Source organism: Mus caroli, unplaced genomic scaffold (assembly GCF_978045245.1).
Source record: "Mus caroli unplaced genomic scaffold, Mus_caroli_1 scaffold_16, whole genome shotgun sequence".
NCBI classification, from domain to species: domain Eukaryota; kingdom Metazoa; phylum Chordata; class Mammalia; order Rodentia; family Muridae; genus Mus; species Mus caroli.
The window spans coordinates 25470432-25611343 of NW_028227271.1; the positions used below are offsets into that span (position 1 = coordinate 25470432).

Consider the following 140912-nt stretch of genomic DNA (forward strand, 5'->3'; position numbering starts at 1 on the left):
GCGGAACACCGGGTCAGGGCGCAGGCAGAAAGGGGTGCACGGGCATGGCGGGGGGGAGCGGGGTTGGGGATGGGATTGTCCTGGAGCAGGGCGCTGCACTCGGGGCAACTTTGCCTCCAGCTGTTGAATGAGCTGGAGGAGGTGGTGGTGGGGTGAACTGAGACACAGCCCGGAGAGAGGTGGCCGAGGTGGGGCGGGGCCGGGGGGCGCGCTCGGCGGGTGCCCGGGCTTGGCGGTCCGCGGTGCAGCCACCTCACAGGGCGCTGCAGCTGCAGTAGCGCCAGAGCCCAGCGCGGCCCCCGCCCCGTGGCGTGTGTCTGGGAGCGCGCTTGTGGCCGTGGAAGCAGACGGCGGAGGGGCGGGAGGGTCTGCAACGGAGAGAGGCCTGTGAAGGGATCTGGCTACAGAGCCGGACGGACCGACAGACGCAGTGATCGCCAGCCCCTGAGGTCCTCCGCCCAGCACCCGGGCCCTCTGCGGGCAGCAGCCCTACGCGGCGGGAGGCGGGGGTGGCAGTGTCTGCGCGCACACGCACGCTCACAGACACACACGCCCGGGCCACGCCACAGACACACGACACGCACAGAGCCACGGCCGGCCGCCGCGCACACTCGCACCCGCGCTCACGCTCGCTCTCCGGCGCAGGCCCCGCAGCACCCGCTGCCGGGAGGTGGTGGCATCCCGCTCGGATCCCAGTCAGGACTGGAGGTGAGTGGATTCCTCCGGATCCGAGCGCTGCAGGCGGCTGGCGGAGACCCCGGGAATCCAGGCTGAGCTGAGGGCTCCCTGGCCGCCAGCGGGGGTGGGGCTTGGAAAGGGACCCGGGAGGGGAGGATGAGGCAGGGAGAGCCACTCCGGGTTCTTCTTGGTCTGGGGATCCCCCATAAGACCCTCAAGGGACCACCCTGCGCAAGGTGGTGGGGGAGAGGTTGGGCGGAGGCGTGGTGGGAGGGCAGGGAGGACGAGCGTCGAGGTGAACATTTTCGCGGTGGTGATGCAGAAGCTTGAGGACGGTTTTGCTAGCCAGTGCCACGCCGCACCTCTCTGGCCCCCATTTTGGCGAACCAGAGCTCCGGCCCGCTTTTCACTGAGTCGTGGCGGGTCAAGGAATTCATCTCACTGGTAAGGGAGACTTCACAGGGTGGCTAGATCTCTAGCCCAAGGGGAAGGGACCGGCGTGTGGCTTGTCCCCCTATCTCTCAGGGGCACTGTGAATGTAGTAGGGGGACCAGAGTTAGGGTACGCTGAGACCCTTGCAAGGGCTTGGATTTTTTCCCCCTCGGCAGGGCTGGTGTGGGACAGAAGCACCAGCATAAACGGACAGACTGCAGCTCTGACTGAGCCCCACCACTGCCTAGTGGTGTGTGTGTGTGTGTGTGTGTGTGTGTGTGTGTGTGTGTACTGCTACTGGCTAGGAGGGGGTAGAGGGTGGGTGTGTTGGCTGGTGGGGTGGTATATGCATGTGGGAAGGATGTGTATTGACTCAGGATAGACCCCCATTGCCACACACACACACACACAATCTGTGGCTCAGCAGGGCTTCCTTGGAATATTTGGAGGGGAGAGAGCTTGTATGTGTCTGTGTGTCTGTATGTGTCTGTGTGCGTCTCTCTCTCTCTCTCTCTCTCTCTCTCTCTCTCTCTGAATCTGCGTACTTGGGGAGATTGTGTGGAGGAGGATAGAGGCTGCCAGGCCTCGGTGTGTCAGGCATGACCAAGGAGAATGAGCCAGGGACACTGCTCAGAATCTCAGCCAGATCTGAATACATGTGGTACTTAAGGGTACTTCCCAGGGCTCTGGACTCTTCTTACCCTGCAGCTGGCTCCTTGTTGAGAGATACAGGTGTTGAACTGGGGTGTGTGTGTGTGTGTGCGCGCGTGTGTGTGCTGGGTGCGCGTGCATGTGTGTGCGCGCGTGCTCCTGTGTCCGGCTGCGGATGTCACTGTCAGCAGGCCAGGCTGTGGGAGGAGAAGCTGGGGGAAGGGGCAGCTGCTCGTCGGTACCTGGAGGAATGTAGTAGAAGCTGCAGCTCTGGCTGTTGGCTTCGCTGATGGAGGAGGGGCATCTCAACACCCGGAGCTGCATCACTAGGGCTAGGCATGTTTGCCTGTGTCTCTCTGTGTGTGTGCTTGGCTCTAACTGTTTCTGTACCCTGTGGACACCTGTGGGACATGTTATGTCTAGATCAACAGTGGGCTTGCACATGCGTGTCAATGTTGTCTGGTATGTGGATGAACACACACTGCTGCTGTCTTAGCTATCTGTGGACCCCCTTGTCATGCATGGTGGACAGGGGGACCTCTGGGCCGGGAGAAGAAGAGTAGGACACCGGGAGAGAGAAGTGTGTGTGTGTGATGTCAGTGAGAACCTTGGGGTGTGACATCAGCTTCAGGCTATTGGTGACGTCACAGGGACAGCAATGTGAGGGCCACCCTTATGGGCCGGGGCATATGATATCACTGTACATGTGTGGGGTTGAGTGTGTTTATGCCCCTTGGGAGGAGAAAGAAGAGGAGCAGGGGATGGAGCAAGAGCAAGAGGTCTCTTGCAAGGGACCCAAATTTCCTGGTGGTCGGAGGAGGTGTGGTCGTTCATTTTTTTAAGGAGGTTGCTCCCCAAGGATGTACCTCATCCTCTCACTCATGATATCCCCTAGCCTCTGAGTCTCTCTAGTCTGTGCTAGCAGCTCACAGACCTTGGGCACATACCTTGTTTGCATACATTTATGTGGATGCCTGGGCACACTTCGAGGGAGCATGGTGCCTCAGATTCTAATCTCAATTTGCTGTTTTCTGAGTTTTGCATTTTTGAGTTTTGCTACTTTCCTGCCTGGACCTTCATCTGTCACTTGTGGAGGAGGCTAGAAGTGAAGAATGGGGGTCCCAGGAACCACAGCAGGCCTTTTGGTGTCTGGCACCTGGGGTGGAGCTCAGTCTGTCTGTGCCAGCTCTGTCTTTCTGTACCTTAGAACACCCCTCCCCTCCAGCACCCCCTGCTGTTTTGGTTTGAGTCGAACTCTGCAAAGATGTTGCTTCCCTTCTTTTCTGGGGTCCTTGAAGTAGTCCTGTAGGTGGATGGGCTGGCTGCTGTCACATCCCTCAGGGAAACTGAGGTCAATGCATTTTTCCCCCTCCACAGTGTGGCTGCAGGGAAAACATCAGGTCACCAGGGAAAGGGACCGTATGTGACACAAAGGGTGGGTTCAAAGGTTACTGGCTGTCGCTCCCACAGATGTGTATGGAGATGGGCACACTCATCTGTCAAGCCTTCTCCAGGGGCTCTGAATCCTCATGCTCTCTCCTCAGGACGGCCCTCTTCTCATCCCATGGCTGTCAGGAGTGTTAGGGCCACCTCTGCTGCTCCCAGTTGTGTGTGACATAGGCTCTATAGGTAGGAAGAGTTTGAGACTCCGTACCTTCTGTCAGACTGCTTGTGTGAGAACAGTATATAGAAGGCTAACTCTCGCATCTGCCTCCATCTGTCCCAGGCAATCCCTGATCAAATTAACCTCCTCCTGGCTCAGTGACTACCCAGGGCAGAGGTTCTGACACTGCGGCTGGGGATACTGTCTGTGGGCTCAGGATAGTAGAGTGCCCTTTCCTTCAGCCCAGCCCTGCACACAGCTCCTGGGGAAGCCCTTGGGAGGTCTTGAGGACTGCAGGGACACCTGGGCAAGCCACAGGAAGGGGTTGGCTTTGGAGAACAGTGGCCAATACAGTTGCAACACTGAGAACATTAGGGAGGGGTCCCTTCAGCCCCTGCCTTAAGGCCTGGTTTGGGGTACAATCTATAACTTGTCTTTGGCTCTTGCATAGTCCCAGAGAATCCTTGCATAGTGAGAGCAATAGGAATACTTCATCCCACAGACAAGGCACAGAGAGGTTGTAGACCAGCCCAGGGCTGCACAGATGGGCAATTAGGACTGGAACTTCAAAGGCAGACTTTAAGACAAGCTCCATTCTTTTCTAAACTTCTTGCCATCTGGGCCTGGGTCCTTTCATCTTTGGGTGCCCTGTCTGTCACTAGGGTCCTCTCAAGGTGTGTGCCACTCATTTGTAAATGAGGACAGGGACCTGGCCATATGGGGAGCAGTAGGTGGGGGTGACTTGTGTGATGATGCAAGGATAGACCTGCAGGAGGAGACACTGGGGGAGCCCCCAGGTCTTGCTCCCCCATCCCACTTTCTCTTCCTGAAGAAAGTTCTCTGATTCTGGCCTTCCATGGTGCCTCTGACATTGTGTTTGTGGGTATTTGGCTGTGTGTATGTCTGTGTGTGTGTCTGTATGTGTGTGTGTGTGTGTGTGTGTATGTTAGCCCATACTTTCTGCTCTTTTCAGCCTGAACGTCTCATCTTCTGAATTGTGTGGGAGCCAGTTCATTAAGTGAAGAGGGTCCAGGAGTTACAGTCTACCCACCCTGGGTTTTGGTTATGTCTTGAGCACACAGAGGACAAGGCCCATCCTTCCTGTCACCCCCCTCTCTTTAGAGAACTATGGGAAGTGACTCCCAAGAGTTGGTGATCTGTCTGCTCTGAGACAGCCCCAAGCCTCAGACTTGACTCAGTTTCTCTCCCGAGTAACATCTTTCCCCCACTACAGTCCTTCTGGGGTCTTGGACAGAGAGATACTAGGACCCGCTTGCCTCTATTCCCTGCCCTTCTCATGACCTGGGCAGGCAGAGGGGTGTGTTTCACAGATCTGCTTGCTCGCTGAGCTGTTTCTGGTTTGTCTCTCCCAACTGCCTGCCAAACTCCATGGTCCTCAGCAACTGCTCATCAAACACATCTTCCATCTACCGGACGCTGGTTGATGCTTCTCCCATTCAGATGGTGCTCACAGATGTATGCTGTTCACCCAGGGAGAACAACAGGCCCGGGGCTCAGACAAGTGCCTCTGGAGAGGAGTCCTAAACCTCTGGCACACAGTAGGGCTTTTGTGACAGCTGGTCTTCATTAGTGAGTGCTCTGACTAGGAAGGGCTGGTGCTGGAGGCTGGAGGCAGGTGCTGCGGAGCCCCAGGCTGGCTGGTGGAGGCTGGGCTGCCTTCTGTTCTGGGCAATCTAGAGCTCCCTTGAGCCGGCACCTGCTCTGTGCCAGAGAAGCATGAGAGAGTGTTTTCTTTTTTTCCTTGTTTAATTTTGGCTAGAGGATTGTGACTGCCAGCCTCTGGGGGTGGGAGTGGGAGCCCGACCAGGTGGAGAAAGCATGTGTGGGCCAGGGCCATGGAGGTAGGGAAGCACGGAGTGAATTTTTGGGAAGACAAGTCTAGACTTGTGGTTTGGGGGGTCGACCATACAGGCCGGGTTGAGAAAGCATGTGCCGAGTATGCTGATCTCTAGTGTTTGCTAAAATGTAGGCTCTTAGTCCCTGCTTGACATGACTTTGGTTCCACAGGACCCTGAGAGGGTCCAGGAACCCCACTCTGATGCTTTCCTTAACAATCAACTCATTCATGTTTGCAGTGGGATGACAGTGTTGTGGAGGTCTGGGGGGGACTGTTACATGTCCCTTCGGGTTTCTAGGACTCTTTCCAGGCTATGGGTAGGCAGCAAGGCCGTCCTGGTTCTCCCGAGGGGCCTGAACTCAGGGCAGAGCCCTGCCTCGGGTGACACAGGTGGATACGGACTGACAATCTTTAGCTTGCCCTGGCTGCTGTTCTGCACGGATTCTGTGAGCCCCTCACATAGTCCCTAGACGCCCTTTGGTAGCATCACTCTTGCGCAGATGATCAAGAGGATGCAGTCTGCCGTCCCGGATTTGAGGTGGCACAGCCGGTAAAGCCAGGCCTTGGAGGCAGAGCTGGAGAGGGACTGCCCCAGCACCTTGGACAGAGCATCAGCTCCTACACCAAGCTGGGCCTGAGACTGCGCAAAGGGGTTCAGAGCCAGGAAGGCGTCCCAGAGGAGGTGTGTATCCGGTCGGCCGGAGCTGGTCCCGCGGGGCCCCCGCCGCCTCCTGCGGCTGCCGGTCCCCGCCCGGCGTCGCCCGCCCTCGGCTCGGCCGCCGCTTTCCGCCTTACTTCCCTGTGCTTAGAATTTGCAGCCGCAGCCGCTGACGCTCTCGCAGCCAATTTCACGGGCTTTGGGCTCGGCTCGGTGCGCAGGATGAAGAGCCGCCGGCGGAGGCGGGTCCGGGTGGGGGTGGGGGTGGGGGTGAGGATAAGGGTGGGGGTAGGAACGCAGCGAGGCCGGCGCGTTGGTGGGGCAGGAGCGTGTCCTGCTCAGACGGAGATCTAGCGTGCACCCCCTGGGGTATACTGCAGAGGGTGCAGGCATGGTCCAGTGTCCTGGGGTAGCGTGGCAGGTGTGCATTGGTTCCCATGCCTGGGAGGGGTTCCCTGTGTGGGCAGGCTTGGGGACATGTATGTGTTGGCGTGTGAAACTCTGTAGGGTGTCCTGTGCACGGGGGCGTGTTTGTCTGGGTGCCTTTGGCAAGTCTGAATGTGTGAGCAGCCCGCAGCAGGGGGCTAGTGTGTATCTGTGGGTGTGCTGATGTGTGTCTCTGCAGAGTCCCCAGGCGTGCTGACACAGCTGTGGGGCTGTGTGTTGGGACGTATGCCTATGTAGGGGCTCTCCCCCTGTCCAGGCTCTGTGGGCGTGTTGGTTCTGTCTGGGTGCACCGTGTGGGTGTGTGTCTAGAGTGTGCCGCATGGGAGGGTTGCAGCCCTCGCTGGCCAAGGGTCTCAGTGGGCCTCTGCTAGGGTTGGGAGTCATTCTCTCAGTTTCCACCCTTGTTCACCCTTTCTGCCTCTGGGTGGGGGTGAGGGAACCCAGGCAGGCAGGGCTTCAGTGTTTATGTTCTGAGTGCGAAGGCTGCCAGTGCTGGGTAGGTCTACATATGTTTGTGAATGGCACTGGTGAGGGGGTGAGGTGTGAGCCCCTGCCTGCGTGGGAGGTCTGGGAGTGCCATCTGGGCTGATGGAGGATGTGGGAGCAGACAGGCAAGGGGGGCCCTGTGAGTGTGCACAACACGTGTGTATACATTCGGAGGCAGAGCTTGGGCCCCGCCATCCCTGTCCCCATTGTGCCTGTGCAGGTAGAGAGCAGACGGGTGTATGTAAGCCCATGGTGGGAGACTGACAGGGCATGGCAGGACTGAGCAAGGGGTGTGTGTCTGTCATGTGGAATTCTGAATGAGAGGGGGCTCGCAGGGTCAGGGCTCATCCTTCCTGGCTGTGGACAGGGTGTGGCTCCAGTTGATGAGAGGGACTGGATGTTGCTGGTGATTTGGAGGACCGGCAGAAGGGTGGCACAGGTGGGCACTCAGGTGAAGTGAACACTATATGTGTGGGTCCTGAGCATTACTGTGGGTGTGTAAATGTGTGGCAGTGCCTGTGAGTGAGGGGACTTGGGAGAGTCAGGGACCCTGTGGCCGAGCTGGAGTCCCTCTGTTCCCAGAAGACCTACCCATCTATTGAATAACGTTGATCATCCATTGATCACTTCTGCCCTCTGACTTCAAAGATGTCTGGTGGCCCCTGGCCTCCTGCTCTGCCCCTAAACTCCATGCTATACCTTGGAGAGTTCCCAGTCTGCCTATCTGTCCCGAGGCCCTAACCCTCCCGGGCTCCTCCCCCACTGGCAGGCTCTCTTCTGTCTCTCACCAGTTTGCCATATTGCTCCATCCTTCACCCCACTTATCCCTACTCCTTCTTTCCCGTCTTCCTCTCTGTCTCTCACAGTATCTCTGTGCCTCTTCATCTCTCTCCCCACCTCTCTATCTCAGTCTCTCTCCATCTCCTCCCACACGTCTCTGCCTTCATCTCTCCAGCTATCTCTCTCTCCATCTATCTCTCCTTTCATCTCTCTGACTTCTCTTCATCTCAGTCCATCTCTTCCCATCTTCATCTCTTCCCATCTTCCTCCATCTCTCTTTCTCCTGTCTTCATCCTCTTCAGTCTCTCTCCATCTCTCCCCTCATCTTTCTGTCTCTCTCTCCATATCTCTTTATCTCTGTCTCTCCCCCCAGACCTCCCCCCAAACCCCCGCCATCTCCCAGCTGCCACGGCCCTCCAGCTCTGTCTCTAGATCTGCCTCCATCTCTCTCCCTTTCCCTCCACCCCTCCCTTCCCTCAGCCTCTTCTCTCTCACACTGATATCATTTGTGGTATATGCTGTTGCCATGGGAAACCTAAGAAAGAAGTGAGTGTACCCTTCAAGACTTCAGCATTTTCCCTCCTCCCTCCTCCTGCTGCCCCCTCCCTCTCTTCCTTTCCTCCCTCCCTCTCTCCCCCTTGCCTCCTGGCAGAGCGGAGGACTGAGGAGGACTGCTGTGCTGGGCCAGGACCCAAGACCTTATTGCCACCGCTGCTTCCGGGGCTGCCTAGGGGACCTCCTTCTTTGAGACCCGGGTCAGGGACAGAGCCTCACTGGCTTCAGGGGCCCCCTTTGCCGGCAGACATCTGGTAAGGACAGGGTCCTTATGACTGTGAGTGTGTGGCTGTGTGTGAGCACAGCTCACATGACCTGGCCTTGCAAACCTGTGATCTAACCCAGCTTCAGCCTGCCGTGGGTCCCTTCCTGCCGATTCCAGACCCTGCCCCCAGCCATGGGCACCCTAACCTTGCCTCTTCCTGGCTCCCTCTCCCCAAGGCCTCAGAGGCTGTTATCAAAGTGGCAGGCTATTGGGGGCTGGGACAGTCTTCACAGAGGGTGAGCAGAAACCCCCCACTTCCAACCCCTTGGTAGCTTAGAGGCCGACTCTTGCTGGCCTGTGCAGAGGAATCCTGTATCTGCTGGGAGTCTGGGTCAACCTCTGGGAAAGCCTCTTTTCTCTCCAGTGGGAGCTTTTCACTAGAGTGCTGGCTGAGGAAGGGTCTAGGTGAGAGGCGAGATGCTGGCTATGCATGTGTGTGGGGTCTGATCCTGTCATTGAATTCTAGAGGTGGCAGGGAGAACAGTGTGACACTCCAGGAGGCCGCAGGCAGGCAGGCAAGCAGGCAGGCAGGCAGGCAGGCGGCACCAGTCCAGCCTAACTGTGCTTGGTGGCTGCCCCGGAGAGGAGAGGGCTGTCAATGTCAGCAAGGCTGTGTTGGTGGTGGCCACGTGGAGGGAGCTGTTGTCCAGGCAAGTGGGGCGGGCGCTGAGTGACGGCAGTTGCTGTGGCATTGTGGTCTCCATGGAGAGAGGAGGAGACAGGGAGGAGGCTGGCTCACTGGGCTGTGTTGGTGGTTGCTAAGCAGAGAAAGATGCTGTCTCTAAGGTGTGGTGGTCTCCACGTGGAGGGCTGAGGCACACTGAGGTGTGCAGGTCTCAGAAGGGGCTTCTGTGGGGGAGAAAGTGTGGTGGAGGAGTAGCAAAGAGGGGGCTTCAGGGGACTCCATGTTGTCACTATGGGCTGTAGTGGGTGTTTGGGAGGGGGAAGTGCTCTTCCATGAGTGGGCCTGGGTGTTTGGGGGGGCAATACTCTTCCATGGGTGGGCCTGGGTGTTTGGGGGCGCAGTACTCTTCCATGAGTGGGCCTGGGTGTTTGGGGGGGCAGTACTCTTCCATGGGTGGGCCTGGGTGTTTGGGGGGGCAGTACTCTTCCATGGGTGGGCCTGGGTGTTTGGGGGGGCAATACTCTTCCATGGGTGGGCCTGGGTGTTTGGGGGCGCAGTACTCTTCCATGGGTGGGCCTGGGTGTTGGGGGGCGCAGTACTCTTCCATGGGTGGGCCTGGGTGTTTGGGGGGGCAATACTCTTCCATGGGTGGGCCTGGGTGTTTGGGGGCGCAGTACTCTTCCATGGGTGGGCCTGAGCTTCCTATCCCTTCTGTCCTTTCAAAGTTTCCATTTGTTCTCTGAGGGGACGGTGGCTTTCCTGGACCTCTCATAGCCCCTCTTTCCTCAGAGCCTTTGATCATCCAAATCACCACCTGGACACATGTTTCTGTCTTGCTCCTGTATGGATTGCAAACCCGCCATCCCAGGTGCCGTGCTGTGGGGAATGTGACATTGATTTCTGCCTTTGAGGTCCCAGTTTTACAAGTTCATTGTGCGAGGTCACCCAAGAGGCTGAGGAACCTGGGGGCCATACACCCAGCTTTTAGGCCCTCTTCCTTCCCCGGGGGGACCTGTCTCTGCCTCTCCCACTGCCCAGGAATTCCCTGGAAGCAACATTTCCTTGAAATAATAACAGGAAGTAGCTGCGGAGAATGCTGGACTCGTGGGTCTGACCCACATGCTGTGACCCTGTACTTTGGTTTTCCCCTCTGTACAAGGTGGGGGGGGGCATCTGTGAAAGAGACGTCTGTCTCACAGGATGGCTGTGTGGGGGTCATGCATGGGCACCTAGCATACCTAGCATGTTTCTGGGTCATAGCTGACTCACAGCAGGTGACACCGTTACTGTCCTCCTAAAGGTGACTTCAATGTGATTTTCTGCTATTTATGGAAGCCCAGTGGTCTTGTCCACAGAGATCTGCCTTCGTGTGTCCCTGTCCCTAGTTCTCTAGGAATGGGAGCAGGGTCCATTGGGGACAAGTAGCATGGAACCCTGAGTACTTGGTGACTCCCCTGCTGGGTCCTCTCCTGCCTGCTTTGTGTGCACTCTTATTAAAGGGTCCTACTCACAGGTATTGCCTGAGTCCCTGTTTTCTGCCTTCCTTCTTGGGCTTCTGTGATTTAAGCTTTCTCAAACAGCTCTGGACTGGGGCACTGCCCACCCAGATGACCTAGGAAATGGTCAGCCTGTCTACTTTCTTAGCACCACAGGGTCGTTTAGATAAAGGATGGAGAAGGTGCCTACAGGGGATGCTGAAGTCATGAGGAACAGTCAAGATGACTATCTTTCAAGTGACAAGGATCTTGGTTCAGGTTCTGATCTGAGATACCTGACTTCAGCACACCAGTTGTAAGCTCCTTGCCCCTCCCACCTCCCACCTTGCCAGCCTTCTTTGAGTTTCAGGTTGGCTTAGGGAGGGGAGAGGGGGTTGTTCTGGGCGACCCCAGATGGTGTTAAGAGGGACCAGTCATCCCTGGACTTTATTTGGGTACTGTACCAGACTTAACACGGGGTTAAGCTGAGGTGACCCAGGCAGACAATGGACAGGAGCCCAGAGCTGGGGACTACCAGGCTTAGGTGGTCTCCCAAGGTACCATTTATGGCCTGTGGGATCTTGGGAGCTGCAGTTTCCTTACCTGTAACAGTGGGACATGTAATGAGGATGACTTGAGATGCACTGGGGTATGAGGAAGACATCTCAAATTCATGGGACAACTGCCCAGAGGCGGGCGACTTAGCTGCTGGCCATTGAGTACCTAGTGTCCCCAGCTGTGTCTCTGGATTTTGGGTCTCATCTGACTCACTGGGCTTTGCAGTGACTGGCTTGTCTGTCCTTGCTGCTTCCTGGTTGGCCATTCCAGTGATCACTTCTTCTTCTTCTATTTTTTTTTTTTTAAGATTTATTTATTTATTATATGTAAGTACACTGTAGCTGCCTTCAGACACTCCAGAAGAGGGCACCAGATCTCATTACGGATGGTTGTGAGCCACCATGTGGTTGCTGGGAGTTGAACTCTGGACCTTCGGAAGAGCAGTCGGGTGCTCTTACCCACTGAGCCATCTCACCAGCCCCCCAGTGATCACTTCTTTGGGAAAGCTCTCCCCACGAGCCAGTGTGGTCTCTCTGGGCCTCCTTGCTCTCCCTCCATATTGCCTACAACACCGCCAATAGTGTTTTTAGTTTATTTTTCAAAGTTGCTATTTTTCATGTCTGGGTGTTTTGCCTGAATGCATGTATGTGCACCACATGTGTGCCTGATGCCTGAGAGGGTCAGAAGAGGATGTTGGATCATCTGGAATTGGAGTCATAGATGGTTGTGAGCCACCATGTGGGTGCTGAGAATTGAACCCTGGTCCTCTAGAACAACTGCTGTTCGTAACTGCTGAGCCATCTCTTTAGAACCTATTAGTTTTTTTTAGTGTGAATGTGCCTCTGTGTGTGTGTCTGTGTATATGTCTGTGTATGTCTGTGTGTATGTGTCTGTGTGTTTGTCTGTGTGTGTGTGTGTCTGTGTGTGTGTGTACATGTGTGTTCTGGTGTTTCCATATCTGTAGAGAGCAGAGGATATCGTTTGTTGTTTCTCAGACACTGTTCAATTTCATTTCCTCCCTCCCTCCCTCCTTTCCTCCCTCCCTCCCTCATTCTCTCTCTCTCTTCCTCCTTCCCTTCTTTCCTCCCTTCTCCCTTCTTCCATCCCTCCCTTCCTCCCTCCTCTCCTTTAAGACAGGGGTCCCTCACTGGCCTAGAGCTCACCATGAAGGCTAAAACTGCCTGGCCAGTGAGCCCCAGGCATCCCCCTGTTTTCACTTAGCAGTAGCAAGATGGCAAGCAAATACCACACCTTACTTTTTTTTTTTTTTTTATGTATGTCCTAGGGCACAGACTCAGGTCTTCCTGTTTGAAGGTAGATGCTTCCCTGAGAGTTATCTCTCCAGCCTAAGACACCATTTGTAGACAGGGTCTCACGTAGCCCAGGCTCACAGTGTACGTGAGGATGACCTTGAACTCCAGATGCCATGATACAATCCCCTGGGTCCTGGCATCACAGCTTGGCATCTTGCCCCAGCTCTGATCCAGAGTCTGTGTGGGGTCTGGCATACAGGGAATCTCAATGTGATGAGTGTTTGGGATGGTGACCCTGCCTGGCAACCAGGCAAGTCAGTCCTTTCTACTTAATTCTACATGGGGGCTGGGGTGGGGGTTGGGATGGACTCAGGCTAGCTGGGAACAAGTGCCAGGAAGTAGGTGACAGGCCCTGAGTTTGAGCCTTGAACTGACCGACTCCCGATCTGGGGCTTCTGTCTGTTGTGCTGCCCAGTCTTTCTGGGAGCCTCATGTCCTAGGCTGGAGGGTTAGCCCTTGACCCGGGTTTCAAAGGCAAGGTCACAGAAGGCTTTTGGATGAGGAAGGCTAAGGGAAGACTAGGTGGTAACAATCAGAGCTGTCAAAAGCAAGTCAGGAACCATTCTGTGTCCTCAGTTTATGTGACTGTAAAATGGGGATCCTGGATCAAAGTTCTCAGGACAGATCAACTTTTGGCTTTGAGACCCCCTCCCCCAGAGTAGGAGGGTAATAACTTCAAGAGGCACCTAGTCTAGCAGTGCTCATAGTTGCCCTACATGGAATTGTGTGTGTGTGTGTGTGTGTGTGCCAGAGGCCAATATCACGTGTCATTCCTCAGATGCCACCCATCTACCTTGATTTCTAGGTGGCTTCACTCACTCTTATCTGGCGTTCACTGACTTGGCTAGGTTGGCCAGAAAGGAGCCCCAGGGATCTGCCTGTCTCCTCCTTCCCCACCCTGGGATCACAAGTGGGCACCTGCAAGCTGGGCTTTTTATAAGGGTTCTGGGCATTGAACTTGGGTCTTCACGCAGCAAGCATGTTACTTACTGAACTACACCCAAGCCCAAGGCATTGATTTCTGAAGAGGGACATTTTCAGTGTATGCCGGACAGGTCTCACTGTTCCCTGCCAACTTGGGTTCTGTTGTGCCTCGTTATGTCCAGATGCGGGTGGGGGTGTGTTGCTGATAGAACCAGAGAATGTCAAAGAAGAGAGAAGAGGGGGGAGTGATAACATTATCATCACCATCACCATCATCATCATCATCACCATCATCATCATCTAGGTGTAGACTGGGCTGTCCTGTCCTGGAACTTACTCTGTACACCAGGCTGGCCTCAAACTCACAGAGATCCCCCTGCCTCTGCCTCCTGGGTGCTGGGATTAAAGTCATGCCACCACAGTCCAGTAAGGAGCTGGTTTAATGGAGCCCCTGCCATATGCCAGGGACTTTCCACAGGTACCACACCCCATCCAGCCCAGGGGAAGCATCTGAGCACACTGAGGTCCAGGCAGTTCTTTGCCAGGGCAGGGGAGTTTGGGGTGGGGGTTTGAGCCAAGCTCAGAGCTTCCTATTAGAAGAGAAGAATCCAGGTTTGGGAGAGGTCTATCCTGCTCACCTGGGCAGTGGGCTGTGGCCTTAGTAATGCAAGGATGGACTGTAGCATGCCCAGGCCCATTTCAGAGCCTGGACGAGGGTGGTGAAACAGACAGATGGCCCCCCGGCGTGGCTGCCAACCCCACTGGCAGCCAGGCCAGGCAGGGAATAGATCTGGCCTTGTGTGCAGTGTCCCAGTGTCTTGCTCAAGACCCCGTTTGTTTGGGGAGGAGAAAAGGGGGACTGTGGTATCCAACAGAGGTGGGATTCATAGATAGGGCCTGGCAAGGAGGGTGGCCTGCCTGGTACTGGCCCAGCCTGGAGGGACGCCAGGAGGGAGGTAGGAAGAGGAGGGAATTGGGTGTGGCACTCAAGAGGGGGCCATGTGCACAGAGGGCCCAGGCAAGAGGTGGGCGTCCCACTATCTTTCTCATCTGAGGAAAGGGAGTTCCCTGCGTGAGGGGGTAGGGCTTCCTCTTCTAGCATCCCTAGTCTGAGGGTGGAGGTGCTGGGGTGTTCTCAGCTAAGCTTGTTCTCTGAGTGTGGGAGAGGCTGGTCCCCTTGTCTGTAGGCTTGCTGAATTCTGGGGAGACTCCTTGCAAGAGGCGGCCCCTGGGGACTGTGGAAGAGGGACTGCAGCTAGGTTTTCTGCCATTAGACATATGACACTGTATGTTAGATCCACTTTAGAGATGCCAGTCGCATACATCTTGGTGTGCCCTGGAGGGGATGAAAGGAGGTAAAGTTGGAGGCAAAATGGCACACACACACACACACATGCACATACACACACACATGAACATACACACATACAAACACATGCACATAGACACATACACACAAACACATGCACATACACACAAACACATGCACATACACACAAACATATGCACATACACACACAATCATATGCACATACACACATACACACAAACACATGCAAATACACACATACAGGCACAAGCACACACACATACACACACAAACACATGCACATACACACAAGCACATGCACACACACACATATTCACACAAGCACACACACATGCACACACATACACATACAAACATGGTCATGGAGAAGGTCCACAGGGCTACCATGCCTGTGCCTGATGACTTTCTAGAAGCTGCTGTAGACCTCCCTCCCACCCACCTGGTGTCCACAATGAGTCACAGCACAATTAACCCTGCTGTCATGGTCATAGGCATAGAGGGAGTAGGGGAGGGGCTGCAGGCCTCCTTCCTGCCTTCCACCTTGCAGAGTGACCCTGACTAGTTCCATACTGTCTCTGGACCTCAGAATAAGAGGTCAGCTCCTGCCCTTGAGAATGGGGATGGAAGTCAGTGGGTAGACATGAACCTTCCCCTCTTCCCCAAGGGTTGGGCCTTGAGGATCCTGTGGGGGAGCCAGAGCTCGCCAGGAACAGCCCTATCCGCGAAGGAGATGGGTGTTAAAAAGGATGTCTGCAGAGGAGAGATGGGGCTCAGGAGCCCTGAGTCTAGGCAGAACCTCCACGGGGCAAGCCTTTTCTGTACTGCCAGACACTCAGGAGGGCTGGCAGGGGTGACAGATTAGAGCTGAGAAACTCCTGGGTGATGACGTGTGGAGTTGCAGGAGGAGTCAGGCACAGGGGCCTACATGTCAATTTCTGACTCTACCCATAGCAGGCTGCCTGACTCCATTCCTCCCTAGCCTGAGGTGTTCTTCAGAACCCAGCCCCACCCCTGACCCAATAAGGGCTCCTGAGTTCCCGCCATCACAGACATGGCCTCTGTGGCCAGGGCCGGAAATGTGGGGATGTCAGCCTCTGTTGTTCCTCCCACCCACCAAACTCACTGCCCGTGGAACAGGGCCTGCAAAGATGCTGCCTTTGGAATGGAAGTAAGGACTCCACCCCAGCTCTTTGTCCCTCTGTGGCTTTGTGGCTCTGGGAAGACCATACTCCCAGTGTCCATTGGCAAAGGGGATTTGTGTAGTTTGGGGGATCGAGCAGCTAGAAGAGGAAGATGGCATATGTCTGCTCCTCGCCGGGCACCTGCTGGACACCCACCTGCTGCTGTCTGCTTCTTGTCTTTCTGATTTGGTGACGGCAGGGCAGCTTCTGAGCAGGGTCTGAGCAGAGTGTTTCTGCTGCTGCTGCCTCCGGGGCTCCCTTGCCTGCCCTGTTTACTCTCCAGCTCTCTGCCCAGAGCCCTGGGTTCCACAGCCTTCTCTCTGGGGCTTGGCCTGAAGGGAGTTGGATTGATCTGTGATGGATGCATGGTGGCCTGGGAAGTCTTGCTGTGTGTTGGCCTTGGGCTGCAGGGTATCCCAGTCAAAAAATGTATGGGCAAACAACCCCATTTAAGCCAGAGGGCTGACACATGCTCCTGGAATATGAATAGAAAGGACTAGACTGCTGTCCCCAAGTCCCCACAAGCCTGCCGCTGAAACTGCCTTCAGCCCCTCCACACTGACACATAACAACTTTTTCTCCTGGATGGGATTCATCATTCACCGTGCCTGGGTAGCCACACACGGAGTCCCTGTTCCCGTTCCCCTCAGTCGTAGCAGAGCTGCCCTCCCCCTGACTTGAGCTTTAGTGTGCTGGGTTTCTCTCTCTCTCTGCTTCCCTGCTACGGGTAGCAAGACACTGCCTCCTTCCTAGGGCAGGCTTCTTGGATACACTCTAGGACCAAGGTCGTGGTAGTTCTTGGAGATCTGCTTCCAGGGCTGTTGGGCATCTGGGCTGCCCTGGTGCTTTTTGGTTGAGCACACGCAGGACTCCGTTCTGGATGGAGTTTTTCCCTGGATGCTTCTGAGGAAGCGGGGTGTGGGAGCAGCATTGGTGTCTCTTGAAGTCCCTGCATGCCCTGACTTAGGCTTATGGGTGCCCAGAGGAGCCTTTTCAGAATCCGGTGGAAGAGTGGAAGAGTGAGCCTATAGACATGCTGAGATTTTCCACAGTTGAGGTGGGGTAGGGAAGACGAGCAGTAGTCACCAAGAAGGGAGAAGAGGAGGCTGGAACAGCTGTCTGGATTTAGCTCTGCCATGTCCCCTGTGTCGTCTCCCACAATTGTCCTCAGTGTCTCTTTCCTCCTTGGGGTCTGAGCTGGGTGAGTCTTGGGAGTTTTGTTCTCTAAGTTAAACTGGGGATTTGCTTCAGGCAGGGAAGTCAGAGCCATGGTTTGAACATTGCCTCTTACTCTCTGTGGGACCCAATTCTTGGGCCACCCAAGAATCAGGGGGAATTGTTTTATTATTATTATTACTATTATTACTATTATTATTATTATTATTATTATTATTAAAATGATTCAATAACACATAACACCTATGCTGGGCACTTTTTAAAGACTGTTACAGGTGTTCATCATGCCATCAGCATTTCAAGAAAATAGATACTATTATATTCCCACCTTACAGAAGGGAAAGCCAGGCACAGAGAGGTTAGGAATCCTGCCCACCATCAGTGGTGGAATTAGGATTTGAACAGCCTAAATCCTTAGCTGCCGCCTGTTGCTTTGTGTGGTAAGTAAATTTGGTGGTCTTGAGAGCTGAGAGTCAGGTCTGGGTTAGGCTGGGTTCAACCTGGCTGGAAGTGTCTGGGAAGAAGGCCTTGGCTTGGGTGGGTGTGGCACCTTGCGACCAGATTACGATTGAGTCCTTAGCTTGCCATTCATCAATTTACTGGAGCCTCAGCTTCCCCATGTGTAAAATGGGACAGCAGTGGTCATTTAGTAGGGCTGTTACGTGAACCTGGCATCAAGAGGCCTGTGGGGTCCTAGGCACACAGTAGGTGTTCAACACGTGTGATGGTTCTATGACAGTGAGAGAGCATGGCAGAGTTGAGCTCGCCCTGCAGTGTCTGTAGCAGGGATATCTATAGTTAGGAGTGGAGGGGATGCTCACAACTCCTCGGGGTGTCCCCATGTTCACCAGCGCCTCTGCCTTGAGGCTGGGGCTAGGCCTGGAATATTGCCTGCTGCTTGTGACATAGGCATTCCAGCAGCAATTGTAGACAAAGATGTGGCCCAGGGCTGGGATTGCTCAATTGGTAGAGTGCTTGCCTAGAACACAGAAAGCCCTGAGCTCTCTCCCAGCACGGATAGGCTGTATATGGTGGGGGAGGCCCCCGACCCCATAACTTGGGAGGTAAGGCAGGAAGATCCAAGTTCAAGGTCACTCTCAGGGACATAGAAAGTTCAGGGCCAGCCCAGGCTGCCCAGAAATAACACACAGTGATTCGACTCTAGGGTCATTTATCTCATGATTTTACCTTCCACTGCCTCCCAGCAGAGCCGTAGTTCAGAAGAGCCAACAGGGGTCGTCGGCCTGGGACCTCCCCCCTCCCCCCTTGGTCTCATCTTTGTTTAATACAAACACAAGTGTGCATACACTTGAGACTGCTCACACTGTAGGCTGATTGGAGGGCTTCACCCTGGTTTTTAGCCTAAAAGTATTCATCTCTCTGCCAAGTCCATGGGCTGGGTACCTGCCTCCTCCCGGCCTGTGGCTGTGTTGGGATGGTCTCAGGATGGGCAGGAGTCCTGGAAGGGTCCTGAGAAAGTGGGACACTCTCACTGGTCCGGACTCAATGCTGGCTCCTTATCTCCTCCACTCTGCCACTTCTGGCCCTCACAAGCTTTTCTTGGGGGGGGGGGGGGAGTGACATTACCTAGGAACGGTGTCACCTTACCATCCCCAAGGACAGCATCCCTGATGCCAGGGAAGGGTGGTAATAGGTGCAGAAGTCTTTTGTGAGCACCTACTATGCACCAAACACCCACTGTGTGTTGAGCACCTACTATGTGCCCATTTATGCCTGCCCTCCCCAGACTTCCCATGGGGAGCACCTAGCCATACTCACCACTCCCAGCCTCTGTCTCCCTAGCCCAGTGACCAACCCAATAGCCCCTCCCTCTGTCCTCTGCATCCGCTCAGTTTGGGAAATGGGGAAGAAGGACCCTGAGTAGTCTGCACTTTCTCTGATGGAGAGGTGCTGAGTAGGGTGCTTCTGGGGGCCTGGCTGACAGGGAGGCACCATAGCTTGCCCCTCATTGCGAAGTCATCTGTCCCCTGCTCCTGTCTCTATAGCCCAGTGACTGATGATAACCACTATCATCAATTGAGTTCTTACTATGTGCTATGAGCAAGATGTCTTTTGGGTGTCACCCAGTCTTCAGGACAATGATGTGGGACTCAGAGAGGGAGGATGCCTTGTTCAAGTCACATAGCTAAGAGGCAGGACAGAGCCCTGATCACTGCCACCTCAGGCTCCATCCTGTGAGCTGCCCGGGGAGGAGAAATGAAGTGGATAGTGATTGTGGAGTGAGTGAGTGAGTGAGCGCATACTGTTCTCTTTCCTTTTAAAGTTTTTTTCTTTGAGATCGTAGTCCAATGTAGCCCTGGCTGGCCTTGAGTTTCCAGGCTTCCTCTTGCCTCTTCCCCATGACTGCTGAGATGTGCAGCATGACCCACCATTTCTGGCTTACAAACTTTCTTGTTTCATGCTCATGGTAACCCCTGTGACCATGTGCTCCACGCCTTTGCTTTCTCCACCTGGTACTTAGGGAGTAACAATTCCGGGAGGGGAGGGGGTGACTGACGAGCTCTGGCCTTTCCTTCCTGGGTTCCCTGAGGTCAGGTTTATAACCCAGCTGAGGGGCCTGGCACATAGTAGGTGCTCAGCACACAGTAGATGCCTAGCACATAGTAGGTGCTCAGCACACAGTAGATGCCTGGCACACAGTAGGTGCTCAGCACACAGTAGGTGCTCGCCACAGCTCAGTTTTTTGCCTTTTCCCTGAACATGTAGCACCTGGAGCTGCAGGACACAGCTTGAATGACATCCCAGTCCCCAGTGTTTCCTTTACCTGCCAGTGACACCAGAGAAGGCAGAGTCAAGTTGCACTTCAAGGGATGGAGGAGGCTGGGACTCAAACTTGAGGGGTCTGGAGTTCAACTCTAAGCAGTGCTATATAACCAGCACCAGGGCACCAGAGTAAGCTGTCACTACACCTGTCCCTAAGAGCACTCCCCGAGCTTCGCTTCGTCCTCACCCTCAGCCATTGCCAAAGCAGTGCTCCAGGCTCTATGCCCCTAGAATTTCTTAAGGTGAGTGCTGCGGACATTCATGGGGCTCCATCCTCCCTGCCCTCCTCCGCTGGAATTTGCCTCTGGCTCTCAGGCATCAGTTGTGGCCACTGGCTGACCGAACGTGTCCTCTGAGTCCCAAAGATCATGGTATCTCTGCTGGCCTCTCCCTCTACACCATGCCCCTTCCCAAGGCTCCCTCCTCCAGGGTGGAGCCTGCAGTCTGGTGAGCCTTCTTGGATCTTGCTCTGGGCTCCCATCCTGTAGACCACCAGTCTGTCCTCACGTCTCCCCGTCTCCCCGTTTGTCCCATCTGCTGCCCTTGCTGCTGTTCCTTCCCCATCATTGCCGGCATCCTCACAGCACCACTGACTCTTCCTGCACCCGTCCTCAGTGCCAGTTCCCTAGCACTTACCTGGCTTTGCACTGTTTCTGGGCCAAGACCCAGATGCCTTGCTCCAGCTTCTGAGACCTGCCAGGACTTGGCCCAGGCTTCTGACTTCCTCGGGGTCCCTTCTCCCGCTTATATGCACCATCTAGTACTGGGCTCAGCTCAGCTCTTCAAAACAGCCACCTTCTGGATACTACTTTACTACTTTAGTGGTTCCCTGGCCAGAGTCCCACTGGGTGACATCCTCCCTGACCCTAGGGTGGACAGCACCCACAGGTGACCTGAAGAGGCCAATGTTGGCAGTCAGTTTCTGCCCACTCTGCAGATGGAAAAACTGAGGCTCCCATATCCCAGCTGGCACTGGGCCCCCAGCCTTTGCTTTTCTGTCCTGTGCTCTCCTCAGTGTGTGCATGTGTGTCTGCACGTGTGCACTCATGTGGGGTATTCTGGCTGCTGTCTACATAAGGCAGTGTTTGGGCTGGATTGCCAAATATCCTCCAGGAAAGGAGGGTTGGGGCTGTCTCTGGGGGTTCAAGTCCTCCTTTTCTGTGGGTGGTGGGGATGCTGTGTGTGAACCTAGGGGACTGGCACAGCACCCCATCAACCCTTGGGACCACAGACTCCCAGTTTCTCTTGCTTCTCTCTCCTTCTCTTCAAAACAAACACCCGCGAGCCCAAACCGCCCATCCAGCCAAGGCACAGATGGAACCCAAGTTGGAATTAATTAGTCCTGTTGCCAAGGCAACTGGGACCTGGACTGGGATCCAGTCTTCTCTCTGGGCCCACCCCTCCCTCCTCAGGCCCTTCTCATGTTTTCACCCCTTGTGGCCCTGGCTCTGATTTTTTACCCCTGCAGCAGCTGGGGTGGCCTAGGGCCTTCTTTCAAAGTCATGGAGGCAGTGGTGAGGGTGTCTGTGAGCTTGGAGCTCCTGCTTGACCCCTCTTGGCTTGGTGGGACCTTGGGCATGTCCATGGACAGCTGTCGGCCATATTTGGTTTGGTAGGACATATGAATGGAGAGACCTGTCTGTGGGTGGCAAGTGTCACGGTACTGAGGGGTAGAGGAAATAGTGGAAGGGATCTAAGCTTGAGAGATCATGGGAGACTGTAGGTGTCCACAGGGACGCCCAGTCAGTGGCCCATGATGGATGCTTCTAAGAATCTGGCACTTTTGTGCTCTGTGACAAATCTGGGATGTCCTCATTCCCAAGAATGGGCTCTCAGCCTGCCCCTCCATCCTGACCTTGTTCTTTTTCCTCCGAGGTGCCCCACGACCTCCATCTCTCTTTGCCTCTTTCCCTCAGAGCCTCCTTGGACTCCAGTCACCAGGCAGTGTCCCTCATCTCTGCCCATGGGTGTGCCTCACTCTGATTTTTGTGACACACAGTATACCACTGGTCACCTTGCAGGGTCACAGCGATCTGCCCAGTCCTGACTTTATAGTCCCTAGTGGCCACTGGCTATTTCTCATGCCTTTGATGGATACAAGCCAAGGAGAGGGTACAAGCGATGAGAGAGGCCCTAGAGAAGTTGAGACACATCATAGTCAGTCAGTCCCTGCTCCACTGTTCCCTGGCCTGGGAGGAGAGCTCTGAGGCAGGTGATTGTCCTAAAAGGAACTGGGTGCTGTCTCCTGCCTCTTGCTGGAAGGTGAATACTGGTTGTGTGCAGCCAGGGCTTTGAGGGACAGGTGCTCAGATTCTCTCAGTGACTCTGAAATCTGCTGCCTGGACTGGTTGCTCTTCCTGTGGGCTGGGAGATGAGGGAGGATGTTGCCGGAGTATCTGAAACAGACCTGGCTGTGAGGTTCAGTTTGGTTCATAGAACCGGGCACTGTGGATGGTGGCTGCCTTGGGCTCTTCGCAGAGGGAGACTCAGCAGAGGACATGGGTACTCCAGGGAGAAGGGGCCATCTTTACCCCCTTCTCTTACCTTCCAAGCCCTCAGTGATGGTCTGGGAACATACGAGTGTTATCTTCCAAGCCCCTAGGTTGTCTAGCAGTGTGGGCTTCTGCTTAGCCAGCCACCCTCTGGGTACACCTCTCCCCCTGGCCTGGTGGGACAGGGAGAAAATGAGCCAAGTCTGGTGACCATCCTCACCCTTGGTTCCTCTCCCTTGGGACCTGTAGGTTGGTCACCACCCCTCTCTGCTTTTCTCATCCTTCAGCTGTGTGTGTGTGTGTGTGTGTGTGTGTGTGTGTGCAAGTGTGTGTGTGTGTGTATATGTGAGAGTGTGTGTGAGAGAGACAATGTGTGTGTATGTGTGTGTGTGTGTGAGAGAGAGAGAGAGAGGAGAGAGAGAGAGAGAGAGAGAGACAGAGACAGAGACAGAGACAGAGACAGAGACAGAGAGACAGAGAGAGAGAGAGAGAGAGAGAGAGGTGGTTGAAAACTCATTATGCAGCCTTGAACTTCTGGCAATCCTTCTGCCTCAGCTTCCTGAATTCTTGGAGCTCAGGAGTGGGCTACCATGCTCAGCTGTTAGCTTGCCTTCTGTGGCCATGAAATGACCAAGATGAACACACACACACACATTCTGTCTTACACACACACACACACACACTCTGTCTTTCTTCCTCTCTCTGTCTTTTTCAGTCTTACACCGAGGCTAGCCCAGGCTACCCTCAAACACTGGTAACTCTCCTTGCCTCAGCATCTTGAGTGCTGACATTTATTAAAGGTTTCCTGAAGCAGGGGTCTCATGTAGCCCAGGCTAACCTTGAGTTTCTGATCTTCCTGTTTCTACGCCCGCGCTCTGGGATTGCATGCATGTGCCATTGTCACTGGCTCCGAGACAGCTTTTGAGATACATCCACCATGAGTGACAAACCCTGCTGTCCATAGAGGCTGTGCTGTGTGGAGCTGCCCGTGGAGTCTGAGTCAGGCAGTAGGGTGTGGTGGGGCTTGCAGCCAGATCCAGTGGTCAGCCAGCTCTGCCCGATGGCATGGATGCTGGAGTTTAAATCCGCAGAGCTAGCCAACACAACTAAACTGCGGGCTGGGCTGTGTTTGGAGCTGCCAGCCTGCCCCAGAAGGCAAACTCTACAAATGGATTAGCTGGGGGAGGTATTTAGCTCTCCTTTACATAATAACAAGGGCTAACATTTATTGAGGGCTCACTCGGTGCCAGGAGACTACTAAGCACTTACTGGGATTATCTGCCTTGATCCTCACACCCACCCCGCGGCAGACAGGGTGCAATCACTATCCTACTTTGTCGTGGAGGCAATTAGACTACAGAGACGTTAAGTCTGGAGCCTGAGGTCACACAGCAGCAGGAAGATAGCACACCTACCCCTGTGCCTTCTGATTTCGTGTGTGTGTGTGTGTGTGTGTGTGTGTGTGTGTGTGTACCTCCCCTGCATCCTCCCAGGGCAAGCAGGGAAGGAGATAAAGGCAGACCCACTTGGCAGGGAAACACTGGAATCGGCAGCTTCTCATGTCTCTCACCGTCTCAGATGCTGGGGGTTGGGGAGGGAAAACAAAATCAAGTAAACGCAGGGTGTTGTGTAGCTGAGGAAAAAAAAATCTTACTTTTTTTTTTTTTATGAGCTTGTTAACGTTTGGGAAGTTCCATATGCAGAGATCCATGCCCCTCATTTGTATGTGAGGGCTGGGACGGGCTCGGTCCTCCAGGTAAGGCTGGCCTCTGCTCCTGTCCAGTCCTGGTTTCAGGTGAGTTCATGACCAAGCTGTGACCATGGCTCCTGGGTCACCGCAGGGCTCAGCCATTCCCTTACTGTGGCTAGGCTTCCTCTTGGCCTGCTGCTTCTGGGAGCCTTTGGCTTCGGTGTCATCAGCAGTGACGTGGCCCTTAGATCAGAGAATGTTCTAGTAGCTTTCATCAGAGGCCCCAGGACTTATCAGAAAGCCTATAGACCACCGACTTTGCTGCCTGGGAGTGATAGGATCTGAGGCCTGTTGCTTCGGATCTCTGGGCCTCAGTTTCCCGGAGGGCAGTGACAGTATGTGCCTCCTAGCCCTGTGAAGAACATGGATATGACAGCGGCTTGTCAGGCAGCCATGCCCCCTTTGCTGGGTGATGTGTGACTTTCGAAATCCTTGTCTTCCATGAACTGGAGAGGAGGTCGATCCTTCCTCTAGAGCCTCATTCTGACCTGGTCTAGGATGTGGTTCTGAAGCCCCATAGCCAACCCACCGTGGCCCAGTGACAATGCCTGGTCTCCAGTGGATCTTCTCAGGAGCTCTGAGCCTCCCAAGCACAGTGCCGTGCCTGTCTGCTTTCTACAGGTCCCTCATTCCGGAGGCAAGGCCTGGAGGGAGGCCTGGAGGGACAGAATGAAAACCATGAGTGACTTACCATGGCGACTTTCACTATTGAAACCAGAAGTCCCTTGCAAGTGTGCCGATTTGTGAGGATTCTGGCTGAGCCCTCGCTGGATCTTCCAAGATGGGAAGATCCCACCAGGGCGGGAACTGGGAGCCGTGGTGACAGGTGACAGAGGTGGGCAGGGTGTCAGGAGCCTCTGTGGTTTTGCAGACGCAGCCCTCACTGACACCTGTTCTAGTTGGGTAGGTGAGGCTCACAGAGTGGGGAGTGGGTCTTTCTCTTAGGGGTGGCCCCCAGAGGAACAGGATGTTGGAGCACTCTGGGAGATGTGACAGACCCGTGAGCCTCAGTTTCCTGTCTGTGGATGGTGGCCATTCAAAAGTCAGAATCTCTTCTGGTGACTCTGGGATATGGGCAGCTCAGACTTGTTCTCTAGGCACTTGCTCAGAGGCCCTACCCAGCCTGTCCAGGCAGCTCAGGTCTAGGAGCCTAGGTCACCAAGGAGAGAGAAGGCGGCAGATACCTCTGCTCTTGTTCCCACATGTAGGTGGGCCTTCATCTGGGTTTCCACATGGGGCCTCTCTGGGATCAAGGCTGCTGACCAAAGAGGCTAATGACCCACCCTCTCTCTCCATGTCTCTCCTTGTCCCTCCATGGGCTTTGTCAGGGCCTGTTGGGTGCTGCCTCCCTCCTCAGGGTGTAGACAGGGAGGGAGTGCCGGTCAGATGCTAGTCAGGGTGTAGGCATGACAGGCACTTAGGTGTGTGACCCTAGAGGTTTGTGGGGGTGGAAGAAGTGGCTAAGAGGCCCACAGAAGACTGGGGAGCCCCTCAAAGCTTAGGGCAGCATGGGAGAGGCAGCTCTGCAGGGCCTTTATGGAAGAACATTATACAAGGAGTTGGGGGCATCTAGAGGCCAGTAGACACAGCCTATGCTACTAGGATTCTCATGGCTAAGGAGGAGGGCGGGCTCAGAGATCAAGCCTGGTGTGCTGGAGGACTTCTTGTAGGAGGCAACTTGGAATCCCTGGTAGGGGATAGCAGTTGCCAGTACAGTGAGGCTGCAGAATTCTGGGTAGGCTAGGAGGTATGAATAGATGCTAGGGTTAGAGACAGAGATGCTTATCAGAGGGGAGCATGAGGAAGGCCCGGAGGAGAACGGCAGATTCAGTGTCTTCTAGCAGTAGGGGACATGTCAGGCGTGCAAGAGCTGTGATGTGGGTGTGGAGTTTCAAGACCAAACATGCAAGGGGAGAGCAGAGGGATTGGGGGTGGGGTGGGATGAAAAGGGGGCTTGCAGCTCATTGGAGAGGACAGGAATAGGGGGGAACAGGATCAAGGGAAGGGCCAAAGCAAGGGACATATTCAGAGGGCCCAGCACCATAAAGGGGGAGGATGGTATACATACATACATACATACATACATACATGTGTGAGCACATATGTATGTGGCATGCATATACATATGTGTACCTGGGAAAGTATATGTATATGCATGACACAGACTAGATTGCATGTATATGTATAGTGGTATGTGTACACACATACGTGGCACATAAGCACAGGTATGCAGATGTGCATGTGTGGTGTGTGCTCACATGCTGTGCACATGCATGTGCCTAGTGTATGTGTATGTATATGTGTACATATGTGTATGTGTGTGTGTATGTGCCTCTTTGTGCAGGAGTAGTTTGTGCTTAGCGTATGTAGTTCTTCCAGGTTCCGGCCACAGGGGCCTGTCAGATTCCCAGGGAGCCTGGGAGGCACCAGGTGACTCTGAAATCTAGGATGGCCCTCAGGTGGCTGGAGATCATAGCCTGAGGCTGCAGCCGGAGGGGGCTTCCCCGTTGGAGGCTGGGGTGGGGAGCTGCCGCATCTGTCTGTAGAGCCATTGACTGGTGTTGTATAGGGAGGGAAGGGTGCCTGGATCGGGTCCAGGAAGGACGGAGGGCTTGCTCCTCGGGTGGAAGGGAGGCTGCGGTAAAGTGGCTGGAGCTGCTGCTGGCTGTACTGGCTCACAGGCAGAAACAGCTGGGCTAGGAGCCCAGCATCCCAGCTGCTTTTGAAGGGTGAGAGGGAAGGGCAGAGCCAGAGGGGACCTGTAGAGTGGGGGCATTGTGCACGGTTTGAGGTCACCACGCGTGGCATTGCATGGCTAACAGGTCTGGTGCCCTAGTTAGGGTGACAGGGCTCTGAGCAGGCTTTTGTGAAGGGGATCCTGAAAGGGCCTGATTCACAAGGTGCTCCGCGGCCCTCGCTGCTCTGATTTCATCTAACATTGTATCCCTGGAGACCCATGAGGAAGTTGGCTCCGAGAAGCTGCACAGGCTGCCCAAGGTCACACAGCTGGAGGCTTTAGGGCAAGGATGTGGGTCCAGGTTGCGGGTGCCTGCCTGCTGCTCTTCCAGGGCTCCCAAGGCTCCCAGGGTGCAATTGGCTGCTGTCTTTGGATGTTCTTTCTCTCTTGTGCTCCGACGCTCCTTCGTCTCTCTCCGAAGCAGATGCAGGTGCAGGCAAGGGTCAGCTCCAGGCCGGCTGCTGGCCTTCAGAGACTGTTTGCCCATGTGTAAGTGGGCCCCACGTATCTGGATAAGAGGCCAGCTGTGTCGGCTGCACATGCGGACTGACTAGGCTCATCTCAGAAGCTCTGTCCATATCCTTCCCTGTCTCTTGGCACTTGCCTGGCCTGACTGTCCTGGGCAGGTTCAAGATGGGATGGCGTGTGATCAGCATATTGGTCAAGTCCCTACAGTTGTGATAGTAGGCACCTGGAGCCTGCTGGGTGTCAGGGGTGGTCTGATGGTGGCGACCTGCGTTCCTTCTCTGTGTTGGCTTCACACTGGGATCCATCCTGCCCTGGCCGTCTAGAGGGGAAACTGAGAGCCAAATACAGGACAATGCAGTAGAGAAACCTGGGATTAGGAAGGACTTCCTGGAGGAGGTGACTGGGCTAATAGCACTGGGGAAGTTCACAGCACAGGTGGGAGGAAGTTACAGGCTCTTATCGCAGACGCTTCCTATGACTTGAAGGGCTAGGGTCCCCTCCCCAGGGATGCAGAAACATCAAAAGATTTTGAGCAGCATGGGGCAGCCTCCAAGCAGAGTGGCTTTGGGGAGGGAGGAAGCTCTGTCTGGAGGCAGTACTGGGAGGCTGAAGGTGGAGAGGGAAGGGACTGACCATGAGGGGTGAGGTATGAGGTGGGTCTTATCACTTGGCAGGAGAGGCAGAGCTGTAGGTAAAGCTGAGCCACAGGCAGGTGACAGTGGCCCTGACCCATGGGGGCACTTGATGGGCAGAGGCAGCTGAGCCTCCAGCACACTTGGCTGGCCTATCCTGGGAGCTAGCAAGTAGATGCGGAAGTGCTAGCACCTGGCATGGTGGTTCTCAGCCCGTGGGTCTTGACACCTGGTGGGGGCATCAAATAGGTCAGCATATCGGATACCCTGCATATCCAGTATTTACATTATAGTTCCTAACAGTAGCAAAATTACAGCTATATTGAAGTAGCAATGAAAATAATTTCAGCTGGGCGTGGTGGCGCACGCCTTTAATCCCAGCACTCGGGAGGCAGAGGCAGGCAGATTTCTGAGTTCGAGGCCAGCCTGGTCTACAAAGTGAGTTCCAGGACAGCCAGAGCTATACAGAGAAACCCTGTCTCCAAAAAAAAAAAAAAAGAAAAAAAAAGAAAAGAATTTCATGGTTGGGGGGGGGGTGGCCACACCATGAGAAACTGTGTCATTGAGAAGGTTAAAAGCCACCAACCTAGGGGACTAGCAAGTGTCAGGCTGCAGAGAGGAGGGGGCAGCAGTTAGAGGATCTTTATGGACAGAGGGGCACTGTAGATGGGACTGGGGTGCACTGAGGCCTTGTTCCAGGCCATTGCCTCCTCTGGTTACAGTTTCCCTTCCTCAGGGCTGTGGTCACTGCTGGCTCTGACCCCCATTGAGGTAGAAGGCCACAGCTGGCACCTGCTGCCTGATCATAGTCTTGGGGACACGGGCACTGACAGTTGGCATTGGCTGCGTTTACTGATCACCTACTGTATACTTACCTTGTGTAGGGGGGCCAGGGGACTGCGACCATGCTTCCCCGTCCACCCCCACCCCCCATCTCTGCAGTGCTCTCACGGAACATACAACACAGGTGCACCCGGACAGCTGGGAGGGCCACCTTGCTTTTTGCAAGCCCAGTGACTTTTTAGGAGAGATATTAGGAGCTGAGTATTGTACAAAGTAACTTTCAGGAAGGTGTCTTTAGACGCCAAAGCTGGAGTGCATTTGTGAGGTTTGGGATGTGCCTGGGTTCCACGTGTGTCCCATCCCAAGCTCCTGTCCTCTTATCCCCGCTTCCGTCTGTCTGAATCCGGGCAGCTACAGAGCTTGGTGGGTGCTGTTAGGTGGACAGTCTGCTTGGCAGAACACAGGATTCTGGGGGTGGGGTGGGGCTTGGCTTGCCAGACTCCCCAGCTTCTGTCTGTTGTCTAGTCTCCTCGTGACCCTGGGTTTCAAGGCTTGCCCGCTGTCACTCCTTGTCACTCATCCCCTGATCTCACTCATCCCTTGGTGATAGCCTGCATTCCCCATTCCTTCCGCATGCCTTTACAGCTCAGGGTCTGTGGATGGTGGATGGAGAAGGCTTTTCTGGATGAGATGCTGGATGGACTTGTCCCGCACTTACAGGAGGCTGTAAGGATGCTGCTGTCTGCCGAGGAAAGGCCTCACTCAGGTGCTGCTGTTGGTGTGCTTGTGTCCTCTCCTTCACCCCCCCCCCCCCCCGAGCAATCTGAGCAGAGCTGGTGGGTAGAGCAGCTTGAGAGGTTCAGCTTGGGCAATCTCATGCTTTTGGGTTCTTAGCTGTGTGTCTTTGGGCAAGTGGCTTCACTGCTCTGGGCCTATTTCCTCATCTCTCCAATGGGTAGGGCAACCAGGCCCACCCCTCAGGCTGTGAGTGACTGGATCACCCAACCTGTGTTGTCAGGGCCTGATTTGCATCTTATCATAACCAGATTCTTGTAGGGCAGGGCTTACATCCCAGCCACACTGACCTGGCCAAGCTGGTCTGTCTTTCTGGGTGTTGACTTCATCTGAGAAGTGGTCTGGTTAAGGCGGGGGCCCTGTTGGTGGTTGTGTGGCCCAGTGTTGGCCATGGGGACTCCATAGGAAGCTTCTTTATGGGGTATCAGGTACACAGTTGTCTGTCACCGGGGTTGTGGGCTGGGGCAGCTTGCCGTATGACCATGATGCCACAGGCCTGGGAGGAACCCACACTCAGACAAGGTGGGCAGAGTCATCCTGGAAAGCGGAGGGACAGCCAGGTCCTGGGGGGGATGACTGTGACCTTCAAGACATCTCCCAGCTTCAGCCTGGGACCCCAAGGCAGCTCCTGACTGGCTCTGAGGAGGAGGCCCCGATGCGTGACCCTTGGGCAGCCAAGCATAGGGATGGGAGGAGGCAGGGATGCTGGAAGTCCTGCTTGTTAGCTGCATAAGAGCTGCTGCTGGTTTGGGCAGAGAGGCAGCAGGTGTGAGACCTGGGCAGGTGTTAAGATAGAATGTAGATGAAGGATGAGGGATGGGGGATGGGGGATAGGGGATGGGGAATAGGGGGTGGGGGAGAGGCAAAAGTCGGGCATGAGGAAAATGATGGAGCAGAGGCACCCAGAGGCTTGGTAAGGAGCCTACAGTGATACAACCAGAGGGTGAGAGCAAAGCTTCAGGTCTGCATCTCAGTTGGGTAGGGAGGCAGCTAGACCTGCTGACGTTGGTGGCACTTAGCTTAGAGCTGCCTGAGGATCTCAGTGGAGGTGGAAGGCAGGGTTACAGCCAGCAGGGTGGGGGGTCCAGGGCAGGGATACAGACCAAGGCTTTGTCACACTTCCTTTGAGGGCCCTCTAGGTGCCAGCCATAATGGAGACCCATGTGCTGTCTGCTGAGGAGGCCAGGGATGTGTGGCTCTATCAGGCAAGCATAGATATGGAAGGATCCGCCAGAGAGGGAGACACTGGATGGCGCCGGCCCGGACCAGATGGTATGTGGGTACCTGAGCTCAGAGCCAGCCCTAGCCTTTCTGGGGAGACAAGCTTGACCTCACTGGCCTCAGACACCCCATGTCTGCCTCTCCATACTGAAAGCAGGGTATGCTTTGAGGGAAGGTGCTGGGCTTAGCTCAAAACCTGGGGTGGGCTCAGGAGATGCTGGGGGCTGCTATAACCCCCTGCCACTATTAGCGTTATGTGACAGAGCCCACCCTGGGTGGTCTTCGAGTTCACTTTGCTTCTGGAGAGCAAGGAATGAGTGAGTCCAAGAAACTGACAGAGCAGGCACGAAGGGTGGGATGGGACCACCTTGACAAAATTGGCCAGCGGTGACTGACCTCTGTCTGATTTTACCAGTTCAACATGTGGGAAGCCCAGAGAGGGTAAGGGTTTTGTTCAAGGTCACACAGCCGCTGGTGCCAGGATCAGACCTGTTGGCTCACGGGTCTGGGTGCTGGGCTCCCCCTCCCTTGTGAAGAAGAGATGCGATCATTTATCAGGGGAGTTTAATAATGAATGAAGTCCAAGTGTCTCTAATGCAGGCAGCAGGCCTGAGGTAATAAAGGACCCTGTATTAATTCAGAAGTTAATGAATATGCAGGTGTGTCTGAATGATTAATGGGGCTCCCGAAGGCCTTGGAGGGGAGGTGTTGAGCTGTTGCGGGTGGAAACATGAATATTGCATACATCTGGGAAGCTGTCTAAACTGGGAGCGGGTGGGCATGAATGAACTGGGGACCACAGCGGCCAGAGGGCTGGGGACACCCAGGCAGATTCCCTGAGTCCTCAGAGTCATGGCGACATGGTCTCAGTTTCTCATGCTGTTGTCTTGAGCAAGTCAAGGTAGCCGCTGTGAGCCTCCATGCCCTCTATGCAGGATGGATGGGACCAACAGATGGCTGGCTGGCTCCCAGGATGCAGAGGGCCAAGGGAGACAAACCCTGTGCACTAAGGCAGGCTCAGGGGGGCACGCTTATCCACACCGGTGCAGGATTTGAGAGGAGCGGGCAGAGAGGTGTGAGGGGCTCTAGGAGGGTAACGCGAGGCCCTCGGTCCTAACCTGGGGGTTGGGGGATGGTGCTAGGAAAGAGAGATGAGATGTAGACGAGAAAGGATTATAGAAGCTACTGAAGGACAGCGCGAGGCCCTCGGTCCTAACCTGGGGGTTGGGGGATGGTGCTAGGAAAGAGAGATGAGATGTAGACGAGAAAGGATTATAGAAGCTACTGAAGGACAGCGCAGTTTATAAAGGGGGCAGGGACCCTCAGTCTACCCTTCACTTCTCAGAGCAGCTGCATAGGATCGGGAAGTGGCCTTGAGGGTGCCGAAACCAGGATGCTCAGGGAGGTCCGGTCACTGTTCAGGCTGCTGGTGGTGAGGGACGGGCGAGTGAGTGAGTGAGAGGCAGGCTTGGGCTGTCACCCTGAGACTCAGAGGGCATGAACGCAGAGCTCAGGAGAGTGTTCACAGTCTTGTCCTAAGGGGTGCGGAGGCGGGCTGGCCTTAAGGCTCTCCGGTTTCTCTACCTGCTTTGTTGAGTCCTGTGTGTTGAGATGTCCGTGCATGAGACCATGTTCCTTCCCCATGGGTGGCCTTGGGACACCTGGATGCTGCAGCCTGTTTTCTGCTTGGAACTGTGTGTTTATGAGTTCGGAGGCACTTGCCTCAGATCCCAGAAGTGGTGAGGGCCGGGCCACACTGTCCCCTCTCAGCCTTGCTTTGTCTTACCCTTCAAGTGTCCCTGCCCCTGTGTCTGATATCCTCAGCATGCAGGGCCTGGTGCTGGTGATGGGCGTCTCTGCCTCCACCCACATCTGGCTGTGGGCAGAGTCCTTGGAAGCAGCCTGTGGCGCCTTTTCCAGCCTGTGTATCCAGAGTGGGACTGGAGGCCACACTGGACTGACTCTGCTGCGCCCTGGCTTTTACAGAGTGGCTCAGGCTGTCCCCATGACATCATCCCCAATAAAGCCCTGCTTCCTCATCACGCAAGCTGGGATAGACCCAGAGGGCAAAGGACAGCCAGGGCATGGCCCACTGAGGTTAGCTCCTGTGACTCCTGGCTCCTGGCTGTAGGTGCTGCTGGAGTGGAGCTCTGACCCTGGGCTCTTTCACTGTGGCGCCACACTCCTAGGGAGTGAGCAGGCCGCAGCCTTGTCACCTTCTACTGTGAGAGAGCAACGAGGTCAGGGGAGCCTTTGTCTCTTCTACTTTCGGGGGCTCTGGCCTGGGCCCTGAGGGCCTCTCCCAGTCACTACTCGGTAGAATGCTGTTGACTTTGGTGGTCTCTGTCCTGGGGCAGCTTGCTGTGACAGACATGGAAACCAAGGCCTAGAACGAAGGCGTCTTTGGGACAGAGCTGGGGTTGGGGCCCTGCGGGGCCCACTTAGCTGTATATTTATAGACCCCACTGATCTATATTAACTCTAGGCCTGCTCAGGCTACAGCAGCCTGGGATCTGAGGACTGCTTTGAACCCTCTGGGGGGGCTGCTGTATCTGAGCTTGCCCTGTGGGGAGAGGCAAACGGGGGTGAGCCCCCTTCTCACCTTACCCTTCTGTGCCCAGGAACTCCTGCTGGATTCTTGGCTTGCACAGTCTTTAGATGCTTGGGCTGAACTGGGGCCACCCTCAGTGTGGGGGGGGGAGTGGGGTCGGTATCTTTGTCTGAGGGTTGTCTTCGTTGTCGGGTTGTCGTGCCTTGCTTCTTCTAACTCTGCAGGGAGATTGCCTGGGATCCGGGGCAGCTCTGCTCTGGCCCCAAGCCTCAGTCCTTTCAGCTGTAGAATGGGCATGCTTCCCAGGCAGTTCACAGGCATTAGGCGCCAAGTACTCCTAGCTCCTAAGCTGGAGGCCACTATGTGCATGCCTCCTGCATCTCTTCCAGTCCTTGCCATCTGCTGGGAGGGACCAAAAAGTGTTACCTCTATGGGGCCTGTGAGGCCCTAGGGGCAGCATGACTTGAATTCAGACTCACCTAAGTCTGAATGTTCCCTCTCCCCAGGCCCCTCTCCAGGGCCCTTGGGGTCCTTGGTAGGGGAGGGGGTGACTGAACTCCTCCCCCAACAGTGTGGTCCAGCCCCCTGGTTGCCATGGAAACAGCTCCACTAACTCTATGCTTCTCTTCCAGAGCAGAGACGACTGGCCGCCCTGAGTGCAATTCAATTCAACAGACATTTACTGAGTGCCTACTATGCGCCAGGCCTTAGGCTAGGCACTGGGGAACGCAGAGAGGAAGTGGGGGATCCCATTCTCAGATAGTTCTGGTACCAAGAGAGAAGCCTTGCGGGGGTGGGGTGGGGTGGGGTGCGGGTTGGAGGAGCAGAGCCTGGGATTGAAGTGCATCATGGGAAGGCTAACTGTTTGTCTATGCCTCAGTTTCCCCTCCCAGTATGGGAGGGCAAGGTGGGGCCAGGCTTGTTCAGGATGCCACAGGCCACTCACTGGGGGTGGAGTAGAGCAGGGAGGCCATCCCTCTCCTGCAGGGCCCTCAGAGAAGGGGCTGAGCTTGTGGGGGTGGGGGTGGGGCAATAGGTGGGAACAGCCCCTCACTCCTCAGGCTCAGGAACAAAGACCTGGAGGACATGGGGTTGGGCATTCTAGAAGCTCTGTGGGGCTAGAGAAGGAGATGTTAGGGTGTGAGCTCAAGAGTAGGTGAGAGGGTTCGAGGATGTGAGCTATATTTGGGGCAGTGGCAGCCGTGATGGGCCATTGAGGAGGGAGTCAGGGACATATGTCTTGTCTCAGCCTTCTCCTCTCCCCGTCCCTGGAACTCCCACAGAACCAGCAGCCATGTAGTTAGGGTGGCATCTGTGTTGTGCTGGGCAGGCCATGGTTAGTCTTCACTACTGCCCCTGGAGGTGGGTATTTGTGGGCCCAGTTCATAGTATAGCAGTACAAGAGATCCACTCCAATGTTGCCCAAGGTAATGATGTGACCACAACCCACCAATGCTGCTACCATTACCTCTCGTTGAGAGGCTCTACACTCTGTGTGGCTCTCCCATCCTGTCTAGCCCAATGCCCTGAGGTGTTCCCAAGAGCCATTGCAGGAAGACACCCAGATGCCACTTAGACTGTGGCCTTGGCAGCCACCCTTAAGGGACCATTGTAGAGGCGGCTGAGGCTCGGGGTTCAAGGTTAGATGCAGGGAGTGACAGACTGGACTGGGATCCTGTCTCCTTTAGCAGCAGCAAAGGCTTCGGGGATGCTGAGCTGCCCGCCCCCACCCCGACTGTGGAGAAACTCTTCCCCCACAGCCTCAGGAGAGAGCGCAGAGGACTCAGGCCTCAGATCGGGGCTCCAGTCTGGGTGTTGACTTGCATGACCGTGTGAGACCATTAGCCACTCTGAGCCTCGGTTTCTTTATTTGTTCACGGGAGGGCTGGTTCTCCTCTCCACTTAGCAGCTGTAGATACTCACTGAGCACCTACTGAGGGCTGTTGTCGACTGGGCTGGTGGGGAGGCCCAGAATCGGGCCTTCCTTGGAGAACTGAGTCTAAGGAGAGAAGCGAGTGACAGGATTCTTCTAGGGACGGAGAAGGACAAAGCCCAGGGGCCCTAGGGACCCATAAGGGACAACCTAGCCAGTTGAGGAGAGCAGGTTCCGGTTCCCGGAGAGCCCCGGGGGTGGGTGGGGCCGTGGGTGTGCTGGAATCTCTCCCAATCAGCCAGGAGCCAGGGAAGCTCTGTGTTCTAGCTGTTCTCCTTCTGCCGGGAGGAGGAGAGATGTGATAGGTCGGTCAAGCCTGGAGGCCGACCAGTCAGGATGCTGCCGGCGTGTAGCCCAGCAGGACCAGTGGTGCTGGTGGGCAGGAAGATCCCTGGGGTGGGGAGCTGGAGAGAAGCCAGACAGGGTGTGTGGGGGCGGGGAAGAGTGTCTGTCCTTCCAGGTGCTAGGGAGGAGCCAGACCAGGAGCGGGGGCGGGGCTGCAGGGGAGGCCAGGAAGGTGATGGCGGGCATCGCAGAGCATCTCTTAGGAACCACGGAGAGGACCGAGATGAACTCTGGGGCAGGAAGCAGGCTTGGGAGGAGCAGCGAGCTGGGGGTGGTACCCCAGGGAAGCTTCCGAGGAATAGGGACATTGGGGGGAAGCCAGCCATGCAGTTCTTAGGCCGGGATGGCTGTGTTTCTCTCTGCCCACCGTGTTTTCAGAGAGGGAGGCATAATGGATGTCAAGTCATGGGTGGCATGAGGCCCCTGAGGGTCAGAGAAGGCAGACCCCAAGCTCAGCCTTAGAAAGGGGAGGCTACAGAGGGAGGGGGGTGTTTGGAATGGAGTAGAGCATTTGCATGCGTAACAGGGCTGGGGCGAGGGAGAGAGGAAGTGGTAGAGAGATGAAAGGAAATTACCATACATCAGGATCTTGTTATTCAACCTAATTTTCAAAGGGGCACAGCTGTCGCGCTGAGATAATCCGTTAATTATAACAGCCATTGTGCTTTGGCAATGGAAGAGAAACCGAGGCTGGGTTACAGGCCTGAAGGCTGGGGTGGGAAAGGGCCTTTGAGGGTCCAGAACCTCAGAGAGGGGCCAGGGAGAGAGGCAGAGTGGGGTGCTGGGCTCTCAGGACCAGAGGACAGAGCAGGGCAGGGACCGGGCTGCAGGCTCTGCGCGGCCGTCAGCGTGGAGGCGATGAGGCCTGTTGCTTGCCAGTTGGCGCTATTGCTCCTGAAGCCAGCCTCCAGAACCTCCCATAACTCCTGGAGCAGTTAATTTTATTGAGCAGTTACTATGTGCCACACCCTACTCCCTCTAAGCTGTTCCCTATAGTGAGAGCCTTTCCTGACCCCCTTTTTTCAGAAGAGGAACCCCGCCCCCCAGGAAGGTAGCTTGTCAGGACCACCGAGTGAGGTAGCTGGCAGAATCCTGTGTGATCAGAGAGTATGGCCCTGACGGTCCAAGGTAGCCTGAGAGACAGGACCCACTGAGTGGGTAGACACAGGAGCTTCCATGGTTTAAGGCATGTCATCACTGTGGTCACGGGTGACCCTCCCCCCCCCCAGTAGTGTTTCTGGGGCCTTGGGTGTGGACAGAGCCTCCTTGTTCTCTGGGCTGCAGCTGCAGGCCCCCTGCGGCCTCCACAGCCGCCTTCAGGCTGGTCCCCAACCCCCAGAGCAGCTACCCTCAGGGCCAGGAGAGGGTGTTCCATGCCACCTCAGGTGGCACCCTTGATGGCCTTTACCACCACCTGCCTGGAGGTAGGAAGGGGACAGACAGCTGGCTCAGTCTCTGGGCAGGGCTAAGAGTCCAGAGACACCTCGATGCCTGCTGGGGTCTGGGAGAGGCAGATGGGAGGCAGTGAGTGGTGAGAGGGAACCCTCGCTGTCCGGGACCCCCAACCATTTGGTCCAACCTTGGCTCACGAGTCAGACTTAGGCCCCATGTCCACGCAGCTTTGAGCAGGAACTCAGCAGAAGTCATCTGGCAGAGAAGGGGCTAGTTCTGAAAGTTCAGCTGTGACCCCCATGTGACCCAGAAACCCAGGTAGCACTGTGGAGGACAGGTAGCAGCAGAGGTCCTCAGAGAGGGGCAGCAGGTGCGGGGCGCTCTGTGAAGAGCTCCCTGCTAAAAGCCAAGAGGAGGCCAGGGATACACGAGGCAGTTTTCAAGTTCTGGACAATGGATGTCTCCCAGCCGGGCCCAGATTCAGTAAATTGGCAGGACCAAAGAGCCACAGATACATTCCGGAACCCTAGACTCACCACTGGAGACTCCCCAAACGATACCCCGTGCTGCTGATGTCTTAGAGTTGTGAGACCCAGAGCCACCGTGGGGCGGAGTGGTATCTGGTGCGGAGGGAGGTGAAGGTCCACTGTGGGGGCTTGGAGCAGCCTGCTGGTGTTCCTGCCCCAGACTCCAAGAGTCCCTGTCTTGTTTGCCTCGTACCCAACAGTCCTCAGGGATCAGGGCGCCAGTCAGGGAGGACCGTGCCTTCTGCTCTGGCTTATAGCAGGCAGCTCCGTGGCTTTACCTGGTTGTCCATGGTGTTAGTGGACTCCAGAAACAGGGATGCAGCTTTCCACACTGCTAGCTAGCTAAAAACAAAATTTAATTACTGTCCAGATGAAGCAGGGTCCCTTGGCGTTGCATGAGTCAGAGCCTGAGGCCAAGGAGGAGACAGCCACTGCGTAGCACCTGGAGATCCAGTCCTCTCCTCTGCGTAGCTAGCAGTGCTCAGAACAGCACAGGCTCACAGGCCAGCTTCCCCGGGATGAGCCATCTTCCCGGAAAGCTTCCAGGCCTCGTTGCCGCCTTTCCTGCCCATGTATTCCCCTGACAGGCCAGGCTACCCCAGTGGGCTGCATGCTCCAACCCGGAGCCACCGCTTCTCCCCAGAGGTCCCCTGACATACTGCCCTGCCTTGGAACGACCCTAAGGATATCGGAAGGCAGGAAAATGCCCACCCTTGGGACCCTGGAGGAGGAGCAGACTGCAGGTAGAACCGAGAGGGTGGGCCTAGCTGGTGCCTGGTACATAGTAGGTGTTCCATAAATGTTTATTGAATGAATGAATGGAGACCATGCAGGCAGAGGCAGCGTGCGCGCGCAGGCACTGTGCAAGAGCGGGTCCAGTGGAGACCGGTGAGTAGTGCCCAGGGGCTGCCGCTGAGCCAAGTGGGGGAGGGAGGAGAGGCCAGGCTGGGAGTGAGCAGGCCTGATAGGGGAGACAGAACAGGTGGTGGGGGTGAGGCCAGGGAGAGAAAGGGCAGGGTCAGGTGTGGGGAGGAGAGCCTAGGATGGGAGGTGGGTTCAGGGGAGGAGAGACCCTGTGAGGGTGGGGGAGAGCAGGGGGGATTCTGCAGGAGTCAGGAAGGGACTGGGGTACTGTTAGAATGGACTTCCCTACAGAGCCACCTAAGGGGCCCTGTGCCTGGAGTCTTAGGTTGGCTGGGGCTGGGGCGGGCAGGAGCTGGGCCAGGCTAGCTATCACAGAACTGCTCACAAACCAGGGCTGGGCCCCCCTGGCATACTGGCCAAGCCCAAGGCCTGGTGGCCCTCCTTGACTTCCTGCCTGCAGCTGCTTGGAGGTCTGGCCGTGGTTACTGCTGGGATGCCTTGGGAGCAGGGACGTAGAGGGGACCTGTGAGCTGGGAGGGGGACACAGTGGGCAGAGCCTGAGACCCATGCACACTGCTGCTCTCTGAACGGATGACATTGAGGCCCAGAGACAATAAGCCCCGGACTGCAGGCCTTGCACAAGGAACCTACTCCCCAGACCGCGTTGCCCCAGAGTGGATGCTCTTCCTGTTCCAGGGCTTCGCCTATGGCAGACCCTTCTTGGCCGTGTCTCCAGCCAAGAGTTCCAGGCTCCATATATGTGGGGAAGGGTTGAGGGGATTTTTTTCATCTCTGGAGGCCCACTGAAGCTCAGAGAGAGCAAGCTGTGTGTACTGCGCAGAACAGGTAGACGAGGAGCCCCTACAGGGTGTCGGAAGTGAAGTGCCTGAGTGTGCCCGGAGGGATGGCATGTCCCTCCGGCCTGTGACGTGGCACAGCTATGGCTGCTCCCAGCCAGGAGTGATGCAGAGTGGGTGCTGAGGCAGAGGGCAGAGGCCAGCTCCCCAGGGACGCAGAGCAGCTGGCTTCTGGGCTGAGACTAATGAGACGTGACGGAATGGGGTGGATGAAACCCAGCACCTCGGGTGAGACAGAGACAGAGCGGGCCCCCAGCTGTCCGGGGTGTTTTGAGGGTGTCGAGCAGTGTGTGCATGGGGCCCTGGGGGCCCGGGTGACATCTAGGGCAAGGTGAGAGCAACATTGACTCAATGCTCCTGCCGTGCTGACAGAGGGAGGAAGCCAGGCCTGGTGGAAGTGATGGCTCAGACATCGGCCTTAATGCTGTGTCCTGGGTAGCCCAGTTGTAGGAAAGACCTGGAGTGGCTGAGGCTAGGGTAGGATGAAGCTGACATCATGATTGGGGGGTGGGGGGGAGGGAGGAAGAGGATGCAGCAAACAGCAGGCTTGTAGTAGATGCAAGTGTGGGAAGCAGTCCTTGCAGAGACCCTAACAAGACTCAGGCTGGCTGAGGTTCCTGGCTGTGTGACCTTGGGCATACTGCTATTCCTCTCTGAGCCTCTGTCTCTCTGTCTGAAATGAGCAGGTTGACAAGGCCAGGAGACTCAGGGCATTCCCTGACACATCTTGAGCCCTCATTGATGGTGAGTTCTACCTCTGACACCCTGGCCCTGAGGATTTCATGGGTTTCAGCCTCTCTTCCTGCCGTTATCCCCCATCTCTCCTGCACACAGTGGCCCAGCACTGGTGTATTGGGGCCTGCTGCGGCAAGCATGGTGGTTACACCAGCAAACACCATAGAGACGCACTACTGTGCGCTGTGCTGGGCTGGTGGTGTAGGGGTGTGGGTGGCAGCCGAGAACCTGGTGTCACAGTTGAGCACAGTGAGGGGACCACAGCTAGCTTGAGCGACAAGGGGGTCCTCTCAGGCTTGGTGACAAAGAAGGGGGTAAGGTGGGGAGCAGTTTAGCAGAGCCTTGACTGAGGTCAGGCAGTGGGTGTGCTGAGAAAGTCTGTGCCAGGCAGAATCATGTGTAAAGGTCCTGGGGTTGAGGCCCACACCTGGTCTCAGCTGAGAATTACTTGAATGACAGAGAAGCTAGCTTCCCAGGGGCTGGGGTGAGCTCCTTCTGTCAGCCAGGGGTACACTGAGGGAGGAAACTCACAAGAGGGCCAGTGTATGCCCTGCTGCCTTGAGTCTAGCACTTGCAATCTTCTCGTCTGTTAACTGAAGCATTAGCCACACAGGGTTGACGTCCAAGGATATGTCAGAATCGCCTGAGCCATTGGAAAGGCACCTCTGGGTGAGGAGACTGTAGCCCAGAGAAGGTGATGAGCCCACCTGTGTCATACAGCTCTGCGTTTGACCCGAGAGCCCCTTACTTCCGGTGCCTGCACTTTTCTCTGCCTCCCCCCCAGGGCTCATCACATTGCGATCCTGCTATCAACTTGCCAGGTAGTTCAGTGGCAGTGCCACAATTTCCCAGCTTCAAAGAGGAGGAGCAGAGATCTAGGGCTGTTTGTCTTAGAAGCTTCTGTAAGGAGAAGGCGGTAGTAAGCCCTAGTGCACCACCCTGAGGCCCGAGCCTTGGCCCCGGAAGGTGGAAGGATGTAATTGGCCCGATGGCCCAGTGCTAGGTTCTAGAAAGGCGTGGTGAAGTTGCTGAAGGTTCGTGAGCTCTGGCTGGGCCTGAGGCGTCTGTCCCGTTTAATCTGGGGTGACGGCACGGATGTGAATTATGACACTGGGGGACCTTGAGCAGCCTGGCCCTGCGAGGAGTGTGTACCAGGGCTGCGCTGCCGTCAGTGCTTCCTTGCTGATTCCTCCATCTCTAATGGGTGGCCAGGGTACCAGCCACGTTTCCATGTCCTTTCCCTGTCTCTCTCTTCCCCCCACCACAAGCTGAGCAGTGGCCCCCAGGGAGCGGGAAGCCTGGGGTCAGCACAGATGAGAAAATCATCTATAGGACAAGTGTGCTCTGCTGTGGCCCAGAGGTTCCTGGAAGTCCATGGTGCCAGTCATCTTGCCACATAAGAGGAGAAACTGAGGCTCAGAGAAAGCCTGAGGCTCACCAAGAGTCTCAAGTGGGCCATTCTCATTCACCACAGGCTGTGGTGTCACGGTAGAAACCACACCAAGCACACTGCTAGGCCTGGGCTGCTGTCCTGTGGGAACCTGCTGTTGCCCCAGCTGTGCCTGTGGGGTACATCCACTGAGCTTCTGTGTATGGGAACGAGGGCTCAGGCCAGCGTTGCACTGCAGGGAGCAGAGGACCCCACCGAGGCCTGGGGTTTGACACCCTGGGTCCCCACTCTGACCTGGATCACATTCCCTCTCTTGTCCTGGCCCCAGCTTCCCTGTAAGAAAATGGGAATCCTACTGAGCCAGGGTTCACCTGCTCACATGGCGGATGCCAGGATTCTGAAGGGAAACTGTGGCCAGCTGGGTCAACCTGGCCATGGAAGGCAAGCCTGAGACAGAAGAACACCACCAGGTGGCTCAGGCAGTCTCTCTCTCCAGCTCTGACCTACACCCCCCACCCCCACCCCAGTGCCCACTGGTTGTTGGCTCTTCTTCCTCCTAAGGACTCACGGGAAGGGACCTCACGAAGCCTGTAGACTGGCTAGACTACTCTTTGCCAATGCTGCACAGCTCTGAACTGTGTTCCCTGCCTGTGCTGGCTTTGTCTTTGCTGCTGCACGCCTCCTAAGCTTGCCCTGGGGCTCAGCACTGCCACAATCGGGCTCTGGGCAGCTGATTTCACACTTCTTTCCTCCTGACATGCTCTTAGATGTGTTTGGGGGCTTAGCTGATCTCAGCCTCTGTCTCCTTGGCAGCAGGTACCTGTGTCACACTGTCATACTCAAGCCTGTCACCTCCCTCCCTGTGGTCAGTCATCCTATTGGATGTGCTCCCCATTTATCTCTGTGCTCCCTCCCTGTGGTCAGTCCTCTGTTGGATGTGCTCCCCATTTATCTCTGTCCTCCCTCCCTGTGGTCAGTCCTCTGTTGGATGTGCTCCCCATTTATCTCTGTGCTCCCTCCCTGTGGTCAGTCCTCTGTTGGATGTGCTCCCCATTTATCTCTGTGCTCCCTCCCTGTGGTCAGTCCTGTTGGATGTGCTCCCCACTTATCTCTGTGCTCCCTCCCTGTGGTCAGTCCTCCCTCCCCAATTGTCTCCATGCCCTGCTGTCACTATAGCTTCCTTTCTCCATCCTCCCAGGTATGCCCGTGCTTGAGGAGCACCCTCCTGGGAGCAGGGGAGACTGACCTTGTACATTTGACCCCAAGACCCTTGCACCCACCCCCTGCACACCTGCACCTCGATCTGGTGAGCAGCTGGGCAGGGGTCCAAGTGCTGCTGTCAGCGCCTTTGTGGCCTTGTCCTCTCCCTGGCTGCACCAGGCCTCAACGGGTGGTGGGCAGACAGCCCAGGCTGAGAACAGGGCAACTGACGCATACGGGACACGGTGCGGGGAGCCTTCTCCCCACCGTGCATGCGTCACGGGGAAGAGTAGGCGCTGGGCCCCAGCCCAAACCATCCTGGGGAGCAGAGGAGCAGGGCCACCTCAGGGTGACCTTGAGGGCTTGGGGGGAGCTATGGGGCATTCTGTCTACCCTGGCCTGATTGGAAAGGATGGAAGCCAGGGGGAACCAGCACCTCTCCAAGCCATAGCCCCTTTCAGCCCCTCCCCTGGCCTCTTCCTATGCCCCACCTCACCTGGGCTTTCCTCAACTATGGGCAGAGGACCTGGTTCTGCCTAAAGTGGTATTGTTTTAGCTTGGATCTGAGCAAGGGGAGGGACTCTGTTTATGGCTGAAGCTTTGTAAGCATGCACGCACACACATGTATGAGCAACATACATGTGCTTAAGAGGCATAAAGGGGGAGTAATTGGCTGCATTTCCAAGGCCACGGACATGATTGCCTGCCACCATTGAACACAACCCCAGCATGTGTCCCTGGGGTGGACCATCCCTGTACATGTCCTGTGCACCCACACATACTCCTGCATATGCCAGCCTGCACGCTCGCTCGCTCGCTCGTTCGCTCAGTGTATCCATTAGAGCCCTTGGGTCTGCGCACCGAGTCAGCTGCACACCTGTGTGTGCACCTGCATACCAGTGTGGTCCCCAGACTGAGGAGGGAGGGACTGCATTACAGACGAGTGAGGGCTCCTGCTTCTCCAGACAGCATCTGAGAGGACTCGGCCTCTACCAAGAGGATCTGACTGCTGGTGGGAAACTGAGGCTGTGTGTGTCACAGGAGCCAAAGTCTTTGGCTATGAGAGCGTTGTGTGGTATGAGTGAGGACCTTGTGACTCCCACACTTGGCCCCACAGTGGGGAGAAAAGTGTGTCAGGGTGGCCTCCAAGGTTCCCAGCCTGCTACAGAGCCAGCCTTTGACCCAGGTTGGACCTTCTCAGTTGGCTTTTCAGCTGGCACTGCCACCGGAGCCTCCTCTGGGTGCCTTCTCATGTCTCCCTCCCTTCTCCTCTGCTGCTCACAGCTTTAAATTGGCTTCACTTTAACACAAAGTCTAGACATTTTTTTTTCAAAGTGCTCTCTTTCCTAGAGTCTCCCTGGGGGAGGAGCAGGAGGTGGCGGTGGCGGTGGCTCTTGTGGACACTGTTCTGGCTTTCCGGGACAAACGTGGATTTCTCTGACCATCTTGTGTCCTTGCTAGAATGCAACTGTCTAGGGCCTTCACAGTTCTTCACAGAGTCTGGAGTGCAGGGTGTGAGCTGGAGCCAGGTCTGGCTGTGTGCAGCCTGCAGGGTAACCCAGCCAAATCTCCCCAGGGCTTTGGGGCTTGGCTTCCTCAAGGGGAAAGTGAAAGATGAATCCGCTGGGCTGTGGGCCGTGACCCCCTGCTGCTGCTCAGTCTCCTGTGTCTCAGGAGGAGCCGCCACCAGATCCCACCTTGACACTTCCCATCGAACAAGGCCCAGGAAAGGGCTGGCTTCCCTGACACCATGCAGAAGGGTGATAGCTAAGAGTCAGTGCTCATCAGGCTATGCGGACAGGGCCCCTTGGTTCCTGACTCCATGGTGACTGTCAATGTCTTAGGAACCTTGATTTTGGCCTCACTTTGCTGTGTTACTTGGAGCAAAGCCTCATCCTTCTCTGATCCTCTTGACACTGGAAGGGGACATGAGGTGGTCCCAAGCCCTGAACCCTCTTTGGGATTCATGTGCCCTCCTCTCCTGGTGCGTGTGTGTGTGTGTGTGGGGGGGGGCTAGTCCCCTACTCTTGCCCCTCCTCCTCCTTTGGCTTAGTTCTGCCCACAGAACCAGCCCTCCTTCTGCAGAGACCCAGACCCTCCCACCCCCCACTGCCAGCCCGTTCTGCTCCCCTCCCCCATGGAAGCTGAGACAAGGGAATTATTTTTGGAACAGGAGCAGTTACACAACAAATGAATTATTTATCTTTGGGCATGGAGAACGAGGCATTTCACTGGGCTTCTTAATTCTTATCCGGATTTGGGGGTGCCCACTTGGATGTGTGGACATGTCTGTCATGTACACAGATGGTAGGGAGAGGGGTGTGTGTGTGTGTGTGTGTCCCTCCCATGTGCAGCCCATGCAGCTTTGGTTTCATAGGCTTTGTGCAGGCCAGCAGTTGCATGTGGACGCTGTGTGCAGGGTGTGCACCAGAGGGGTGGGTGTCCATGCACGTGTGCCCACCTTTTCCTCTCCAGTCTTCCTCCCCTGCCCTGGTTCTCAGACAGCCCCTACCCCATGGTAACTCTCCCAAGTCTCTCCTTCCCGCCTTGCCACCCCAGTCTTTTTTTTTTTTTTTTTTTGCTCTATAGAAGCAAGGGCCCTGGGGTCCTCTTTGGCACAGAGCCCCTGGTTCTAAAAGGGTATAAAAAAGAGGGATGGGGGCCTACACTGGATCCTGAAGGGGTGGGTCCAGGCCCTCGCACTAATCTGCCATCGTCTTTTGATGCTACCTTGCAGGAACAGATGGGCTTCTTCCTGTCTCCATCTCGCTTAGCATCCCTCAGTGTTGCGCTCCTGGTTCCTGTGGGAACTGCTTGAAGGTCTGAGCCTGGAACCCAAGGGGAAGGGGAAGGAAGAGGAGGAAGAGTAAGACGTCAAAGCCTGAAACCCTGCATACCTTTCCAACCGGAACCTGGAGTCACAACAACGCCCACTGCCTGCTCATCATCCTTCAGAGCATCAGGCGCCAGCTGTGTCTGTCCTGCCCAAGGCCCCTGTGCTGGGGGTCACCCCCAAGATGGTGACAGCTCCGGGGAGGACTGTGCTCCCAGCCCCAGCCTCTGGCTGCTAGGTCCCTCTGTGCTCCGGCCCTTCAACCCAGCTGGGCCTCTAAGGGGCCAAAGCCTGGGGCCATGCTGCGCCTGGGGCTGTGTGCGGCAGCGCTGCTGTGCGTGTGCCAGCCAGGGGCTGTGCACGCTGACTGCTGGCTCATCGAGGGGGACAAGGGCTACGTGTGGCTGGCCATCTGCAGCCAGAACCAGCCGCCATATGAGACCATCCCTCAGCACATCAACAGCACCGTGCATGACCTGCGGCTCAATGAAAACAAGCTCAAGGCCGTGCTCTATTCCTCCCTCAACCGCTTCGGGAACCTCACGGACCTCAACCTCACCAAGAACGAGATTTCCTACATCGAGGATGGTGCCTTCCTGGGCCAGACGAGCCTGCAGGTCCTGCAGCTGGGCTACAACCGGCTCAGCAACCTGACTGAGGGCATGCTGCGAGGTATGAGCCGCCTGCAGTTCCTCTTCGTCCAGCACAACCTCATTGAGGTGGTGACGCCCACCGCCTTCTCCGAGTGCCCCAGTCTCATCAGCATCGACCTCTCCTCCAACCGCCTCAGCCGCCTGGACGGCGCGACCTTTGCCAGCCTGGCCAGCCTGATGGTGTGTGAGCTGGCTGGCAACCCCTTCAACTGTGAGTGTGACCTCTTCGGCTTCCTAGCCTGGCTTGTGGTCTTCAACAATGTCACCAAGAACTATGATCGCCTGCAGTGTGAGTCACCGAGGGAGTTTGCCGGTTACCCACTGCTCGTGCCCCGACCTTACCACAGCCTCAATGCCATCACTGTCCTGCAGGCCAAGTGCCGCAACGGCTCAATGCCTGCCCGGCCTGTGAGTCACCCCACACCCTATTCCACGGATGCGCAGAGGGAGCCTGACGAGAACTCAGGCTTCAATCCTGACGAGATCCTCTCAGTGGAGCCGCCGGCCTCCTCCACCACAGATGCATCTGCTGGGCCGGCCATCAAGCTGCACCAAGTCACATTCACCTCGGCCACCCTGGTTGTCATCATCCCCCACCCTTATAGCAAGATGTATGTTCTGGTCCAGTACAACAATAGCTACTTCTCCGACGTCATGACACTCAAGAACAAGAAAGAGATTGTGACGTTGGACAAGCTGCGAGCGCACACCGAGTACACCTTCTGTGTCACCTCGCTGCGCAACAGCCGCCGCTTCAACCACACCTGCCTGACCTTCACCACGCGGGACCTCGTGCCCGGGGATCTGGCCCCCAGCACCTCCACCACCACGCACTATATCATGACTATCCTGGGCTGCCTGTTTGGCATGGTCATCGTGCTGGGGGCTGTCTACTACTGCCTGCGGAAGCGGCGCATGCAAGAGGAGAAGCAGAAGTCCGTCAATGTTAAGAAGACCATCTTAGAGATGCGCTATGGCGCCGACGTGGATGCTGGCTCCATAGTGCATGCTGCACAGAAGCTGGGCGAGCCACCGGTGCTGCCCGTGGCCAGAATGTCCTCTATTCCTTCCATGGTCGGAGAGAAACTGCCCACCTCCAAGGGTCTGGAGGCTGGGCTGGACACACCCAAGGTGGCTACCAAAGGCAACTATATTGAGGTACGCACAGGTGCTGCAGGAGACAGCCTGGCCCGGCCTGAGGAAGAGCTTCCAGAAATCGAAAATGGCCAGGGCTCAGCGGCTGAGATCTCCACCATTGCCAAGGAGGTGGACAAGGTCAACCAGATCATTAACAATTGCATCGATGCCCTCAAGCTGGATTCAGCCTCTTTCCTTGGGGGTGGCGGCGGCGGCGGTGGAGGCGGCGGGGACTCCGATCTGGCCTTTGAGTGCCAGTCCCTCCCTGCGGCTCCTGCTGCCTCCTCGGCTGCCACTCCTGGGGCGCTGGAGCGGCCCAGCTTCCTGTCACCCTCCTACAAGGAGAGCTCCCACCACCCGCTGCAGCGCCAGCTGAGTGCCGACGCTGCAGTGAGCCGCAAGACCTGCAGCGTGTCATCCAGTGGCTCCATCAAGAGCGCCAAGGTCTTCAGTCTGGATGTGCCAGACCACCCGACCCCCACAGGACTGGCTAAGAGCGACTCCAAGTACATTGAGAAAGGCAGCCCCCTCAACAGCCCGCTGGACAGGCTTCCCCTGGTGCCCACGGGCAGCAGCGGGAGCAGTGGTGGGGGTGGTGGCATCCACCACCTGGAGGTGAAGCCGGCCTACCACTGCAGCGAGCACCGGCACAGCTTCCCTGCTCTCTACTACGAGGAGGGCGCCGACAGCCTGAGCCAGCGTGTGTCCTTCCTCAAGCCACTGACCCGCTCTAAGCGAGACTCCACCTATTCGCAGCTCTCCCCCAGACATTACTACTCAGGGTACTCCTCCAGCCCCGAGTACTCGTCTGAGAGCACACATAAGATCTGGGAGCGCTTCCGGCCCTACAAGAAGCACCATCGCGAGGAGGTATACATGGCTGCCGGCCACGCCCTGCGTAAGAAGGTCCAGTTCGCGAAGGATGAGGACCTGCATGACATCCTTGATTACTGGAAGGGGGTCTCAGCCCAGCAGAAGCTGTGACCCTCTCCTCCCCCACCGGTGAGGTGATGGGGAGGAGGGCAAGGGGACTTGGGGGAAGGGCCCCCCAACAGGGTGGCCGGGAGACGGGAGACAGGCCAAGGAGCCTGGGGCCGAGGGGCCCCGGGCCTAGGAGTGGACGCACACGCACACCCGCACACACGCACCCACACATACACACTTGACCACCACCTGACTGTGAAGTAACCAACACCCAATAATAGCGGACAGGAAAACAAACATTTTCCTTAAAGTTTACAACCTGCTACTGACACCAGTTGTCTCTACTGTGCTGCCCAAGGGACTTCTTGCTGGGCTAGGGAAAGAGGCCAGAGAGGGTGTGGGGGGGGGCCTGAGACTCAGGCGGGTTTTGGTGGCAAAAGAGATCTGGGTAGAGGTCAACCATAGGCCTCTCATTCAGAGAGGCTATCCTCTAAGCTTGGGAACATTTCCCTTGGAGACATGGCAACATGTGAACATTGGGCATCCTCTCCTCCCACTTACGGATGGCCCAGAGAGAGGAAAAGAAGCCCTAGGGGTCTCTCACCCAACAGGTTACAGCTCTGTCTCCCAGCTTCCTGGCCCAGTGCTGGCCCCGCCTCCAGCTGCTCCTCTGGGCTCCGCCCCCATTCATCTGCTACTCCTTCCAAAGTTGTGGTCTCAGGGGTCTAGGGACTGAAGCAGGCAGGTGCTCTTTAGAAAGTCCATGGGCATCTACAAGGTGAAAGGCTATGGTCCCTAGCCCTGGGAGGCCAAGAGTAAGCAATGTCCTGCTAACCAGACAGAAGCAGAGGCAAAGGGTGCCACCAGCCCCCTTAAAGTGTCTTCCAAGTAGCCCTGGGGAGCTGCCTGGGTGTGGGGTGGTGGGTAGACCTGCTCCCCACTGGTATCTCAGGTGTAGGCCCCCATGCCACAGCCCCTAGTTTCTCTGGGTCTCCGGACTCCTACCCACCACAGAGAGGCAACAGTGAATGACAAGGCCTGGGGCCAGTGTGGAGATGATGTAGAATGTGGGGATCTCTCCCTGCATCCTCCACCCCACTTGTCTGGCTCCTGCTGTGTGCAGCATCTCGGCCTGCCTGGGAGGGCATCTGCCCCACCACACCCTGTCTTATCCCCTGGCTTAGAGGGGCTCCCATGTTTCCATGGAAATGGCCACCATCCTCTCTCTGACCCACTCCCAACACCAATCAAAGCACAAACAGTGAGGTGCCTCCTACTGCCCTGGTCAGGGAGCAGGGCCAGGTTCCTGGCCCCTCCCCTTCCTTAGCTAGTCCGTTGCCAAGGCAACCCAGAGCCTGGCAGTTGGTGCCCAGAGCGACCAACTGACCAACCATTGGGCTCTGGAGTTCTCTCAGTGTGGGTGGCGGCAGAGGGGGGTAAAGGAAGCCTGGCCAGGTGGCAGCTTTCTCGAGAGCCAAGAGCTTCTAGGGACAAGCTCTGGAGTCCCGAGATTAGGCTAAGGCATTGTCCTTTGCCTTTGAGTGGGCAGTGGGCCTGTGGGGCATTGGGACAGCTGTACCGGGCAGTTCTGCCCCCTGCCTGTGTGCCCCTCAGCTTCCCATTGAGATAGGAAGGAGCCTTCTCAGCTCAACCCCAACTTCCAGAGACTCCCTCATTCTTGCTGCTCTTTTTGGCTTACATGAGATAAAAGATCGTTGTGACTCTTGAGTGAGGAGGATGGTGGGCGAGAGGCATCTCACTTGACCTGTGAGGGCTCTGACCAGGAAAGCTAGGGCTATCCTTGGGGGTGGGGTATGGGGAAGGACCGGGGGTGGGGAGACTTGACTGAACACCTCTATCACATCGACTTCGGGGTGGGCTGAGCCCAGGGCTCACTCAGGGGTGACATTTGCAAAAAATAATAAAAAATAAAGAAAAAAAACTGTTCTGGGGAGAGGAGGGGACTGGCCAGCCTGGATATGGAGAATAGAGCTCCCTTAGCCACAACCCCACCCCTCACCCTACCCTATACCCACTGACCACCCTGAGAATAGCAGGCAGGCCGAGAGGCCAGGGGCGTGAGCAAGCAGACCCCTGTTATCTTTGCATGACGATTTTACTGTATTTTTTCTGAGCAAACATCTGTCGTGTATGTGCCAGTTTGTCCAGACTCCCCTCTCCACCCCCATTCCCTCCATGTGATCCAAGCAGCTCTTGAAACCCAGGGAGGGCCAGCTCTGCAGAAGACCAAAACAGGTGCCGCCAACCTAGCCCTGCCCCAGACCCTTCTCCCATCTTTCTGGGCACTGGGCCCACAAGTGCTTGCCTGCCTTCCTCCATCTTTACAGAGACTCCTTCCCTGTTAACCATCTCTGTCCTGAGCCACTTCTGCTTGTTCTTTCTCCTCTCCACCGGGGGAAGCAGCCTTAGAAGAATAGTATCAAGGCCATGTTCCTGTGGGAGGGGCTGTGGAAGGATCCGCACCGGGCTGTTTCCATCTGGAAACAAAGCTGGGGCCCTCCAAAGAGGCACCCGGCCAGCCACATGGGACAGACAGAGAGGACTGTCACACTGAGTACAGGAGGCTAGGAGCTTGGAGCTTCATGGAGAGAGGCGTGGGGCCCTGCAGGAGGGGAGTGTCATGCCCAGGGAGACTCCTCACAGTGGTGTGGGCTCTGTCCCTACTTGTTTGGCCATCATTCTTGGTTGAAGGTGACTTATAAAACCTCAGATGGCCACTTCAGGGGGGAACTTTAAAGAGAGGGTCCATTTCAACAATGGGGACCAGGCCACAGGGACCTTTAAGACAGAGCAAGGATCTAAGACATAGGTACCTCCATTGGGGCAGGTCTCCCAGTTGATCTGGCCATCCTCTAGGGCAGGCCCTAAGAGGTTTTCCCTCTGGGATGTTCTTTCTACTATCTAAAATGGCTTGTCCCTGAGCAGAAGTACAATTGTCACAAAATGACAAATGGATTCTTACACCCTGGAGCCAAGTGAAGCCCCCTGACATTGAGTTCTGGGCTGAGACGTGGGACAGGCCATGATTAGGGGCACAGGGAGGATCCCAGGGCCTTAATGGAGTCAACCTGGGAGACATGTGGGTAGGAGGTGACAACTGGGCTTCCCTGACCTGTTAGAGGACAGCCTGTGAGGTCCCGTTTGTGGGAGCGTTTGGCCTTCCCGAAATAAGCTTAAGTCAGATGGGAAACCGCTTAGTCTTAGCAGGTTCAGGGAGCCTGAACCAGGTTCTCGAGTCTGTGGAAAGGTCCCTTGTCACCAATGGCCCTTCAACTCCTTCCTACAGAGCAGGAAGCTCTGAAACAAACCAATGCAGGGCTGAAGGGCCTGTCTAGGGGAGGTAGGCAGGGAAAGCCCACTTAGGGGAGGACCTGGACAGTGCATGGAGGGAGGCAGCTTTTGATGGTGCTGACATCTGGGGCTGGCCCATGGCCCTCCTCCATGTTCCCGACTAGAAATCGAATTTTCTCACAATCCAGAAAATATAAGGAGTTGAAGTTGGGTAGAGGTACAGGGGAAGGGGAACCTCTAGACAGACCCGGCAGGTGTGAGGGTGGGGGACAGACAGGAACAGAAGTGACAGCTCTCCCATCCTTCCAGTTCATGAGGGGCTGAAACTTAAGGGAGGCAGATGGGGGCTTCCTTGCCATGATGGGCGTAGGGGACCAGGTGGTTTCTTGTCTCTCCAAGAAGACAGACACCAGAGCTCTGCAGACATGGCAAGAAGAACTACCACTGTGAAAATGAGCTAGGAGAGAGAGGTGTGGGACCTGTCGGCTGTCCCCGAGCCCCTTCCCTAGCCACCCTATCACTCTGCCCCAGCAGGTCCCGACATGGCTAGGGGGCCTCTTCTCCAGGGTGTGGATTGGTGGGAAAAGGTATAGGGGTATGGGGTGTCTAGCTATCTATAGGGTGACCTCACCCCCTTAATGTTTGTTCCTCTTGTCAAGGCTTGCTCTCTGGGATCCCCTCTGCCCCAGGACAAGGGGACCTTCCCCTCCCCCCAGGCCCCATGCTCATATCATGTGACCTACACCCACCTCTAAGAAACCGTCTCTCCCCCCTCATTAGCCTCAGTGCCCCCCCCAGATGCCAGCTGCCCCTTCTGAGCAGCAGGGAGACTAGAGGTGTCCATGGTGGGGGGGGGCTCCTTTTCCTCCCCTCCTCTTCTGCCAGTCAAGCACAGGGCTGGGGTGGAGGTCCAGACAATGATGACCACCTCTTCTCCCTGCTTCCCACCTCCCCTCCCCTGGACCCTCCTCAGGAGCTGCCAGCCCCTGGGGGCATGGTGGCCTGGCACCTGGTTTGAGCCCTGCGGAGCTGTGCTCGGGGGCCCTGGACTCTGAACCTGTGACCCCTCGCTGTGTACGGAACTTGCCCCCTCCTGGGGGGCCTTGGGCCCTCTCCTTTTCTTCTTTTAGGGGGTAACTTCATTTATTTCTTCTCCCTCCATTTGCCTCCTCCCCCAATTTTCCTGTTTTAAACCGAATGGCACGAAATCGTTTTCCTCACCTTGAAGATTCCTGTATGGAGAGAATCAATTTCTATATTTGCAATAAATTTCTTATTTAAAACAAGAGGGCCGAGGTTTGTGTTGAATGCATCCCAGCATCTCCGGTTCCTGCTGTTGCGATCTCACATCCTCCTTCCCTGACTGACAGAGCTGAGTGGCAGTACCATCCTAGAGTGCCCTATACCCTGTCACCAGAACCTGGAAGCCACTCGGCTGCCGTGTGATCTGATGTGCTGACACCCAGTATCTACCTGTGGTCCTCCTGCCTCCCAAGATGCACACCCCTGGGAGGCACAGGGGCAGCTTCTCAGGAGGAAAACTGCCCTTGACAGTGGTCATGGAGCAAGCCTGACTTGTTCTAGGTCACTGTCCCTGCTCCTGCCAGGGTGGGACCCCTAGGGACCCTTTGGACCTGGCCTGGACACCCACCCCTGCGATCACCCCTCTTCTGGGTCCTTTACCATCTGCTAACCTTTCCTAATAGCTATGGACCATCCCTGCCTTGAAGAGCCAAGGCTTTCTATGGGTTCCTATGACCAGGCAGAATGCGGGTTACATACTAGGTAGGGCCTCAGGCTTAACTGCCAAACCTTGGCTAGAGGTTTGGGGCCAGAGTCACCACCACATTCATGCCCCACTCCACTTGGGTTGGATCTTTGAAGGCCTTCGTTAGGTGGACTGCCAGGACCGAGCTCGCGCCTGTGAGGGGTGAACACAGCACCACTCTGAGTGGCTGTGGGAAGACTACCCACAGTTGCTGCCTGGAGTCAGACGTTCCCTTGAGAGATCTCCATTTGAGTATAGTCTGGATTCCTGGCTTTGCTATAGAAACAAAATACACACACACCCAACACCAACACCAACATCAACACCAAAAAACTTGAGGGTGTGTCTGTCCAAGGTAGAGTTGGAATTTATTAAGAATTTTTAAGGGCTGGGTGTGTGGTTCAGTTGGTAGAGTGCTTGCCTAGCACGAATGAAGTCCTGGGTTCAATCCCCAGCCCAGGTACATGCCTATGATCCCAGCACTCTGGAGCAGGAGGCGTTGGCTATATAAGAAATTCAAGGCCAGCCTGGGATAAATGAGATCTTGTCTCTAAAAAATAAAAACAATAAAAGTTTTAGTATAAATTTAAGTATGGGCATTGAGGGGAGGAGAGAGTCAGGGCAAGGACAGTAGACATATCCTGGGCTTCTGGTGAGAGTCTCATTTAAAGTCTTAATAACAGGAATAACAGGTACAACTACAGTTTTGATGGCTTCTGGTGTTACATTGTTCAAGGGGTTTCTAAGGACCTTTCCTTCCAGAGTAAACAAGGTCCTCTGGTTTCTTAGGTACACTGTACAAGGTAGTAGGTTGGATATGGTGAAGCCATAGGTCACAGGGGGTCAAGGGAACCCATACTCTCTACCATAGGTCACCAGAAACCTGAGACACAGTCTTCACAGTGTCCCTCATGTGAGCCTCAAGCTATGGAGGCTTACCTCTGTGGTCACAGAGCTCTAGGTCTTAAGCGTGGCTCATTGCTGTTTTGTAGTGCTGTTTTGTGTATGGGTGTTTGCCTGCATATATGTCTGTGCACCACGTGCGTGCCTGTTCTAGTCTCTCTTCTTGAACCATATGTGAGAGGAACATTGTCTCCACATGGGTCATCTTCACAGTAAATTTTATTGTGTCAAAATTCCTTTCTCAGCTGGTGAGCTACTTGACCCCCTTCTCCTTTTGAGTATCACCCTAATCCATTCCAACTTGCCATCCTGCCTCAGGGTCTGACTCCTGCTGGTCCCTTTAAACAATCATTTCCCACAGCCTCAGGAAGTCATCTTTAGGCGGCTGTAGTAGACCTTGGTCTGAGCATCTCTGCCTCCAGACACTTAGGTGGTTGGGGTCCTCCCAAAGTCCATGGTCCTGGGGGCCTCCTCCTGGGCCTTTCTCCAGTTGCAGGCTGTCCTGCCCTATTGGCCTTCTGCCTTCCCCTTCTTGGGATTCTTTCAGGCCCAAAGGCAGGCTCTCTCTCTCTCTCTCTCTCTCTCTCTCTCTCTCTCTCTCTCTCTCTCTCTCTCTCTCTCTCTCTCTCTCTCTCTCTCTCTTTCTCCTTCAGGAAAGGGCCTAACATTTTGCTCCCAGACAAGAGCTTTTTGGCTTTTTGGCCAGTTCAAATTTTTGTCAAATTCTTCTTCACTGTGAGGTCTGGCTCACTCTGGCCCCTCCTCTTTAGTGTTAGCAGGGGAATTCCAGGCTCCCTATCCCCCTTCCTTGTCTGCAGCTCTGGACACCTACCCTTTGTTGATAGTACCTAGTCCCTCCCTAGGCCTTTAACTACGGGAAGGTGAGCCTGGACCAGGCAATGAGGAAAGGTCTGGACTCCCACTTCTGCCCCTGCTGGTGGGTTTCCCTCTACTCTCACCTCCAACCACCAAGAGAGGTCTGGGCTTGAGCCTTCTTCCCGAGGCCCAAGCAATAGCCTGCATTGGAAGATCAGCAGTGGTCTGTCTCCTCAGCACTAAGTTGGCCAGTCTACATTCTGCTCTGACTCCCGGAGAACTGACTCTGGTAGCCTGTCTTTGATCCCAGGGCCCCTGCCAGGCTTCCATGCAGAGTTTCACAGTGACAGCAAACACAGAGGCACAGGATGCTGTGGCTTAGCGGGGTTCCATAATGCCCTTGCCCTCAGTGTCCTGACTGCCTCCAGCGACCTCTCCCCCACCCCCACAGGTCCTTCTACTGGGAAGGCATCCACCCCTGCCCCTCCTTTCACTTATATTTGCATGGAGGCTTTACAGTTTGCCCTCTGACCTAGCTGGACCAGACGCTCTGCCACAGACAGAGAGCGTCTCTAGTTGATTTTGGCATGAGAAGACTCAGAAGAGACTGGGTGGGTGGTGGACAGTGTGGTTGGGAGGCTGACACTCAGCCAGAGGTTGCACTTGCACATGACATGGCTGGGCTACAGTAGATACTGTTGTCCTCCACCCCCAATTGCTGGCGCCAGGATCAAGGCTGCCACGGGGAAGTTGTCAGTGGAGCCAAGGACGGCTGTGCTAGGGTATTCATCCAGACCTAAGCTCCCCCATCCATTCTCTCCTCCCAGTCATCTTAAACACACACACACACACACACACACACACACTAGTCCCAATCCTTTTCAGAAAAGAGCAGGCCTCCCAGGGATATCAACCAAACACGACATAAACAAGTTGCAACAATATTGGGCACAATCCTCAAATCAGGGCTGGATGAGACACTCCAGTAGGAGGGAAAAGGTCCCTCGATTGGGCAAAAGACACCCCTACACCCACCATTAGGAGTCTCACAAAAACCCCAAGCTGAACAACCCACACCATGTATGCAGAGGGCCCAGCACAGACTCATGCAGGCGCTGTGGTGGCCTCTTCAGCCTCTGTGAGCCCCTATGAGCCCCACTTAGTTGATTCTGTGGGCCATACTCTCTGGTGCCACCTTCAAGATGTGCTGGGGCAATGGTGGCTCAGAGCTTGTGGGAGTGGCAACCAGTGGCTGGTCTAACCTGAGGCCCAAGCTCAAGAGAGAGCCCCATGCCTGGCGCTGTGGCTTCACAGTGTCCCTCGTGTGAGCCTCAGAATCCAGAAACTGAATGGCTTAGAGACCTAGGGTGGAACCAAACAATGCAGGTCTTTCAAAAGCTGCCTGATCTACAGACATGAAACCCCAGCCCTGGGCCCTGTGAGGAGTATAGCAGGTTTTGTCTGGCTTTGGGGACCTCTCTGGTCCCAGGGGCCCTTGTAAGATACAGCTGATTACCTCCTGTTGTTCAGTTTTACTGCACCTTGAGAGGGAGACAATACAAGGTTAGCAGTTGCTTCCTCAAGCTAGCCCACCTCATCTGATCCCCAAGGCTTTTCTTGTTCTTCTATATAATTTCTTTCTGACCTTCCTTCAGTGGGGATGGACCACACCAGTCTGGAGGCCATCAGCAAGTAGAGGCATGCTGGCCTGTGATAGGTCTTGGATTCTGCCCCTTGACTGAAGCTGCTTTAACTTCTTCTTTCTAAGATAAATTCTTCATCCAAAGTAATAAGAATGAGAACCCCCCCCCAAAAAAAATTAGGTTTGGGGAGAGCCACCTTGTGTTCTAGAAAGCACCAGAGGGAATTTAGATGTTGCCTCCACTGTTTTCAATGTGTCACAGATATGACACCATGATCCTGAGATGGGAAAAGGAGGTAGCGTCAGGTCTCCAGGGCCAAGCATGGCCTTCACCCAGGCTGTGTACACAAGAAGGGATTGCATGGGTCCAATCCCGCCTCAGCTCCCCACCCCGGCACCAACGTGCATGTTCCTAGAACCTCTGCACTTGACCCTTCTTTGATGAAAGACCCGGGACCCCGGGACAGTCTCTCAGTTGACCTCAGGCCTGCATCCAGGGTCTATGCTCCCGAGGATGGCCTGTGCCCACCTATATGGGTGACCTCTTGTGAGTGCAAGTGGTTCAGGGCAGATGCACAAAGAGCTACAGACAGAGTTTCGGGGGCGGGGGGTAGGGTATGGGTATGTGTGCAAACACTTGCCCCCTAAGTTGTAGGTTGTGCTGAGGGGGTGCAGAAAAGGCTCTGCTGAGGTGTATTTACCAAAAGAAGGGGGGGGAGAGTGGCTATAACAGGTTGTTAGCTTGATTTCTGGCTTCTCAATATTTGCTACTATGCTGTGCAGTCACCTTGGGGCTAGACCTGGGGTGAGGGGGCTTAGATGATGTGGGTGACCCCCACTGGAAGAGGATATGGCCATAGGCTGGGAGCCTCCTTTTGCATTTTGGTGTCTGGTCAGGAGCGGGTGGCTCTGAAGACCATCACCCTGATAGAGGTGTAGGAAAGTGTGTTCCCAGGAGAGAATAGTACTAGGACTCAGGAGCTGGATGGGACCAGCTTGTAGGTCTGAGGGTAGAGGAGGGGTGAGACCATGGGAAGATAGGTAGGAAGTCCCTTGGCCTGTGGGGCACCTTCCCTCTGTCTTTCCAATCGAATAAAGGGCGTGACCCCCCTGCTTCTTTAGGAACTTACACAGATCAGGGGCTCTGTAGCTTTCTGAGACAAGACCACACCTTATTCTGTGTGCTTCCTAGGTACACATTCTAGCTTACCTCTGTAATGGAGAAACCTAAAGGAAATCGGCAAGACTTTCGCCATGGGGAAAGCAGTTCTGTGGCCACCTCTGAGCTCTTTGCCACACCCTTCCATGCCCTTTAAGACTGGTGCCCGGAGCCTGGAGCTCCAGCAGGCAGCAGAGCCTCTTGCAGCCCACACTGCGGAGAATGCCATCAGGGTAACATGGTCCAGTCTCCTGGAAGGGAGGGACGGGTCCTCTGTTGTAGGATGTCTGGGGTACAGTGGGATTCGGGGTACCTTTGGGTATCTTTTCTTCTATTCTCCTTTCCCTACGTCCAGCCCTCCACTGGAGTCTGCCACGCCCACCATTACAATGGCCTCTCAGCTTCTCTGGTCTAAGGACCTGTCTAGGGCTCCAACTGAAGGATGGAAGTCTCTCCACTTGGGCCTAATGCTGATTGCTTGGACGGCTTGGTTTCCAATGGGGCTCCTGAAGCAGGGTCCTGTGCTGCTGGTCTTCAGGCTCCCAGCAGCATCTTGAGGGCATAGCACCCTTTGATTCTTCCCCAGGGACCTCAGGCCCAGTCTTGCTGGTGACTAGTTTAAGAAGAGTGCTGGGCTTCCTGCCTTCCACCATACTAGACCTCCTCAGCCCTGACTGCCCCTCCTGCACTAGGATGACCTACAAAAGGAAGTGTGGAGGTTTGAGACTGCCCATCTTAACTCCAGAGCCTTTGTTTGCACATCTGTGAAATGGAGCCAGCTACGTCCTCTGGCCAAACTGTAGTGCGGGGCTGAAGACCTGAGAGCTGAGGCACCTGTGCCCACCAAGCAGCTACAGAAAGCTGGCTGAGGGGCACGGTCCGCACGAGAGTTATGCAGGTTTGTTAAAAGAGAAGCAGACTCCACAAAAGAGAACAAAAGAGTAAAACAGGAAGATGGGAGGTGGGGGTGGGGCTCTGCCGCCCGGCCGGGGAGATGTTCTAGGACAGCCATGCTTCAAGCCTGCCCTCTCTGAACTCTGGACCTAGTGTATGTCTCAGGCCTGGCAGCGTCACTGCTTGCTTTCACTGCCTCTGTGTAGCTGCGTGTGGCTCTGTGTTGATCTATGCATCTCTGGGCATCTCTGCGCAGGTCCGTGCAGCTCAGTGCAGCTGGTATTCGGATGCCTGCTGGAGTTAGAGACAAACAGGGTGCTCAGCTGCCACACTTTGGCTTTCTGTTCCTTAACTCCCTAGACCTTAAATACCACTCGTAGGCTGACAGAGCTCAGGTCACCAGACCAGAATGGCCCTCAGCTTCCTGGTGGCCATCTCTATCTGTCCTATGAGAAGCTCCAAGAGTTGTTGAGGGGTCACCCTTGTCTCTGTTTTTGTTCCTCTTACACTGCAGCACCTCCCAGGAAATTCCCTCAGAAGAGCAACCTTAAGTCCAACCAACTCCTCTAGGAACCCCTGGCCCCAGAGTACAAGCCATACTCCCTTTCCCTAGGTGGCTGTGGAGGCCCCCAAACTGTCTTCTGGGCCGTCCTGAACACTACATCAGTCTCTGTAAGCCAATGAGCAATACTGGGCATAGTACATGGCTCTGCTCTTCATCTGCTTGTCTTCATAGCCTCTGGGTACCCTCTCTTCTCCAAATCTGTTTCTCCTTGTGTATCCCAGCAACGCACACAGAGCATTTGTGGGCCTCTGAATTGGGCCAAGCCCCTCATGGTGGTGATTGGTTTAGAAATAGCTGCATGACCCAGGCCTCATCAAAGTATGGAAGGGTTACTGAGGGGAGGATGGGCCAGGGCTTCCTCAGGATGCCCTTGTATGTCCCTGAGATGCAGGAACTCATAGCCTTTGCTGTAGTACTCTCCAGGAAGAGGAATAAAGTGAATTGGAGGATGGCCTAACAGCATCTCTTGAAACTCACTTAGTGGCTCTTGTGTGACTTACAGGCATGCTTGATCACTATGCCATCAACATATCATCTCCACTCCTGAAGACAATGGAGACTGAGCTCGTGGGTACCTGAGTGACGGAGCTGTTTCTAAGTATGATGCAGTGACAAATCACATCAATAGAAGCACAGGAGTTAGGTGGGAGAAGTCTGTGTTCTTCTGAAATGTCCAGACTCCACTTGGAGTGACGTCCCAGGAGGGGGTTGACTCCCTGGAGGAGAACAAAGCCATTTTCAAGGACTGGGAATCCCTGGGGCACAAAGGATTCAGGAAAATGGGAGGCATTTGGCCCAGCTTAGAGGAGACTCGAGGAGACTGCACTAGTCTTTGAAGTTACATGTATGGCTGCTGAATGGAGAGATGAGTGGCCATGTGTGATACTGTGGTTGCAAGGAGATGGGTGACGGGGCAGCACTAGCATGGGGACCACGGATGAATGGATGGATGCATGATCCAGCATGTTCCTTTTTCCTAAGGGTACTTGGCTGGAGCACAAAGGCCTTGACCTTGTGTCAGCCAGGGAATGGAAATCTGAGCTCTCAATGTCTAGCAGGGTCTGACACACACCAGGGCAGGGTAGCCCCTGACTCAGCCCACACAAAGGATACATAGGTCCTAAGCTGAGCTCCCACTTATTTGACACAGATGCTCAGACCAAGGACTGTCCTCACAGATTGTGGAGGGAGGCTCTCCATCACAAGAAGCATTGTTGGAAATGCAGAGGCCCCTGTTGTAGAGGAAGAGGGAAGATAGAGGAAAGAATTCTTAGGCCACAATAAAAGTGGCCAAGAAACCCATTGTTTGTCCTGTGCTGGGACAGAGGTAGTCACACGTGTTCCTCCAACATCTACTTTTCCACAATAGGAAAAACTTTTGAGTTTTGCTGGCCCTCCTAGAATTAATGCGATTTTTAGCCTCCAATCTAGGTGGGGCCCTATGCCCAAGTTCTCTGATCATTGGGAAGCTTCCAGAAACCTTCCTTAATGGCTGCTACGCACTATGTTTTCTTCAACTTTATCCCTCCTTTCCTCCCACGACTAGAAGATAAAGTGTGATGGTTTGATTCTCAGCAGCTACATTGAGTAAAGGAGACAGGGGCAGAGCTGGCAAAGCAACAAGATCACAGTCTTGGTAACTGACACCATGAAGTCAGCACTGACTGTCACCCTCCAACGTTTCTTTGAGAGTACATTTCTGGCCAGGCGTGGCATCTCCAGCCTGTGATCCCAGTATTGCCAAGAGTTTGTGGTCAGCATGGGCTGTAGTGTGAGACTATGTCTCAAGAGAAAAGGAGGGAGCGAGGGAGGGAGGGAGGGAGAGAGGAGAGAGAGAGAGGGAGAGGAGAGAGAGGAGAGAGAGAGAGAGAGAGAGAGAGAGAGAGAGAGAGAGAGAGAGAGAGAGAGAGAGAGGATTTGCATTAGTTACTTTCCCCATGATGTGGCTTAGTAGCTGACCAGAAGCAACTTACGAAAGGAAGAATGTGTCTGGTACAGTTTGAGGACATAATCCACTCTGGTGGGGAAGGTGTGGTGGCAGCAGGACACAGGATGAGGGTGAGGCACCTATCTGGTCACATTGTATCCACAGTCGGGAAGGAAGCAGAGAGCCAGGAACCTTTGCTCTTCAGTTCCCGTTTCTAATGTCAGTTAACCCCACAGAAACTCCCTCACAAGCATGCCCAGAAGGTCTCCTCCATGTTGTAATTCTAAGTCCCATCAAGTAGACAAGAGCAGCCTTCGCAAGCTCACCCCTTGCCAATCTGACACCCGAGTAGGTCACATTTAAGCTATAACCTTCCATTCTCTGTATAATATGAGGTATATTGAAAAAAAAAAGTTCCCCAGCCTTTAACAGTTCTAACATTGTTGATAAGAGCAAAGTCCAGGTCTTATCTGGAACTCAGGGCAATCTTTTAATTAGGAGATTTGTAAAATACAAGTTACACGTATCTACTACTCAACAGCACACAAAAAAAACCCAAAAACAAAAAAACCCAAAAAACACATTCCTATTCCAAAAGGAATAAATGGGGCGCACAGCAAGGTATAATTAGATAAAAAAGCAAGACCAAAACCCAGCAGGGAAAACATCAAGTGTTTGTCTGTCCAGCATCTGGAACTCACATGGAATCACCTGGGCTGCAAAGGACTTGAAGAGCTCCGCCTCTTCCGCACGCCTGCGTATGCAAACATGGCTTCTCTCTTGGGCTAGCACCACTCTACAGCTGCGGTTTGTCTCATGGTCCTGGCATCTCCGGACATCCTGCAGTGTTCATTTGGGCTTCACCTTCACAGCTTCATGAAGTGGTCTCTCAGGGATTCCATGCAGGAATTCTGATGCCTTGCCACATGTGGCCTGAGTGACTCTTCTGGAACTGTGGGGCAAGATTCCATGACTTTCTCAACCTCGCATGCTAAACAGGTATCCTGTGGGAATGTGCTGCCATGTTCTAATGCCAGTTTTGGAGGGAGGCTTGGACGCCTTGGGCCAGTGCCAGTGCCAGCTCTAGCTCTATCAGCTTGTGTGTGCTGATCCCGAGGAAACGTGCCCCCTGTAGTTGAGGAGCAGAGCGTCCACACCAGGTTTTCCACAATGCTTGGCTCTCTAACAATTACAGATGCTCTGTCATTTGCTCTCCCCTTGTGGAAACTACAAATTTAGGTGCCCAGCTTTACCTCAGTAACCTTTTCTTTCCGGCCACTGGATGCGAGCAGTGAGCAGAATCCATGTCGCATCCTGTGTGTTCTTCTGTCAACATTACCTCTGCCAGAGGAATCTACCACCCACCCCAACCCCACCCAAGATGGAGACAACGGTGTGTCTCTTGGTAGCTGAGGTAGAGAAGAATTGCCTCTGGAAATGAGGTCTGCAGAGGCATTCCATTTTGATAACACAGAGGTGCCATCTAGAGCACGTGGGAACACGTTGTGGCCTGAGGGCTCTCTGTCCCAAGGAAGGGAGATTTTAATACTTGGTCAGTTCTGTAAGCTGTCATGGTCTCTCCTGCTAGTGGGCTGGGTCCTAGAGACACCAATGAACCAGATCCTGCTAAAGAAAAAGATTGCCATCAGTGACATTTCCTTGGGGCAACAAAGCTTGGCTTTTAAGTTCACTAGAGGTTCCCTCACGCCACTTGTAAAATACTGCAACTTCCTGGACAGAAACACTCTCACTAGCAGGGTTAGTGAAGGCAGCAGGAAGGAGTAAAACTTTGAAGGCAGTCCCGACACTGCTGAGGGTATACCACGCTGATACGATGGTGCGTATACGTGAGATGGGTGGTCACAGTGAGGGAGAAGAAGTACCCTGGCACCAAATCCTCAAGGGGTTCATTCAGCACAGGGTAATCTGTTGAGAACATGGCTATGGAGTCCACTAGCTTTAAATTCAACTCCAGGGGCTGGAAACACAGGTCAGCAGTTAGGGTATGTACTGATCTTGCAGAGGACCCAGATTCAGTCCCCAGCTGCTCACACACACTGTAGCTCAAGCTGCAAGGGGTTTGATACCTACCTCTGGCTTCGGTGAGCACCGCCCCCCTGCCCCACCCCTCTGACCTCTATGGGTACCTCTGTGGGCATCCCCACCCCATCTGTCCACATAAAATAGATATAAATGCTTCAATTCAACTTCATTCAGGGTTTCAGGACGTGGGCGGCACACAGCTATATCATCTGCCTGAACATTTCCCGGAATGGTCCCATTTGAGTTCCTGGTGACAGCCTTGTTCCAAACCTCTGAAGCCTCATGAGCCAGGCAGGGGCTCATTGCCTGCATTTCTCTTGGAATTCTATTCTTCCGAGCTCCCTCAGAGCTCTGCTTCTAGTATTCAAGAGCATTTGTAGCCTAACTTCCAAAGCCTTCCACATTCCTGCCACAAACCAGTTCCCAAGCCCAAGAGCCGAGCTGATTTAGCTCAGAAGCTCCACCCCCTGTCAGTTACCTTTCCGTTGCTGTGATAAGTCACTGCAACCAAAGGGAGCTTACAGAAGAGAGAGTTTATTTTGGCTTACGGATCCAGAGGGATAAGAGTAAGGGTTCATGGGGTGGGAGCCGAGGCGTGAGATGGAGCAGCAGTCTACCATGTTGGCAGGAGCAGGAAGCTGAGAGCTTGTATCTCAACCTCTTGCATAAAGTGAGAGAAAAAACTGGAAAGCAAGCCCTGTACTCCCATAGCTTGTCCCTCTGACACAGTAAGGCCACACACGCCCCTAAATCTCCCCAGATAGTGCCACCAGCTGTATTCACATGTTATAGATGAGGGTGGTGCATTTTTAAAAAGAGTGTATGTTTTCTGCAGGTATGTATGTGAACTGCGTGGACCTCTGATGCCCAGATGGTTGTGAGCCTCCCATGTGGGTGCTGGGAACCAAACTCAGGTCCTCTGCTAGAGCAGTCAGTGCTTCTCTCGCCCCTCCACTTCCCTGAGAGACAGGGGTTCTGTGTCACCCTGGCTGTACTAGAGCTCATTTTGCAGACCAGGCTGACCTCAAACTCAGAGATCCACCTGCCTTTGCCTCCCTAGTGCTGGGACTAAAGGTGCCTTGGTGCAGTTATTAAAAAAAACAAAACAAAACAAACACAAACATACATACAAACACCCCACCAAGCCAGCTCAGAACATTCCAACCACCACACAACTCTTGGAACCAGTTTTCTGGGTCACTTTTCTCAGTGCTGTGACAGAATGTGACAAGATACAAGAGGGAGAGGGGATCCTGGGTCACAGCTTGAGGGGGCTCCATTCCACCATGGCAGAGGGCAGGGCAGGAAGAGCCTTACATCTGCAGTCAGAGAGCAGGGAGCGATAGGTTCCTGCTACTCAGATTTTTATTCTGCTCGGTTCCTTGGCCTATAGCAAGCCACCGCCCACAGTTAAGGCTAGCCTTCCTACGTTGGTTAACCCACCTAGAAACCCACTTGAGAAATTAAGCTCAGCCTGGCTCTGAATCCCACTAAGTTGATAACGAAGATCAGAGCGACAGAACCTCTTTCCCTGCTCAGGGGTGAGCTACGTGTGCCCATGTCTCTCTCACCTTGACCAGCAAAACAACAGGATTTCAAGAGACCCATGAAATGTCATTTTAACGAATGAGATTGGCAAAAATTAAAACGACTATCCGTGAAGAGAGTGTGTCAGTATGGTTAATGTCCCGCCTTTGTCCTGGGGTGTGCAATGCTGGTGCCTCAGTCTTCCTCATCTGAAAGATGAAGGCAGAAAAAGGGAAGGTACCCAGACTCACTGTGAAAAACAGAGGCGAGATGACCCAGAGTGGACCAGGTGCCTGTCACATCACTGGGTGACCAGGGTGTGGATGTGGTCCATAGACATGGTCCCTGTGGGCCTGCTATTTCAGAGAGCTCTGGCTGCCTCTTGATAGCATTTAGTAATTGTCCCCCACCCCCACCCCCAGGGACCCAAAGTCCTGAGGGAACGAGGACTGTCGCTGGTGCATACGCACCTTCAGATCTGCTCTCCCACTCAGAGGTGTTTCTGCAGCGGACCCCATGAAGTTCTTAGCCTGGGTAGTCTGCAAGTGAGTGCCTGTGATGGCCCTTGTCATGGAGAGACATGGGCAGGTGGTAAGTACCCGGTAACCTGCAGTCCTTGTGAATTGCAAGCTGCAATTCTAGAGTTCCTAGGGAAACGGGCAGCTCCTCAGCCAGTGCCCTCCACGATGACCTTTGCGCTGGCGTCTCTCCTGCTCTGTCCACTGTTCCTCCAGGCCTTCAGGTAGAAGGAGCTTGTCTTAGTTCAGTTTCATGTAGAGGAGATACAGGCATCAGGGGCTTTGAGATGCCTGCAGGCAAAGGGAACCTCAAATGCTGTCTGCACTCCAGAGCTCTGCTAGCCTTCTCCAACAGGTCAGGGTGCCCCGCACCGCACATGGTCCTTCCTGCCCACAATTAAGATGCGCCTTACTGTATCTGTCAACACAACCTGTGTGATCTCCCGGGGGTCCATCTTCCCTTAAGTGTTCTTTCCTGGGCCCTTGTGATGTTCAGACTCAGGTGACACAAAAAGGGGTGTATGTGCATGTGTGTGCGTTGACATCATTTGTGGTATAGGCACGTGGGGATGCACACACCATTGCATGCCTGTGGAGATCAGGGAACAACCGTTGGGAGTCTGTTCTCTTACCATGCAGGTTCTGAGCATCAAACAAAGGCCATCAAGTTAGGCTGCAACCCCTTTACCTGCTGAGCCCAGAGGGTCTTTTGTATCTCTGTGCAAGGAGCAGACAAAAACACAGCTGGAGGCTAATCTGCTGAGGGTGGATTGTGCCACCCCAAGACAGACCTGTGAGGGTGTCTGCTCTTCCTCTTCCTTCCCAAGCCCACCCCTCCCAAGCCTTGTCTCCCACAGAGCCCAACCTGGTCCAAGTCTAATCCTAACCTCCCTAAACCCAGCCTCACCTCTCCCAAGTCCCATACTTCACAGAACCTCACTCTTTCTCAGCCCCTTTCTTCTTCCAACCTGTCGGTCTCAAAACTCCCCGGAGAGCTGAGGAGAACCAACAACAGTTATAGCCACTCTTTCCAAACCACCAACACACAGCCTGGGTGGTAGTCAGAGCAGCAAAGTGGCTTAAAACGGGACCTGTAGTTCTAGGAGGAGGCAGCTGACAGGAGGGTCCAGTCTCAGAAGACAACACAGACAGACACACACACACACACACACACACACACACACGCACACACACACACACACACCAAATAAAAACATCAAAAATAAAATGGATGTGTAGCTCTTGTCTTTAATCTCTGCACTAGAAAAGCTGAAGAACTAGGACTGCTGTGAGTTCAAGGTCAGCCTGGGCTACTTGGTGGTATTGTCAGATCAAATTGACATAAACACACATCTCCCTCAGAGCCTCCTGTAAGCAGTTTGGTTGAAAGCTTCTACCCTCTCTGGTCCTAGCCTCCATGCCATGGTCATCTCTAAAACAATCGTAGGCATTCCAGTCTCACGGCCTTTCCAAGTGTGACCCTCCTGCCCTCCCCTCTGCCACATTGGTGACTTGTCATTTGGGCTCCCATCCCAGCTGTGCCTGTGGCTTCACTTCCTAAACATGGCCACTCACTGTAGAGACCCACCTGTTTCTCTAGCCACTTGTTTGTAGGAATGAGGAAGACAGTTAGGATAAGGCTTCCCTGCTGTATCCCCAGAGGCCACAGCTGATGCACAAGGGTGCCGAGGATACCTCAGGGTGTCAGGGTGACCGCTGGGACCCTGTGGGCTCCACCTGTTAGAGATGGTATGTATGCTCAGGGACAAGACACCAAAAGGCTGCCTGTGGATCACCGGACCTGACTGCCTCACTCCTACCCCAAGAATAAATAGGCCAGAATCACGGAGGGAAAACTGCACAGGCGGCCACTGGGCTTGCTACATCCCAGCCTTGCTCACATCCCCCTCATGGACTGCTCTGGACTCTTGACGTGGGATTAGGTGACAGGGAGCTTGGGTAAACATGGCAGCTTTCTCTCTCTAGGGTTTGGGGCTAGACAGTCCAGGCAGGGCATTGTTAGGAGGGATGCTAGCCAGGACCTGGGGACCTATAAGGCCCACTGCTATTGGGTGGCCATCTACTCAGTGAAGTCACCCAAGGGCCCTCGGTTAGTACTGTTTATACTTGGCCCGTTGTTTTTGTGTACACAGGCTAGAGTCATCTAGGAAGCAGGAACCACAGTTGAAGAATTCTCTCCACCCTCCATCATATTGGCCTATAGTGGAGCTTGCAGGTCATTTAGTTGATTAGTGATTTCTGTGAGAGGGTTCACATCACTATGGATGGTGACACTCCTGGCCAGATAGTCCTGGGTTCTCTCTCTTTTTTTTTTTTTTTTTTTTTTTTTTTTGGTTTTTCGAGACAGGGTTTCTCTGTATAGCCCTGGCTGTCCTGGAACTCACTTTGTAGACCAGGCTGGCCTCGAACTCAGAAATCCACCTGCCTCTGCCTCCCAAGTGCTGGGATCAAAGGTGTGCGCCACCACGCCCGGTGTGGGTTCTCTTAAGAAAGCAAGCAGAGCAAGCCAGGAGGAGAAAGCCAGTAAGCAGCATCCCTCCATGGCCTCTGCATCAGCTCCTGCCTTCAGTACAGGTTCCTCAATAGTTCCTGCCCCATGTCCCTCAGTGACCAACTGTGATCAGGACATATAAGCAAAATAAACACTTTTCCAAAAAATCCCAAGTTCTATTTGGTTGTGGTGGTTATCACAGAAATAGAAATCATACCAAGATGCCCCTAGAGTAGAAATGCTGGCTGACTTTGGCCATATACCAGATGGATCAAGGGAAGGCTAGTATTGCCCAGAAGGGAGAGAGGGAGGAGAGGGAGGAGAGGGGAGACCTGAAGATGTAGAGACCACAAGATCTGAAGATAGTTGGGGGTGAGGTGGGGGCGGCCACCAGAACAGGGCTGGCTGTTCAGAAGGCCCAGGCATCCAGTGAGACCTAGAGAGAGCCTGGCTGATGGGTTCAAGGAAGAGCTGAGGAGCTGGGGTAGGCAGGACTTGTCCCTGGGCAGAGTTGGGGAAGAAGATGGAGGAGGAGGAGGGAGAGGAGGGAGAGGAGGAGAAAGAGGGGAAAGAAGAGGAGGAAGAAGATGGAGGAAGAAGAGGAGGAGGAGGAGGAGGGAGAGGAGGAGGAGAAGGAGAGTACCTGCATCAGCATCCATTTGCTTCTGGGAGAGACCATGGCCCAGGCAACGGGGTGGGGCATTAGTATTCCTGACTGCTCTAGACACCCAATTTTCCAGCTGGGTGCTCTAGCTGGTTTTCAGCGCCTGCTGCCAGAGACAGCTAATTGACAGGGAGAGGAGGCTGCTGGAGTTGGGACAGGGGCAGGAGGAGATGGGAGGAGGGGAAAAGTAGAGGAGAGGAAGAGAAGACGAGGAGGAGGAAGAGAGGGAGGGAGATGAGCGGGTGGAAGGAGGACAGGAAGAAGAGGGATGGGGAGGAGTGGATGGGAAGGGGAGGAGATGGGAGGTAAACACCGGAGGCTAGATGGGGGTGACTGCAATGGGGATACCTGGCAAGAAGAGCCACTGCTCCTTTAGACAAGAACACAGCCCCAGAGAGATGTGGTGGTTTTCTTGGGGACACGCAGCCCAGGAAGGGGAGGCAGGATCAGAGGGAAGAGCTGTGTTTCCTAACTCCAGGCCAGGGATGAGAGCAAAGAGGGAAGGGGGGCGATGTGGGGTACAGGAGGGGGCAAAAGGCATGGAAAGAACTTGCTGGTCATGAGACAGGACCCAGATATCCCCTTGCTTGCTTGCCTTCATGCTGTACCCACAGGGGCACAGAGCAGGGGCAACTGACATATTAATAATGTGTGTGTGCATGCACGTGTGTGTGTGTGTATGTGTTGGGTGGGTGCTCAGAGGCTAGAGGTTGAAATCAGACATTTTCCTAAACGCCTGTCTCACTGCTTTATTTTAAAAAGTGGGCTGGAGAGATAGCATGGCACACATTTCCAGGGGCTGGAGAGATGGCTCAGTGGGTAAGAGCACTGACTGCTCTGCCAGAGGACCTGAGTTCAGTTCCCAGCAACCACATGGTGGCTCCCAACCATCTATAAAGGGATCTGATGCCTTCTTCTGGTGTGTCTGAAGATAGTGACAGTGTACTCGTATACATATAATAAAAATAAATCTTTAAAAAAAAAAAAGAACACGCCGGGTGTGGTGGCGCACGCCTTTGATCCCAGCACTCGGAAGGCAGAGGCAGGCAGATTTCTGAGTTTGAGGTCAGCCTGGTCTACAGAGTGAGTTCTAGGACAGCCAGGGCTACACAGAGAAACCCTGTCTCAAAAAAAAAAAAACAAAAAAAAAAAAACAAAACAAAAAACAAAAAACAAAACAAACAAAAGAACCCATGTCCACACAGAGAAGTAAAATAAAGGCAGGAGAGTTGGCTCCGTGCTTAGGGGTCCTTGTTGCTCTTGCAGAGGGTTTGATTTCCAGCACCCACGTGAGAGCTCACAGCCATCTGTCTCTTCCGTTCTAGGGGATCCGACACCCTCTTCTGGCCTCCACAGGCACCGAGCTTGGGTGGCACACAGACACACATGCAGGGAAAACGCTGTACACCTTTTTAAAATGCAGTGTTTTGTGTTTTTTGTTTTTGTTTTTGTTTTTAGAAAAGGTAAAACAAACCTCTGCTTGTTTGTTGTGTGCTTGTTTGTTGGGTGAGTGTGAAGGTCACAGGCCAGCTTGTGGGAATCAGTTCTCTCCATGTGGAGACCCGAGGCTCCAACTCTGATCATCAGGGTTGGTGGTAAGTGCCTTCACCTGCCAAAGATTTTTATTTTTAACTCTTGTCTCTCTTTCTGTCTCTGTCTCTCTCTGTCTCTCTGTCTCTCTGTCTCTCTGTCTCTCTCTCTCTCTCTCTCTCTCTCTCTCTCTCTCTCTCTCTCTCTCTCTGTGTATACATAGATGAAGATGCCAGTGGAATTCAGAAGAGTGTGTTAGACCCTCTGGAACTAAAGTTACAGTGAGACACTCAGCATGGGTTCTGGGAACCAAGCTCAGGTCTTCTAACGAACAGTGTATATTCTTAACCCTGAGCCATCTCTCCAGCCCATCTTTCAATTTTTTGAGCCAGGGTGTCTCACTGAATCTGGAGCCCACTAATTGGCTGACCACTGGCTGACCAGTAAGCACAGGGATCCTCCTGTCTCTGTGTCCCCACCCCGGGATAACAGGTATTAGGGGATCCCTCTTCCTAACTCAGATGCTGGCTTGCATAGCAAACACTGTTGACTGAACCACCCCCCCCTCAGCCAGAATCTGCCATTTCTGATACTCTCTGTGAGGTTGGGGTGGGCTATGTGTCACCCCCCAACACACACACACACACCCAGCCTCCCCCCACCCCCTGTGGTGCTGACTGGAGTCATTAGCACTAATGATAGGATTGGGGGCTGTGTTATCACACACTCAGCCCTACTGGGGCTCAGGGCCCAGGAGGTGGGAAGGGGCTGGCAGGTAGCCCAGGGAGGGAGCCAAGGTGGGAAGTGGGGGTTGGAAGGGGAGGGAGGAAGGCCCTGGGTCTGCTCAAGATTCTTCTCAGAGGAGCTGCTCTCAGCCCTCAGGGCTCAAAACAAGGCCTCTGTGTCCCCTGTTGTAGCCACTGGGCACACAGTAACTAACACATGCTTTATGATGGAGGGGACCTCATCCAGACTGGGAAATCAGGAGGCAGAGAGGTGACGAAAACTGTCACTTTGGGTCTCCCACCACCTCTGTCCCTAAGGCCCATGTTTCTACCAGTTGAGGTTAGATGACCCTTCACTGTCAAGGGTACCTCTAGATGCATCTGTCCCAAGAGCAGCTCTCTCAGTCGGTAGCCCACAGCCCAGGTGGCCTTCACACTTGTCCCTCTGCCCCACTAGATGCTATCTGTGGGTTTGTCTTTGAGCTCAAGGATTCTTGGTGTCTTCCAGGGCCCCCAGAGATGCATCCAGCAAACCTGCTGTCTTCAGGAGACAAACTCCTCTATGGCAGCCTCCTTATTTCTCTAAGTACCAAGACCCAAGGGTCTCACTATGTAGCTCAGGTTGGCTACATAGCCACTGAGCTGCCGCCCTCTACCCTCCCGACTCAGCCTCCTGAGTCCTGATGTTAAAGGAGTGTGCTACCCTAGGAGCTGTGCCCTCGGATGGGAGTTTTGAATGAGTTCTTTGTGATGCTTCATATAATCCTAGCCCTCTGGAGGTCGAGGCAGGAGGATTGCTGTGAGTTCAAGGCCAGCCTAAGATCTTAAGATACAGTATAAGACTCTGTGCTTGACTTCCTCCATTCCCTACTTAAAAGGGCGGGTGGAGGGGGGGGGCAGTGGCAGGGGAGCCGAGAATGTCAAGATCTAGCCTGGGATTGGGAGTGTGGCTCAGAGGGGAGTGTGGCTCGGAGGCAAGGTGCTCACCGAGTCTGCGCACAGCCTAGGGCCCAGCCCTTAAAAGACACAGGCAAGACTCTGGACGGTGGGAAGTAAGTTCAAAGCCAGCCTGGCCTATCTAGGGAGACCATTTGAAAGTAGACAAATAGCTCAGACTCCACCTCCTGGCCACCACTGGATCTGAAGGCAATGGGTTGGAATGTCCTGGGCTGGAGGGGAGGGGGACACCAGGTTGATGGTGGGAGTGGAATCTGAAAAACAGAATGGTTGACTTCTGTGCCCTTGGAGGTTTCCCATGCCAGCTCTCCAAAGTGGCAGGGTCTCTGTGCTGAACTCATTCTGTGATGGCCCCTTGTGTGAGTTCAGTGTGGAGAGTCTGAGACTGGATGTGGGAGTGGGCAGGGTCCGGGGAACCTCCTAGGCCTTCTGGAGAAGTAGGCCGGATATGGCCTGCCAATGCAGTAGCCTCAAACTGGGGCAGAGTCAGGGAATCTGGGCCGAGGACCTGGCTGGTCCCTGGAGGTTAGCACCACGTGCTCTGGCATCTTCCCTCCAACTGTCCCTGGGGGCAGAGTTGGGCAGGCCAGAGGTCCATCACTGCCAGTCTGTCCTGAGTCTCGCAGGACACAGCCCTTTACTGGAGTCTGGCTAAAGAGCAAAGAGCTGGGGTGAGTGTCCTGCCTCCTCCATCCTAGGCTTCCCTTCTTCCTGTGTGTTGAAGCTACAGAGCCAGGACATTGGAGGACCCCAAGATGTCATGACGTGACTCTTACAGCACACACCACATGCCCAGAAGAAGAAAAGAGGTAGCCGAGAGTGAATCAGGTCTCTCTAGGAGCCACATCAGTGACCTGGTTGGCTTCCCCAGTCCCTCAGGCTTCTGTCCACAGCCACCCCACCTCCTCCATGAAGTTTCCTGACACCACCCCAACCAAGAAAATGTGGTCCTGTCCCATGCTAGGACATCCACTCCTGGGCTCTTCTGCTCATAGGTCGTCCTGGTGGCAGGATTCAGTCAGCCTCTACGCCACCCTCTGGCTTCTGCTCAGGACCTCAGACGTGTCTTTCATCCAGAGCCTAGGAGAGAGGCCCGGAGCAAGGGAGCTGTGGCAGAGTCTGTGCTGGTCAGGGTCCGACCCGCTGAGCAGAATGTGGGTTGACCAGCTTGGAGAAACTGAGGGTGAGTTCCTACATCTGACGTCCATGCTACTCAGCTGCCTCTCCTCTCCGGTCTCAGCAAGCCCTGTACCCACTTCTCCATCTTTGACATAGGGCTCTATCCCCGACTCCTGCTACCACACCCTTCTCCCCATCATTCCCTGAGCTTAGAAGTTTTGGTGAGGGCAGTCATGGAAGGGCCTATGGCACCCTTACCTGTCACTCCCAGCCCTGCATCCTTCCCTGTCTGAGGCTACCTGTCTCATGCAGAGGTGTTTGTGACTTCTCAATCCCCACTCAGTACTAACTACTTGGTCAGAAGACCTGGGGTGGGGAGAGCACTCAGACGGACTTGAGTCCAAGAGTGGTTAGCAGAGGGGTCCCAAACCACCAGTGCAGGAGAAGCCCTGAGGCCAGCACTGCGTTCAGTATAGAGAGGTACTCCAGCTTCATGAGCGATCAGATAAATGGGTGGAGGTGAGCTCCCTAGCACTGGGCATGTCCAAGTGCTGGCTGGAGGTTGCACTGAGTTGGGTTTAGGGTCCCTTGTGGCTCCATGATGCAGGAACTGTGGGCTCCTGCCTTAGAGGATCAAATAATGTCTTGATTTTGTTTTGTTCTCTCCCAGGAGAGCTTCTACCTTCACATGAGCCCTGCAAATCTTCCAGAGGCTAAAGGATGAGTGAGAGTGACAGGCAGAGGCTATGCATGTGTGTGCATGTGTGCACGTGTGTGAGTGTGCACATGTGCGGGTGTGACAATTTTGAGAAAGACAGATCCCTGAGTGCATATTCATGGAAGGCCACGGTGCCAGACTCGGGCTAGGCTCAGCAGCTGCTCATTCTGTCAGGACAGCCAGGGAAGTGACACCACATGCACATGAGCTTTGGCTGCAGGAAGTGTGGGTCACTGGGGCCATGGTTTGCGTGTGATAGCTGACCAGCCAGTCACAGGTAGCCTGTGTGTGTTCTTATGAGGGTAACAATGCTGGATCTTGAATCCTTGCTGTGTCAAATCTAGGGAGGACATCTGGAATGATGGGCCTAGAAACAACAAGGATTGGCCCGGGAGCAAGACAGTGGAGATGGGAGGCAGAGTCAGCTAGGGGCCAAAGGAAGCTTTTCTACAGGCCCCTGTCAGGACTGGTGAGGGAGGAGGCTAGCACAGGGAGTTGTGCTGAGTAAGGGCTATGTGTGTGCATGTATGTGGTTGTATATGATTCATAGTATAGATACACATATATGTATATGCACGTGTATGTGTATAGGTGTGTGCTGTGGTTGTGCATGGGTGTCCATGGATGTGTTCATGTGTGGGCATGTGTGACACCAGTGCCATTGTGTGAATAAAGAGGTGTGCATATGTGTGTATGCCTATCATGTGTGCATGTGTGGTTGAGTGCATGTATGCAAATGCATGTAGTTTATATGTGGTGGTGTGAGAGCATGTGTATACATGCATGTGGATGTGTGGTGTGTACATTTGTAGCTGTGTGAGTGTACAGTGTGCTTGTGTGCAGCACACGGCTGCAGTTGCCTTACCTACCTGTTCTGCTGTCATAGCAAGAGATGCCTGCTGCCTACCACCAGGGCTGGGGGCAGAGGAGCCTTTATTTCCCAGACCTTCCACGGTGATTAAGTCTCCAAACTTTTCCTTAACCATCATATCTTCAAAATGAAAAACCAAATTGCATCTCCGAGAGCTTGGAAATCGATTTCTTTCAAAATGAACTTTGGGCGAAGTGATTCCAAAGAGAAATGAGAGGAGGAAGGTAGGAGGGGGATGGGGAAGGGACAGAGGGCTTGGTTGGGGGCAGCCAGGGCAGGGCAGGGACTGGTCTTTCCTGAAGATGGGAGAGGCATCAGGAGTGCTCTGGAAGAGGCATAGTGCCCGCGTAGCCACAGTGGGTGCAGAGGTGATGGAGGACTCAGGGAGACAAGGGCTATTAGAAGTGAGCTCTCAGGAGGACTTCCCGCATCTGGAGTGTGTCTTCCTCTTGTTTCTTTGTGCTTTCAACATTTCCATGGTCCTGAAGAGCATGTGTGTGTGTGTGGGGGGGGGAGTGTTGTGGAGGGGGTTGTCTTGGTCACTGCTGTATTGATGTATTGTAGGAGTTGAATACTCTCAGCCTGGTCAGGTGGGTGGTCCATGCTGCTGGCCCCTCCCTCACTGCTCCACCACGCTGCCATTGCTGCTGCTGCTGCAGACAGCCCTAGAAATAGGTTGGTGAGGAAAAGGCCAGGGTGGGTTGGGAAGGACTTGGGAGTCCAGGAAAGCTGGGAGTGGGGGTCCTGGGCTGGAGAAGGTGACACTGGGAGGCTATGGCTGGCAGCTTTTGAGCCAGGGGAGCAATTGTGGAGGCCTCTGTGTTCCGGGTCTGGCTCAGCTCTGGCTGGCAGCCGTGGGTGTTGAATACTGCTCAGCTGAGCATCGAGCACTTGGGAGGGAGCAAGACAGCTCGATGGGTGCGCAGTGCAGCGGCGGTGGCAGGGGTGGCAGCAGAAGGTGGCAGGGGAAGTTGGCCAAGGTGGGGGTGGATGTGGAGGCTTTGGAAAAAGGGCTTTAGGGGCCCAGCTGAAAGATGCAGAACAGCATATTGGAGGTGGCCAGGAGTGGGGAGGGGGAGCCTGCCTTTTGACTCGAAGCATACTAGGAAATGAGGAGGCAGGAAATGAGCTCACCCATCGGGGGAAACTGAGGCTCAAGAGAGCAGGCTGTCCAGTACCTAGCAAGTCAGAACTGGGATTCCAGAGCCAAGCAGTGGGAGAGGTCAGCAGGAGGTATGACAGGTGTGACAGGTTCTTAGGGCTGAGGACTGGGAGAGGGCAGCAGAAGATGTGACAGGTGTGACAGGTTCTTAGGGCTGAGGACTTGTCCGTCCTCTCTATCCCCCAGAGAATCACTGACCAGGAAGGGAGGACACACGAGGGGCAGGAGAGCAAGCTTAGTCTCTACTGCCCTGTGGCCTCAAGTCCCTGCCTGAGCTCAGTGGCCTCATCCTACTTCTCTGTGAAATGGTGATAGTCTTGGGCTATATGTCAATATGCTTTAAGCTTTTGTGATGAATCCTGAGATTCCAGCACTAATAGGAAATAGAGCCCATTACCCCTAGAAAGTGCCTCTTAACTGTTGGACCTCCAGTCACTCTCCGGGAAGTCTGTGTTTCAGTATTCCTCTTGCATGGGGACCCCAGGTTTTTCTGGGATGTGCTGGCACAGGGTAGCAGGCTACTGAGCCTCCTTCCTTCCCTCCTCCCTGTCGTCTTTACCCTGGAGGGCTGCTCCGATGAGAGGTTCATTTTCCTTTCCTCGAGCAGGTGACAGACCCAGCTGCCAAATAATCTCCCGTGACAAATCAACATTGAAGTCCAGTGGCTCCCTGGCCCTGGAGGAATCCGAGTAGATCGAAGTGGGGGAAAAAAAAAAAACAAAACCACCCAGGAGCTCTGGGGGCGGGGCCTGGAGGGACTGCCACAGTCAGCAGTTGCATGGGGGCTCACCCTCTTTATCACCCTTTATCTACCTGGAAAGCACCTCCTGCCTCATCCCTCAGGGTGTAGGGTGACAGGCCTGGCAGCAGTGCCAGGAAGAGGGGGCCTATCCTGAAGGGCACCTCAAAACACCTGGGAGGGAAGGGATTCTCTGCTGGATGGCAAGGAACGCGGGAGGCTGGTGAGCAGAGGACGGATGGGAGAGAATGAGTTCCCTTGTCTCTTTCGTCCTTAGCAAGGGGCTCTCAGGGTGGATCTGGCCAGCTTCTGGGGACCCAAGCCCTCACCCTATCCTGGTTTTTGTGCCTCTTCCTTATTCTGAAGGCGTGGCTCTGTCTTCACTAACACATTTTTCAGATAGGGAACGCCAGGGTCCAGAGTAGCAGAGAACTGAGGGCCATCAAAGAAATGGGCTTCCCTGGCCTCAGCATCAGCGCTGGGCACCAGTGCAGAGCTTAGCTCAGCAAAGGGAGAGGGATGCTTGCTTGAGATTTCTGCCTAAATAGTCCAGGATCCTCTCCTGATTGGGTTATCCTTAGCAAAACTATCAGAGACAGAACCAACCATTCACGTTGGACGTACAACTCAGAGTAAGAAACTGACTTGGCTGCGGACATTAGCTGGAGCCAATGGCTAATCTTTGGGTCTTTTCCTTTAGTTGGGTCCCATGGACACAGGCTATGCATATATAGGACAAAGAGAGCCTCACGGTGCTGAAGTCTCCCTGGCTCCATGCATGCATAGTACTACTCAGGACGGGCAGGATGGAAACCCGGTACCATGACAACCTGCCACTGCCCTGGGCAGCAATGCAAAATGGATGTCACAGGGCAGGGGGGGTTGAGTCCCCCTTAGGTTCTTAGGGATCTCCAAGCTCAGATGGATCAGCCAGAGCATCTGTAGGGAATCTAGACCTTCAAGGCCTTAGCTTCCAGCCTCTCTCCACAGTCACGTGATCCTGGGTGACCGGCTTTCATCAATGACACCGCCCAGTGAGGATGTCCTCTTCTCTCTGGCTCTCTTTGTGTCTCTGTCTTGCTCTGTGCTTCTCTCTGTCTCTTGCTTTCTCCCTCTCCCGATGGATGGACTAGCTCCACACTGATGTACCCTCCAGGCCCTTTCAGCCTAGTGACCGTGGCCCTGTCTGCTTGCCACACCTCAGTTAGGTTCATACCTATGGTTCTGGCCCTCCTTGGGGTCTTGCAAACCTGCCGAGAACCATTTGACCATATGGCCTCCTTGAGGACCGCCTCCTGAGGGAGGGAAGGAGCTTTGTTGGTTGTCTGCAAGAGGAAGAAGGGGAGGAAGAGAAGGGGGAAGGACTTCTGACACCTCTCTGGAATCACTCTGGGTCCAGGCGCCTCCTCTATGCCCCACTTGTACTCAAACAGAAAGAAAGTCCAAGGCTGAGAGACCTTTGCCCTCCAGCCAGCCCTCAAGCCCCGCCCATTCTTCCCTAATGTGACAAGTGACCAGCCAACCCTCAGTAATGAGCAGAGTAAAAATGTCTTTTAGGCATGTAAAAAGAGCTTTGTCTGGATTCCCCACTGCACCCAAGGCTGCATCTGATAACCAGAACTCAATGGCATTACCCAGGATAATCAGACACGGTCCTAGAACCCCAAGACACCTACTGGGTAGGATATAAGGAGAGACCAAGAGCAACGCTCTGCCCATCTGGAGAGATGAGACCTTCCTTGATCAGCCCTGGGGCTGGAGAGGCTCCCTCAGGATCCTGGCCCTTGCATCAAAGACTTCTGCTAGAGACTGGGCCTGGCCTTCAGCTATGATACATCACAGGTAAGCAGCCTTGGGGAAGACGGGCTTACGACAGCAGTTAGGAATTTCGAGTGTGAACGTTGTGTGATGATTTTGAGCAGAATCAAATAGAACTTGTGTTGTGCTGTGTGTATCTACCCTTTTGCTGGAGACATCCTGGAAGGAAAAAGGAAGGGTGTGCTTGTAGGTGTGTGCCTGTGTGTGCATGCTTGTGCGTGTGCGTGCTTGTGCATGTGCGTGCTTGTGCGTGTGTGTGTGCCTGTGTGTGTGTGTGTGTGTGTGTGTGATACCTATCATAAAATCCCCTCTTCTGCTTTTTTATGACATGCATGGTACTGTACTGCCATTTGCAATCATTTCTGGATACTTGCCCACCAGCAAAGTCCTGTACTCATGGAAAACAATAACCCCAGCAACCCCCCACTCTCTAAGTAGAATCACAGACCCTGTCCTTTGGTGCCTGGCTTAACAGAGGAGTAAACTGAGCCAAGGGAGACTCTGGCATTCCCCTACCCTGGATGTCCCTCCTGCACCCTCTGCTCACTTGTACCCCTGCCATGCCCCCATCTTGCTGAGAAAAAGAGACAGGAGCTGTGGGGGGGGGGCGGGGTGTTCTGAGCCCCAGCTGGTGCTCAAAGCGCAACACAGACACTGGTGGAAAGTCACTCAGCCCTCCGAGGGTACAGTGTGGCAGGTGCCAGGATGGTCACATCTCTTTGCCGGTCCCAGCGTGTCTTTCCCTGAGGCTGACCCTAGGAGCGGGGCCCTGAGGGTTGCCCCAGGCTATGCTGACATCACTTCTCCGGGGCTCTGCAGTTAAGGGAGGGGACAGGTTGGTAGTTAGAAACATGGCCCAAGGGGATACCTCAGGCAAAAAAGAGTCTGATATGGCCCTGGCCTGCAGGTGACCTCCACTGCCTGACACCTTCAACCCTACCCCTGCTTTTGGACCTCTGAGGCTCCGAGTGTGCCCGTGTGTGCCCGTGTGTGTGTGTGTGTGTGTGTGTGTGTGTGTGTGTGTGCCCGTGTGTGTGTGTGTGTGTGTGTGTGTGTGTGTGTGTGAGTAACTAGGACATGAGAAAGCTTTCACTGTGCAAGCAGTGTGAGCCAAGGGACCTAACAAGTCAGGCAGCTGACCAGGGGAGGAGGGAAGGGTTTTTTACCCCTGGGACTTTCTAAATAAAACCTTTTGTCATTCGACACAGGAATGTGTGTCTGTCCACTCACAAGCAGGTCCTGCCATAGGCTAGTGACACCTCTGCAGATCCGTTCCTTCAGTGGGAACAGACTGAAGACCAGGAACAGCACCAGACAGGGATGCCAAGCTGCAAGGGAGATCAGTTTGCCTAGCTGTCCTTTTGGGAGTCCACACACAGCCCAGGGTGCTGAGTGACAGGCTGAGTGATACCCAGTAATACCCAGTCGCTAGTAATACCCAGGGATCTCTGAAGAGCAGGTACCCTCTTGGAGACAGCCATCAAGGTGGCTGCCTTAGGAAGCTGCAGATGAGGGATGTGGTCAGAGCCACATGCTGTGCTTTGGGATTTGAACAGAGCCACCACACTGCGCTTTGGGACATGGGCAGAGCCACCATGCCATGCTTTGGGATAATGACGGGGCCATGATGACATTGTGCTGCTGGAAGTCCCTTCCCCACAAAAGGAGCAGCATATGGACGGACGGCATCGTACCAGGAATCAGAAGCTACTGGATGAGGCTGAGGGACCTAAATACACAGGCTCGGGAGAGTTAAGAGACAAGCCAGGGACTGGCTGAGACCCTGGGAGAGAACAGCACCCTTTCTGCAGTCTAAGGCCATGGGACCTTAGGGAACAGTTGGTGGGAGCTGCCGTAGACTCGGTCAGAGCCTCATCTGGGGCAAACACATGGAAGAGTCCCAGCTTCCCTCAAGAGCCTGTTCCAGGGCCTCCTGCTTGTCTATCCCACCAACCCCACAGAAAACCGGTCAACATGGAGCCTGAAGAAACTGTGCTTCCTGGGGCCAGACATCCTCGGCTGCTGGGTAGACCAGGCCTGCCAGTCTCAAGCTGCCGGGACAGCACCAGAGCAGTTCTCTGCTGTGTGCTACCCACTCCATGGATGGCCCCTGCAGCCTGAGGTCTGACCACCTACTCTCCAGGGGTCTCTCTGGCCTCTAGGTCCCAACTGGGAGCTGAACTGGGGTTGCAGATTACATAGTCTCTTCCAGAGCTTGGCACTCAGCTCCAGCTGGGACAAGAGAGCAAGGATGGGTGAGGCTGGACCTTCAGGAACCATCTAAGCCCCAGAAGCCGAGAAAGCAGCAGGCAGGTTCCAAGAGCTGTTGTGGGTACAGAATCTTGTAGCTGGAATTGTGCATACTACGAGGATGTGTCCACCAGGGCTGGGTAACTAGCCCGAGTATCAACCTAAGCCAGTGACTTGAAACTTAAGGCTTTGAGAGATTAAAAGAAATAATGTGGAGTGAGTGTGTGTGTGTGTGTGTGTGTGTGTGTGAGAGAGAGAGAGAGAGAGAGAGAGAGAGAGAGAGAGAGAGAGAGAGAGAGAGAGAGAGAGATAGGCTGTCTATAGAGGTTAGAAGTGTTGTCTCCTGAAGCTGAAGTTACAGATGGTTGTGAGCCTCCTGGCTTGGGTGCTGGGTATTGAACTCAGGTCCTCTGGGAGAGCAGTACTCATTCCTAACTGGTGGCTGTCTCACTAGCCTCCAAGGGATGGTTTTTTGTTTGTTTTTGTTTTTGTTTTGTTTGTTTGTTTTTTGAGATTGAGGCCAGACCCATAAGCACTGGAGAACTTGCAACAGGCCACTCACAATCTTTGTCAGAGACGAGGTGGCCTGGAGGCTCTCCGGTCGCAGTCAGCCACACCTCTTGGGAAGGCTTTCCGGGGTCCATGAAGTGCCCCCATGCTTACCTTGGAATTTCCTATCCAGATCGCTGAGATGCTTAAGGTAGGGATTTGCCTGCCCTACCCTGTTCTGCCACTCCTCAGGCTGCTGGCAGGCAGGCACTGGGCACTGATGATATTTCAGACAAAAGCAGCAAGGGAGAGCAGGAGGGAGGGGCCACATCCAGAGGGAGGGGCCACTAAGATTAGAGAGGGAGAAGCCTATGACTGTCCGAGGGCCCCTTGATTATTCCTGTGATGTTGGGACTGATTGTGTGTATACTAGGGAGCCTGCTGAATCATGGACAGGGTTTGAGGTCCTCTGGGCACTGTCCCTGCAGACCCCTGAAGGTAGACTGAGAATCCCCTTTCAAGTCCCGCAGCCTGTGTCCCTGCCCCTGGCTCTGTACTACTCTGCTCCCCGTCATGGATCCTGTCACCCTTCAAGGAAGTGGCAGATGCTGCACCCCAGGGTGGGATACAGGAAGCAGGAGGAGGTGTGGTGGGGGGATGGGAGGCAATGTGGTGAGGGGCTTATGCACTGTATCTGTCTCTTTCGCAGGACGCCTTTACCTGGCTCCTTCATTCCTAGCCTCCTGTTCCTGGTGTTATTTTTAAAGTTTCACATTGTAAACGTTTGTGCTTTATTTGTTTATTCGCTGGAATTACCGGTGCACTTATGCATTCAATATTTAAAAGGTAAGCGCGTGCCATACGGAGGCTCCTGTCCCCTCCCCCAGGGACCAGACTCCCTCCCTGGAGGCAGCCTGCTTTGCCAACGACTTCCCCTCCAAGGTGTCTGCGGAGAAGAACAAACACAGGCATGGGAAAGCAAGCAGAACCTTACGCTCTTCCCTTTAACGCAGAGAGCAGCGGCCTTCTATCATTGGGATCTCCATGTCAGTTTCCTACCAGAATCTAGTTAATATCAAAGTCCAGAGAGGTTAACACTTGGTCTAGAGTCACACAGCTTGGTGGCAGGATGCCCAGCCATCACAGAACACCTGTGATATGGCCTAGCAGAAAGAGGCAAGGGAGAGACAAAAGGGATGGCTGGGGTTGGGGTTGGGGTCGGGGTGGGAAGGCAACAGAGGACGGGTAGGCTCTCATCTACTCTCTGCTTGGGAGTGGGGCACCAGGCTGAGCACACACCTGCCCTGCCCTGTCCCTGATCAGGTTCTGCTGCAGGCCATTGGAGCTGGCAGGGGTCATCTGGAAAATGGTGCATAGTGGGGCAGGCAGTATCAAGATATGTAACTGGAGAGGTGGTGTAACACACACATGCATACATGCACGCATGCACACGCACGCGTACTGTGAAAATTCTGTCTGCTGTGTTCCACTGGGTTCTGGGAGTTGACTCCTAACCCTGCTTCACTGCGGCTTGAGGCTGCAGCTTTTGAGTGCTGGGCTCTGGACTCACTACCTAGAGCATGGTCTGGCAGAGTCGCTGCAGATTTGGATCCCTGCAGGGCTCTCTCTCCTCCTCCCCCTCAGCCTCCCCCTCCCCTCTGTGAGTTGGGCAGGAGCAGGAGAGCCTGGTTAGGTTGGAGGTGAAGTGTTTGCGAGGGACTGATCTCTGCCGATGGCAATGGTCACCCAGCCCAGGTCACTGGCCTCAGCAGGGGCCCAATCAGTAGCTGCTGTGGTTGATGCTGGTTACACGTCATGCCATCCGGCCTGGCTGGAGATTCTGGAGCCTGTGTGCAACCTTGGAGAGACCACTAGGAATTGCCAGCTCCCTCTCCATTTCCTGGTACCCACACTATATAAAATGAGAAGGATTTCTGAACGCCTGGCTCCAGGGATCCTCCTGCCTCGTCCTCTGGAATAGCTGGACTAGAGCGCAAGCCATTGCAGCTGATGGTTCTCTCTGATCACCAGCTTCTCTGAAAATGTCTAGAAAGGGAGTAACGGTTAGCCGCCATCTGATCCGATCCTCTGATTTGCTATGTGACCTTGGGATGTACGGTCACCCTCTCTGGGTCCATACTCACTCGCGCCAACCTAACTGCTTATCAGTGTCCTGCCCACTCCTGACCCCTCCTCACACACAGTGTGAGTCAGCACTCCCCACCCCCACCCCAGAGACCCTCCGCATCCAGAAGCTGTACCTGAGAAGCCTGGACCCAGGGACAACTGGCTACTGCCTCAGGGTTCGGTTTCTGCCTCTGGCAGGGCCTGGGACCAGGCCTCCATTCTGCTGGGTCCCTTAGCCATCTTTACTCTTGGAGGCTGAAATGATTCTGGCTATGTAGCCTAGGCTGGTCTGGAACTCAAGGCAATCCTCCTGCATCATCATCATCATCATCATCGTCCTGAATGCTAGGGTAATCTCAAACAGCTTCCCTGGTCTTTCAAATGTTTCTCCCACACTCCCAAGAGCCAGGGGATCCTGCTGTAGGCAGGGGAGTGGTAGAGGCGTGGGGGAAGGGGATGGAAGGGTGTGTGTGTGTGTGTGTGTGTGTGTGTGTGTGTGTGTGTGTGTGTGTCTGTCTGTCTGTCTGTGCGTGCACGGGCTGAGCTGCCTCCTCCTCAGTCTCCAGGGGCTTGTGTTCCACCCTGGCTCCCGAGGAGGAAGGGTTTGGGAGAGGAACTGATTGAAATATACTTTTCATTTCGGGAGGGGGAAAAAATTAAAGTCTCCAATTTGAGAGTGTGGCGGCAATTAGTGTTTAATCATGAGAGATTCTAGAATGTGGAAAAGTGCCCTGGCTGGGGAGGGCACCTGGCCCCAGGCTGATTACAGACTGGCTTCCTGTTACCTTGCCAGCCCCCCCCCCCCCCACACACACACAAAGACGAAAATATATTCGGGGCATCCGTTTGTTTTCTGAAGGAGTGAAACAGCTTGTGGGAAGGTGGTGCCAGGGCCCTGTTGCTCCATCTTGTTCTGGGGGAGCCCGTGAGGAAGAAACGGCCACCATCTCCCTTAGGGGTTGGCTTTGAAGCCTCTCACTCCGGGTCCCAACCCTTTCCCTGCCTCTTACTTACCGGCCATGTGGCCATGGGAAACCCACAAGTCTCTGTGCCAGCTTCGCATCTAAGAGGAGGAGAACCCAGGGGGTGGCTGCACTGCGCTCTGCAGATGTACCTCCGGCAGTACCTGGATCATAGTAGCTCCACACTGAGGGAGAGAGGAAGGCGGGATGGGCCCATGAGCTCTGCTGAGCGGGGCTTGGGCTGTTGTGCCAGATGGTTGTCTGGCCACACATTCTGGATGTTTCAGAAAAAGCTGGAGTCTGGGAGCAGGACTTCTAGGCCAGAGGCAACAGCTTAACCCATGGGTGGCAAGACATCTCTGCAGTTCTCTGTGAGTCCGGCTAGCCTCTTCCTTCCTTCCTTCCTTCCTTCCTTCCTTCCTTCCTTCCTTCCTTCCTTCCTCCCTCCCTCCCTCCCTCCCTCCCTCCCTCCCTCCCTCAGCACTTGGAACCCACTCAAGTCCCTCCTGTCACCTCTGTTGCTGCAGTACATTGGCAACAACCACATAGACTTAGGGTGGCATCGGACCCCTAGCTAGCTGTGTCTAGGAGTCCTGCTGGGGAATCTCTAGATGAGACCTGCCACTCCCTATGTTCCCGTCTGGTTGCAAATACTAGTAACAGCAAGCTGGGCGCCTTGCGGGGAGGGTCAGCTCCCAGGAAGAGTTTTGGGTTCTGAGTCGGGGAGTCAGGGCCTCACGTCCACGGAGTATAATATACCATACCAGATATTGTTCTAAGTTTTCCCTGCCCTTGGGTTGGCTTCTCATTACTCATCTGGGAGGCAGACACAATCACCCCCATTTAACAGTCTGAGAAACTCGGACTGGGCTGGGCTGGGCTGACACGGAGCCAGGGCTCTGTCCAGCTCTGGCCGGCCCGCACTGCAGGAGCCAGAGGCTGCAGCTGCGTGGGTGGGCAGGAGGGAGCAGACCCACAGGCTTGGCTAATGGCCCTTGGTAAGGCTGTCATGAATGGGAACAGGAAGTGCTAGGTTCAAGTTCTGATCTGGTGGGAAGGCAGAGTTCCTCTGTCTCTCCTCTTTCCCTGCCTGCATCTCTCATCCAGTGGAAGAGAGAGAGACTCAGAGATGAGGCTCAGAGGGTTTAGACCTACATCGTCACAGACTCTGGGGCTGTGCCTCTGCTTTCTCTTCTGCCCAATGGGCTCAGGATCACCTCCCTTCAGCCCCTGTTCTAAGCACCAAAGGGTAAGGCTATCACGCCATGTAGATCTCAACCTTCCTAACGATATGATCCTTAATACAGTTCCTCATGTTATGGTGACCCTCAACCATAAAATTATTTTTGTTACTACTTCGTAACTGCAGTGTTGCTGCTGTTATGAATCGTCATGCAAATATCTGCTATGCAGATGGTCTCAGGCAACCCCGTGAAAGGATCGGTCAGCCTCCAAAGGGCTTGCTTCCGACTGGTTGAGAACCACAGCTATAATGTAAGGCGTAAGCCTGGTAAAATCTGATGAGAGGGGACTACTTGGGAGGCTCAGTTCCCCCAAGATAACACCTAGTCTTTGGGGGGGAGTGTCTCAAGAGACTGGGGGATGCAGGCTGATGATCGAAATTCTATCAAGAGCCCCCATCCTTCCCTTCTTGTGCCTTCCCCAACAGTTCTAAGTGAGGGACATTCACAGCCAGGCCCGAGTAGGTGGGTAGGTGGCGCTGGCTTAGCCAAGAAGTGCCCGTCTCTGATTCGTGGCTGGTTTCCATGGCAACCGATTGATTGCCCCAGCTGCAGACTCAAGGAGAATGAGCTTTCTCCCAAGCTGGGCTGCCTGGGAGGCCACCACAGCAGTGGTACCCATGCGTCCTCAACGGGGTCACCTCAGCTCAGCTCAAGAGCCATTAACTGACACCTGGCACATGCAAATGCGATGATGTAACAGGAGGAGGGCCCTAGTGTGTGTGAAGCACCTACTATGTGCAGCTAGAGTCCTAGGGCCTGGAACTGAACCTGGCCCAGCCACATCCCAAGCCTGGGAGCTTAGCCACTAGGCCCAGAGGCTAGCACGGTGACACTCTGGGGAGTAGCACAGTTAGTCCCACCAGGACAGAAGAGCAGTAGCATGGGTCTCTGAGGGAGACCCATAGAGTGATGGATGAATCAGAGTGTGACTTGGCTGAGAATATGGTCGGGTAAGAGAGGAGGGGATCAGGTGGGGTGCAGGGAAGGTGACCAGCAGGACTCTTGAGTTTGCCCTCACACTATAGTCAAAGGACCAGTAAGCACAGCAGGCTGGTATCTGATTTGTCAGCTTCTAGTCCTTCTGGCCACACCTGCTTTCTTAACAACCCCTGTCCTCAGCCCTGCTTCCTGTCCAGGTCTGGATGTGGGCTTTCAGGGTTTCCTCTGCCCAGGCCTGCTGAATGTCTAGCCTCTAGCTGGTGTGGAAGGCTCCCAGGTACTGATGGCAGCTCCTCCCCTTTTTATGTTCTTGCATCCCCTCTGATTCTTCAACCCCTAAAACTCCCTAAAACTGCTCTGTTCCGGGGTGCCCCTCTTTCCTTCCTTGCCCTTGGAGGCAGTTTTACAGTAAGCCTGGCCCTAATCCTAACCTGTATCATTTGGCGTGGTTCTCGTCCCAGTCTTGCCCTCTGACCTGCCTTCTGCCTCTTCATTTTCAACCTCTGCCTCATCTCTGGTCCCCAGATGGGCTCTTTAGGCCTGGCCTCATTGACATTCTTCCCACGGCAGCCTTAGTCGCATGCTAGCTGCAGGAGCTGTTCCGGTGAAGGAGCAAGACAGAGAGGCTGGGCTGAGGGCTGGGCTGGGGCTGGGGACAGTGCTCTGGGGTGTTGCTCTGAGCTTCAGTCTGGGGTCTAAGCAGGACAGGTCAGGCCAGATCTGGCCAGACTGCAAATCATGTTTGCTACTGCAGACCCAGAACGTCAAACCTCAACTGGTTAAACCCAGCAGCTAAGGAGGCCTTTTGATCTTCTTTTAGGAGGTGAGGCCCATCCCCAGAAAGACAGCTGGCAGGATCCACCCAGCATGGCATTCAGGTCCCAGATTCCCATACTCTGCTGAGGTCCTTGGGGCTGTGGAGCAGTTTGTTCTTGCTTCAATTGCTCCTGGGTTCTTGGAGTGCTGGGGAGCCTCTACAAATACAAATGGACTTAAAAGTGGAGTTGGGTCCAACAGTATTAATTGCTTATCCTTCTCCTTCTCTTCCTCCTCCTCTTCCTCTCTTCTTTTCTTCCTCTTCCTCCTCTTCCTCCTCTTCCTCCTCTTCCTCCTCCTCCTCTTCTTCTTTTCTTCCTCTTCTACTTCCTCTTCTTCCTCCTCTCCTCCCCTCCCCCACCTCTTCCTCCACCTCCTTTCCCTCCTCTTCCTCCTCCTCTTCCTACTCTTCTACTTCCTCTTCTTCCTCTTCCTCTTCCTCCTCTCCCCCTCCTCTTCCTCCTCATCCTCCTCTCCCCCTCCTTTTCATCCTCCTTTTCTTCTTCTACTTGTCCTCCTCCTCTTTCTTTTTTTTGAGGCAGGATGGCATTATGTAGCCCAGGCTGGCTTCCGAGTCACAACTATCTTTCTGCCTCAGCTCCTGGATGCTGCATTACAGGTATTCATCACCCAATCTGGCTCTCATTTTTTACATATTTAGCTAAGTCTGGTCCACGCTTTTGCTGGGACTGAAGGTTCAGAAATACCAATCCAAGTCCTGGTGCTCCCTGGGCTAACAGGAGTACCAGGAGACACTCATGAATATTCATAAAGGCAACAGGAGATGCTCATGCATATTTATAAGGGCAGCAAGATCTCATCAGGGCAGCCAAGGTGGGGGTGGGGGGACAGATCTATAGAGGTGTCCTAGACTTGGGGCTTTCTATGATCCTGACTTGAGGGGCCAAGCAGAGAATGTGGAGTCACACTGGGCTGGGCCTAAAGAAGAGAATTCCTGACTATGCACTGATGTCAGAAGAGAAGGCTACAGTGGGTAGCCAGGGTGCAATCCTCAGCATCCCATAACCACAGGCAAATGCCTCTAATTCCAACTCTAGGCAGGTGGAGGCAGGAGGCTGAGAAGTTCAAAGTCATCCTTGGCTACAGAGCGAGTTTGAGGTCAGCCTGGGTTACATGGGACCCTGTTCCACCAAAGCAATTACAGCAAAACCAAACAACAACAACAACAGCAACAAACCCCAACCCTCAAACAACCACCAGCAGCAGCACAGCCAGCCAGGCTTCCCGTAACCAAGCCATCCAGGAAATGTGTGATCTCGGGGCTGGAGACGAAGCTAGGCTTGGGCATAGACTGGGTTCGTCATGATAGAGGCTAAGCTAGAGAGCAGGGATGGAGAGAGCAGGTAGAAGCAGGATGCTTTGCCTCTTAGGTACTTCCATCCCTATGCAGAGGTCAGGAGTGAGGATCACCCAGGAGTGAGCCCTTGATCACAGGTGTTTCTGAGGGAGGCGTAGGGAGGCCACAGGGGGCTCACCCTTGGGCAATCTACCAGCAACCCTCATTGATTAGCATTCCCATCTGTTCTGGTGAGCGTCCTGAGTCTGGAAACTAACCACTTGTCCCATTAGTGTAGGGTGGCATCCAGATGCCAGAAAGGACTGGACAGTCCATAGTTTTGGAGTTCTACCTTGTGGGCAAAACCTAGCTTGGCTATTGCCATGGAAACACCACCACAGAATGGGTGGCCTTTAAATACAGCCATGGCATGGAAGTGAAGCTCAGTACACAGTGCCCGCCTAGCACCAGAGAGGCCCTGGGCTCCACCCTCTCTGCGCCAGAAAACTATTAAAAACGTGGACATAGAAAGTCCAATTTCAGACGAATTTCACAAGCCAGGAAACATTTGCTTTCTTTCTCTTTAAAAACATTCGAGCTGAGGATATTATGTGTCTGCCACGTCAACACTCAGAGACTAAAGTATGTGTGTGTGGAAGGGAACAGAGACCAGCCTGGGCTACATGGTGGGATCTGGTCTGAAAAGGAAGAAGAAAAGACCAAAGTGACTCCCGGCTGCAGAGATGGCCCAGTGAGCAAAGCTTCTTTCTGACCCCCAAACTTGGGTTTTGCATCCTCCCCAATAAAAGTAATAAAAACGAAAGGAACAATTTTGGGAGGCTGTTGCAATAGGAGATTGCTTTGAGTTCAGCGCCAGGTTGGGATATGTAGAAAGTTCAGGGCCAGGCTGAGCTATAGTGTGGTATCCTATCGCTAAATAAATAAATAAATACATACATACATACATACATACATACATACATACATACATGATTGATAGCTATCCCAAAGCAACCATCAGCAAGACTGAGGCTCCTTGGATGGTTGCTTTGCAAGCATCTCTGGCACCCATCGTAGATTTGTCCTGAGCGCAGCCCAAGGCCAAGTCCCTTCCCATAGCCTTGTCTGACCCGACTGCCTCCCTCTCTTACCTTGGGATGCTCATGCAAGCCCAGCCAGCCCACTCCCAGGATACACAGCCCTGCAAGGAGGTAACATGAGCCAGCCACCCAGAACAGGATCTTCTCCCAGCTGCTCCCCAGTGGAGAATCTGAGATCCCCAGGAGCCTCCGGTTCTCCCTTAACACTGTAGTTAGTACTCCATTTGTGGACTGTAGCAGAGAATCCACCGCAGGGTCACTGTGGGGTCTCTCTGAGGCTGTCCCTGGAAAGGTGCCCGGTTCTCGAGTGCCTCAGCCCCCTGTCTTTTCATTTCTCTTCTTCAGTGAGTGAAGAATGGCATCCAACTGTCTCTGTGGTCTCTGGGTGGTGCACCAAAGGCTTTTAAACACGAGGCTCCCTCAGGGGCAGCCTGGCAGGGGCCTCTGTGGGAGTTTGACCAAAGGGCTGGTCATTATCAGTTCAAACAGAGAAGAAGGCCATCGCCCTGGGAACGAAACCGGTCAGAACAGCAAGCTCCACTTAGCCTCCATGGAAGCTGTGGACCCATTTAACTCCTTCCGTTGACTTGGATACCTGATTAATTTATTTTGTTTTATGTGTATGGGTGTTTTACCCCTGGTGCCCGCAGAGACCAGAGAGGCTACTGGATTCCATTCCTCAGAACTGGAATTACAGACAGTTGTGAGATGTCACATGCCTGGGAATTGAACCTGCTTCCTCTGAAAGAGCATCATCCAGTGATTTTTGTTTGTTTGTTTGTTTGTTTGTTTGTTTTTGTTTTTTTGTTTTGTTTTGTTTTGGTTTTGGTTTTTCGAGGCAGGGTTTCTCTGTGTAGCCCTGGCTGTCCTGGAACTCACTCTGTAGACCAGGCTGGCCTCGAACTCAGAAATCCACCTGCCTCTGCCTCCCAAGTGCTGGGATTAAAGGCGTGCGCCACCACTGCCCGGCTCATCCAGTGATCTTAACCACTGAGCCATCTCTCCAACTAGGCTCATGGGTCTCAGCTAACATATGTGGCTTCTCTAAAGCTGAAGGCATATGTGTTTGTCCTGAGATAGGGTTTCTTCTAGCCCAGGCTGGCCTGAAACTTGATATATAGCTAAGTATGACCCTTGAACTTATTCTGATTTTCCATCTCCTGTGTTCTGGGATTACAGGCTATGGCACCACGCTGAGTTATGAGTCATTACTGTTTGTTTGCTTGTTTGTTTTGAGATAGGGTCTCGTTATAGCTCTGTTTAGCCTGGAACTCACTATGCAGATCAGACTCCCAGAGATCCTCCTGCCTCTGTCTTCCAAGTGCTGGGATTTGGGGACAGTTCCTAAAGTCCATGCTCCTCTCCAGTGGGTAGGCGACGGAATCCCGGAGGAGCCTTTCCAGAGGAGACGCACCAGCGAGGAGAGAGAACAAGGAAGCATACGGCAAAGCCTGTGATGGGGAAGGGTGCAGGACAGAGAGGCCCCAGTTCCCAGAGGACTCTATCCTCTCTCAGGACCAGATAGTTTGGAGTGATCCGAGAGGATGCTCCCTTCTTTTCGCAGCCACCACAAGACAGGAAGTCCCACCCTTCAAACCCAGTTCTGTTTGTCACATTCTGGACCAAGTCATCCACCAAGCTTGACCTTGGCCAAGGGGATAACTACTGGAACGGAGCGAGCGGCTTTGGCTTCCTGTAATGTGCACATCTTCTCTGCAAGCAGGGAGGGCCATGGGGGGGGGCAGGCTGTCTGCTCTGGATGGAGCAGGTGGGGAAGGGCAGGGGCTCTGCAGATAACGGGCAAAGGCGGGCAGGAGCCAGTGATTCACGCAGGAGAGGAAACCCGTGTGCTTAGCCAGGCACAGAGATAATTCATTCCCACTCAGCTCTGAAAGCCATGGAAATTTTAATAAATGCAATTCCATTCAAATGAACAAATATTTTAAAACACGAAGTTATTTAATCTAGCACTGAAGAACACTCACTGTCTTCAACAGCTCGTCACAAGCCTGGGCGTCCCCTCAAAGCCTGCCATGTGGGTCCTTCTCCAACGGGGCCCGACTCACAGGTGAGGAAACCAAGAAGGGATGAGTCACCTCATCCACAGCTGTCAGGTGCCGGGCAGGTGGCACGGAAAGGCTAACTGAGTCGATCTCAAGTGTGATCTTAGACCTGGAGCCATCAATGCAGCCTAGGAACACGCTGGGAACCGCGCTGGTAGGGTCCACTCAAGACCTACTGAACAGTCATCCTGAAGATCACGCACCTATTTGTCCAAGCTCTCTTTGGGACCGTGTGGCTGGGACATCTCCCACTGGCTTCTGGGAGAGCGTGTACCAGGGCACAGACAATGCCCATCTGATCGCTTTAACTTCCTTTCTCCTTCAGGCACCCTGAACTGCTGAGCCATCTCCGCAGCCTGGCACTGGGTTTAGAAACACGACAGTCTGGAAGCAACCAAAGTCTCCAGACAGGAGAACGATGGCGTCGTGCAGTCCGGCTACCGTGCAGTAAGCAAGAAGCTTGTGAGAGATATATAATATGGCACAATGAGGTTCAGATCTGCCCAGGGCTTTCCCTTAGAGTAAGCACCAGGTATCCTGATTCCAGAACCACCTCAGCCCCGAGCAAATGGGGACACACAGCCACCTGAAGGGTAAATGCTGTCAGTGCTGCAGGCAGGTTTGTTCTGATCTGGCCTCTCATTGGGTAGGGGGGTAGCATGGTACTTCATGCCTCTTGAAGCTAGGTGATCATATGACTTACTTTTGCTGGTGAAACGTGAGAGGAGATGACTGTTCTGCCCAGACAGCACTCCTGCTGGTGTGTGCCAAGATGGCACCTAGTCAGGCTGGGTCCCCAAGTGCCTGTGACAGGGACCGTTCAACTCCCCACAGGGTAGCATAAGACATGCCCTTCACTGCAAGTGGTGTATGACATTATCTCTGGGAAGACAAGGACAAAGGTCTACTTACCCTGATCGGGAGCCAATGACAGACCAAAGTATGGGTACCATCAAAATCTAGTCTATGATTTTTTTTGGGGGGGGGTGGTTACTTACAGGACTGTGGGTGAAGATTTACTCACAGGAAAAGAAGTGAATCAAAGACAGCTGTATCTCCAAAGCCCAACCCAGCATGGGTGACAGCTCACAAAAGCTGGGAACCTGGAGCACGCGGCAAAGCCTACAGGCAGCTAGATGGGCTCAAGAGTGTCCTTTTCAGGTAGCGCAGTTGGTCTAAACCAGTGATTCTCATCTTGTGGGTCATGACCCCTTTGGGTGTGTGTGTGTGTGCAATAACCCTTTCACAGATACCCGGCATATCAGATATTCACATTATAATTCATAACAGCATAACTTCATAATTACAGTTATGAAGTAGCAACAAAAATAATTTGTGGTTGGGGATCATCAAAACATGAGGAAATGCATTAAAGGGTTACAGCACTAGGATGGTGAGCCACTGCTCTAAACCAAATTCAGGCCACTCATTTGGTCTCTGCCTCTTCTAGGCAACTTAGAGAATCGTCCTTACTGCCTAATATATGCTAAAGGAGAGCCCTAGAGAATGTGGTCAGTTTTAGGGACTTCCTGACCCTTTTGAGTTGTTTACTTCCTAATGGAGCCTTTCAGTTCCCTTCCCTCCAGGATGGAATGTTTTCTCTCTCTCGGGGAATTGCTGCACAACAGCAAGGGATCAAGGCTTATTACTGCAAGGTGCCCTCACCTGTTCTGACTGGTTCTGCAGGACATGGCAATCCCACAGTACTAAGGTAGATACAGACCACTCAATTTTATCCGCAGTGATAGCTAACTCTTTACACATGTGTAATGAGCTAGACAGGTTTGTAAATGCTGGCAATATCAGGTATACTAAAGGAAGTTTTGTGACCTTTATCTTCTTCTCTGTTACACTGTCTAATTTTCTATAGAGAATATCTTATTATTTTTGGATGGTGGATGTTTTATTAAATCATTTCTTCGCAGTGGAGATGGGTCCTCTCTGGTCTGTATTAATTCAGAGAAAATCCTCAAGGGAGATGGAAAGAGATACATTGTAGCCTTTAGAGGTGGGACAAGCTGAGGAGGTTGTGGATCTGACCCTCCGTGGAAGGATCTGACCCCACTATGATAAGCAATCTGCTTCTAACTGAATGGGAGTGGTCCTGTCTCCTCCCTGTGCGAGCTGCTGGGAGGAAGTGGTGACTTATGTGCAGAAGATGGAGGAATCTTCTGCCTTTGGGGGGGTGGCGGGGGGGCGGGGCGGGGTGTGTCTCTGTGTTGGTACCTTTACAATAGTGAACCTTTGTTTCCTCTGGAAGGAAGGAAGGAAGGAAGGAAGGAAGGAAGGAAGGAAGGAAGGAAGGAAGGAAGGAAGGGAGGGAGGGAGGGAGGGAGGGAGGGAGGGAGGGAGGCTGGCTGTTGTTACTGGCTGTGGTTAAACAGAACATGGGACGGAGTGTCTCAGAACCAGCCGCGCAGTGCTCCCAGCCTCCTCGAGGGCAGCCCCAGACTACCATGCTTCTGTACCAGAAGCTGAGCTGTAACCACATCACTGGGACAAGAGAAATGTTGGCATCTTTGGAAGAAGCTGGCTGGCACTCTGCAGCACAGGCCGAGTGCAGCAGGAGGAGAACCGGGGATGCTGGCAGCTGGAGTGGCTGATATGTTGGGCATTTTGGGTTGTGGCATCCGTGCTGGCCCAGGTGGGCTGTGCTGTCTGTGCCTCGTGTGGAACATGGAGATGTCAAGAAACCAAGGGGAGGCTGCGTGCGGAGGCAGACAGTTGGAACCCTAGAATCTCAGAGGCCGAGGAAGGGGTGCACCATGAGTTGATGCTAGTGTGAGTTACAGAGTGAGACTCTGTCTCAGAATATGAATCCCAGTATTCAAGGAGCTAAGGCAGGAGGACTACCCATGAGTTCTAGGCCAGCCTAGAACCGTGAAACCCCATTTCAAGCAACCAAACCTCCAAACAATTCTCCTAAGAAAAAGAAAACAGAGGGATAGCTGTGGAGTCATTAGTGGTAGAGTTGTTAAGGCTAGACCACTGCAGCTTTTAAGGTCAGAGAAGAGAGTGGCCAGGGACTTCTGAGACCCAGAGAAAGTCTACCTCTTCCTTTGGGCTATCCTGGGTTAGCAGCTCAGTTGGAGACTCTGGGACCTAAAGATTACAGCTGGGAACCCCCACCTTCCTGGGGCAAGAGGTGAGCTGACAAGGTTCAGAGACAGCAGGGCATCTGGCCCAGAGCCACACAGCTGGCCTTGGGGAAAGCCAGGATCTGAACTCAGGTCTGGAGTTACTTACAATATGCCACTGGGCCATGGCAGGGTGACCAAGAAAGGGAGACAGGACAGGAACAGGAAGGGAGGGCCAAGGGGGAAGGGGAGGGCCTCTAGGCTAGTCTAGCTGACCGTCCCAGTAGGGGGTCTTGCACCATGTAGCTCCCTCCACTGACAGTGACCTGTTTATCCTGAGTCTGGCCTTGTACCAGGCTGTTGGCCACCACCTCCCCCACATACTTGCCAGTCCCCTGTGTCTCCCTTAATCCATCCTAGTGGAGAGTCCCAGAGAGGCTCTGGACACTGCCCACAGTCTAAGACTGCTCACTTGAAGGTAGGTCTTTCCGCTAGTTTCTGTATCCTGTTATTCTAAGGTAGCCATGAAACAGGGAAGTTCCCCAACGCCCCCCCAATCCATCAAACTGCTCCCCACTTCCCACATGTGTCCAGCTGTTGTCTGGGGTTCCCACACTTCCTAGAGCAGACCTTCAGGCTGGCGTGTCCCCCCCCAACCCCTCCCTGCTTTCTCTTTGCTCCTCTGTCAGTCACTGTGACCTCTAGCTTGCACACAGTTCATCCTGGGTCCCAGCGTCAGGCCTGCGACTTGGCACTGGAAAGCGGCTGCCTCCCCTTTCCCAGGTTCTGTGGAGTCTGGCTTCTCTCCTGGAGAGCAGTTGGGAGCTTTTCCTGGTAAAGAAAACATCACTCAGCTTCCGAGAGAAGCCAATGGGATGAGTGAAGGAGGCAGGGCCTGGTTCATTGCGGGAGAAGATGTGGGTACAGAGAGGGCCAGCCACTGGACTAAGATCACACAGCAATTTGGAGAAAATCCAGGACTGGACCTAACTGTCTCTTTCTGAGGGGATCTTTCTTCGGTCGTTCTGGGTGAGGTCAGCTACTGCCTGGGCCTTGTAGGCCGGAGTGGCTGTTTCCTATGGCTGCGGAGGAGGGGCTTGGCAGTGCCCTGGTAGGAGGAGGGGCTTGGCAGTGCCCTGGTAGGAGGAGGTTTTTGCCTTTGGTTCTTTGATGCTCATTCTTTCGAACCCCTGGGGAATGCCTGAGTCATCGCTGAGCGGCAAACATATTTAGCTCCTTTCATCGTCCCTAATAAATCAACTTCTCCAGGTCTCTCATACCAGCCTCCAGCTCCAGGCTGCCTGCCCCCGTGTCCTGTCGCCTGACATCTGGGCACTACAGAGACTTCCAGCCCCTTGGGTTCCTGGCAGTGGTCCTCTTGCTGTTTCCTCTCTCTCCCCAGGCATTCTGGGCCAGGCCAGGCCTCCTCCTCGTGCTGGGCTGGCCTCTGTTCAACAGCTGCGGTCCTGGAGCCTTTCGGAGCTTCCTGTGGCTAGGAGCTGCCTGGCATGGCTACAGGGATGAGCCACCGCTTAGCCCTGACCCTGGCGATCACCACAGCATCTTCTTGGCCCACCGGGGCTTGTGTTGGAGCCTGGGGAATTTCTCGGAACACCTTACCTCATCTTGTTTTTTATGGGTCACACGGGTGCATATGAGTGTGTGTAAGTGCACATGTGCGCATGTATAAATGTCTCAGCATATACAGAGGTCAGAGGACAACTGTCATGGGTCACTTCTGTCCTACCTATGGGTCCTTAGATTCTAACCTGAATCCTCAGGTTTGGTGACATGTGCCTTTACCCATTAAGATTTCTTGCTGGCCCCACTGGCCTAAGTATTTCAAATATACCTAGTTATTCCCATTTTACAGACGGGCAGCCTGAGGCACCGAGAAAATTACTTAAGACATGGAAGAGAGCGAGCCCTTGTACCCAGGCCTTCTGGGAGGCTATCATCGCTGCTCCTCCACAGGAGTAAGTGGCAACGGGAGAGCTGCTTGTCACCCCTCCCACCGCTCCAGCCTAGGGAAGAGTCTGTGCTGAGCCCATTCCTGAGACATTGTTGTCTGTAGACATCTCCGTTAAAGGTTAGTGCCATTAAAAGAGTTCTCAGGGAGGAAGATGCAATCCAAACAGGGAGCAGCCTGTTCCGTGGTGCACAGCCAGAAAGAAGGCGGGAGAGGCAGATGTGTGTGGTCTCTGTAAGGGAAGAAGAGGCCCCTAAAGGGCTGCTCAAGGCCACAGGCCCTAGTTAATCAAATGCCCGTCCCCCAATCCCGCATCCATGATCCCCTCACCAGGTTCTGGTCAGGGGTTCAGGCTCTGTCCTTCCAGCGGCAGAAGAAAATTCATCTGTGTGTGGTGAGCGCCGCCTTCTGGCCAGATGTAGCACTGCACTTTAGCAGACATGGGTGAAAACCACCCCTGGGGAGGTCTTAAACAGAGTAGGAGGGACCTCCTACTGTTCCGGTGTGGTGTAGTCCTGGCCTTCTCTGTCCCTATAACTATTTGTCTTTTGGGTTTCACAGTCTCAGGGGCCCCAGGCTCTGGATCCTGTTGATGCTGTGCTGAGGCCTCAAGGTTTTTTGTGTTTTTGTTTTGTTTTGTTTTGTTTTGTTTTTGTTTCTGTTTTTCAAATCAGGTAATTTCAGCCAACTAACAATTATTTTGAACCCATTGTGTGTGGGTGCTTAGTAAGTGCACAGACAGACTTGCATGGATCTCACAGTCTGGCAGGATGAGGTGACTCTGCAACACAGGCCTGGCTGTCTAGCCTAGACACTCTCCTCCTGGATTCATCTTCCCAGCCCAGTCCTTCCCTATCCCCTGTGCACGCCAGTCTGCACTGGTTCTGCACTGAGGATTTGCGTTTGACAAAGTCTCACTCTGTAGCGCAGGCTAGCCTTGAACTCACAGAGATCCAGCTGCCTCTGCCTCCCAAATGCTGGGATTCAAGGTGTGTGTCACCATAATACTCTGCGTGCTATTTTTGAAGATTATTATTATTTACATGCATGTGTATGTGAATGTGTGATGTGAGTGTATGTGTGTGTGCATGTGTGTATGTGCATGTGTATGTGTGAGTGTGTATACATGTGGATGTTTGCATGTATGTGTGTGCATGTGTGTGTGTGCACGTGAGTGTGTTCACTGTGTGTCTGTGGAGGCCAGAAGAAGAGGTCGGTTCTCCAGAGTTACAGGTGGTATGAGCTAAGTGGGTGCTGGAAACCAAATCTGAGTCGTCTGGGAAGACAGCAAATACGCTTAGCCGGTGAGCCAGCATCTCTCCAGCCTCCAGCCTTGGATGTCACAGGGGTCTTTGGGATCCCTGGCTCTGTTGCAAAGATCTTGGCACACTGTAAGCACTCAATACACAGGACAACAGAAGGAAAATATGGACAAGCTGAGCTAGTTCAGCCAAAAGCATCTTCAAGGAGGGTCCTGATAGTGAGATTTTAGGCTGGAGCCTGAGTGGAGGCCCAGAGGAGAGCACTGGATCATGAGCCCAGGTGGCAGGGATTCAGCCTTGGCCTGCCAGTGCCTGGAACAGAGCCTGGCACAGCTGGGACGCTTTATAAACATCTGTTTGAAAACAGTCGGCAAAGCTTATACAATCCTTCCCCACACTGGTCCCTGAGCCAGCCTGTGCTCGCATCCCTCCAGAGGTGGTGGCATCACTACCTACTTTCCCTATCACTTGTTCTATCTGTAGATAGTGCTGCCCTCTGGAAGATTCTGTATTTCCTTGGGTATAGCAGAGCCAACTCAGCCTAGTCCCTACTCCCGCCCCAAGAAAGCTCACCGAGAAGCTCAGCTCCCGAGGAACTTCTGTCCAGCATGATTCCCCCTTTCCCCAGTGCCCCAAGGATCACTAAATGCTCCCTCTTCCTGGTCTGGGAGAGGATGAGGGGGAGGACCAGGGAGGGCTCAGGGATGGTGACGCAATTACAGAAGAATAGCTTTCTTCAGTCTACGAGCTACGTCATGAGCTTTTATTCTTGCTCCTAAGTGTTACAACAGGAAAGAAAACGATGTCCCACCATCTTGATGTCAGGGAAGAAGTGGAGAACCAGAGAGGGGAAAGGGACCAAAGTCAGCCACTCTCTGTGCACACACACACATGGCAGAGGCAGAGGAAGACTTTAGGGTCCTTTAATCCCTAAATGGGGGCAGCTGGTATGGGCTCAGCTCACTAGAAAGTTCTCAAATGTCCAGCAAGGGCTCCGTTTGCCTTGCCGATACCCCAGGTCCCAGATGTGTGGCCTTCCTGAGACAGGCATCTCCCCCCACCCCCATGCACTTCTCTTCCCACTGTGTAGAGAGTACATATACATGAGCTCCTACAGAGGAAGAGGGCAGCCTGGCCACTTGCTGCTCATTCTTGGAGCCTGGGCTGGCACAGGGCACAGGGAGCCCCATTTCTTGCTGCCTTGTTAAGGAGCTTTCCCCGGGGGGGGGGCGCTGCTCAGGCAGGAGAGGAGGTGCAAGTGCTTGGGAGAGTGAGAAACATCTCCCAAGAGTGCCCTCCCTGGGTACACAGCAGTCTGCTGTGTATGGAGAGCTGGCCTTGCTCTGGCAAGAGGCAGGAGGCAGAAACAGGGGTCCATCTTTCATCCCGTGACTACCCTAGCTCTGCTGGCCAGGTAGCTGGTGTCATGGCTGAGAGTCTGTCCAAGCCTAAGTCCTGTGCTACCTTCAGGCTTGCTGTGGCCTCTAAAGCAGCCCTCCTGGTGGGAACAACCTGGAGTGTCCTCTTCTCTCATTTTTCTCAGCCGTAGGTCAGACCTGCCAGCCATAGATACTGCTACAGCTTTGAGGGTCTGTCTCCTCCACTCATCTTCTCAGGCCAACACCCGTGGGAATTGTGCTAGCAGTATCCTCAGAACCTTCCAGCTTGGTCTGTCTCATTCAGTCACCTGATCTCCCAGCTCCCCCTGGAAGCTGAGCTGACCAAAAAAAGCCTGCTGGGCCGTGACGTTTCCTATCCGAACTCTGCATTTTGTAAGACCCAGAGGAGGGCTGTGTTCAGCCAAGGGGTTTGTCTGAAGTTTCCGGGGCTCCAAGCTCGATGTATGCTGATACTTGTCCATGGCAGAGAGGCCCTGACCCCAATGTAAGGGAAGGAAAACTGAGCTAGAAGCCCCTAGGGAATCCATGATCCTCTGCTGGGAGGGAGAGGGTGGGATACAGGCTCTAGGCTGGCTCATCTCCCCATCCTAACCCTCAGCCACAGTGGTCCCGGAAAGAGCTTTATCAGTTCTTCCTGGCAGGCTTCCCCATGAGCTCTGGGCCCTCCGAGGATCCACATCCCCCAACAGCCAGTTCCAGTGATGGAGAGGGGCATGTTTGCGAGCAAGAACAGGCACAGCGGGTGAGAGGTGTGTCTCTGTGTCTCCAGATACCATAGGTCCTGCGAGGTTGCCAGCACCGCCTCCTGGAAGTTTACTACTTGCCAACAATCTTCTTTTTCCGAGCAGACAACAGGTCGTAGAAGGGGACTCGGGTGATGCTGGCCCTAGGCGTAGGGAGGAAATGAGACTTCAGGGCTTGGGGTGGGTGGCTCACCCTGCTGCACAGGAAAGGCCAGGGATGGATGTAAGGAAGATCACCCTGCTAGCCATGTCCCAGAACTGATAGTGGAGCCAACTGGGTCCCTCACTGATGTGCGGCTCTGAGCAAGCGCCTGCCATTTCTGGGTCTCTCTGATTCTTCACATTCCTTGTCCAGTGGCCACTATTACCTTCTAGCTGAGAGGGCTCCCACTCGCCCATGTCTGCCCTGTAATCTATATCCAGAGTCGCCCTCCTCCTCCCTTCCCTGTCCTGTTCCACCCCTGTTTCCAAGCTGAGCTCCTGGCAAGCATCTCTTGTCTGCGAACCCACCCCTGAACTTCTTCCTTCTGTGTTCCCCGGCTTTGGCACGGTACCTGGCTCAAGAACATGCCTACTGATGGCCACCCAATAGGAGGGGAGATCTGGAGCTTGCCCCTTTATAGACAAGGAAAGAAGACCCCCCCCAAAGAAGTCAGAGGGGGACAGGAGATGTCCAGTGTCCCCGCTGCCCCTCACCTGATGGCCTCGATCCACTGGTCGCGTTCCTCGGCATTGGCAGCTGAGATGCGGTAGGATTCGTGTTTGCCTTCTACCACCTTGCCGTCCCCGTCCGTCTTGCATGCCTTTATCTTCTGGCCCCGGCAGCTGGGGTTGTACAGCTCCAGGCAGAACTGTGTGAGGGTGAAATTCGGGGGAAACGCTAGGGCACTCTTGAGGGGATGAGGGGGGGGGTCAAGGAAGCAAGAGCAACTCTCCCGCAGAATGCCCCTCCCAAACGGCTCAGGGGGAGAGGAAACTGTGCCTACTATGTACCTAAAATCCCATGTAACAGATCGTGTGTGTGTGAGAGAGAGACAGAGACAGAGAGAGAGAGAGAGAGAGAGAGAGAGAGAGAGAGACAGAGAGACAGAGACACAGAGAGAGACAGAGACACAGAGAGAACCAAGGCTCAGAAAAGAGCTGGGGTTTAGAAGTTCCCCCGTTAGCGCCAGAGTCAAGCCCCACAAGACAACTGAGGCTTGTTCTTCCCAATGACCCTGACCCTCCTGTGTCCAAAGCTTCAGGAGAAACCCCTCAGAGTGGCTGGGCCTCATGGAGGGTCCCACGCAGGCCCCCTCCCTCAGGGAATCCCCAGCTGGACTCTCACCGGCTTCTTGGGGTCCTCTACCTTCTGCACGGAGAGGTTTTCCAGGGGAATGATCCCCCGAGGTTCTTTGTCCTAAGGAAGTGAGGCCAAGGGCAGGAAATAAGCTTGGGGCCTCCTCAGACCTCTCTGCACACTGCCTAGCCACAGAGCAGCTCAACACTAGAGCCTTGGTTGGGATCTGGAAGGCCCGATTAAAATGTCTTTTCATTTTTATTCTATGTGTGTGGGTGTTCTGCCTGAGTGCATCTAAGTGTGCCACATGTGGGTAGCAGATTCCCCCCACCCCCACAGGACTGGAGTTACAGACAGCTGTGAGCTACCACCTGGGTGATGGGAATTGAACCCAGGTCCCCTGGAAGAGCAGCCAGTACTCTTAACTGCTGAGCCATCTCTTGACCCCCCCTACCCCTCTTACAATTTTTTGTTGTTGTTGTTTTTCATGAAGGATCTTGTTCTGTAGCCCAGGTTGGCCTTGAACATGTAAAGATCCTCTGCCTCTGCTTTCTCGGTGCTGAGATTATGCATATGAGCCCCCCATGCCTGGCCTTTAGGAACTCCATCTTTGAACAAGATTTTTGTTTGTTTGTTTGTTTGTTTGTTTGTTTCAGTGCTGGGAATTGACCAGAGCTTCACACGGGATAGAGCCACACTTTAACACGGCCCCAGCCCAGGAAACCCAACTTTAAGCCAGGGCTCTCCCTTGTCCACCCCTTTCTCTTTGCCTCTGAGTTTTCCACATCTGTGAAATGGGCACATGGGGCACTGAACCCTCTAAAAGAGCCTAACACTCTTTTGCAGTGCCAGGGGCTGTAGTGTCTGGTTGTGGCTGGTCGTGTCCTAGCCCCGCCTCCCCACACACTCACAGTGGTGAACTCAAAGTAGTAGAGACAGTTGTCAGTGAGAATGAACCAGCGCCGTTTCCATGTCTTCACACGGCCCCCTGCAAGAGGCCAGGCATTGGGGAGAGTCAGCCTTCCTCCTCCTGAGCCACCAAGTTCCCCCAATAGGACTAGGCTTCCAGATCCGTTCTTTCTGTACCTCAAGTATTGGCAGCTCCCAGCACCCCATCACTCCTTGCATTTGGATTCCCAGAGATCAGGTAGAGGGGCAGTGTCACTGTCCCCCTGCTCTCCCAGGCCACTGTCACCTAACCTCGACTTGAACCCACACCCAGACCCATGCTTGCTTTACGTGCTTGCAATGCTTAATATAGACTGGCAAGTTGACAGGATCTAGAATCATCTAGACAAGCCTCTGGACAATCATCTAGACATGTCCGTCCACGCGAGGGTTTCCAGACTGAGTTAGCTGAGGTGGGAAGACCCCCTTTCAATGTGGGCAGCAAGCAGGGGCGGGAGTCCTGGACTGAAGGAGAGACTGAGCCAAGCGCTGGCCTTCATTGCTCTCTGCTTCCTGCCATGGATACAATGTGACCAGCCTCTGCACGCTCAGCTGGGGGGGCGGGGGGGGGAGATCTTCCTCCATAAGTTGCCTTTGTTGGGTATTTTGTTGCAGCACCAAGAACAGTAGCTAACACACTCTAGCTTTCATGTATCAGGCAGGGGAGGGAATGAGAAGGAGAATCCCTATCGCCATCCTCCCTCTCCTGGATGGCCACTGGCAACCCCATTTTATAGATGAGACAACCAAGGCTGGAAAAACCTAGGCCATGTATTCATGCCCCTGTGCTCTCAAATCCAATGTCCCTGTCCTGGAGCCCAAGCTCTCAGCCTTGTGGCTATGTGGCCAGCACTCTCTTGGGTCACTGCCTCCGCAGTCTGAGTGCAGAAACCAATGCTGAAGGATGGGTTGTGAGCTCCCCGCTGAGGCTCTGATGCCCCCTCTGCTATCTGGCTTTGAGACCTGGAGGTTGGAAACTGGTGCCTAGGTTGCAAAGAAGCCCCAGAGGACTATGGGAGGAGAGGCTGGGGTGACAGACAGAAGGCTTAGTGGGCATCTGGGATATGGGTAAGTCTGCCACTGTCTAGGTACACAGTAAGTGATGGAGGCTGCCCAGCCTGGGCCCTTCCTCCAAGATGAGGTATTTTTCTTCATCTGCCTTGGCAGACCTCAGGCCTTGCCTGGCTGGCCATGCTGGGGAGACTCCTGGGAGTGTTTGTAGGGAATGAGCTGGTTGTTTCTGTCAACCATCGGAGCAGCCACTGCTGTACTTGGCATGGATCTGAGTTACAGCCGTCCTCCTCCTGCTTCAGGGACACCCAGCCCTTTGCTGCCCTAGCTAGACAGGACCCTTGCTGTCTCTGTGGTCTTGAGAAGTGGCCCTAACCCTGCTGACTCTTGGCTTCTCGAGAATGACCACCCAAAGGTTCGGCTGTCCAAGGACCAGCACCTCATGGTTAGCAGTCCTGAGCAGAGATGCTCTGCTAGACTCTCCTTTCCATCCCTCTGGGAGAGAAACATCCATGGAGCCCCTACCTCCCAACATCCCTTAGCACCCCCTCATTTCTCCTAAACCCCCAAGACAGATGGATGGGTGGAAGGGGAGGTGTTTTTAAATATATATGGGTGGGTGGATATATGGATGGGTAGATACATGGTTGTGTGGATATATGGATGAGTGAATAGTGGATAAGTGGATAGGTAGATGGAGGAATGGATGATGAGCAGGAGGATGGATAGAGGAGTGTGTGGATAGATAGGAGGGTAGGTGGATGGAAGAATGGGTGGGTGGATGGATGAGAGGATGGATAGGGCAATGGGTGGGTAAATGGATGTGGGTGGAGGGGTGGATAGATGGATACTGAACGGGATAGGCGAATAGATGGATAGATGAATGGGATAGGTGGATAGATGATGAGATGGGTAGCTGGACAGATGAGTGGCTAAGTAGATGAATGAGTAGGTGGATGAGTAGATAGACAGGACAATGGGTGGGTGGGTAGATGAATGGGTGAGTGGGTGGGTAGACAGGAGTTGGATGGGTGGGTAGATGGGTGAATGGATAGATGAATGGTTGGGCAGATGGATTAGTGGGCAGATGGGTGAATGGGTTGATGGATGGGTGGGTGGATGGATGGGTGGGTAGATAGGTGGATGGATGGGTGGGTGGGTGGATGGGTGAGTGGGTGGACAGGAGATGGATGGGTGAATAGATGGGTGAATGGAGAGATGGTTGGGGGTAGATGGATGGATGGGGTACATGGATGGGTGGGTAGATGGATGGGTGGATAGGTGGTTGAGATAAAGGATAGAAAATGTAAGAAGACTGCTGGGCTGTAGGTTGAGAGACCCAGGGCTGTGCAGATCCACTCCTGGTGTGTGTGTGTGTGTGTGTGTACCACGTGTGTGCAAGTGAGCATATTAGATTATGTGAACAGAGGTCTCACCCAGCTTGAGTAGCCAGCCTTCACGGTCGGGGTTGAAGAAGGTGTGGGTGAGGTCACCGCCATCATCCTCAGGGATGGAGAAGGGCTCACTCTTGATGCTATCAAACAGGTTCTGCCAGAGAGAAGGAAAAGGATGGCTTCGGTCCACAGAGTACGGGGTCTGGACGTGCCCTTTGGCAAGTTAACTGTCTCCTGGGAAAACCTACTCCCAGGCCATTCTGGTGACCCTTCCCCCAAGTCCCTGTCTCCTCAGGTGACTGGCCATACCCAGAGCTTGTGTGCCTTCCCCTGTGTTGCCCTTGGGCAGAGTAAGCAGTGTGGGTGCCTTAGGTTCATATATAAGGACCTGGACACACATTCCTACCCTCCCTGGGTACAGCAGCTGAAGTAGGGACTGCTTCGGGCAGGGCTCATGATGGGAGATGCCCCTCTTCTACTTAGATAGACAGTAGAACCTTCTAGATGGCACATGCTGAGGTGAGGCTAGAAGAGGCCTTGAGGAGGAGGGGACTGAGTGCTCCAGGCTCAGAAGCCCAGTGTGGGGTGCTGACCACAGTGCCTATCTAGGGTGGGTTCTCACTGTAGGGATTGGGGTTTAGAGGGTGGCCGATGAACTGACTTCAGTCCTCTGTGGGTGACTCAGCTGCTTACATACGCAAGGAATGACCCTGGAGGTTTGGGAGCCAGGGCTAAGATCAATCCTACTCTAGGGAGAGGTGTGGGTGCAGACCCACCAGAGTGTTTTGAATATCCAGTGGGCACTGTGCTCACCCAGCTGTGTGACTGAACCTATGGAGGTGGGGCTGGACCATCCTCCAGCTGAGCCTTTGTGTCCCCTCCCAATCTCACTGTGCTATGGGGGTGGGAGGAAAGTGGGGACCAACATTTTGGCTGGAGTAGGGGCAGGACTGCATGGGGGTGAGGGTGAAAGAGGCCTTACCTTGGGGATCCCCAAGTGGCCTGGCTGGTGGAATGAGTGTCTGGGACAGGAAGGCCATAGCAGCAGCTGAGCTGTCAGCTCAGACAAGAATCAGGGAGCCCAAGGAGGCTGCAGGGCGGCAGACAGGGTTTCAGCCTCTGCTAAACCCACAAGGGTACCTGAAAGTTTCTGCGGTCACAGTAGCGACATTTGTATTCTGCCTCACAGAGATGGTGTAACACGCCTACACTTCCTGTGTTTTGAAAACACCCTGAAGCCCCTCTCTCTGAACAAACCACTGCATAGAGAACTTCAGGGCCCTGGGTGACCCTGTGCCCTTTTCCTAGGATCCCCCTCCCTCTTTTATCTAGGTTACAGTGCGTTGGGTACCCAGCTCCATCCCCAGGTCCAGGGAGGAACCTCCATTTGGTTGTTTAGAGCCTTGTATCCTATGTGCTATAGTAACTAGTTTAGACAGAGGCATATGACCCCCAGCCAGTCAATAGGAATTAACTCCAGGAGTTTAGTTTTCCAGGAGAAGCTGACAGCCTGACCCTACTTGGGTATCTCTGCAGTAGACAGGGTCTTCAAGATAGCCAGGGTGCCGGGTGGCCTTGATGCGACATGCGGTTCCTTCAAACCATCAAGCCTCTGGATCTAGCCACACCTGAAGCCAACAGTCTGAGGGAAAGGGATCCCTGTTCTTTTCAAATCAATCAATCGATCGATCAATCGATCAATCAATCAATCAATTGTATGCATGTTTGTGTGAGGGCGCTGGATCCCCTGGAACTGGAATTACAGCAGCTGTGAGTTGTCATGTAGGTGCTAGGAATTGAACCCGGGTCCTTTGGAAGAGCAGTCAATGCTCTTAACCGCTGAGCCATCTCTCCAGCCCCATCCCTGTTCTCTCCAGTGATACGAGTTGTGATTCTCCCAGCCAGTGTGGCAGGACAGGAAGGCATGAAGAAAGGGGTATCAAGATTTACATATAAGGGACAAGCAGGATGGCTCAGTGGGTAAAGGCCCTTGCCGTCAAACCTAATAACCTGACTTGGAGTCTTTGGAAGGAGAGAACCAGCCTGTGCGAGTTGACCTCTGACCTTCACGTGGATAGAACCCACAGGAGACGAACCTCCATTTCCAAACGTTAGAGAGGACATTGTTTTGTGAGGGACCCAGGAGGGTGAGCAGTATGGGCCTGTGACTTTTGACTCTCAGTCCTGCCCCGGCTCTCTAGGCCTCCTCCCTTCTCAGAGATGCCTTTTTCTTCCTTAGGAAACTCTATTTCCATCACTGCCCATATGTCCCTGGTTCAGTTCTTTGTCTTAGGACATGAGAGCCCGGACATCTCAGTGGGTGTCCTTTGGAACCCCGCATCTGTGACAGCGGAGGTAGCATGCTCAAGCCCTCTCTTCACAAAGCCTTAGTCTTTGCAGGAGGCAGACACAGCTTAAGCTGCGACTCTCCTATCACAAACATGATGCCTCAGATCAGCTAACTCTAGTGGCACCCTGTGACCTTAGCTTGACCCTGGGGACAGGGGTGGGGTGGGAAGAAACAGTGACAGCATCCCTAGGACACTGCCTGCTCTGGCAGAGCTGGTATTCATCTACTGCCCCTGTGTCCAGCTCCTACCTCTGCACCTAGAACCTTGTAAGTGCTCTGTCACAGCCTGCCTGTCCCCTACACACCTCCCATAGCCCTTCCTACAAGCATCCGCTCCAGGGCTAGGTGACCTTGGGCCTTGGGGGGCATGTCTCTGTGTAAATTCACTTCTGTCTCTTGGTGTACCTAGAAACATTTTGTGGCTTCTTTGGCAGTTGAGCAGCAGTGGTCCACGGAGAATGAAGGGGCAGTATGGCACTGGGTTCTTGCTTTTTAAAAAAAAATGTTAAAATGAGGCCCAGGAGAAGGTGAGAGGAGCCTGGGTCCCCGTGGCTTCCTTATGAAAACCTGGGATGGCTCTCAGTAGGGCTGGGTGCTCTAGAACACCACTGGGGGAAATTCGAAATCACTCCCCACTCCCTGTGAGCTCTGCTTACTCCTGCCTGAGGGGCTCCAGAGCCCAGCTGCAGGCTGAAAGACCGGCAGCCATCTGGCTGAGGCTCCCGCTGGCCTGTGCTGCTGACCAGGGTACCTGACCCCTCCAGACGCCCAGACAGACCGGAAGCAACATGGAGGTGAGTGGCTCTCACTTCCATGATAGTTCGAACCTGGCGGCATGAGGCGGGGGATGATGTAGTAAAGGCTCTCTGGATGGAAGGCAACAGGGGTCAGTCAGGGGGAGACCCCACACATCCAGTGCCCCCAGGAGGCTTTTGGTTCTGTCCCTAAGCATGATGCCTGCATTGACTATGTGTTCTAGCCTGTACTGAGGGCTGGTTTCACTTCCTTTCATTTCTTTTTGTTTTGTTGTTTCCTTTGGCTTGTTTATTTTGAAACGGCATCTTCGCTTACCCAGGCTAGCCTCCAACTTGCTATGTAGCAAGAATGCCTTTGAATTCCTGATCCTCCTGCCTCTGCCTCTCCGGTGCTGGATTATAAAGCAAGCGCTAGGGACTGGGCCCAGGGCCTTGTGCAAGCACACTTGGCCAGGTTTTGGGGGTGACACCTTTGCCTGCCCCCCCCCACTTCCACCCAAGATGGCAATATCATGTCTCTCTGTGGTAAAGGGCTCATGGTCAGCGTGGGTGATGTCAGTGAGCTGTGGGGGTTGAGTGTGGATGTGAGTCTCGTGTGGATCCCTTCCCACCAGACCTTGGGCCTCTAGGCAGGGACCTGTGTGGAGTTATTCCTGGGTCCCTGTGCCTAGAACAGATTTTGGTGCAGTGTGGTGAGGATGACCTCCTGTTGGGATCAGGGGACAAGAGGCTTGGGACTAGCCTAGCTGTAGAGCTAGCGGGGACTTGTGGGAGACTGGCTTTCTCCCACAAGACTGGGTAGAGCACCCAGCCAAGCATTTTCTCCCCATGGCTTGCAGAGAAGCTGAGACTCAGAGCTTAGGAGGTACTGTCTTCATTTACTGGGGTGCTCAGGATGGAGCCCTATAGTCTGTGTGTGCCTTTGAGCCACACACTAGGCCTAAAGGACCATTTTGGGCAAGTGTGTATAATGGCTGGCCAGGGTTCCCCCAAATCTAAATCTGACAGGACTTAAATCTGATGATCCATCCGCCAACATCCTTGTTGAGATGAGGCCGGGCTGAAGATGCCCACGTTTGATAGCCCACCTCACAGTAATGACTAGCCTGGTGAACCTCTGCGCCCTCTACCTCCGCTGTATCTCAGAGGTTTGGGACTCCCGGAAGGTCAGTAAGGGAGAGGTGAGCTCACCCGTAGCTGCTCCTCAGGCAGGTCACTGCCGCTGTTGATGCCACGATTCATGGTCACAAAGCGCTCGAAGGGTGGTCTGTCCCGCACGTTGGGGTTGTGTAGGCCGGTGTTGAGCATGATGACGGAGAAGGACAGCACGTAGCAGGTGTCTGTGGGACCTAGCACTGGTCACAGTTCTGGCCCAGGTTATTGTCCCAGTCCTGGTAAGGTCCAGCCCACCCCTGGCTGAGCTTGGCAGACATTCAAGGCCCAGCCTCCCCTCCTACTCTTGCAAACCTCTGCTGCTGCTCTGCCCCCCTGCGGCTTTGCCCTCCCTCCTTCCCTTTCAGATCCTGCTTTTGCCGTCAGCCTGCAGCCCTTCCAGGCCCGCCTACTCTGTTCTCTGCCTCCTGGGAACTGGAGCTCATTGTTAGCCGCCCCGTTAGTTAGTAGCTTGTTCTAAACTGCTTGGTAACCTGGACGCCTTTTTGGGCCAAGCTGCCAGCAGCCTGCTACAATGTACAGATCTGTGAGCAAGCTTCCGGGCGGGGCTGCTGTTCTGAGGATCTGGAACCTGACAGGGAGCCAGTTCCCAACCTCTTGACCTGTGCTCAGCTCTCTGCACCCACCCCCCAGGCCCGTCCTGTGATCTGCACCTCCATCTTGAAGACCAGACACTGAGGCACAGGAAGTTGAGTCACACGGTGACTCCAGGTGACACAGTGGCAAACTGATGAGATGGTGAAAATGCCTTCCATTCTACATAGCCTGCATGACTGGATTGATTGAGACAGGGTCTTACATGAAACCCAGGCTGGCCTTGAACTAGTAGCGATCCTCCAGCCTCAGTCTCAGCCTCCCTAGTGCTGATATTATAAATGTATGGCGCCACTCCTGGCCTTCCACCAGTGTTTGTTGAGCATTGTATTGTTCTGGGTTTGGGAGTCGCAGGTGAACATGGGGCTGATGTGCTCCCTGCCTTTGCTAGGGCTGTGCTCCCTGTCCTTGCTGGGGCCGTGCTCCCTGCCCTTGCTGGGAGTTTAAGTGTACAAAAACCAGCAGGCAAGCAAATGCCAGTTCACAGGTCAAGGCTAAGTACATCAAAGGCAACAGGGCACCTTTGTCCCGAGCACAGCAGAAAAGGACCAGTTTGACTGAGGACAAAGTTGCTTCCTGTCTGACTCTGGCTCTGTGCTTCCCCAGGGACAATCTGCTGCTGTGCTTAGACCCCATGCTGACAAGGGGATTTGAGGATGCTGACAAGAGGGTCCAAAGGCCTTGTGCATTTAAAGCACCAGGGACACAGCGAACCCCTCTGAAACTTGGCTTGTGGTATGGTGGCTCCTCCCTCATCCTGTCCCTATCTCAATATTTGGTTACCCCTGGAGACACAGGTATGGTTGACAGAGCCTGGTGATCATCTGCTCTGCCCTTTGCCCCTTGTCTGCCCTTCCCAGAATGTTCCATGCATTGGGGCCTTTGTTTAAGCAGAAACATTAAAGCATCTCCCCCTTCTAACTTCTTAGAAAACTCCTACTCATCCTTCAAAACCTCACTCAGACTTTGCTTCCTCTGAGAAGCCACCCTGTTCCCCACATCCCAACGCTGCTCTGTCTTTTCCTGTCCCCTCTCCCCCGACAGACATGGAGGGTTCAGTAGAGGCCTGAATGGGTGAAGTGGTTGGGGGACGTGAGGAGCTCGTCACCTGTGGACCGGAAGACTCCAGGGTTACAGAGGCAGTAGCGAGCAGCGAAGGCCTCCATCATGCGGTCAATCTTCTGGGCCTCACCCGGCAGTCTGAAGCTCCACAGGAACTGCCTAGGGGGGACAGGGCCATGGTCAGTGAAGCAGGTGGGGCTCTCAGTGGCACCAGGCGGCAGTGAATGGGAACCGGTGACCACTGGGCTCGAACATGGGATGGATGAGTTCAGGTGCAAAGGTATCAAGAGCACAGGAGGATGAGGAGTCGTCCAGAATACTGGTATGGAGCAGCAAGCTCTGGCTGTGGGGCCCTTGGCAGCCCCTCTCCTCCATGGGCCTCCCTTTCCCTGGGACCCAAACTTCCCCTAAATTCTGGAATGTGGTGACTTAGTGTCAGCTAAGTTCTCTTATCTGCTCAGGTCACTTGAAACCTACTCAGCAAAAGCTTATTGAATGAGAGAAAGAAAGTAAGAAAGAGAGAAAGCAAGAAAGGAGAAAAGAAAGGAAAAAGACTGATAGATGATAGATAGATGATAGAAAGATAGATAGGTAGATAGATAGATAGAAGGTAAATAATAGATAGATGATAGACAGACAGACAAATGAGTGATTCTTAAGCTCTTCTTCCAGGAAGCCCATACAGCTCGGATAATAGTAGCCTCTTCATGCTTAGCCTTGCAAACTCCTACTCATCCTTCAAAGCCCAGAACAAATCCCCCTCTTGGGAGCTGACTTCCAGGCCTTCCCAGCTGCAGCTGTAAGACTCCCTAAGTTGACACGAAGTCTCACCAAGACTTAAAGCTGACATATGTGACACCAGCTGTGGCCGGTTACAAGCCCTTCCTCCTATAGTCCTCTTGCCCTCCCGACTTGGTCCTGATTTCCATGTTACAGATGAGAAAATAGAGACACAGGGAACGCTCCTTCCTTTCCTGGTTTTTGTTTCATTTTGTTTTATTTATTTGTTTTTAAGAGAGGGTGGCCCACTTTAGCCTGGGACCCTCTGTGTAGCCCAGGCTGGCCTAGAGCTCAAAGCAATGCCCCTGCCTCAGACTTCCAAGTGCTCTGATTACAGGTGTGAGTACTGGACCTAGCTTTGAGGTGTCTCCTTTGTGCCTTGCCCTGGGTCACATGGGGACTGAGGGGCAAAGCTGGGTTTCAGAGAGGATGCTATGGGGCCCGTGCCACTCACGGGGGCACCACACTGTGCTCACGGATGGGAAGACACAAGTGGAGGCAAGAGCATTAGAATCAGGCGATCGCGAGCCATAACAATTGTGTTCTACATGGAGCTGGACACAGGGAAATAAAGCAAATGTGTGCTAGCCTAGAAAGTGCTAGAACATGGTGCTAGACCCTCAGATGGCCGTGAGGAAGGGCAGTTGCAGATATCGCAGTGGTGGAGCAATGAGAGGCAGCTGCAGGCTTCTATGACCTGGATTCTCCTGGCCTCACCTCTACAGGGCCATGGGCCTCTCAAGCTTCCTCCTCTGCATGCAGCCCTGGGTTGGACCCCCACCCCCACCCCTACTCCCTTCCCAACCCCTACCTCCAACCCCTCACCCTTACTCCCCCACCCCATCCCCATCCCCAACCCCAACCTCCCACCTTCATCCTGCCACTCCTATCCCCCCAGCCTCATTCCCATCCCCCACCCCCCACCACAGCACCTCCCTACACCACTCACCTGAGGGCCTGAACGAGGTTGAGGTTGGCAAACTCATGGCAGTCCACAAAGGCCTGTAGGACCTGCAAGTTGATGGGGTCCCTGGGGAGGGACGGGACAAAAGGGTACACTTAGCACCATGCCATGTCTGCCTTCTAGAGAGGGAGGGAGAGATGACATCCTCCCAGCCCAGTTATATAGTGGGGGCACACCTCTGTCTCTGTCTCTTTCCCTCTGTCTCACTCTATTGGACATGGACACGACGGACACCACACACACACACACACACACACACACACACACACACACACAGAGGCAGTGAACTCTGGGCCACTGAGTCAAGTTTTTTCCTTGGTCACTTCCTGCCTGGTGACCCTACTCCAGCCTCTGCACATCCCCCCCCTTACCCCTGCCTCCCGTTTCTTCATCAGAGGCAGGAGACGCAGACCTTTCTACTTCCTCCCTCTCCTCAGCTTTCAGGTCAGGAGTCTGTCACTCAGCAGTGTTTGAGGAGGGCTGGTGACTCACAGCCTCCTACACTGTGGCCCTCCCTCTACCAGCAAGAAGCTGGCTCCAGACACTCCTGTCTAGAGCCTCTGTGGATCCCCCTGCCTCACACCCTTTAGTCCTTCCCCCCTCTCCATCCTTCTTTCTCTTCGACCTGCTGCTGGGTTGAGCTGTTCCTGCCTGAGGGCTTGGGTGTTGACTGTTCTCACAGCCTGGAATCCTCCTGTGTGCAGGCACGGCCCCCACTTCCTCGCCAACAGAAACCAGAGCCCCAGTTCAGAGCCCTCCTGTTCGCCTTCTGTGTACCCAGCCGAGCTCATTTCTGTTTCTCTCCCATGCAGAAAGCACCTGTCCCTGAAGACAGGGGTTTGACCATCTTGTCTTATACGGAAAGCATTTGGAAGAGAGCTCAGAGCACAGCAGGCACAAACAACATGCATGCATGAATACATGCATGCATGAATGCGTGAATGCATGCATGCATGAGTGAATGAATGAATGTTCCAGAGCCTGGGAACCAGTGCTCACCCCAAGTCCTAAGCATGATGGCTTCCCACGCACTGTCCACCCTGAGTGGTATGTTCACCCCCACACCCTCACTTCCTGCTCCCTGTCTGGGGAATCCTCTTACTTTTCCCCCAAGTAGGTGCCAATGGCTGTCTTGTTGAGACCGTCACCCTTGTACAGGAACTGGGCGATGTCCTGGACATCAGAGGTCAGCAGCTTGTGCTCAATGAGATACTGGATGCCCTAGAGATAGCACAGAGTTCATGAGCAACCCCCCCCCCCAGCATAGGCACCTGGTGGAGGAGGGGGTAAGGAGGGGGACCTGGTGTTTGGATTCCCTACAGCCTGTTCTGGCATGGTGTTCTCGAGCCGCCTTTGGGAGGCGGTAAGCTCCCCACCTCTGGAGGCATGCTCAGGGAGCTAAGTGAGGCAGTGCTTTCCGGGGTCCTTCCAGCCTGGCACACTTAGACTGCACCCTCCCGTGGTTGCTGGAAGTCACAGTTCTAAGCCTCAGTGAGTCAGCCTCTCATTTTATTAGCGCCCCACTCTTATTATTCTAAATAGTTTCATTTCACCGCAGTAGCAATCTACGCTCATTGTGTAAAAGTCACACAGACCAGCTGAACCAAAAGGGAGGTGACTGCATGAACCCCACCTGGGAGGTAGCCAGCTTCCATGGCAATGACCTTCGCTGCTCTTCTCTAGTGGGTGGGAGGGTGTACCCCACCTCCTGGCACTTTGACTCCAGCTTCGCTGGGCACCCTGTAGCCAGAGCTGGCGACATATGTGCTTGTTTGTAAGAGGACAGGTAAGTGGAGCAGTATGGTCTAGGGCCCGGGCCTGTGAAAGGCGAATACACAGCCGAAGCAGTCTCAGCCAGGGCTTGGCATTCTCCGTGGCTGCTTGGACTCTTGCCCTAGTGTGGTGTGTGGCTTCCTCCTGTGGCTGTCCCTGGTGGAGAGGAAACCCATGGCCACCTGGCAGAAGGAAGGGATGCTGGCTGGCTCCGAAGCCATGGGCAATGAAGCCCATTCCAAAGTAGGGCATGGAGCCAGGGATGCAAGGGCATTGGTCCCAGGCAGGGGACTTCACAGCCTTCCAGACTTTGGGCTGTGGTGTTATGGAATGAACAGAGGCCCAGGGACCAAAGGCTTGTCCCTGTTGGGTGGCTTGCAGGGTCAGCCACAAAGGTGCCCAGAAGACAGCTCCTCTGGGCACCTTGGTGAGACCCATGTCCTCCTCCTGTGGTCATCCAGATGCACACTTTGGTGGAGTCCATGTCCCCTCCCCTGGATTTGTACCTTAGCAGGGTCCATGTTGAATTTCTTTCTCCCGATGCACATCTCCTTCTCTTTCTGTGCCATCCGGCTGTGAACAAAGGCACATCAATACAGTGGCTCTGGATGCCACCGTCCCCCATAAGCCCCGAGGGGGCCTTCCTCAGGAGAGCCAGCATGCCCTTGGAACTCCATGTGTAGCCCCGCCCCTGGACCACATGAGAGAGCAAGAACAGGCTGAGAGGTGTCAAGGGGCAGGGTAGCTGTAAGCTGAGCACTGAACTCTGGGCCTCCAGGGAGCCCAGCAGAGCACCCTGGGGAGGAGACAGGGGCATGGTGGGACCAGTGAGAATATGGGCCCCAGAGGCTGTTCCTGAATATGAGTCTTGCTATATATACTCTTGAGCCAAGCCACGAGAGCGATTCTTTCATTTCTCTTCCCTCCCCCAGGTCTCAGTTTCCTTCTCTGCAAGAACCACCTGCTGCCCTCATGCAGGGTGTGTGTGTGTGTGTGTGTGTGTGTTCATGTGTATTCATGAATGTGCATGTACACGAGTCTCTTGAGAAGCAGGGGTTTTGGAGGCTGGGTGGGCTCCCGGCAAACCAGGTGTAGTTCAATAGTTCAGTGTTCTAGGGTCCTAGCAGGCATGTCCAGCCTGCTGGCTACAAGTGGCTGCTGCATCTGGCCCAGGAGAGCTATGAATGCCAACCAAATACATAACTTACTTAGAATGTTAAAAGATTTATTCTTTTTTTTTCAATTTGTAGCTCAAATGTCATTTGTGGTTTTACAAGGACAATGTCAAGAGGGTTGGGTCTAGGAGATTGTGTGGGAACCCAACCTTCTCCTTACACAAATGGGGAAACTGAGGCCCAGAAAGTCGGCCCAACCTGAGAACAAAGAGCCAGCAGGGACTTTCTTATGTGAGGAATGATGTGGGCCTGCAGACCCACCCTTGTCCAGGGTCAGGGTCAGGGGTTTTTGCCCATCCACTTCTAGCAGCCTCTGGCCAGTAATGTGCAGGCAGTGCTGTGGGGGAGAGAGGTGAGAGCTTGGGGGTTGTTTGAGAATCAATGGGGAGTGGTCCAGACAGTGTGTATGGGGCTGTAGGCATCTCCTTGGGTCCCACCACCATCCATGGCACACAGGGAGTGCCCAGGAATCGTCTTCCCACGGGCCAGGTCCCTCACCTCTCCTCGGTGCTCTCAAAGCAGTCGATTTGGGCAAACACATCTGCAATCTCATCCTTCAGTTTCTGTGGACACACATACAAGGGTCAGCCTGGAGGCCCCACTCTGCTTAAGGTTCGGGGTCCTCCCTCAGCCTTCTTGGCCCCACCCCCTTTCTGGGCCTTTTTATCTTCAAAGTGGGAACTCAGTCCCTCTGTGTGGCTCTTGTGCATGTACCAGCCCTCATCTCAGGGGTGGGAGTCCCTGTGCACACACCCAACACTAGTTCCAGCTTGCTTTTTCTGCCCACGTGATCAGGAAGTCTCCTGCACGCTGTCCCCACCAACAGGCCCTCACTCTACCTGGCTGGCAGCTTCTCATAGCAGCATGGCACTGCTCTTCCCTGGTCAGAATTCCTCTGTGGCTCTCCGTGGCCACCCAGGGCAACGGACCCCACTTTTTGTCCAGCAACACATCTACCCAGTCACTTGTCGGTAAGCGCCTGTCTGTCATATGTGGAGTGCTATGGGTACCCCAGTGCATGGGCAGCACAGGCCTCTCAGGAGCTGTGCAGTTCATTGGAACAGCCACAGCCGATGGGGCATTCACAAGCCTGCAGAGCAGATTCTAGGTCTGTGCTGTTCCCAATTCCATCCAGGGCTTGCCCAGTACAGAGGAGGGCCCCTCCCGCAGCTTGCCCACCAACCACATTTGCTGGACCACTCAGAGAGTAGCTCTGTCCTGGTACCTCCCTGCAGGTAGTAAGTGAACAGGGCAAATGGGCCAAGAGGCAAGCACCCTCTCCCCACAAAATGAGGAATACTGAGATGTGGTACCCCTGGGCTGTTCCTAGGAATCAGAACTGGCATGGGACCCCTTGCTCTGAGGGCTGACAGATCCTATCCCCAGGGATCTTGGCTTAGCTTCCACCCACAGGCATAACAGGGACACCCTCACTAGTGTTAACTGAGGACCTAAGTGCTATAGCTATGGGGCCACGGGTCAGGGATGAATAAGGCCCGGGTTCTGTTTTCATAGAGCTAGAGTTTGGAGATGTTGGGGGCATGGGTGCATGGCAAGGGGGTGAGGGGGCAAAGGAGAGAGCTAAGCAGAAAGTGACCACAGGGATGGCTGAGGAGGAGCCTGACACATGTATGTATGTACTCAATAGGATGCTAGCCGTGCTGGTGGTCCCGTGTGGAATCAAGTGTGCAGTATGTCAAAGTTTCAGGCAGCCTGGAGGAGGAGGAGGTAGGGCCTTGTTCAGGAAGACGAAGGTGTAGGAGTATGAGGAGAGCTGAGAGGAACCCCAAGTGGAGGTAAAGAAGTGTGCAGAGGCCCAGAGGCTGGAATGAGCAAGGTGAGGATGGATGGACCTCAAGAATGGAGTCCTGTTTCTGGAGGCCACTGATAATCACGGGAGTGATCATTTAAGAAACCAGTGAGCTCCCCAGAGCTGAGCCCAGGGTGGGTGTGATCTTATCCAAAGGATGGGTGTGACCTTGTCCAAAGGACACAAGAGGGAGGAGTCACAAGTTTGCAACCTGGTCTGCTCTGGGCCTGGCTGCTGAGCCGGTGTGGGCAATCCCTGGCGGGTTCAGCCTACTTTCTATTTTTGAGGTGGGATTAAGACTGGGGCTCTGGGACCTAGGATTGAGCTGAGAGGAGACAGGGATCTAGGACTCAGGGTTGGGGAGTTGATGCTTGGATCTTGAGGGGAGGGGCTGGTGTCTGGGGCTTTGGGGAGGAGAAGACAAAGTCTGGCTGGCTTTCTGAACATTTGGTCGGGAGAGTGGGAGATCGTGTTGAGGGCTGGCTTGTGGGCGTATGTAGTTTAGCCATTAGTATGAGTGTGTGTGGGTCTCAGTGTGAGCATGTGTGAGTCTGAATGGGACCAGGTATGAGTCTGTTGAGTGTGAATGTCTGTGGGTCTATGAGTGTGAGCATATGTGTGAACACACCTGGATGTCCTCCAGTAGCTGCTTCCTGTGCCATTTGATCTGCTGTAGCTCCTTGGCCTCCCCACTGCTGAGCTCAGCTGGATCTGGGGGGAGAGAGAGAGAGAGAGAGAGAGAGAGGATTGCTTGGTTCTGCATCTCAGAGCCCCTTCTAGGGAGACCCCTGAAATAAAGTGAGACCCATGATGCCGGTGACCCTTGCTGGTACCACTGGAACCTGACTGGATGCCACCACCGCTGAGAGGCATCCTTGGACGTCCTTCTCTAGAGTGGCCCCACTTCTTCATCATAATTCCTTTTACTCCCTGGAGAGAGATTTCCTGTTGCTATTGTGGGGTCACCTGGCCATACCTAGCTGCAAGGGAAGCTGGCAAATGAGCTTCATTAGGGTGATCTTTAAGTTGTAAGAAGGGAAAACAGAGCCTTTCCAACTTCGGCCTAGCAGAATGGCTCCCACAAAGAAGGGTGGCAAGAAGAAGAAGGGCCACCCTGCCATCAGTGAGGTGGGGACTTGAGAATATATGTTCATAAACGCATCCATGGAGTGGGCTTCAAGAAGTGTGTCCCTAGGGCACTTGAGGAAATCTGGAAATTTGCCATAAGGGAGATGGGGAGTCCAGATGTGTGCATTGATATCAGGCTTAATAAAGCTGTCTGGGCCAAAGGAATAAGGAATGTTTCAAATCATATCTGAGTACGTTTGTCCAGAAAATGTAATGAGAATGAGGATTCACCAAACAAGGTCTACGCATTGGTAACTTACGTGCTTGTAACCACATTCAAAAATCTATAGACCACCAATGTAGATGAGAACACTAAACCTGCTGAATGTCAAATACAGTGGCAGAACTGCCAACAAAAAAAGAAAGAAGAAAAAACAGAATTTGGGGGCAGGGTTGGCACAACCTCAGTCTATGTTCTAAGACACTGTAACTCAGATGTGAGAAGTAAACTGGGACCTTGGATTGGACTGGCTCCCAATCCCATGCTGTCCCATCATCCCCCAAAACAAAGAGAGACCCACAATGCTGGAGCCACACCAGGACACTGCACACTTGTCCCACCTACCATACTTCAGTCAGGACCTCCATGGAGCCAGGCACAGTAGCTCATCATACTTGTAATCCTAACATTTGGGAGGTTGAGGCAGGAGAATTACAAGTTTGATGCCAGCCTAGGCTATAGGGTGAGATGCAGTCTCATCAACAACAACCAAAAGCCAAACAATCAAAAGCAAACTACAGCCAACAACATGGGCAGCTAAGGATCTCCAAGCCATTCCAGAAAGACCACGGTGGAGACCTTGGTCAGGGCACTTGATTCACCACTTCCTGTGGTTCAGGAAGAGAGGGTGTCCTTTAATTCCTGCTACCAGTGACTAACTGAGACAAAGGCCAAATGAAAGGACAGTGGAAAGGTTGGGGAGCAAGGAACGCAGGTTGGGAGGAGACATGGGTGGTTCTATGGAGGATGGCGAGCAGAGATTTGCAGGGGTCGTCAGCAGGCAGGCACCCAGGAGGGGCATGAAGACATCACCAATGACCAGCTCAGCTGACTCACTAGCCTCCTATGAGGCCACCTTGGCCCTGGACCAGCAAAGGAAGTAGCCATATGGCATGAGAAGAAGCTGGAGTCCTTCCTGGGTCCCCTGACGACCACCCATCAAGGTCCAACCAGCCGGATGCAGATACTGGCACTGGGCCATGGTTTCCCTTGGACTGGAACCTTTGCTCTCACAAAGACCGGCCAGTTCTTTATTTTTATTTTTGTGTTGCTAAGGATAGAACCAGAGGCTTTGAACAGGCCTGACAGATTCCCGACCACTGCGCCCCATCCTGTCCCAGCTATTCATGTTGGCTGGAGTCTGCACAGGTTCAGATAGATACCGTTCCTCTACTCAAAGGCTTTCAATGCCATGGGACCATGGGAAGCCCAGATCCCCTTCTTAGCAAAAGCTGTGTGCAATGGGACCTGAATGTCCCCATCCTTTGTCATCATCAAGGCCTGCTAGAGAATGGAGCAGCCTTGTGCGGATGCAGAGAGGGTTCCCTGCTTGGATCACCCCTCCAGGATGCACCATGCCCCTTCCCGTTGCACATGCAGCTGGGTGCGGGGCTCCTTAAGCTGAAGTGCAGGCCTGTCACCTCAGTGGGACTTTCTTTTTGTCCCTACAGGGGTAGAGATCCTGTTCCAAGGGGGCAGAGAGGAATGTGATGCAGGTCTCATGGAAGTCCAAGCTCTTGGATACCCAAGGGTCCCCCGGTCATTTAGTCTCCATGATTCTTTACAGGGGTAGTTCTCAGTTTAAGACTCGGGGACTCAGGGGGTGAGGTGACATATCCCAGGTCACACAACTGGGAAGGAACAGTATGGGATTTCAGTATGGTTACTGACACAGGCTTTGCCCAGGCAAGCCAGGTGTGAGTATGTGCGTGCGTATACATGCATGCATGTGTGTACGCATGCTTGTGTGTGTGTACATTTGTGTGTGCATGTGTGTGTCTGTGTTTGGAGAGTGGATGAGCATGTATGTCCACCCCTGTAGAGGTCAGAGGCTGACGCCACGTGTCTTCTTCTCTTTGAGACAGGTTTTATCCCTGGCTGTTCTGGAACTCAGTCTGTAGACCAGGCTGGCCTCAAACCCTACCTGCCTCTGCCTCCTGAGTGCCGGAACTAAAGGCGTGCACTGTCACTGACAGCATCTCTCTCGGAACCTAGACTGACTGGCTATCAAGCTGCACCTGGACCTCAGTCATCTCTGAGAATCCCCCTCTACCCAGCCTCATCTGCGCTCTAGGAATGCACCCCAATCCCAAGCACCTTGACAGAACCTCCTTCTAGCCTCTGGGCACCGCCATCGCCAGGTCTTGTCACTTTTCCTTCTGTGTCCATGCTCCCCACTGACATCCGACCACCTTGCTCGAGGTGGAAGCTGGGTTTCCCAATGCCACTCCGCTGCCCTCTGTGTGCTGGCCCTGTGTGCTCTCATTGCCCCTCCCCCTCGACTGAGGACCCACTGTGTGCACTGCTCCTCCTGTCTCTCAATCCCCCATGCTCTGAAGAGGGGATTTCTAACTCCCTGCTATAGGGGATACTCTTGAGGTTCAGAGAGGTTAAATGGCCTCTCTCAGCCAACGTAGCTGGTTGCAGTGGAGCTGGGGTGGCGCTCTACCCACCTGGGGCCAGAGCCTACAACCCTCCTAGAGCCTTGTGAAATCCACATGCCTGGGCAATCTGACCCTATGCCAACCACATCGGTGTGAAAGCGGTCACCTTCACCCCTGCCTGGTCTGCCCTCTGTGTTCCAGTCTCAGGCCAGTGAGTGCCCAGTGCCCACTGCCCGGCAGCTGCCACCTCAGCTCCTCACCACTTCCCTCTCACCCTTCCTCTTTCCCATCTTATTTTTGGTGCCTGCAGCTTGGTTTCCAGGCCAGCTGGCCCCAGTTCCCCTTTCCTGGTGAAGGGAGTACCAGTGGGCATACAGGGAGGGGCCTCCTGAGGGGTGGTTAGGTAGAAGGGGAGGGAGCTTCCTCTCCCTACCAGTGCGCTCTAGTGTTAGCCTGTCTGCCCTCATGCCTTCATCAGGCAGGGCTTTCTTGTGCTCAGGGCTCACCTTGTTGCAGGCCCTGGGGGAAGGAAGGGTCTTAACCTGCTTCCCTGTAGTACAGGTCCATGGCAGGAGCCAGAAGCAGCTTGGGAGAGCCTTTGCCACCATACCCATCCATAAACATCACAAAGGAGCCCATGCCTCCTGCAGAAGAGACCCAGCCCTGGCACCTGCAGGGCAGATGCCCACATTCTCAGAGGCAGACCAGGAAGACAAAGGACCAGCCGTTCACAGACAATGAATCTGAGGAGAGCCCCGGCCTCCATGGGCTTCTGTGGGACCTGGGTAATAGAAAGATTCCCCCCTTCCCTGATGCCTCCCCCAGGAAATCCCCAGCCCCCTTTCTCATTGTCCTCATTTGTGGGTATGACCAGGCGAGGATCAGAGTCCTCTGTCCCTCCACTCAGCACCCTGGAATGTCAGCCAGCTCCCCTTTGGCCATTTTGAAGCATGCCACAGGGCTTTTTGTAAAATGGATGAATAAATAATGAACAAACAGAATGATGGAGCAGTCCGTGGAGACCCTTTGCCTTCTTGTTGGCCTTGAACCTCAGCCTAGTCCCTGCGTCTTTGTGGAACTTAACTCACCCCCCCCCACACACACACCACCCAGAGAGACAAGGGAGAGGTTATATTAAGGAGATCTTTGGTGGCCAGAGCCACAGCCTCTTCTTATATCATGTCCTGTCAAAGCCTACTGTGTCCCGCCCATAAATAAATGGCTGTTGAAAGAGTCTGAGGGAGCCAGGTGCAGTGGTGGCGCACACCTTTAATCCCAGCACTTGGGAGGCAGAGGCAGGCAGGTCTCTGTGAGTTTGAGGCCAGGCTGGTCTACAGAGCTAGTTCCAGGACAGCCAAGACTACATGGAGAAACACTTGTCTCCAAATATCTAAAAATAAAGGGGGTGGGGATAAGAAAGAGAGAGAGGGAGAGAGAGAGAGAACAAACAAAAGAAAGAAAGGAAGAAAGAACCTGATAGGTTTCTGGAATACAGAACAAGGCATAGCATCTGGAGAATGCCCAGCACCAGTGGGCGGGGCTCAGCACCAGTGGGCGGGGCTAGTGGGTGGGGCCTGGCTGTTAAGGGTTAGGTTTCATTTGGAGAATGGTGTCACTCTGAACCAGTTATATCAACCTGGGGATCCAGACAGCCAGCAGCTGCTGTCCCTCAGAGCCCAGAACTCCAAGAGAACTCTCTGAGGGTACAGGGACATGGCTCCTCCCACAGCCCTGCTCTCTGCTCCCTGAGAACCACACCAGCCTGTCCCTCCCATCTCAGCTTTACAGCCTCCTTTTTCTCTGTCTCTCAGACCCACTGCCCTGGTTACTGAGTGAACAGGGCCTACTGTGCCAGGGCCTCACTGAATGAATGTTACTCCTTCAGGCAGTGTCCCCAGCCTCCATCAAACGTCACCAGACCTCAGGAGCTAAGAAGGCTCTGTAGGGCCCTCACAGGGTCTAGGCAGGTGTCACCACCAACAATATCCACCTTCATCAGAAGTCATTCTTCCCAGGTTCCTTATGGGGGACCTTCCCTCCTGAAAACTCTACCTTGGAACTCCCAAGAACTCTGCTGAGCCGTGTTGAACCCAGGAGGTAAGCAACCACTCAGATGCCTGTGGGACCCCGAGGCCTGGAGTCCAGCCCGGTGCCTACCTCTGCACACAGAGTTTGAGCTTTTCTTTCCTGGCCTTTTGGGCACGGCTGCCCTTGCTTCCCTGTTCTGCAGGAGGAAAGGACTGAGGCCCGTGGCTGGGACCTATCGCTTACCTGCGTGACACACATCCATTCTGAAGCCCAGCAGAAAGGTGGCCCAGCTGCTTGCCTTGCCAGCTCAGCTGCTGCTCTGGTGGGTAGCCAAGAGGACCAGTCATGGCCCCTTCCTGCCTGCCCCGCCCAGACCCTGTGGGAGGAAGTCAGCCCTGGCCACAGGGGCTGTGCGCAGGCTCCTGACACAGAGCGCACTTCCTAAAGGCAGTTGAGTTTCACCAGTTAGCTCAGACCCTGGCATCTGAATACTTGGAAAGTAGGGAAGCAGAAGGAAGACAGAGCTGGGGCGGGGGAGTGGGGGTGGGTGGATAAAGACAGACAGACGGATGGATTATGGGCACCCACAAGCTCAGTCACAGGGGAAGAAGGCCTAACGATGGACCTTCTCTGGGGGCGCGGGTCTTTACCCAGCAACCTCTTTAAATATAAGCCAAAAGATTTCCCAGCTCCTAGGGTCCTCTCTGAACTCTCTGGAATCAAATATCATTGAAGAAAAGACAAGTCATTCAAGGATGGGTGGGGGCTTTGCTTTTTTTTTTTTTTTTTTTTTCAAAGAAATGCCACCCCTCCCCCTCACGTCTCACAAAGTGTCTAATTTCCCTCTTTCCTCAGGCGGCTGGGAAACTCACCTTCCATGTGTATAATCCTTTCATGTGACTTTGTGGCCAGATCCACTTGTTTGACCCTCAGCATCTCCACTCAGGCAGGTGTCACCACCAACAGGGTGCATGTGACTTCGGGCTAGTCAACCCATTACACCGAGTCTCACTTGGCTTGTGTCCGAAGAGAGTGTGCACACTCAACCTTGGGAATGTAGAAAGAGCAGTGTAAGATTCTTGGAATGTAGTAGGTGTTCAAAAAATGATTTTCCTTTAGGCTTTAAACCCCCCTCCCCCATTGTTGACTGCTTCGTTTCTCAGGCCTTTTCTGGCGGGTTGGTTCAGATCCTGCAGAGAAAAAGGGATGGCTGACGGAAACTTTGGTCAGATGAGCGCTTATTCTTTGGAATTCAGGGCACATCCTGGCTCACTGATCTGTTTCCAATCTATTCAGTGAGGGCAAGGTCACATTTGTGTCCTAGTCTCTCGTAAAATGTGAGGAGAAAGGAGTGTTCAAGTGAGGATGAATTAATGAATGAGTGAATGAATGAATACACCCAGGGAAGATAGGCATGTAGTCCCTTCCTTGAGTGATGCAGACATTTCTGGCCTGGAGGTATAGGCCTGTCATCCTGGCTTCTTGGGAGACTGAGGCAGGAGGATTAAAAATCCAAGCCTGATCCAGTGAAAACCTGTCTTAAAATAAGAAACAAGAAGAAGAGGGCTGGGGACAGAGCTCATGGGTAGAGAGCTTGTCTAGCATAGCCAAGGCCCTGTACATGCACAGGCACACACAGAAGTGGGGTCTGTTCTTCCCCCTGCCTGGAGTCTGAGCTCAACCCTGTGTCTTTGACCCAGAGTCTAGCAGAGAGAGTGGTGCAGTTTTATGTATCAATAACAGGGGCCGCCCTGGAGGCCTGGATTAATCTGGTTTACCAAGTGGAGCAGGCTGGCCTCTGCAGCATTCTGGCTTTCCAGATGTCCTGTGTCTCCCACATCTGTCCTTTCTCATCCACGTTTGGCCACAGGACTTGCTAAGAAGCAGGATCCTCCACAGGCAGCAGGAAGCTGGGAGCTAGTGCTTGGGGCGTGGGGTGGGCTACAGCAGGGACAGAGAACTTGGGGAAAAGGTCCTATTGCCACGTCGAAATTCACCCTTAGGAATTGCTCCCGCCCCTGAGACCCCTCCCAGGATTACTGATCATTAGCTAATGTGGGCAGCATCTGACCTCAATGGTGATCAGTTTATATTATGTAGGAGGAGCCAGTGCCTGTCATTAAAGGGACCATGACTTGGGCGATCATCAGGGTGGTTAGTGTAAATTGTCAACTTGACAGAGTCTAGAGCCACCTGGGAGACAGGCCTCTGGACATGTCTGTGGGGGTCATCTTAGTGTTTGTTAATTGGGAAGGGGAGACCTGCCCACTATGGGTGGCGCCATTCCCTGGCTGGCTTCCTGGACTGCATAAACAGAGACAGGAAGCTGAGCAGCAGCAGTGTGCTCAGCTATCTTCCTCAGCTTCCTGACTGTGGGTGGAATTTCACTGGCTGCTTCAACCTGCTGCCTTGCCTCCTCTGTCACGGAGGCTGACTGTACCTTTGAGCTATGAGAAGAATAGAAACTAAGTTGCTTTTGTCAGAATATAATGTCATAGCAACAGGAAAAACAAACAAACACTAAGACAGCAACTAGGCCAATGATGGCAAACCACAGTTCAGAGGTCTTCCCTGCCCTGATAGTAAATATATAACTCCTCCTGAAGGAGGGACTGATTGGCATCAGGACTGGGTTTGCACTGGGGCTATAGATGCCAGAAAGAAGACCTGAGCATCGCGCCTACACCTGTAGTGCTAGCATTTGGGAGGTGGAAGCAGGAGGAATTAGGAGTTCAAAGTCATTCTTGGCTATATTAGTGAGTTAGAGGCCAGCCTGGGCTACATGACATCCTATCTCAAAAACTGAAAAGACAAGAGGAGGAGAGCAAGGAGAGCGGCCATGAAGAAGCCACAGGCATCTCATTGCTACTGTGTCACCAAGGAGGATCTGGGGAGGGGGGCTAGCTTTCATGGGCAGGCAGAGAACCACCGTGGGATCACAATGCTGGAAACTGAGGTCCTGTCTGGAAGTCTTCTCTGTTCCCGTTTTACAGACCCAGAGAGTGAGGTTTACAGACCTTCCTGCTGAGATCCAACCTCCAACTGATGTTCTCTGTGGAGACACCTGTCTGGACATGGGGTCTTGTCAGTGACACTTGTCAGCTGGAGTGGCAGGCTGTCCTGGAAAACCAGATGATAGAACCTTCAGAAATCGTGCTCCTCACACGTGCGCCCACCCCTGCTGCTTTGTGGGTTCATGCCTTCGGTGTCTGTTGTACCCAAGAGCCCTGGGGAAGCTAGGGCTGCCTAGCTGCCTATCCTAGGCTCAGGGCCTGGGTTCAGGCCACCACCCTGTCTCAGGGCAGTGCTGGGTCTCTAGGACCTGGGCTTCAAAATCAACTGCACACACTGGGTCTGCAGAGGCTGTACACACTGGATCTGTGGGGTCTGAGGACAGTATGGGGTTAGAGCATGCCCAGGACTTTTCTCTACTTCAGGTGTGTCAGGCTCAGAGATGAAGGGGCCATTGCCTTTGAGAGACTTAAATATGAGGACTGGGGAGACATCTCAGTTAGTGAAGTACTTTTTATAGGAGCAGGAGGACCCACATTCAGCCTCATGGGTTTGGTTACTTTTCTGTTGCTGTTACAAAATTCCATGACCAGGGCAACTTAATGAAGAAAGTATCTAACTGGGCTCACAGTTCCAGTCCATCACCACTGTAGTGGGGAACACAGCAGCAGGGAGGTAGGCATGGCTCTGGAGCAGCTGATCTCACATCTTGATCCACAAGTAGCAAGGGGGGAGAGAGAGAGAGACGACAGAGACAGAGACAGAGACAGAGACAGACAGACACAGAGAGGGAGAGAGAGAGAGACAGAGAGACAGAGAGTGAGACAGAGAGAGAGAGAAGTGGAGAGAGATTGAGGAAAATACCCTGGCCTCTACTTGTGTGTGTGTATGTGTGCTGTCCTCAGAGCCTACAGATCCAGTGTGCAATATCACACACACACACACACACACACACACACACACACACACACACACAATAAATAGGGGCTCACAAAATGGCTCAGTGCAAGCCCGATGACCTGGACTCAGTCCTACAAACCCACGAGAAGGTGGAGAGAGAGCGAGCAGAAGTCAGTGTCATCCTCCGACCTTGGCATGGGTGAGGGCCCATTCCTCCCTCCCCACCACAAGCAATACTAAACATAATTAAGAAAAAAGAAAGATAAAGTGTCACATAGTTCCCTAGAGGAGGACCGCCAGAGCCATGCAAGGGAAGGCCTTGGGACAGAGGGCTCAAGTAGGGAGATGTCACTGGGCCTGGGCTATGGGGAGAGGGGTCACTGTGCCTGGCTCAGGTCTAGGCTGTCAGAGCAGAAGAATGCCAGGCTTGAGTGGGGCCCCGGGGTCCCACTGCACGTGGGAACTGATGCCAGAGCTCCTTCTAGGGAGATAGAAACATCCACCCCCTTCTCCTATAGACCCACAGGTAGCCCAAAGTATGGCCCCCCTGAAGTTCACCCTGGAGAACTAGTGAGTTTCTTAGGTGAACTTACAGAGCCAGGGTGTGGGGCTGTCTGCAGGATCAGGGGTGACCCAAAGCAACTGCACTGAAAGTCTTTATCCAGCGTGGATAATGGCTGCCCCATAGCTGGAATCCCCTCTACCTCCCCATCTATACTCTTCTAGCACCTCCCCAGTCCCCCAGGGGCCATATGTGATCAGGCCATGATTATCCACAAGTGGTTGGGAAGAGTGGCAGGAGCCTCAGGCGAGAGGAGGTTGTCCATCCCCACTCCTCTGAAGAAATGTCTGTTAACCAGTTCTACGCGATGGTCTGTTGTTAGCAGATATGGCTGATGGGAAGAGGAGGGCGGCTGTACCGCTTGGTACAGCTGTTTGTGGAGGCGGCAGGCACATGGTGGCTGTGAGCTACGTGTCAGCCGCAGCTCATGAAATGCTGAGAACCTTCCAGTCTCCACCCTCGGTGTCCCTGCTCTGAGCCATTGTGACCCTCCAGGCCCAGCATCCTTCTCTCTAAAATGAGGCACAGCAGTGTCTCATCGAAGCTCGGGGGTGGGGGTGGGGCAATGGCGGCAATAACATGACGCTGGTCACTACTGTGCCCTCCTTGGCTCCCGGGCGCTTCATCCCTGGGCACCGGTAGGGTCTTGCTTGCTTTTGTTGGGATTTAGGAAAGATGCTCAGGGCAGACGACTCTATGAAGCTGCAGCCATATCCCATGAGGCCCCCATGAAGGTATGTTTCTCCCCCATGAGGGGTCTGGAGCCCTTTCACACCTGTGCTCGGGTGGATGGAACCCAAGCTCCCTCCTGTTTCTGTGGTGATGTCAGCATATCCTGTGGGCTGTAGCCTTCAGCAATGAATGGGTCTGACATCACCCGGAGCCTCCCACCCCAGAACTTTCCTTTAGCATGCTGTCAGGAAAATCTGCCTCACCAGGGCTTCAGCCAGGCTTCTCCTTTTGCAGTGAGGAGAACTGAGTCACTTGCTCTGTTTCCCTTTTTGCCTTAGCTGCCAGGAAGCTCAGGCAAATCTGAAGGTCAGCTTCAGCACCCCCAGAGTTTGGCATAGCATCTTTCCTGTGGCTAGCTTCTGCGCATGTGGTGGGAGTGGTCATTGGGAGGCGGAGTCTCAGTATGCAAAGAAGGGAAAGAGGAGAAAAATCAGGCTAGATGTAGAAAGGTGACCACAGTAAGTGAGGCCAGACCTGAAGTTCGAGGCATCAACATGCTGTGCGTTTCTCTCCCTTTCCCCAGGCCCTCTGCTCGGAACAAGCGTATCTGCGAAATTGGAGTAGGATAGGGGTGGGGTGGGTATCCAGTTTCCTCAAGGACAGTGCCCCAGAAGATGGGAAGGAGAGAGGCTGCACCCCTCCCCCAAAATCATCCAAGAGGGCTCAGATCTGCAGAAGGTTCTCGCGGGGAAGAATGGGGGTGCCAGGGACTCGGAGGGTCGTTGTTATTCAGGGCCCGTATCTTCCTTGTTCTTAAGCTGGAGTGTCCTTGAGATGCAATCGACTCTCATCTCCTGAGTCAGTCCCCTAAAACTCTTCAGCACCACACAGCGTCTCCCTGCAATGAACATCATCTGATTCTTAATTAAAGAACAAGATTAGGGAGCCCTTGGGCCACACTTCAATGTCATTTGGACACCATCGGATGAACTGGGCTGCAGAGAGGCGACGGGGAGGGAAGATTACAGAGGGGCTCAGGGTAGAGGTCAGCTGGTTATTTATCCTGTGACGATCAATTCCAGCATTTAGCATTTCCGTTGCTCGGATATTTCACCTTAGAATTTATGACACGGGGAAGAGAAAAAATACTAAAATCAGGCAAGGGCCGTGTGCACAGAACTCAGGCAGGAGGGTGGCCATGCAGCAGAGGCAGTGGCTCAGTGGTTCAGAGCTGTTGCTGCTCTCGCAGAGGACCTGAGTTTGGTTCCCAGATAATTGACCTTCTGAAACTCCAGCTTTGGGGGAATATAACGCCTCCTTCTGGCCTCTTCAGGTACTGCATCCACACTTCCCTCTTCATACAAACACACATAAAGGTAAACCTTAAATGAAAATGAAGTTGAGTGTTCTGAGACATGATTTGATCGGCATGACAGACACCGTAACCCTGAGGCTCACTACCACCTTCCCAACTATGACAGCCCCAGCAGCCCTTTGGTTCCCCATCCCATCCTGTGTCCCCACTTAACAGTATCTGAAGTGGTTGTCTAAAACTCAAGTCTAATTAGACTTATTTTTTATTTTATTTTATTTTATTTTATTTTATTTTATTTTATTTTATTTTATTTTATTTTACTTTTTGGTTTTTCGAGACAGGGTTTCTCTGTATAGCCCTGGCTGTCCTGGAACTCACTTTGTAGACCAGGCTGGCCTCGAACTCAGAAATCCGCCTGCCTCTGCCTCCCGAGTGCTGGGATTAAAGGCGTGTGCCACCACGCCCGGCTTCTAATTAGACTTACAACCCTTCTACAGGATTGAGAGTGGGCCTCCAATGGCTATTTAGCCACAAATGCTTATGGTAGCCAGAGGGTGGAGTCAGGTGTCCACGGATGAATGAGTACATGCATGGACTTTGGCATATGGCATGCACATACCATGGAATATACCGTGGAATATTATTCACCTCTGAAAAGGAAGGCATCTGACATGAGTGGTAGTATGGAAAAGTTGTGCAGACACTAGGTCAAGGGAGTAAGGCAGCCACAGAGGACAGAACTGCAGGGCTCCACTGCATAAGGTTTCTGGGGCGTCAGATCCATAGACAGAGGCAATCGTGGGTACCAGGGAGGGGGAAGAAAACAATGTAGACCATTCTAGAAAGGGCTGGTAGGGATGGTTGCCTGTCATGAATGCTCCGGGTAAGGACATACACATTTCAAACTAGAAAAAAAAAAAAAAAAGGTAAATTGTGTGCCTGTTTTGCTGCAATTTAAACAAATACAATTTGGTTATATTTTAAAATTATTTTGGGGTATGTGTGCAGAGGAACATGGGGTGCCTGGCCATGTGTGTCAGAGGGCAACCTGCAAGAGTTGGTTCTCTCCTTCTACCACGTGGGTCCTGAGGTTCAAACTCAGGTCATCCAAGTTGGCAGCAGGCACCTTTATCTGTTGAGCCATCTTGCTGGCCCTAAACCGACAAAGCTCCAACAAGCTCCTCAAAGGAAACAAAACGAAATCCCTTCAGTGGCTCCTGTACTCTCAGCCCATGAGACCCTCTGCCCCCTCCCCCACCTCTTGCTGCAGGCTCTGGGACTGTCCGAGGCTAGCCCATTCTTGTGCTATTTATTGAATAGGCAAATGGCTCTTGTGTTCCCACAGCCCACAGATGCCCAGTCCACACCAGCAAAAGGCAAGTGGCAGCTTCAAAAGGTTGGAATCTCCTCCCTATGCCCTTGGGTGTGGTAACACTCCCTCTCAACTTGGTCTCGGACTGCAGTGGGAGCTAAGCCGCAAGCTTCACACTTCCTGGTGTGAGGCAGGGGTTCTAACACCCTCACTCTGAGGCTTTTGGCTCTACTGCTCTTGCTTGCTGAAAAGACTGCCTTTGTCAGGCTTGGGTGAAGCCAGTCTCACCCCGGAGTGTCAAGAAGGAGCTTGGGACGGTTGTTATCTGTGGTCAACTCTATAGGATCTAGAATCACTCGGGAGATGGGCTCTGGCCATGCATGCCTCTGGGGGAGTGAGACAGCCCGCCCACTGTGGGCGGCACCATCCCCCAGGCAGAGGATCCTGGACTATTTAAATAAAAAGGAGAAAAAAAAAAAGAGCCAAGTGCAAGCATTCACTGCTCAACTGTGAGAGCCATGTGACCAGATCCACCAAGTTTCAGTCACTTCGACTTCTCCCCTGCCACAGGGGACTGCACCCATGAGTTTTATAACAGCAGCAGGAACATAACTAAGGCAATGTGAGGGCAGTGGGTTGTAGTCCTCTAAAGCCAGCACATGCCACAGGAGGAGGCCTGACAGCTAGTCTAGTGTCTCCTCTATTATTACAGAGGAGGAAGCTGAGGTGAGGACTCTGCCCAGCACTGCCATACCCAGTGAGGTTTCACTTCCTCCTCTGTGGCCCTAGGCTCTGTATCACTGAGAGGTCATTTGCTCCATTTGTCTCTGTGCCTGCCAGACTGTCAGACTGCCAAGGATCACAGCTAACCTAGCTCTTCTATGTAACCTTAGGTCAGTGGTTTTCAAACTCCGTAATGCTGCAACCCTTGAATACAGTTCCTCATGTTATGGTGCCGTCTCTCCCCCAACTATAAAATTATTCCACTGCTACTTTGTAACTGTAATTTTGCTACTGTTGTGAATCATAATGTAAATATCTGATATGTGAACTAGTGAAGGGTTATTTTAACCCCCAAAGGGGCCCAAAGGTTGAGAACCACTGCTGAAGGCTAGCAGGGTGAACCACTGGCATGAGAAGTATCTTGCCTGCTTAATATCATGGAGGATCAGCTACCTGTGGATGGAAGCTGTCTTAGTTAGGGTTTTACTGCTGTGAGCAGACACCACGACCAAGGCAACTCTTACAAGGACAACATTTAACTGGGGCTGGCTTACAGGTTCAAAGGTTCAGTCCATTATCATCAAGGCAGGAAGATGGCAGCATCCAGGCAGGCATGGTGCAGACAGAGTTGAGAGTTCTACATCTTCATCTGAAGGATGACGCTAAGAGAAGACTGGCTTCCAGGCAGCTAGGATGAGGGTCTTAAAGCCCACACCCACAGACACACCTACTCCAACAGGGCCACAGCTTCTAATAGTGTCACTCCCTGGGCCAAGCATAGACAAGCCATCACAGAATCCATCCTTATCTGACCCCCAGGAGACTGTGGCCCTCGAAGATTTGAGATGAAGACTCCAGACAGGAGCATGAGGCCTAGGAACAGACATCCCAGGCCTCCACCAGGACTCTTCCTTAACAGTGAGGCAAAAGCTTTACTGCAGAAAATGGAGGGACTGCGAGCTGCAGACATGGCTCTGTTGGGAGGGAGATTATCTTGTGTGAACAAAACCCGGGTTTCCATCCCCAGCCCTCCAGAAACTGGGTGTGGACATGCGCTCTGTAATCTCAGCACTTGTCGAATAGAAGCAGGAGGGTCTAGTGTTGGAGGTCATTCTTGGCTGCATAGTGACCCCAAGGCTAGCCTGGGCTACATGAGATCCTGTCTCAAAGGCAAACAAAACAAAAAAAGATAGGGAAAAAAAAAAAGGAAAGGAAAGGGGAAGGAAAAATGAAGCTGTTGTCCTACTGAGATGATCAGTCATTTATCCCCTCAAACAGCCCAGCCAGGATGCTCGTGGTCTTGGGGTGGGGGTGGAGTGCCATGGAAACTGCAGGGCTTGGGACTGGAAAGCCAGCTCTTCTCTTGCCTACCCCCTCCCATCCCTCATCAGAGGACACGTGCCAGCTTCTGTTTGTTAAAACAACAACAACAGCAAACAAACCGAGAGTAATACTGGGGCAGCACAAGGAGAGGCGACTAGTTTGAACAAGGAGAGTTCAGAAGGATCTTGAGAACGATGTACATGGACTGAAATTAGGGACAGCCAGTCATAGCCAGCTGCAGCAGGAGAGTCGGGCTTGGGCTCTGTAGGCCAAGACAGGGAGACTGAGCAGTTGTATCCTAAGCACAGCTGGCTCATGGGCGCCCTCGTGTGGCTGAAGTAAGGACCACACTCAGAAATACTGGGCTCCCGGGCAGTGCTGACCTCTGCAAGCTACTTCAGCTTTCACCTAAGAACTCTGAGAGTGGGCTTGCTTTCTATATGTCAAAGATTCTCCGTTTCAAGAGAGCAAAGGTGGTGTCCAGGCTCAGCAGGCAACTAGTGACCTGGATCTGAGTCACTTGGGAGACGATGTCTCTGTCTCACCTGGGTGCAGTGATTTCCCCATCCTGGGAGCAGACAGTCCTCGGGGTAGTCCACTATCGCATGGGGCAGTACCAGGGGGCTTCCAGCGACAGTTCTCTTGGGGAGAACCTAGGAAGGGGCTACAGGCAGGAGGGGTTCTAAGGGCCTCCTCGGGAGAGAAGAGAGAGGATTGGAAATGACCTGTGCCAACTCTGTGGTCCTGGGAAGCTGTGAACTCAGGGTGTGGTCAGTATGTGCCCGTGGCTTGAGTGTGTGTGTTTGAGGCTGGGGGCAGGGATAGAATGTGGGAGGAACAAGTCTCAAAAGGGGAGGGGGCTGAGAGGCCAGACATCAGGGCCTGCTTACACCTCTTGTTTCCTCTGACTGGCAGACAAAGGGCTTGCCTTGTCAGGAAATCTCTCAGGCCAGATTTTCAGAAAGGTGCTGAGTTTGACACCAATGTCTCAGAATCACTTTCCAGGAACCCCTACAGGTCCGTGAGTGAGGCTGGGCCTGAGAGAGGTTCTGTGATTCTCCCTGAGTTACACAGCCAGGGAGCACTGTGGGGAGAGCACAGTGGCTAACTGTGGGCTCCAGTTTAAAGAAGGCCACCCTGGGTTGTGTGGCCAAGACCTTCATAGGCAGTCCCAAGGCTGTGTCCCGGATCCCTTGCAGCTATGGCTCTGGATGGGTTGTGTGGCCCACAGTGGCACTCTGGCTGCTTTTGGCAGCAGATGCTGGTCTGTGAGTGCGGAGAAGAGGTGAGAGTAGGCAGAACATTGGGCACCGTGGCACATGCTTTCTGAGGGATGATTGACAGAGGTGGTGGTGGCTGCAACGTCCAACCTCCGGGTGGCAGCGGGAGGGGCGGTTTCACCCCTTTTGTTCCTTTCCTAGTTATGCCTTGGCAGATGCTCCATTGGCCAATCCTAGGGTTTTCTAGAAGCAAGGCCCAGCACACTCTCCTAAGTGTAGTGTAGGGCTTGTACATGTTCAGTGTGGGTGTTTGTGTATATGTGTGTGCAGGCGCACCACAGTGGAAGTCAAAGGATGGATGGCATTGGGGAGTCAGTTTTCTTCCTCTACATGTGGTCCCCAGAGATTGAACTCAGGTCATTGGGCTGGGTGGCAGTCACCTTTATCCACTAAGCCAGTTTGCTGGCCCCGGACTGTTTTTCTGAGACATCGCTGTGGCTCCTGGCAGCTTTTTCCCTGGGTCTCCTCCCCGTGAATACAACTTGCCCTCTCTACTCCCTGCCTTCCAGATGAGTCTCAGGTACCCAGACTGTTACCTGCCTATGTAGCTAAGGCTGGCTTTGAACTCTGGATCTGCCTGTCTCTATCTTCTGAGTGCTGGGATGACAGGTATGGGCCACTGTGGCCAAATTTCACAGACTATTTTCTGCCTGCTTGTCTGTGTTCTTATTCCCTTTTGTGAGAGCCTAGTCAAGTGGGATCAGGGCCGACCCTACTGTCCTCAGCTCAGTTTAGCTCTGTCTTCTCAAAAAGGGACCCCCACCACCACTTATAGCCATCTTTCTGGGAAGATGATCAGCTTGGCTGCAGGTGGGAAGGGACTCCGAGAGACGGCCTGGGTTAGTCCCCTGTACGGTGTGTGAGGTACATTGGAAACTTGGCTCTTCCTGTGGTAATGTTAAACGGTACTGGGACCCTGAAGAGGTGGGGCCACTTGCGAGTTCTGTAGGCCTTGGTTTCTGGAGTCAGGAACGAAACTGAAGAAGGCACAGTAAGTAGAGAGTTAGCCCATGACCTCAGTTCTCCTGCTATTAAAATACCAGTACTGGGTTGAGGATGTGGCTCAGTTGGTAGAGTGATTCTCTAGCATGCACCAGGACCTGGGTTCGATTCTTAGCAGCCATAAACTGGTCACGGTGGTGCACAACTGTAATTCCCAAAACTTGGAAGGTGGAGACAGAGGATCAGAAGTTTAAGGTCACTTGACCGAATAAGAACTTTGAGGTCAACCTAGGTTACATGAGACCCTGTTTCAAAATCAAACAATCAAACAAAAATGCCCCACTAATCACAGTACCCTATAGATTTGGAATGGCTAAACAACCCGTCTCTCCCCCACACAATAGAGTTTCACCTCCACTCTGAAGTTCAGAATGGCCTCCAGCTTGTGATCCTCCTGCCTCAGCCTCCTGAGTACTAGTATCACAGGCCTGCGCCTCATGCTGGAGACGTCACCATACCTGATTTCAAAACACACTGCAAAACTATTGTTGTCAAAACAGTATGGTGCAGGGTTAAAAACAGGCACACAGGCCAAACAGGACACAGCAGGGTGACCAGAAATCAAGGCATGCACATTTATAGCCAAGTGGGTTTCAGGAATAGGTGAGGAAGCCAGGATATTCTCTTGACTAGACAGTGCTGGGAACACTATATGTTCACATGCACAAGATTAGAGATGAGGGGCTGGAGAGATGGCTCAGTTAAGAGCACTAGCTGCTCTTCCAGAGGACCCAGTTTCAATTCCCAGCAACCACACTGCAGCTCACAACTGTCTGTAACTCCAGTTCTAGGGGATCTAACACTCTCATTCTTATATATGTATATATGTATATATGTATATATGTATATATGTGTATATGTATATATGTATATGTGTATATGTGTATATGTGTATATGTGTATATGTGTATATGTGTATATGTGTATATGTGTATATGTGTATATGTGTATATGTGTATATGTGTATATGTGTATATGTGTATATGTGTATATGTGTATATGTGTATATGTGTATATGTGTATATGTGTATATGTGTATATGTGTATATGTGTTTATATGTATATGTGTATATATGTTTATGTGTATATGCATATGTGTATATATGTTTATGTGTATATGTGTATACGTGTACATATGTTTATATGTATATGTGTATATGTGCATATATGTATACTCACACACATATATGGTCAAAACACCAATGCACATAAAATAAAGAGTAGAAACAAATTCATTTCTCACACTACATTTCACCATGGACTCAAATGGATTAAAGACATCTGTGCGGGGCCAGGAAGTGTAGGTGTGATAGTAGAGAAGGGGAGACTTTCTTGGCATTGTCTTGTACAGTGATATTTTTAAAAGATGACTCTGAAAAGACATAAAACAATGGCAAGAAAGACATATCAGATGCATCAAAGAGGAAGGCGTCCATACAACAGAGCCAGCACTCACCTGAATGGAGACCATGAACAAGATTTGCAAGGCACAGACTGTCAGATGGCTGCTATCCAGAATATATAAAGAGCAAACCCAACTCAATAACAGGACAAACAATCTGATCTTAAAGCAGGCAAAGGCTCAAGCAGACACACAAGCCAAGAATGGGCCCAGACATGTGGACACAAAGCTCATCTTTATAAGTCATCGGGGAAATCCAAATGAAAGCGGCAGGGAGACTCCCGCTTTCCTCTCTAAAGGGCGGCCCTCAGACAGGGAGCGCAGCATGTGTAAGATCTGTGGTGGAGGATGAGAGAGAGATTGCCCTGGAGTGCTGGCAGGAATGCAAATGAGCAGCCCTGGTGGAAAACAGCCCGGGGCTTCCTCGAAACTTAAAAATGGAACTGTGTGATCCAGCAATATTCTCCTCTTTGGAGGCTCGCTAAGGACCCAAAGACAGCTGGTTGCAGATTCGTAGTGGGGGGCGGGGTATGTGACACAGCACCATTCACTACAGTCAAGGCAGAGCTGGGAACTAGGAACAGACAGCAAGTGGGGTGGGGCCTACGAAGGGGAGGAGAGAGCTACAGCATCCATTGTGTCTTTGAAGGTTGCTGAGGATAGAGCTGCAGCGTTCTCACCCCCAACACACAAACAAACCAAAGCACCTTGCGGACGACTGACGACTGACACATTCATTCGTTGGATGTTACCATGTCACAATGTGTACATAGCTCAAAAGACCCCCCAAAGCCGGCTAAGTGTAGATAAGCCTTATTTGTCAAGCATACCTTACTGTAACTGAGTGTGTGTATGTTTAAGTACACCCCAAGTACTCTACCAGTCGATCAATCAATCAATCAATCAATCAGCCAGTCAGCCAAAGAGCCAGTCGGTCCTCACTGTCTTTGGTCACTGTGATGAAGTGCCACAGACCCAGTAACTCATAACTCAGCTCACTCTCCTGGAGGCTGGAAGTCCTGTCTGTGCCCAGTCAGCTGCTGGGGAGGATTGCTTCCTGGTTCATGGCTGACCATGGCTGACCATCCTTCTGCCGTGTCCCGTGTGGTGGAGGGGACTGAACCATAAAGATATTACTTCTGCCCATGAGGACACCACCCTCGAGACCTAGCCACCCCCTAAGGACCTGTCTCCAAATGCCACCGTACTCAGGGCTCAGGTACTCACATTCATTTCCTAGAGAACAGCACGGGGCAGATCCACACAGCATCTCTGGTTTGGATCCTTCTCCTTCTTCAGATTTATCTGACAGGTCTCTCAGCTGAAGTGCCTAGGACAGAAGTCCTATTCTGGGGTCCAACCATCTCCTCTGATTACATTCATATATAGTTAAGCAATACTATGTCTATGCCTGCCACATTGCTAAAAATGAACCTGATATATTATATATATGTAATATATAATACAATATATAATTATATATTAATTAATATAATTATATAATATGATATAATATATAATATAAAATTTATACTAATAAAATATGTAATTTATAATATAATAAATATATAATATAATATAATATAATATAGAATATATATATATATCACTTTAAATTTTTATTTACTTATTGTGTTTGTGTGTGGACACATGTGTACATGGGTCAGCTCCTTCCTTCTATTTTGTGGGTCCTGGGCATAAAACTCAGGTATAGTCAGGCCTGGCAGCAAGTGTCATCTTGCTAGTCAGGCTAGCATTTTGGGTACCAGATTCTACTACTACCAAGTTCCGAAGACTGTGTAATACGTATTTACAGTCTGTCCGCATCACATCTGCCCTCCACATCTTCTCCTTGGTCACAGCTCATCCCTACCCACCCTGGAGGTCCCTGTAGCTGCTTGGCCTTTTTTCCTGACTTCTGCCCCACCCACCGTGGCCTGTTCCTCATGTGGCCACCAGAGGGCGGGAGCGGAATTCACATCCTGCGGTTTTTCATTTTATGTGTGTTGGGGAAAAAAAATACAAAGTAGCTGAAGAGTGTGTTTCTGGAACCAGGGACTATGCACCCGGTGCGAATCATTCCAGCACTACTGCATCCACAGTGAGACCTCTAGCTGAATTCCCACTTTCCTTTGCAGGCTACTCTCATCTCCCTTTCCCAGTGAGGTGTCTGTCTGTTTGTCTCCCACGGAGCTCTTTGGGAAAGAGATGTTTTGTTGGACACCGAACGAGCCTGTTTTAATATGTTGCGGGAGCCACATAACATGTTAGTTATGCAATGCACGTGGGATTTTTCAGGCAGTAGACCAATCTTTTTTCAGACTTCCCCTCCTGCCTTCGGAGGCTCCTCCCTCCCCTCCCCCCAAACCAGGAAGGAACACAAGGCAGGAGAGAGCAGAGACCTCCAGCGGTTGGACAGAGTGAGAGTGTGTACACAGGCAAAGCCAGTCAGTTCCGGGTTCAATATGTTCCCGCCCCTCTTGTGTGGGCTTCCAGGAAACTGGACGGATTGGGACTGGGGCTGCTGTACCCAGGTGGGACCCCCACCCCCACCCCCTTTCTGGCTGAGTCTGGAGTACTAGTGAGAGGTGAGCAAGGGTGTTAGACTCTATTTTAGAGAAGTAAGCAGGAAGTAGGGACATGGTTGCAGAGAAAAGGCAGCAGGGCATTGGGTAAGGGCCTGTCCCAGGGTCAGGCCAGAGTCCCAGGAGAGAAGCAAGAGGCAATTGGTTGGGAGAGTTAGCCGGACCAGTAGGACAGTCCTTAATCATGAGGGCAGTGTTCATGGGACGGCTCAGTGCTCCCTAAACTCAAGCTTGCCCACACCAGCACCAAACCCTCTCTACATTCATCTTAGAAAAGCTTCACTCCAAATGAAAGGGGTTTTGTTTGGTGTTTTAAATGGTGTGCCTCTGTGTGTGTGTGTGTGTGTGTGTGTGTGTGTGTGTGTGCGTGCGCGCGTGTGCCTGTGGAGAAGGTACCTGTGGATCCTTCAGCACTGGAGTTAAGATGGTTGTACCACCTGATGTGGGTCCTGGGAGCTCAGCTCAGGTCCTCTGCAAGAGTAGTACTCGCTTTTATCTGATGACACCACTCTAGGTGTCCCCATCGAGTTTTGAGGGGTACAGTAAGAGGAGAGATTTTTAAAAATAAATAAATTATATATATATATATATATATATATATATACACACACACACATACACACACACACACATATATACATACACACACATATATATATGCACATATATCTTCAGGCATGGATATACACTTCTGTAATCCCAACGCTTGGGACACTGAGCAGGAGAATGAGGTTAAGGCCAGCCTGAGCCTCACGGTGACACTTTGCTTTCCACCCCCACCCCAAAAGGAAATGAAATACTTAAGAGAGAGAAGATACCTGGGTGCTGGGACCCAGAAGGGGAAACTATGAAGAACAATAGCTTAGGCCAGCTCGACTTTAAAAGTAGTTTAGTAGGAAGCAGGAGGCCTGTCACTGTGAAGACACACATCACCAGGCTGAACGGCTGGCTAATGGGGGGCCATCTGGAGAAATAGGAAGTAGGATGTATTCCACATGGATGGGTGATATGAGCTGTCCCAGGCAAGCAACTGTGAAATGTTAAACCAGGAAACAGGGCGTAGAAATCACAGAAGGATGCTTCTAAAACACGGCCCAGAATGGCAGAAGGCTTTCTGGGAAGCTCGCACCCACCCAGAAATGATTAAGGAAGAGATAGGTTAATTAGCTCACGACCCATGAAGCTAGAACCGACTCTCATGCCTGATACTCGCGATAAAAAGAGCGCATTTCCCTAGTAAGGAAATCAGTGGGAAAAACCAACGTAAAGGATATAAAGGACAAGGCATGAGAAAACACTGCGGTGGAGGAGAAACTGGGTGAGCTCCAAGCTGACTGGAAAAATGCTAGCTCAGAGGAAGCCGAATGCAAATCACAATCAACCCACTCTTCTTTTCTTTTTTGCCTGCCCGACTGTCAAAAACATTCGCGCCCGCCTGAACCTCTGAGATGGTGGGAGGATAGAGGAAGGGGCTGGCTTAACGCATTGCCTGCCTGCAGGAGCCTGAATGAGTCCTGGAGGGCAGTTAAAAACAAGCGCCTAGCCCTGCACCCAATCCAATGACCCAGAGGGCAGGCGGGGAGGGGGGTGGGGTGGGGGGGGTGGGAGGGAAGCAGCCTTCAGATGCCAGAGTACACATGCGCACAGCTGTGGCCCTGCGTTGGAGGGCGGGGATCCTCCTCCGCTCCCAGCGGGAACTCCTCAGACATTCCCACGCTGGTACTTGGGTCGGGGAAGAGAGGAAGCTATTCGCAAATAGGGAACAAAGATCAGGGTGAATAATGGAAATTGTGGAGGTGCAGAAGACAATATGAAGAGGAAGTAAGGAATGTTTTATTCTCCTGGATCAGTCCTGATGGTTCAGGTCAGCTGATGAGGGGACTCAGGCAGCAGGGACACTAGCCTGTAAGCCAGGCTTTTGACTACTTTGTGAGTTCTTCTTTATTTTACCCTTCTGCATCCTTATTCCACCGTTTCAACCCCTAATACTAGGCAGGAGAGAATGAGAGAGGAGAAAGGGGTAATGCTATTGTTAAAAGACTTCCTGCTAATTAGGGCCATAGAGTTCCTTGGGGCAAGTTTGATCTTCGCTGACAAGATATCTAACAACTTTCCTCCTCCTCCTCCCCCTCCTCCTCCTGCTTCTCCTTTGCACATAACTATTTAACAAACAGCAACCAATCAACAACCAACAGCACCCCACCAATGGGTCTTTAGCATTTATATATTCTCCGAAAAGTCCCTAGAATTCCAGCTATCACACAATTGCAGAAACTATCTGCAGCTGGCAAAATCAGAACCCTGCTAGAGCACGAGGCATGTCAGTCAGCTGCTATGGACAATCTGAAGCAGTCCCATTTCCCACACCTGG

The 140912-nt window shown here is 53.6% G+C and overlaps 2 protein-coding genes and 1 long non-coding RNA gene across 5 annotated transcripts; 2 read left to right on the top strand and 1 right to left on the bottom strand.

Moving 5' to 3' along the window:
* The first annotated feature begins 599 nt into the window (after positions 1 to 599).
* On the top strand, positions 600 to 49774 carry Elfn2 (extracellular leucine rich repeat and fibronectin type III domain containing 2). Of its 2 annotated transcripts, none has more exons than XM_021183756.3 (2): positions 600 to 708; positions 45189 to 49774. In XM_021183756.3, the coding sequence occupies exon 2, from the start codon at positions 45584 to 45586 to the stop codon at positions 48056 to 48058; it is 2475 nt and encodes an 824-aa protein (XP_021039415.1). In that variant the 5' UTR covers positions 600 to 708; positions 45189 to 45583; the 3' UTR covers positions 48059 to 49774. The 2 variants fall into 2 exon arrangements, with proteins under 2 accessions (XP_021039415.1, XP_085687739.1); XM_085831613.1 differs by lacking the exon at positions 600 to 708 and adding an exon at positions 8271 to 8402.
* A 30075-nt stretch (positions 49775 to 79849) lies between these two features.
* On the top strand, positions 79850 to 81407 carry LOC110309982 (uncharacterized). The gene is made up of 2 exons (XR_002379783.3): positions 79850 to 80837; positions 81336 to 81407. It is a non-coding gene; the product is annotated as an uncharacterized LOC110309982 (long non-coding RNA).
* Positions 81408 to 98231: 16824 nt separating this feature from the next.
* Cyth4 (cytohesin 4) lies at positions 98232 to 122804 on the bottom strand. 2 transcript variants are annotated; one of them, XM_021183213.3, is made up of 13 exons: positions 122697 to 122792; positions 117322 to 117404; positions 115382 to 115446; positions 114215 to 114281; positions 113038 to 113156; positions 111921 to 112001; positions 110238 to 110350; positions 108554 to 108702; positions 104300 to 104411; positions 101816 to 101892; positions 100953 to 101024; positions 100322 to 100476; positions 98232 to 99768 (listed from the first exon to the last, which is right to left on the bottom strand). In XM_021183213.3, the coding sequence occupies exons 1-13, from the start codon at positions 122713 to 122715 to the stop codon at positions 99699 to 99701; spliced, it is 1182 nt and encodes a 393-aa protein (XP_021038872.1). In that variant the 5' UTR covers positions 122716 to 122792; the 3' UTR covers positions 98232 to 99698. The 2 variants fall into 2 exon arrangements, with proteins under 2 accessions (XP_021038872.1, XP_029325993.1); XM_029470133.2 differs by lacking the exon at positions 115382 to 115446 and having other exon boundaries at positions 122697 to 122804.
* Positions 122805 to 140912: the final 18108 nt, after the last annotated feature.

Bases quoted from the DNA above. Each gene is read 5' to 3' on its own strand.
- Cyth4 (XM_021183213.3), bottom strand. The intron at 112,002-113,037 runs GTAAGAGGATTC...GTCCCTCCCCAG, and splicing joins GGCACCTACTTGGGGGAAAA to GGACCCCATCAACTTGCAGG. The intron at 108,703-110,237 runs GTGACGAGCTCC...TAGGTCCCACAG, and splicing joins TGGAGTCTTCCGGTCCACAG to ACACCTGCTACGTGCTGTCC.
- Elfn2 (XM_021183756.3), top strand. From the start codon at position 45,584: ATGCTGCGCCTGGGGCTGTGTGCGGCAGCGCTGCTGTGCGTGTGCCAG.